The following is a 144,179-nucleotide window of genomic DNA, read 5'->3' as shown; positions in this document are numbered from 1 at the left end:
GTGTTCCCCCCATCTTTCGTTTTTCTTTAATAAGGAAGAACTTTTTATCTAAAACTTTTTTTTATTTTTATTTTTATTTTTAAGCTCATTCCATTTTATAAACCTCAAAAGATAGATTACAAAGAGATGGAGAGCGATAAAACCAACAATCCTATATGAAACAAATACATAAGTAATATAAAAATAATATATAAAATTTAGAATAAATAACTCACAACAAGATTTAACTTGTTTAAAAAATAGAATTCAAACTCAACTTTTAAATTCAATATATATATATGAGGAAAAAAAAAACACACATCACACACACTTATAGTCTATCTTAGAGATTATAATGTTCACGAGTCACCTGCTCGTTTTATTACAATGCATTCGGCAACATTCATAGAGAGCTCAACGTAAGAATTCTACTCCATTATTCACACATAGGGACTTTCTCAACATATAATAAAGTGACATAATCTTTTAAACTTTGTGGGATTGTGTAGGCGTCGTCATTATGCCCATACGTAACCTCGGTAACTCGAACAAGGTTAACAATTTGTTGAAGGAGACGCATTGGAGCATTAGTTGGCCTCATGCAATCTTCATTGATGTCCTTCCATCCATTTGCGACCATCTTTTGTATCTCTTCGATTGCTTTCTTTTCCGAGACATCATATTGTTTCATGAAGCGTTCAACACCGGATGCAGAGTCTCCCCTCTTCTGTTCAACCTTCAAACAAATATAGGATTATAATGGTTAAAAAAGAAACTTAGCATGACAAATTCAAAACACACAAAAAAAAAAGACAGGAATAGTCATGAGTAGAGCCCTGGTTCAATTTTGCTGATGCAAAAAATTAAAAAATCGAAAAATCTAGGAGAAACAATTCAGTATATCATAAGCTGAACTAGTTTACTTAAAGATAGAATTTGTTAATACTTTTCAAAATAAGTTCGGCTAGATTGGTGACTTGCGCTGAGCTGCAGATCAAATTAAAATTTTTATAACATACAAAAGAAATATTTAGATATTGCTAATGTTTTTTTAGTAATTTGTTAAAAAAACTATACATAAGCTTATCTAATGTAACATGATTGTCAATTTGATGAGTTCAAAGACAACTCAAACGACTAGTAAAAATATAGTTTGATTAAAAAAAATAACAACACAATATTTAAAAAAAAACAATTAGAATAGCAATATATTGGATCGATCTTGAGTAATTTATATTAATTTGTCAAATTCACGACTTAAATTATAAAACTATAATAACCCTAATATAAAACAAATCAAAACAAATAAATTGAAGAGAATGTAATATTTTTAAAATAGGTTCTATATTTAAATGGTAAATGAGAATTCAATTATCAATATATCTAATAATTTTTTTTTTTGGGATTTAAATATCATACCTCATGGCCCACTATGTCCTTCACTAAACGACAGATCATCTTTCCAGCTTTCATAATTTTTGGATTACTTTTTAGCCATTCATACTCCTCCTCTCCTGCAACTTCATCCTTTACAACGTTGAACGCTGCCATAATTACCCCATAACGAGTCGTTTCTAATCGATTGGGCACATCCACACCAAATGGTTGGCCATGGCCTAAAGGTACCCACTGCGCCTCCGCTTGGTAGCCTCTCGTCAATTCTTTGAACTAATAGCATACAAATAAAAAAGAATGTATTATGCTAGAAATAGAAAAAGAATGCATGAGCCTGGAGAAATATTCTTACTGCCTCCTTCACGTAATATAAGGCATAGGATAGTCCTTGCTTTCCCATATCACTCTCAGTTTCACTGAAAAGATCCAGAAGAGCACTGTAAAGAACTTTCAAGTACTCGGCAGGTAGTTGATTGATGGCATCCATGCAGCATCTGAAATTGAGACAGAAAATCACGTATCATTTCTTGAACATCTTTGTACGATTTAGAAGAGAAAGGCTATGAGGTAACTTAAAAATCACAGTGGATGTCCATGTCCAGTGAACCCAACTGGGTTTGTGTATCCCAACTATGACCGCATCTCATCTCCCCCCTCTGCTCATCCTCCGTTCCTCTCTGGTTTTCACCCCTTCTTTCTTTGTGTTTTTGTTCTTCATAAAAGGTAACCCAGTCTCCCCTCTTCCATTCATTCGACACACCCTTCATGTGTTCGACTAAATGACCATTAGAGAATCAAAACTTTTCTTTTTTTATTTCTTCCTACCTGCCAACGTCCTACCCACAAACCGCTCAAACCTCTACCAGCTTCTGTTATTATCCTGTAATCTTAGACATCACAACCTTTACAAAGGTTTAGAACCATCTTTAAACTCCCAGCTCTTCTTCATCTTCTTCTTTTTAAAGCCTACTATCTAAAGCTCCTGACACCTTAACCTCTAGCATTCAAAAGAACCACAAATGGCTCTCTAATCCTTTCCAATACCATCACACAACGACTCATAACCCACAAATGGCTCTCAAATTCTACTTTTACTTTGAACGATTACATAGCTGACCTATAGAGATTTGAAGAAGGAATTTCAGAAACATGGACAAGTAATTGCCCTTTTTCTCTCCAGAAGAAAAACAGCAGATTGGAGTAATTAGTACCTATAACTATTATTGTATCATTTCTTTGTTTTGCTGGATTTCCATAGCCATTATTGTATCCTTTCTTTGTTTTGCTAGATTTCCATCCACTAGATGGCCAGCCTAATATAATTCTTCGATATTCATATAAAAAGAAGAAGAAGAAGAAAGGTTATGAGGTAACAAGAAACAAACCTTTCAATTGCATTAGTAAAAAGTTGTATTTCTTCGAAAGATGCATGTGCATCACATGTATCATCTAACAGTGATACAATTTTTGTATATTTCGTGACCACCATCCGCGAGAAAGCATATTGAGGCTCGAAATGGACTCCATTTGCCCTGAAATAGACCTCAACAATTCCATCTTTTGCATATGGAAACTCCACAGAAAGCTTAAAATCATTCCACCACCTAAAATGTAAATAGCAACTGAGTAAAGAAATTCCAATAGAAACTTAGTTTGATATTTCTCTCTAACTTAAACAAAAAATTACCTCGAGAGATTGGATAGCTCTTGTCGATGCAGTAACTGAACTCGATTGAAATCTATCTTGGCAAACTTGAGTAGAGTGTCATTCCGAGACTCATCTTCTTCGTAGAAAGAGATGTATTTTCTAGCCTCTATTCTTGGTACGCCTTTGTGAAAGGGCCGGATCAAAGCATTCCTAATATGGTCTGCTAGACGTGGGCTTGATTGCATAGCCGAAGACTCCAGGTTTGCCTTTGTGAAAACAAGGGCTTCATCCAGTACCTGTTCTCCATGCACACTTAAAAATGAAGCTTCATACAAGCCCAGGATGCCTTTAACATCGTTGATGATTGTTTCCTTAAACTCTCCTTTGGTGTCCTTGAACTTGTCGAACACAACTGATTCATAAAAAAACTCACTACAAATTTTAGCCAATTTTCAAAAGATGTTTGTGGATTATGAAAAAATATTTATTTAGTTTCACGAAAGTTTTGCTAGTTACAATAATTTTACTTTTCTAGTCATTTTTTTAATAATCTTAATATGACCATAGATTACTTCTTGTAAAAGAAAGATAGATTTAGCAGAGTTTAAAGTACCGTCCAAGAATTAATTCTTGAGATGTTAAGATTTAATTTTTCCTCTGAAATTAACTAATGCTCTCATAGTGTCAAGGAATTAGTTTTGGAGATGTTGATTAAGGTTTGAAAGGCTATAAAGTGGAAGTATGCGCTCACCGCAAGGCATTTTGAATCCATGCTGTCTGAATACTCGAAATAGAAGTGACAAAGTGTAGAGATCAAAGTCATGCTTCTCAAGAAGATTAGGAAGGTCAGCAAAAATTTCTTTGAGGTTGTTTTCAATCTCTTTGTCAAAATGATACGACACACCAAGCCGACATAACAGATTAATGAATTCAATATGTTCCACTGGGTCCTTTTTGGATGCCATCAGCATGTCCTTCACATTTTCCTTCAACTCTTCTACTTGTCGGCTGTATGACTTGAATTCCTGCAGTGAAATATTCAGTTAATATAAATTGATAGCATTGGGTAATCCTTGACGTGTTTTTTCTACTCTATTGATAATGTTTTTTCTTATAGAATTTTACTCAATAAAAAATGAAGTCTCTGTTTAAAGTAAAAGTAATCAGCAGCTAGACAAAAGTATAACATATGGCAACGAAAGATGCATATGATTTTATAATTAAAAAAAAGAAAAAGAGAAGTGATATATAATTTAAAAAAAAAAATTGTGAAACATCAGATTATAATCTTATTGCAGAATTGGATAATAGATCCCACTAACTTTTTTTTTTTTTTTGTCTTGATACTTAAAATCATTAAAAGAAAAACACACTGCTATACACACAGAAGAGAAGTAGTATACCATTTGTGGGAAGCAAAATGGAGCGAAGCTACAACCCCACAAGCTTGGTGGGAAATCTGCCTTTCCACGAGAATTGTTTTGTTGATTTGTGTTTTCCATTTTCTTGAATGAAATAGAGACTACTACTTTGAGTACTTTGATGCTCGAGTACCTAAATCGTCATCAAAGGAAAGCTATTTATAGGGAAATATTGGCGTGACGTTGTGTGCTATACCTTTTTTTTTTTTTTTATTGAACTCCTTAATAAAAAAAAGATGAACGTGATTTTGATGCTAAATGGGTGTTTAAAAATATATTATTTCTTACTTGTAAATATATTAAATAATATTTTATATTTTTAAAATTTATTTTTGATATTAGTATATTAAAAATATTTAAAAACACAAAAAAATTAAATTTAGAACAATAAAATTAAATTTTAACAAAAACAAAATTCAACCTCAATTCCAAATACAATCGCAACTAAAACATTTGTGTTAGGACTTAACTTTTTAAGTGTGTTCTAAAAGAAAAATAATAAATCATTAGATGTAAATATTTAAAAAGAAAGTGCAAAAGAGAGGGGGAAAGAGAAGTGACACGATCAAAAGATTGATATCTTATCCCAAGTACAGGAGTGTCAAAGTAAGAAATAATCCGGCAAGATCGGCGTCGAACCACAAAGAGATGAACTATATAAATTACAAATTATAAAATGATATTGATGTTGAAGAAAACTTTAAGATGTGATAATGATGAAAAGATTAAACAAGGATAAAATAAGGATAAAACAATTGTCAAGGTTAGAGGATCCACTGATGGTATATCAAATAAGCATAGTATAAACTCATTTTTATTACTTAACTGGAAACCAAACACAAAGGAGGTTCCAATCAGATGATTTATCGTTAATGGCTCATTATATATTTTTAACATGATCATATTAATTATCTTATTTAAGTAACACCAATGCTTTTAAATATTGTCAGGTATTCATGATGCTAACTTATGTTAACAACAAATCAAGTTCCTCTCATAACAACGATGTCGACCGAAGACTATAAAGGATAAAGCATTTATTGTACAAAGTGTTATACAACATAAATCTAGATTAACCATTTAACAAGCAAGATATTAAGAGTGAATAAGATAAAAATGATAAAAACATGTTAATTGTAAACTTTCTTGAATATAAGCATTGAAGTCCATGTTGAGTTTATATTATACTTATTCTAACACCATTAGTGAAACATTTTCACTTTGACATGATAAACTTAGCTAAACATTATGAAGAAGAGAAACATAAATAAACTAGATAAAAACATAGTTATGATGAAAAGCATAAACAAGAGATTAATGAAAACAAAACTTAAACATTACAAAAATAGAAAGAAAGAAAGTAAGAATATGATCTTGATATGAAAACCAAGATGCCTAAATATATGGCAAATGCCTCCTTTTATAGGCTAAAATTCAGAACTATTGATTGGTTGACTAACTATTTAGTTGGTGGCTGGTTATAGACTTTGTTGGCCGGCCAAAATGTCATTTCTTACATCAGAATTGGAGCACATAGTCTTCATGAAAGTTGTGGAAAATTGTCTCAGCTTTTCAAAAAAAAAAAGAATGAGCTTATTTGAACTTCTGAAACTCGAGATATGAGCTGAACACCGAATAGTGTCTGGGCTGCAGGACAGATTCAGACGTCTCTTTTATTGCTAAGATTTGAACTTGAAACCAGCAGATTTGAATCTTGGACTCTTCATGAATGTTTTATGCCTATGTCTTAGCTTTCTATCAAGATAAACCAGACCTAAATCCAAGGTTTACAACTCCAGTTATGACCCAATAACCGAATGGTGTTCCAGTTTGAATTGAACCAGCATCTCTTCTCCGAGCTTGGCTCTCTTTTTGTCTTCTCAATTTTGATAGTTAAACACATCAATAAATCCTTTGAATTATAAGATATGCTTGCATTCAAATTAAGCATTTACCATAAATTAAAGATATCTTATATTATCAGACTTGTTATTATAAAACATGTTTTAGTTAGGAAATTTAATGATACTTTAGTGTAATATGATGATATAAACCTTAATGAAAATGCATTGTTAAGGACTAATCAAGAAGAGGGAACAAGTATGGTAACAAAAATATGCAAGTAAAATCACTTTCCCATTTCACCGTAACCCCCTCGTCAAAACAAAAATATATTATAAATATTTTTTAAGTATGATTAAAAGAATAATAAATCATTATATGTGTGAAAATATTAACAATAAAAAACCAAAAAGAAAGGGAGAGAGAAAAGAGAACCAACCAACTCTCTTCCAATATTACAAAAGATAAAGCACACTTGTATTCATTTTAAAACTTCAAAACTCTTCATACAGTATTTGATTTAGGACCGTAAAGAATTGACACAATATAATTTTCAAGTGATATTGATCCGTATAACAAGTGAAGAACATAATTCTTGGAGATTAGCATGCAAGGTAGTAAGCATAATCTTTAAAATAATTATATTCACTTAGAATTTACGATAAACACAATCGATAAATAATTTTTTTAAAAAAATATTGGATGAGTATTGATGCTTCTAATCTTCGTAAAATGTTGTGATGTGAGTTTTTATAGCTAAATCAGATGATTAATAAAAGTTATCTTTCATAAAAAAATATTAATATATACATATGCAACCCATCACTACCCTCTCCTATTGTTAGTATTGATTAGTTTGTGTTAAGAGCGTATATAAAATACAATCCACTATTAAGAATAAAAAATGGTACTTTGAAAAAACAAAATCGATAAAATCTTTAAGCTCAAGCCGTGCGAAAGCATGGGTCCTACAATAGATTCATCCTATATAAATTTAGGATTAGAATATAATTAATATTAGAATTATATTTTCATAACTAGAAAAAATCAAGTAAAGACTTTATTGTTAATTTTTAAAATCATCCTGACTTAATATATGGATATTGTCGCACGTGCTTGCGCAGCGTTGGGACAATTTCATTGTTGTTTGGTGATTTTGAAAGTCATCACTTAGTATTTGGTTCAGGGTCACTAGAAAACTTGAGTTTACTGGTCTTGTCAGATATTCGAGGGTGAGGGATTGGTTGTGACTAGGAAAGGTATTAGCACCCCTAATGCACCCTACTTGATATAAGTTGTTTTGCGGTTTGATGTGGTTTAAAGGTTTTAGCGGTTATCTTGTCAGCAATCTATCTAAAGTGGAAGAAAAATTCTTTTCAGTAAGGAGATCCTTATCTCACCAAGTAAAGAAAACCTATTTGTTTTACTTGTCAATATAAAAAACAAAACAAACTACCTTTTTATCTGATATCTGGAATACGTTTTACGTATAAGTTTGTAATCCTGGATACTAAAAGAAAACAAAATATTTTTGGTATTTTTTTAAAATATAGGTCAAATTCTCAGGGTTTTAATAAATTGATTATTAAATCCTAAGATATATGCAAAAAGGTATTTTTAAATTTTCATGTGAAATACGGTATAATTTTTTTTATATAGTTTTGATGCAAATTGAAACATTTAATTCTTTTTGTCTTTTTTTGTTTTTTGTGTTTTTGGTTTTTTAACATAAAACACATGAAAGCAAAAAAAACAAACACACACATCTTTTTTTGCTATGTTTTACATACACCCATAATTACATGTTTACAACATAACATAAAAAAAAAAAACAATAATTTAAATATATATTCAGAAATTTAAATACATATTCCAGCATGTTAAAATTACAAAATAGACCCTTAAAGGTCAGAAATCATCCAAAAAAGTTGCGCGGACTTGGAAACGGTGCTAGGAAGTTTTTGGGTCACAGAATCGCCAGATGGGATTAACTAGGTGAGGGGAAGTTGAAATCCCCTGCTCCTCTAGAGCTTCTTTCTGTTTGGTTTTTTTTTGGTCCCCCTCTCCCTTGTTCTGGCATCGCCCCCTGCTTTTTATAGGGCTAGACTTCTGGCGGTTTATCTGCCACCGTCTCTTCCCTTTCAGGATGAGGATAAGTGTGGCTTGGGGTGTTGGCGTTTTGCTCGGGCTCGGACACCAACAGTCCCGCCACAGCTGGACTGTTGGTGGTGGATTTTGACCCGGATTCTGGCTGTGTATTGGGAGGGGCAGCATGATTGGCTTGGGACCCTTGGTAGACCACATCGGTCCGCGTTTACGGCGTTTGAGCTTCCCGTCATAGGTGGCATTTTGAATTTTTTTTCTCACAGGCACCTTCCTCTGTTTCTATATGAAGAAGACGATGAATGGGAATGAACGGCGCCGTTTCTAGGCTAGGGTGGCTCTTTTCCATTTGGTGGTTGAAGTTTTGACATTGTTTTATTAAGCCTCTAGTCCAAATTGTGGATTGCGGCGCCTATTCACTTTGATCCCTGGAATTTAATTTCTTGTAATTATAATTTGAATTGTTCCTGAACTTTAATATTTGTTCAATTAAACCCTTGATTGTATTAATTAACTAAATTAAAATTTAATTAAACCCTCAAACTTATCAATTCTTTCATGTTCTACCAAAATTAACTTTCAAAGTCATAGATGCACCATGATTAAACCCTCATAACCCTCAAATTGTGTTATCTTGACCCGAATTTCAAATTTTTCTTTAATTTAATTTTTTTCATCTCATTTTCTTTTTATTTATAAAAATAAAAATAAAAATAAAAAAACAAAAAAAAATAAAAATTTAGGTTATGACAATTATATTCATAAATATCACTTTGCAAGACAATCTAATCAAAACATTTAACAATAAAAAAATTGAGATCCATAGTTAATATTTATTGGTTTATTAAATATCTGCCAATTATATTCATAAAAATTGGCAGATATTTAAACATGCCAAATGTTCTCATAGGAAAAGGTTAATATTTATTGTTATTAAGAAAATCACGAAATCCATAGTTATTGTTATTTTAGTCTTAAGCATGTCAAAGAATCATCTCAACCCAAAAGTTTAAGCTGTTAGGTGAGGTCCCAGGATATGATTTATATTATTCTCTAACACACCCCCTCAAGTGAAAGCCATTTGGGCTTGAAACTTGCACAGGCCCACATTACCTTGTGCTTAATTTTTATCAAATAAATGGGGATGGTGAGATTCGAACTCGTGACCGCTTGGTCATCAAGACTCTGATACCATGTCAAAGAACCATCTCAACCCAAAAGCTTAAGCTGTTAGGTGAGGTCCCAAGATATGATTTATATTATTCTCTAACAAAGCACTCACAAGCTATGGTTTCTTAAAAAGTTAACCTTTTTATTTCTTCAACTGCTTGGATATATAATTTGTGGACACCTTTTAATTTAACACATCGTTGTTTGATTGGTTGAAATTGAGAAATTTTTGTAAATAAATGGATCAAACTTTTTCATGAAGGTTGCCTTCAAAAGAATTAATTCAAATATAATTATGCCTTATCTGCTATTTCATGCAAATCACTTACATTCAAAAACATATATATACACACACACAAGTATACATTACACTGATGAAGCCTTTTTTTTTTAGTCGGAAATCCTCACATCCTTTTAAAGAGTGAGACTAGTTCATATATATACATCCTGCAAGTTCGGGGTTCGTATCTGTCCCTCCCAATAAATGTATTTTTTGAGGATCAAACTTATATTCTCATCCTTGCAGGGGTATAACAGCGCTTTATTTACTATTTCATGCAAATCACTTACATTTAAAAACATATATATACATGCACAAGAATACACATTACACTAATGAAGCCTCTAATTTCCCATTGAAGCCTCTAATTCAAATCAATCAATCCCAATGATAAAAACAAAAATCGATCGATTTCTATGTCGATCGATTTCTAAGTCGATGATAAAAACAAAAATTGATTGATTTTTCATCTCATTTTCTTATCTTCTATATACATGTGGTTTACATTCTATCTTTTCGAAAATCAGATTCAAGATTATTGCCAAACACTGTATAAGGTTCAATCTGATTTATAATTCTACTCAATCAAAAGTTTTGATCATGGCCATCTATAAGCTAACTTTTCAAACATCTTACAGGCTTTTGGATTGCGACTTTCTTTTGCCCTTATAGATTACATTCCAAACAGGGAAGCCGCCTACGTTAAAATTTTCATGAACCACTTGTCTTTGAATCAATTCTACATGTGGTCGGTATGAAAGAGATTTGCTCACTTTTAATTAAAAATTAAAAATTTAGAAATAATTCAAAACATTTAAAAAATCCAATAATTGAAACTTTATAAGAAAAAAAAAAAAATAAACTGGGGAATTCGAAATTGCTCCTTGTTTTATGGCTGAAGCCAAGGCAATTAAGGAAGCCTAAACAAAAAATTCAAAATTTCTATCCAAGCTTTATTGTTTTTTTGAAAATATGATCGTGGGGATGGAAATTTCATTATTGTAGACTAAATTATTTTTATTTAATTGTCTTTGAATCAATTCTACAAGTGGTCGGATTTTGAGTTTGTTCCTTAAAAGTCACTAGTTCGAGTCCTACAAATCTCGGGGCCACTGGAGATTTATATGGTCGTTAACTTCAGGGCCCGTGAGATTTGCACACTTTTATTAAAAATTAAAAATTTAGAAATAATTCAAAACATAAAACAAATCCAATCATTGAAATTTTGAAAGTTTATAAGAAATTAAAAAAATTTAAACTGGGCAATTTCGAAATTGCTCCTTGTTTTCTGGCTGAAGCCAAGGCAATTACGGAAGCCTAAACAAAAAATTCAAAATTTCTCTCCAAGCTTTTTTTTTTTTTTTGAAAAAATGATCGTGGGGATGGAAATTTCTTTATTGTAGACTAAATTATTTTTATTTAATTGTTAAGATTTTTCCAAAAAAAATTAATTTGATTTAAATAGAAAGAGATTTATTAGGATATTTGGTACATTAGGATTTTATTTTTAGTCGATTATGTTTTTCTATTTAAGGATATAAAAGATTTTCAATTTGAAATATATGCTTCTATGTTCAGAAATCTAGGGAATACTAATATTAAATTATATTAAATTGTTAAAGCATTGATGAAATTATATAGACAGCAGATATATGAAAAATAGAGAAAATGATTTTGTTCTTGAAAAGAGGGAAAAATTACATTAAATTATCAATAGTTTGATAATCTTGCCTCCAATAGTTTGACAATGAGGATTAGTTCTGAAACAATGGCAGAGAAGTCTTAAGAGAGAAAACATGAGAGGCTTGCAGTCTTGGAGCTAGAAGGATTTGTTTAGCAGTGTCTCCTCTTCAAAAGTCTTCTTTGGTTCTTGAATATGGCTTAGAAATAGAATTTTGCAATGATGGTAAAAAAACTTGAAACTCCCTGGTCGTCTTTTTTTTTTTTTTCCCTGACAGTAGAGAGATGAGGCTTGTATTGCTCTGACCAAATAGAAGGACTGAGGGTATTCAGTTCTGTTAGAAAATAATATAAATTATATCTTAAGATATTACCTAACAGCTTAAACAATTGGGTTGAGAAGGTTTTTTGACATGGTATCAGAGACTTGAAAGACCAAGCGGTCACGAGTTTGAATCTAATCATCCCCATTTATTTCATAAAAAATCAAGCACAAGGTATAGTGTGAGTCTGTGCAAGTTTCAAGCCCAAAAAGTTTTCACTTGAGGAGGTGTGTTATAAAATAATATAAATCATATCTTAGAACATCACTTAACGGTTCTTTAAAAATTAAGCTTTCTATTTCTTCAACTGGTTGGGCAACTTTTAATTTAAAACAGCTTAGTTTGATTGGTCGAATTATTTCAAATATAATTCTGCCTCCTCTACATTCAAATACGTACGTTTACGTTCTGTTTTTTCGAATTCAAATCAATCGACCCCAAAGGAAAAAACAAAAATTGATCGATTATTAAGTCTATGATTCAGTCATGTAGTATAAGTTCTGTGTTTTGGAAAATTATAGATTTTACATGCATTTGTTGTCACTGCTGCTTTTTTGACCTTATAGATGCATTTTAAACAGGGAAGCCGCCTACGATTAAATTTCCTGTGTCAAGATTTTTATGAACCACTCTATATAGACAGTCTGTTTTTTTTTTTTTTGTTTCTCTCACAGGCAGCTTCCTCTGTTTCTAGAGGAAGAAGACGATGAATGGGAATGAAACGGAGCCATTTCTAGCCTAGGGCGGCTCTTTTCCATTTGGACCTTGAATATTTGACATTTTTTAATTAAGCCTCTGGTCCAAATTGTAATTGGATCCCTGGATTTCAACGCCTGTTCACTTTGATCCCTAGAATTTAATTTCTTGGAATTGTGACTCGAACTGTCCCTGAACTTTGATATTTCTTCAATTAAACCCTGATTGCATTAATTAAATAAATCAAAGTTTAATTAAGCCCTTAAACTTATCAATTCTTTCAAGTTCTACCAAAATTAACTTTCAAAGTCATAAATTCACTATGATTAAACCCTCAAAACTTCTAAATGGTATTGTCTTGACTCGAATTTCAAAATTTGCTTCATTTAAATTTTTTTAATCTCATTTTCTTTTTATTTATAAAAATAAAAATAAGAAAGCAAAAAAAAAAATGAAATTTTGGGTTATGACAATTATATTCATGAATATCACTTTGCAAGACAATCTAATCAAAACATTTAACAATAAAAAAATATGGCAGATATTTAAACATGCCCAATTATATTCAATATTTATGCAATTAAGTTTCTAATTTGACCAAATCAACTCTTAAAAAATATAATTTGATCCCTAAACTTTAATTTCTTTCAATTAAGGCCCAATTTGACTTAAAAATTAATTTTCTTGCAATCAAACCCTTCATAAATTCAATTAAACTTTCAATAAAATTTAATTAAGTGCATAAACATCTGATTTTAGTCTTTTCTTTCTCAAAGTGAATTTTCTTTGTCAACATGGCTCTCATCAGTCAAAAATATACTTTCAATTTTAATCTTTGTATTTTTGAACCTTCTCAATCAATTTCTGACCATTTTCTAGGTGCTTTGGCATCCTTCTCACAGCTATTATGTTTTGAATTTCCTCTAAATATATATTTTTTTATTTTTGTTTTGGAAAAGAAAAGATGAATTTAAGAAATAACTCAAAAAAGGGTTATGACAAGTACAAATATAATTATAATTATAATTATAATTACCTTCACACAGTGTTAGTTGCATTGAAGTTACAAAAGTGAGGGAAGTGAAGAAACTTACCTAGTGTAGAGACGAGGCTAGCGCTAGTGCTTGGGGACGAAGACGATGGTGATGGAGGGCTGGTCGGTGCTTTCCTCTGTTTGTTTCTGTTTTTCTAGGCTAGAGCGGCTCTTTTCCATTTGGTCCTTGAAGTTTTGACATTGTTTAATTAAAATATAATTATGCCTTATTTGCTATTTCATGCAAATTACTTAGATTCAAAAACATATATATATATATATATATATATATATATATATATATATATATATATATATATATATACACAATCACACACACACACACACACAAGTATACACATTACACTAATGAAGCCTCTAATTCAAATCAATCAATCCCAATGATAAAAATAAAAATTGATCAATCGATTTCTATATCGATGATTCATACTTGTTGTAATTAATTTTTTTTATTAAGACACTGGAATGTTTAAGCAAATTATCAAGAATGTTTTAACAAATTTTGTATTAAGATATTGTTCAATGGGAACATGAGCAAATGATTGATGGAAACTAAACTCCATTGCCATAGGTAGAAGCATAGGAGGATTACTAGAATTTTCCATCTTCCCGAATCTCTCTCGAGAATTTGAAAATCTAGGAGTTTCCAATGAAACTTCCTAATCACAAATTGTCAAGAAAATTGATTTTTTTATATATAAATATTTTTTTATTCTATTTATTTTCCCATAGATTTTTTTAAAAAATATACGTATATATTTAATTGATCGTATACCGACAACTAAATCAATTATATATTAAGTTTAATCATCAACGCACATGGCTCATGTGAATAATTTTGATTAATTCACATGATCATCTTTTTGTTTATTATAACATGACTTGACGATGATGATTCTTTTTTTTGTCGGTTATCGCCTGAATGAATAGGTACAGGTAATTGATAAATTAGATGTAATTAATTATATTAGGTATTCATTAACTCGGCATTAAGAAAGGGAAAGTTGATCGAGACATCTTAATTGTAAAGTAATGACCTTAGTTAATCACTTGGTTAATTAACCTTAGCCCTTGTCGAAACTGAGGAATGCCTTGTTAAGGTGGCTAATAGTGGTTTATAACCTATAAACATGTGGTTTACATTCTATCTTTTCGAAAATCAGATTCAAGATTATTGCCAAACACTGTATAAGGTTCAATCTGATTTATAATTCTACTCAATCAAAAGTTTTGATCATGGCCATCTATAAGCTAACTTTTCAAACATCTTACAGGCTTTTGGATTGCGACTTTCTTTTGCCCTTATAGATTACATTCCAAACAGGGAAGCCGCCTACATTAAAATATATACTTCTATGTTCGGAAATCTAGGGAGTGGCAACAAATTAGTCATCATGAATGAAATCATATCTAGCTATCTCTCTATCTCCAAAAAGGCAACCTTACTCTTTCTAAATTTGATTGTACCTTTTAGAGATTCTATCATGAGATCTTCCAGTGAAAAATTATATGATTTAGCCAACTGTCGGTACAACAATTTAGGTGGATATAGTTTGTGTTAAGAGCCAAATTGTATATACAATACAATGCACTGTTAAGAATAAAAAATGGTACTTTGAAAATACAAAATCGAGAAAATCTCAAGTTGTGCGAAGGCGTGGATCCTACAATGGATTCATCCTATAAATTTAGAACTAGAATATAATTAATATGAGGATTATATTTCTAGACCTCGAAAAAATCAAATAAGGATTTGATTGTTAATTTCTAAAATCATCTGACTTATATATGGATATTGTCGCACTTGCCCGCGCGGCGTCGGGACGATTTCGTTGTTGTTTGGTGATTTTGAGAGTCGTCACTTAGTATTTGATTTAGGGCCACTAGGAAACTCGAGTTTACTGGTCTTGTTAGAGATTCGAGGATGAGAGATTGGTTGTGACTAAGAAAAGTATTAGCATCCCTAGCTCACCCTACCTGATATAAGCTACTTTGCGGTTAGATGTGGTTTAAAGGTTTTAGCGGTTATCTTGTCAGCAATCTATCTAAAGTTGAAGAAAAATTCTTCTCAATAAAGAGATCCTTATCTCCCCAGGTAAAGAAAACCTCTTTGTTTTACTCGTCAATATAAAAAACAAAACAAACTATCTTTTTCATCTGATATCTGGAATACGTTTTACGTATAAGTTTGTAATTATGGATACTAAAAGAAAACAAAATATAATTGGTACTATTTAAAATATAGGTCAAATATTGGTTATTAAATCCTAAGATATATGCAAAAAGGTTTTCTTAAATTTTCATGTGAAATACGATATAATTCTTACATTCTATCTTTTCGAAAATCAGATTCAAGATTATTGCCAAACACTGTATAAGGTTCAATCTAAGTTGTAATTCTACTCAATCAAAAGTCTTGATCATGACCATCTATAAGCTAACTTTTCAAACATCTTACATGCTTTTGGATTGTGACTTTCTCTTGCCCTTATAGATTACATTCCAAACAGGGAAGCCGCCTACGTTTAAATTTTCATGAACCACTTGTCTTTGAATCAATTCTACAAGTGGTCGGTATGAAAGAGATTTGCTAACTTTTGAATTAAAAATTAAAAATTTAGAAATAACTCAAAACATAAAACAAAATCCAATCATTGAAAGTTTATAAGAAATTAAGAAATTAAAAAAAATTAAACTGGGAAATTTCGAAATTGTTCCTTGTTTTATGGCTGAAGCCAAGGCAATTAAGGAAGCCTAAACAAAAAATTCAAAATTTCTCTCCAAGCTTTATTTATTTATTTGAAAATATGATCGTGGGGATGGAAATTTCATTATTGTAGACTAAATTATTTTTATTTAATTGTTAAGATTTTTTCAAAAAAAATTAATTTTATTTAAATAGAAAAGAGATTTATTAGGATATTTGGTACATTAGGATTTTATTTTTAGTCGATTATGTTTTTCTATTTAAGGATATAAAAGATTTTCAATTTGAAATATATACTTCTATGTTCGGAAATCTAGGGAATACTAATTATATTAAATTATATTAAATTGTTAAAGCATTGATGAAATTATATAGACAGCAGATATATGAAAAATATGGAAAATGATTTTGTTCTTGAAAAGAGGGTAAAATTATATTAAATTATCAATAGTTTGGTAATCTTGCCTCCAATAGTTTGACAATAAGTGTCATAACCCAATTCTGGGTTATTCCCCAAAATTCATATTTTTTTCAAAATAAAAATATAAAATAAAATAAAGGCTGGCAACGTGAAGAAAGCAGGCTGGAAAATCAAACTGTAATTTTTGGAGGAAATTCAAGGCCTAGCTGTACCCCATTATAACAAAAAATGGAGAAATAATGCAAATTCAAGGTCAAATTAAATGATTATTGGACGAATTTGTATAAAAATTGAGTCCGATGACATAATTAAATTTTTAATAGGCCAATTTGATTTAATCATGGGCCAAATTAAATTTTAATTATGTTGGGTCCAATTGAAGGATTTAATTAAGTGCAAGGACTTAATTATACTTTAAATGGGTCAAATTAATTTTATTTGGGGCTTAATTGGTGAAAACTTAAGTTTGTGAGCCTAAGTTAGGCTTAATTGAGAAGATTGGAATTTTAAGAGACCAAATTTAATTTTTACCAAGTTAATTGATTGAAATTAGGGGCCAAATTGCAAGAAAATTGAAGATTTGGGGTCAATTAGGGGCTAAATTGAAGAAATTGACAGCCAAGGACCAATCTGCAAAAGGCGCCATACTTTAGGGGCTTAATTGACAAAACCCGGGGGTGAAATTGAAAGTTTAATGGTCAATTAGGGGTTAAATTGACAAAATCTGAGACCAAGGACCATATTGTAAAAGGCGCGTAACTTCGGGGTTCCAATTGAAATTCAGCAGGGGCTTAATTGCATTAAATCAAAGGTTTAGGGTCAATTCAGAGTTCAATTGAAAGCTGGAGGACTAAATTGAAAATCAATTTAAATCCCTAATTAAACACAAAACGGCGCGTCGTCTAGTCACTATTCATTATCTTCTTCTTTTTTTCAAAAAAACTGGTCCAGTCACCTACTTTGCAGGTGCATTTAATGTACCTAACGTCCACCTAATTTGCCAAAACTTGCACGAAACTAATCAGCAGACATCCCTCTACGTCTGGGTAAGGTTGTCAACGACTCACTGGCAAACAAACGGACGTGGAACCACCCCAAAGAGGCCACCTCAGGCAGCCTGCAGGTGCAGATTTGACAGTGCACCATGCCTATTTTGAGCCAACAGTTGGGATCCTTCCCAACTTAATCAAGGGCTGAAAATTTTTCTCCTGTAAAGACAAGATTACCCTCTTCAACCACCTATAAATAGAGGCGGAGTTGATGGCCTGAAGGAGGAGAAACTCGGGTCCAAAGTTGGCCAAAAACCAGCCCCTCTGCCCACGTTTCTGCAGTTTTTCTTTCCCTCTCTCTCTCCACTGCTTCAGCCACCACCACCCTCATCACTTGTCTTTCCACCATCAGCTCCACCACAGGAAGCCACCAACCGTCCACCGAGAGCCACCGTGAACCCTTCTCTCTCCTCTCTGCAGCCCCTCCCATTTTCTTCTTCTTCTTTTGCTTCCTCTGCCACAGGCCGCCAACTCTTCCACCGTTCCTCGCAACGACGCCGCCCGGACCATCAGCTCAACCTCCTGATCACGGTCATGACCACAGACCCCGGTAGCCTTCTCCTCCGCCCGTCTGCAGCTTCTGCAACCGTTCGGTTGCATGCAGAACGTGAACAGTAACTGTTCACTTTCTGCAAATAATTAAGCATGGCATTTGGGCCGGGCCAGTTATGGCTCAGCCCAATTGGCTAGTCTGGCCCGGCCCCACCCAAGAAGAGAAGAAAAAATATTCTGGGCCAAGATCGGCCCAACCTTTTCCTTGGGCTGAGCCTGGCCCATTTATCTGGACCGTCCCAGCTCACATATTTTCATAATATTTAATTAATATATATATTATATTATATATTTCATATATAAAAAAAAAAATTCAAAAATCCTTAAAAAAAATTGTGATTTTCTCAAATATTTTTTACCAATTTTGCATAATATCGGATTATATATTTACACTGTAAAATACAAATCCGGTATTAAAATACCCGGTTTTTCTCTGAAATATTTTTTTAAAAAAATTCAAAACATTTTCAAAAAAAAAAATATTTTGTTGCATATAGTCAAATCCTAAAATTTTTCCAAGTATATTTTTCATAAAAAAAATGCATCTTTTTCATATTTAAAAAAATCAAAAATGAATATCAGGCTGCTACTGGAGGCTCCGATTCGGTCTAGGCGAGCTGGCCGATTGGCGGTGAAGGAGATCGGCTGCTGCTGTGGTGGGGTCTATTCGGTGGAGACCTGTGAGGGCCGGGGGCTGTGGTTGGCCCGGAGAGGGAGACCGTGGCTGAGGCGGAGACGGGAGCAGCTGAAGAATACAGCGGAGGCTGCCGCTATGTTCAGTCTAGAGATGAAAGGAGAGGTGGCTGGCCGGCTTGTTTTTTGACAGAGGGCAAATTAAGGGGGCCACGGCTGGCCTCTGGTTTTGGGAGAGCCGAGCGAGGGAGACCGTGAAGGCCGGCGTGCAGGGGAGGTTGGTCTGTGGGGGGCTGAGAGTTTGTGTTGATGGCCGGCTATGGGGGAAAATGGGTGAAGGCTCGTTTTTTTTTTTGACAGAGGACGAGGGGGACTTGCCCGGCTGAAGGGAGAAGAAGCTGAAAATCAAAAGCCCCCCCAAAGCAGGGGTTTCTCTAGATTTTCTTTCTCAAGGGAGGGAGGCGGCCGTTCGGGTGAAAGGGAAAAAGGAAGTTGGCTGCTTTGGCTGTTGTAGCGGGAAAAGGAGCTAGAGACGGTGCTGGAAATGGCTATGGGGAAAAGAGTCAGGGGCTGTCTTGTGCTCTCTGGTTTGTTTTGCAAAAGTCAAGGGAGGAGGGGGGATCTGGTGAGGTAAGGAGATGGTGGCGGCCTCGGTTCTCTTTGTTTTTTTTTTTTGCCAAGGGAGGGGGCAGCCGCCGAGAGAGGAACCAGATTAGGTTTAGGGTTCTTTTACTTTTGTTTTCCCCCTCAAAATTTTTCTCCGCCTCCCCCCTTTAAATTTTACTGTAGACTAATATATATAGAACTTTTCTTTTCTTTTCTTTTCTTTTTTTTTTAAAAAAATTTTGATTTTTCTCATTTTTTTGTATTTTTTTAAAGCGAGCAATATTAACGTCAACTCAACAAGAAAAATCAGTGATCATAAAATTTACGCGTTAAAAGTTGAACGCGTTTCAAATACCTTTGAAAATTTAAATTCTTTTGAGATGACGTTGAAAATGCTAAAAACGATGCAAATATATCAAAAATATATTTTTTGGGGTTTTCATTGTTTTTTGCTATTTTTTGATTTTTCTGAAATTTTATCAAAAATATGGGTCAAAAATTAGGTAGCAACACTCAAATTGAATTTTCTTTGTTAATAGGACCTTCATTAATAAAAAACATATAGTCAAATTTCAATCTTTGTATTTTTGAACTTTCTCAACCAAACTTTGGTCATTTTCTAGGTGCCACTGCCTCTTCTTCTCACTGCTATATATTTTTTTGGTTTTCTTCTAACAATTGTTTTTTGATTTTTTTGTGTTTCTTTTTCTTTATGGGGACCCAAAAATGGATGACAATAGATGTCATGTGTAAGAACTCATCTTGAATGAACTAGACAAAATATTATATGGTGTATAATTTAGTCAAAAGTGCAAAGATATTATAGGAAGCTTTGGATTTAAAGTACAAGATTAAAGTTGGTAGGGAAGAATTCAAAGTCGATAAATTTTTGGATTTAAGATGGTCAGTTCAAGAACAATGATAAGTCAAGTTTAAGAGTTTCATCACATCTTTCATAATACTCATGATGAAGGAATGGTTCTGATTGAATCCTTCCAAGTTGTAATTATTAAGAAATTGCCACCATATTGAAAAAAATTAAAAAAACTATCTTAAGTATAAACATTAGTAGATGAGAGTTGAATATCTCATTTTGAGATTGATATTAGAAAAGGAAGATAAATTGTCTAAAAGAAGAGTCAAGTCTTCTAGTTTGTCTCCTAAACTAAATATTATTGAATAAGAAGGAGAAGACACACATTAAGAAATAAAAGAAAACATTTGCTTTCAAACAAAGCAAAATGCTAAAACATTTCATGGAAAGTGATTCATTTGGAATACGACTAGATACCAAGTTAATGATTGCAAAAATAAAGCACAACAAGAAAATCCTAAAAAACAAAGATTGTTTAAGCCAATAACTCAAAGGTTGATAACTACACAAATGATGTGTCAAAAATGAATTTCACTACTGTTGTTTCTAAAGTTAACTTGATCATTAATCCCGATCATTGTTGGGTTGATACTAGTACAACAAGACTTATAAGCATAGAGAAGAGGATGTTTTTCACTTACCAAAAAATGAATAATGAATATTTGTATATAAGAATTTCATCAACCTCTAAGGTATTGGCTTCGAGAAGGTTATACTAAAGATGAGTTTCAAAAAGTTTCTCACCTAACCTCATGTTTTAACATTAGAAAGAACTTAATGTCCCGCTTATTATTGAATAAATATGTTTTAATGATATTGTTTTGGGAGTGACAAATGTATACTTATAAAAAGTGAGATGTTTGTAGAAAAGAGATTTTTTTATGGCATTTACAAAATAAATATAATAATCATTGCAACTAAAGAGAAGATGAATGATGATGATGATGATGATCTTCTTTTTACTTGATTGAGTCTTATAATATATAGCATATCTGGTTAGTGCTAGGTTTTCTACATCATATAAATCCAGTGAAAATTATAATTTTTTTGTTTTCAAGAGTTCAAAGTATCTTATTAGATAATTTATGGTCATTTAAGGTTTTAGCAAATATTACTTGAAAATTCATTTTTTTTTTATGAAATCAAAACTCAGTTATCAAATTTAATAAAATAAGGGACCTGTAACTATTTACAATCTTAAAAATTAATCCCTTACATAAACCTTAAAAGATAGTTTACAATTGAGAAAGAGTGTTAGAATCACCAATCCTATATAAAAAATATATAAAAAATATAAGAATAATATATAAATTAAGAATAGATCACCCTGCAAAGTTTAAATCTTTTCAGTAAAATTCAAAGTCAATTATCAAATTCAATACATACCAAAATACACACTAGATCCAATAGTACATATAATAACCACGAGTCACTGCTCGTTTTATTACAACACATTCATAGAGAGTTCCACCATGAGCTCAAAGCAGGAATTATACACCATTATTCATACAGAGGCACTTGCTCAATATATAATAAAGCGACATAATCTTTTAAACCTAATGGAATTGTGTAGGAATCGTCATCATTCTCATAAATAACATCTGTAACTCGAACAAGGTTAACAAAATGTTGAAGGAGAAGCATTGGAGCATTAGTTGGCCTCATGCAATCTTCATTGATATCCTTCCATACATTAACGTCCATCTTTTGGATCTCTTCAATTGCTTTCTTCTCCGATACATCATATTGTTTCATATAGCATTCAACACCGGATGCACAGTCTCCTCTCTTTTGTTCATCCTTCAAATATATAAACGATGTCATAATTGTCAGAAAAGAAACTTAACATGAAAAAATTGAGAAGAAAGACAGGAATAGTCATGAGCTGAACCTTGGTTCAATTTTTTTGATGCACGAAAATAATTGAAAAATCTTGTAAACTATTAAGTATATCATAATTTGAACTAATACTTTTGCACTTAAACGATGTAATTTTTATTTTTAAGAACGCAGACATCGTACCTCGTGGCTCGCTAAGTCATTCATCAAGCGACCGATCATATTTCCAGCTTTAATAATTTTTGGATTACTTTTTAGCCATTCATACTCCTCCCCTCCTGCAACTTCTTCCATTCCAAGGAAGGATGCTGCCATAACTACCCCATAAGCACTTGTAGTTAATCCATTGCGCACATACTCATCGAATGTTGGGACATGGCATTTATCTGCCCACTCCGCCTCCGCATGGTAGCCTCTCACCAATTCTTTGAACTAATAGCATACAAATAAAACAAAGATTGTGTGGTAAAACCTAAGCAATATTTCAATTAATATATATACAATAACAATATATTATGCTAGAAATAGTAAAAGAATGCATGAGACTGGAAAAATGTTCATACTTCCTCCTTCAAATAATATGAGGCATAGGATCTTCCTTGCTTTCCCATATCATTCTCGGTTTCGTTGAAAAGATTCAGAAGAGCTCTATAAAGAACTTTCATGTAATCGGCAGGTAGTTGATCAATAGCATTCATGCTGCATCTGAAATTGAGACAGAAAATTACATGTCCTTTCCTGAACATCTTTGTATTGACTTCTATGTTTATGAAAGATTTAGAAGAGAAAGACAGACTATGAGGTAACAAGAAACAAACCTTTCAATTGCATTAGTAAAATGTTGTATCTCTTCAAAAGATGCATATGCATCATATGTATCATCTACCAGTGATACAATTTTCATATATTTCGTGACCATCATCCGAGAGAAAGCATATTGAGGCTCGAAATGGACTCCATTTGCCCAGAAATAGATCTCTACAATTCTATCTCTTGCTTATGGAAACTCCTCAGCAAAATTTAAATCATTCCACCACCTAAAATGTAAATAGCAACCGAGTAAAGAAATTCCAATAGAAACTTAGTCTGATATTTCTCTCGAACTCGAACAAAAAATTACCTCGAGAGAATGGATAGCTCTTGTTGATGTATTAACTGAACTCGATTGAAATCTATCTTGGCAAACTTGAGTAGAGTGTCATTGCGAGACTCATCTGCTTCGTAGAAAGATATGTATTTTCTAGCCTCTATTCTTGGTACGCCTTTGTGAAAGGGCCAGATCAAAGCATTCCTAATATGGTCTCCTAGACGTGGGCTTGATTGCATGGCCGAAGACTCCAGGTTTGCCTTTGTGAAAACTAGGGCATCATCCAGTATCTGTTCACCATACACACTTAAAAACGAAGCTTCATACAAGCTAAGGATGCCTTTCACATCGTTGATGATTGTTTTCTTAAACTCTCCATTGGTGTCCTTGAACTTGTCGAACACAACTGATTCATAAAAGCATACTACACATTTTAGCCAATTTTCAAAAGATGTTTGTGAATTATGAGAAATTATTTCTTGTAAGTGAAAGAAAGATTTACCAGAGTTTAAATTACTGCCGATTATGTATTCTCCAAAGATAAATTATAAGTTGTACGAACAAATATACTGCATTTCGAGTCATTTTTTTTTTCCGAGTCATTTTCGAGTCACTTTACAAAAACAAAAATTTTCATTTCGGTGTACTTGTAGGAAGAAGTAGTTTCAGGTATTAGTCTAAAGATTAAAACTTAGAAAATTACAAAGGAGGATAAACTTCTTTGATCTAAACCAGCCTCTGTACTTCATTAAAGAATTTTTTTTGGAGATGTTGATTAATGTTTCAAAGGCTATAAAGTGGAAGTATGTGCTCACCACAAGGCATTTTGAATCCATGCTGTCTCAATACTCGAAATAGTAGTGACAAAGTGTAGAGATCAAAGTCATGCTTCTCAAGAAGATTAGGAAGGTCATCAAAAATTTGTTTGAGGCTGTTTTCAATCTCGTCGTCAAAATGATATGACACACCCAGCCGACATAACAGATTAATGAATTCAACATGTTCCACTGGATCCTTTTTGGATGCCATCAGCATGTCCTTCACATTTTCCTTCAACTCTTCTACTTGTCGGCTGTATGACTCGAATTCCTGCCGTGAAATATTCAGTTAATATAAATTTTGATAGCATTGAGTAATCCTCAACGTGATTTTTTCTAGTCTATTGATAATGTTTTTTCTTATAGACTTTTACTCAATAAAAATGAAGTATTTGTTTAAAGTAAAAGTGATCAACAGCTAGATAAAAGTATAACATATGAGAGGAGTGGCAACGAAAGATACATATGATTTTATAATTAAAAAAAGAGAGAGAGAGGTGATATATAATTCAAAAAAATAAAAAAACAATTGTGAAACATCAGATTATAATCTTAATATACCGTTCGTGGGAAAGAAAATGAAGCGAAGCTACAACCCCACAAGCTTGGTGGGAAATCTGCCTTTCGACGAGAATTGTTTCGTTGATTGGTGTTTTCCATTTTCTTGAATGAAATAAAGACGAGTACTTTGATACTCGAGTACCTAAATCATCATCAAAGGAAGGCTATTTATAGGGAAATGGCATGACTTTTTGTACTATACCTTTTCTTATTCAATGCTAAATGGGTGTTTTGAAATATATTATTTTTTAAAGTATTTTTTATTTGTAAATATATTAAAATAATATTTTTTATTTTTTTAATTTTATTTTTAATATCAGCATATTAAAACAATTTTAAAATATTAAAAAAATAAATTTAAAATAAAAAAATAAAATTCAATCTCAATTCCAAACACGATCACAACTAAAACATTTGTGTCATGACTTAAAAACATTTGTGTCATGACTTAAACTTTTTAAGTGTGCTCTAAAAGAAAAATAATAAATCATTAGATGTAAATATTAAAAAAAAAAGTGCATAAAAGAAGGGGAGAGAGAAGAGAACTTGGATCTTAGTTCTCTTTCATTTTTTAATGAATATTATTGGTAGTCCGTGACCCTATATTTTTAAAGTTGTTCTTAATTTGTTGCCATTCCTAAAATATATGGTCATGGTATATGCCCTTGACATGGTTGGGACCCAAAAAATATATGGTCATGGTATATGCCCTTGACATGGTTGGGACCCAAAAAATACTTCAAGTTAGGTAAAGCTGATTAGGCTAGTCGTGGATTTTTCTTTTTTAACTCAAAATTCAGAGTGGTACAATAAATTAATCAAGGGCATCTTCAATGACAAAAAACGATTTTAAAGAGGCAAATTGTTAATATAGTATTTTGAATGGTATAATTTAGATTTTTTTATGTGGTATTCCAATAAAAAATAACATTTTAAGAAGACATATTGTATTTTATATAGAATGATGAGAGAAAGAGGAAAAGATTAAAGAGAAAAAACAGTTAAAATTTTCCTTTATTTTAATAATTTTTACAAAAAATATATAGAAATGGCTTTTCATTTTGATAAAAATAATTTTAACATCCTATATAGCTATCACTAGATTTTTCATTTCTCGCACTAGGCTGCGGGGTGGGACAATTTTTTTCTAACATAAAAATATATATTCAAATGGTAATAACTTGACTGAACCTGAGTTAAGTTGATTAATCCGTGATCTGAGATAACCTGAGAGAAAGGAAAGAGAAAAAAATAGAAAGCTCATGGCTCAATAGCCTAATGTCAAAAGATAAAATAAAAAAGTTATATCGGGCTAATTTTCAAAACCAGCTACTTTAGCAATGAGACCAAGATGACCATATAGAAGACCCAAAAAAATATTAAACAAAATTCTTCACCAAACACCAACTACTTTAGTAACGAGCCCCTTTTCGATATCAGAAAATTCCAAAAATATTTGGAGATTCTCGTTGATTTATTTGTGGACCCCTCGCGCTTTGTTTATTTTTTTCTTTGCGTTTTGTATTTTTTTGCTATATGCTCAATCTGTTGACCATGCTATTAAATGCAAAATTTGTTGTCCAACGTTTCTTTTATTTCTATCTAAAAATGGGGCAAAAAATAAAAAAAAAGGGTAAAAAAATGGCATTAGAAAAATTCTTCTTCAAATTAAATTTCTTGTGAAATTATTCATTGACGTCAGAGTCAGAAATATCACATTTGTTTTGGTTGTGCGCAATATTTACCAACGTCATAGTAGAAAATATTCATAGGAACCATTCACTGACGCTAGAGTCATGAACATGATAGGAAGAAAAAAGGAGAACAAACTCTTAGCAATTTTAGACAAAACGAGCAATGCAACCTGCCTTAGGGAGGACGTTTAAGAGGTGATAGCATCTTTCCTTTCGCATAACCAGTCCCGTATCATAGAATCTTTGTTGACCAATTAGGGTTCCTGGTGATCATAATACTAGGTGACGACTCCTTGAACTAGACATTTTCCTCCAAAGAACAAGATGTCAAATATCTGTTTTTTTTTCATAGAAAATTGTTAACAGGTTGCCATGATGTCCAGGTGTAACAATAATAATTGATGAACACAATTTTCAAGTGATATTGATATGTATAACAAGTGAAGAACATAATTCTTGAGATTAGCACGAAAGCTAGTAAGCAAAATCTTTAAAATAATCATATTCACTTAGAATTTACGATGACACATATAGCTAAAAAAATTAGTCTACAAGTTAAAAACAATCGATAAATTAGTCTACAAGTTAAAAAAGTTGCGCGGACTTGGAAACGGTGCTAGGAAGTTTTTGGGTCACAGAATCGCCAGATGGGATTAACTAGGTGAGGGGAAGTTGAAATCCCCTGCTCCTCTCGAGCTTCTCTCTGTTTTTTTAATTTAACATGCCAAATGTTCTCATAGAAAAAAGTTCATATCTATTTGCTATTACGAAAATCACGAGATCCATAGTTATTGTTATTTTAGTCTTAAGCAATCACAAGCTATGGTTTCTTAAAAAGTTAACCTTTTTATTTCTTCAACTGCTTGGATAATTTGTGGACAACTTTTAATTTAACACATCGTAGTTTGATTGGTTGAAATTGAGAAATTTTTGTAAATAAATGGTTAAATCTGATCAAACTTTTTCATGAAGGTTGCCTTCAAAAGAATTAATTCAAATATAATTATGCCTTATCTGCTATTTCATGCAAATCACTTACATTCAAAAATATATATATATACATACATAAGTATACATTACACTAATGAAGCCTTTTTTTTTTTATTCGGGTATCCTCACATCTTTTTAAAGAGTGAGACTAGTCCTGTTTGGGGTTCGTGCATGTTACTTCCAATAAATGCGCTTCATGCGGATCAAACTTGTATTCTCACCCTTATAAGAATATAGCAGTGTCTTATCTGCAATTTCATGCAAATCACTTACATTTAAAAACATATATATACATACACAAATATACACATTACACTTATGAAGCCTCTAATTTTCCATTGAAGTCTCTAATTCAAATCAATCAATCCCAATAAAAATCAAGCAAAGACTTAATTATTGATTTCTAAAAGCATCTTGATTTAATATATGAATAAAAACAAAAATTGATTGATTTCTAAGTCGATGATAAAAATAAAAATTGATTGACTTTTCATCTCATTTTCTTATCCCCCACCTATAAACATGTGGTTTACATTCTATCTTTTCGAAAATCAGATTCAAGATTATTGCCAGACACTGTATAAGGTTCAATCTTATTTATAATTCTACTCAATCAAAAGTTTTGATCATGCATTTGGATCGTGACTACATTTTTGCCCTTATAGGTTACATTTCAAACATGGAAGCCTATCTATCTCCATATTGATAGTCTCCCTCTCTCTCTCTCTCTCTTTGCCCTTATAGATTACATTTCAAATAATGCTCACTGTCGTTGAGTTTGTGAAAGAGATTTGCTCACTTTTAATTCAAAATTAAAATTTTAGAAATAATTCAAAACATTTAAAAAATCCAATCATTGAAACTTTGAAAGTTTATAAGAAATTAAAAAAAAAAATTAAACTGGGAAATTTAGAAATTGCTCCTTGTTTTATGGCTGAAACCAAGGCAATTAAGGAAGCCTAAACAAAAAATTAAAAATTTCTCTCCAAGCTGTTTTTTTTTTTTTGAAAATATGATCGTGGGGATGGATCGGAAATTTCATTATTGTAGACTAAATTATTTTTATTTAATTGGTAAGATTTTCTCAAAAACATTTAATTTAATTTAAATAGAAAAGAGATTTATTAGGATATTTGGTACATTAGGATTTTATTTTTAGTCGATTATGTTTTTCTATTTAAGGATATAAAAGATTTTCAATTTGAAATATATACTTCTATATTCGGAAATCTAGGGAATACTTATATTAAATTATATTAAATTGTTAAAGCATTGATGAAATTATCTAGACAGCAGATATATGAAAAATATAGAAAATGATTTTGTTCTTGAAAAGAGGGGAAAATCATATTAAATTATCAATAGTTTGATAATCTTGCCTCCAATAGTTTGACAATAAGGATTAGTTCTGAAACAATGGCAGAGAAGTGTAAGAGAGAAAACATGAGAGGCTTGCAGTCTTGGAGCTAGAAGGATTTGTGTAGCAGTGTCTCCTCTTCAAAAATCTTCTTGGGTTCTTGAATATGGCTTAGAAATAGAATTTTGCAATGATGGTACAAAAACTTGAAACTCCCTGCAGGTCGTCTTTCTTTCTTTTTTTTTTTTTTTTTTTTTTGACAGTGGAGAGATGAGGCTTGTATTGCTATGACCAAATAGAAGGAGTGGGGTTCGATTGCTGGGATGCCCTGTTTATATTTGCATTTTAAAAATATTTTTTAAAAAAATTAATTTTATTTTTGTTTTAAATTAATATTTTTTAGTGTTTTTAGATCATTTTTATACGTTGATATCAAAAATAATTTTAAAAAAATAAAAAATCATTATTTTGATGTTTTTCTAAATGAAAAACACTTTAAAAAACAACTATAATCACACTCTCAAACTCCTTCTAAGTCTCCCTGCTGAGAGGAAAGGTGGAAATGATAATGAGACCGTGGGGCAATTAAACCAAACTTGAAATTGCTCTCCATGCATTAATTTTTTTTAAGACATGAAATATTCAAAAATTACTAATTTCCTAAATTTTCATTTTTAAGAAAAAAATTAGAAAAAAAAAAAGTTTTTAAATTTATTTACTGTTAAAAGAATTTAAAGAATACGAAATCCTTAGCTGTTGTTATTTTAGTCTTAAGCAATCAAGTTATGGTTTCTTTAAAAATTAAGCTTTCTATTTCTTCAACTGGTTAAATCTGAGTTTGATTGGTTCAAGATGAGATATTTTTGCAAATACATGGTCAAATCTGATCAAACTTTTTCATGAAGGCTCTCATCTGTCGAATTATTTGAAATATAATTCTGCCTTATCTGCTATTTAATGCAAATTGCCTACATTGAAATCAATGAAGCCTCTAATTCAAATCAATCGATCCCAAAGAAAAAAACAAAAATTGATTGATTATTAAGAGCTTGTTTGGAAGTGTGGTTGCAGTTATTTTTTAAAATACTTTTTACTTAGAAATATATCAAAATAATATATTTTTTATTTTTAAAAAATCATTTTTGAAATCAGCGTATCAAAATGATCTAAACACACCAAAAAAATATTAATTTAAAGCAAAGAAAAAAATAAAAAAAATTTAATTTTTTTCAAAAACGTTTTTAAACGCAAAAACAAATAGTTTAAGTCTTTAATTGATCCAGTCATTTAGTTGAAGTTCTGTGTTTTCAAAAATTATAGCATTTGGATTGTGACTGCATGCTTTTTTGACCTTATAGATGCATTTCAAATAGGGTTTTTTTACTATATCTATTCCAATGAAAAAAAGTCATTTGAAAAGCCAATTATATTGAAGTGAGAAAAATAAGTGTTTTATTATTTTTTAATAAGTTTGATGTTATTTTTTGTCCTAGATGACTACATTTAATTGGTTTATTTTTTTGGTAGCCCCACTTTGTTAATTTTGACTTTTTTTAGAGATATGTAGAAATAATATTGTGAAGCCTGAGAATAAAGTATGCAAAAAAAAAAAAAAAGTGGGGGGGAGTTTATAATAATTAAAAAAAATGTTGTTATATATATATATAAAATAGAAGGGGCTAAAATAAGAAAAAGGGAGAAAGTTGGGACCAAAATGAATTAAGAAGAGATGGGACTATAAATACCCATCCCTTCTCTCATTCATGACCGGGGGAGGTAACAAAAAAAAAAGGGGAGGGAAATTTTTCAGATTTTCCTTCACCAAGCTTAAGAGAAAACACCTATATTTCTATACCTACACAAACCTTAGATTTTCTACGTGGGGAGACAAACCGGGGCAGGAGATTTGCAAGAAGAAAAAGTGATAGAATTTCTAAGAGAAGAGGGAGTGGGAGGCCGGCTGCTTGTAGAGAAGAAAGGGGTTAGGAAACTTTAATCAAATCAGAAATCAAACCTAAATTTCCTCCAGGTATGAAGTTCTAAACCAATTGGGAAAGCCAAATTAAATTCATGCAAGAATTGTGCATTAATTTGAAGTTTGAAAAATTAGGGTCTTTGAGTAAAATTTGGGGAAATGTGGAATTAATTGGAACTAAATGAGTTGAGCAGCATAGGTTGCCTAAAAAGGATGGAATTATGCAAAGAAGATTTCAACAAAAACCAAAGACCATGGGGAAATAGTGGCCAGCCATGAGATTGTTAGGAAAGAAAGGAAATTGTGATAGTTGCGTTGTTTTCCTTATTGCAAAATTGAAACAGGTTTCAGGAGGTGAATGATAAGGAAATGTGGTGATTGAGTGTGTATATATATAAATATAAAAAAAAAAAGAAAAAAAGAAGGAACTGATTTTAAAGGACCGGCCACTGGAGGGGAAGAAAAAAAAACAGAGGAGAACGTATGACTCCCCTGTTAGTTAATTAGGTGTGTTTCTATAGTGTAGTTACAAATTGTAACTTATAAGGGAGAGGAACCTACGTTCCAGGTAAGGTGAAAACATGGCTGAAATTGGCTGAAATTGATGGGGAAAAAAAAAGGATTGGAAATAAAAATTGTAGGTATCTTCTCCATTGACAAAACAGGGCAGATTTGTTGCCCTGGTTCCTGAGAGAATTTGGACCTGAAGATGATAGAATCTAGGGAGGGTCCATTCATAGAAGTTGTAGCCGGAAGTGTTAGCTTTCCAACGAATCTGACCTCGCCTAATTTGGAGTCCTAGAACTCCGGATACAAATGAAAATCTGAGGAGAGGTCAAGCTGCCACCCCTGTTGGCAGTTTCGGCCAAGTCGATAAAACGGCAAAATTTAGCCGTATTAAGGGTAGAATTTGTTTTCTCGCCCTTCACAAAGTGTGTCTTGATCTTCAAAAAGAATAAACGGTAATCAAAATTGAATTTATGATGTCCACTTGGACTACAAATGAGCCGAAAATGTGAAAGGATAATAATGAGGAATGTAAGTGAGAAAGAGAAGATTGGTAAAAGAGAAATGAATATTATTCCCATTGTTGTTGTTGTGTTGTGATATGTGGACTAATATGGAATAATGATGGGTGTTTGTGGTTTCAGGAGGAACCGCGGGAGGAGTACAACAACAACAGGGGAACGCAAGTCGAGCGTCTACAGCAGGTAGGTACTCGGTACCTATATCTCCTCTTGTTAATAATTATTTTAACTAACTATTGAACTATAAAAATTTGGTGCATATTGATGAGGAAAAGAAAGGGGAAAAGGAAAGGTGAAATGGTGGGAAAATAGAAATGAGGACTAAATTTAAATTATAGGTCTTTTTAGAGGAGATGAACAGTAACAACGAATTTTAATAATGATTGTTTCTCGAATTTGATTAGCCTGTCCCTGATATGGGAGGCTAATGATGTTAACCAAGTTGGTTAACATCGGCATTACCGGTACGTGGGAGGAGAAATATAAAAACTTGATTAACTATTCAGGTTCAGAATAGTTAATGATATCGACGGGTGACGTCGATATCGGCAAAATTTATAAACTTGATTAACTATTCGAATTCAGAATAGTTAATGATATCGGCGGGTGACGTCGATATCGGCAAAATTTATAAACTTGATTAACTATTCGAATTCAGAATAGTTAATGATATCGGCGGGTGACGTCGATATCGGCAAAATTTTTAAACTTGATTAACTATTCGGATTCAGAATAGTTAATGATATCGGCGGGTGTCGTCGATATCGGCAAAACTTATAGACTTGATTAGCTTTCCGAGGTGAAAGCTAATGATGTCAAGAATCCTTGACATCGGCATACCCGAGGACCTCCCAAAGTAGCATAGAACAGTGATTAACTATTTTGGTTCAAAAAAAAAAAATATATATATATATTTAATGACACCAACGGTCGTGTTAGCGTCGGCATTTTCATGAATCTGATTAGTTGACCCCAGGATGGAAAACTAAAGACACTAATGGAGGTCGTTAGTGCCGGTATAGTCTTCCTAATGTGGGGAGAAGTAGTTAAAGGAAATAAACTGGATAATCCTCAAAAGGGATGGTGGCGGTGTATTGAAATTGCATATGACTTAAGTAGGTAGATGTGTTGTATAAATTTCTTCCGTGAATTGTTTGTATTTTAGTTATTTTTAATTATATGGAAAATTTATGTTTTGCAGGTCCCTCCCATTCACGTCAGGAGTAGAATTTAGGTTCCTTATCCCTTTTGTATAAGTTAGGAACTTAGAGATTTTCATGTAATTTTGTTATGCAGCAAACATGTAACCTGAATAGAATAGTATACTCCTTATATTATTATGTTTTGGAATATTAATGTATTAATCTATACTTGGAAAAATTATAGCGTAATAGCTTATGTTCAGAACGCTAAATTGTGTTGTGCTTATATATATGAAATTTCAGTGCTTGGATGGTCCTCTTAATTAATAATTTATGCATGTGATATGAGATGGAGATTGAGAATGAAGATTTGTCCTAAGTATATTCTCGAATGAATAAAATGATTGAATGTACCAATCATGGATGTGATTATGGGTGGGATGTGATTATAATTGTGTGCAGGATAAATTGTCGATAACTTGGGATCTCCCGGTATAGGGGAGACTCTGCCGAAATTTCGTTAGAAATTTTGGTGAATTTAACAAAAAAAAAAAAAAAATTGCTCCATTTGCCCTTTATGTAAGAGTTAAACAAATATATATTGATTGAAATTGTTTTGAGGTTGTTACAGTTGGTATCAGAGCCACTGGTTGAAGTTTCAGGGATTGAAACACTGATGTGAATTTGGAAACATGTTGCAGGATGGCTCGCACCCGACAAGAAGCAAGAGCAGACCCGTCCCCTATGCATGGGAGAGAGTATGGCTCACTATACGGGAATGAAAATGAAGGGGAACCACTGATGGACACGGCCTCCCACCAACCTGCAGCGTCGGTCCATTCAGAGAGGGGAGAATCAGGATGACCCTGTCTCTCATCGGGAAGAAGTGTTACTGCCTGGAGCAGCAGGTGGTCAAGGACCAGAAGACAGGCCACCACTAGTGGCACCGACGGTCACCCCGAATCCATATTCGGACCCCACATTTCTGGAGCAATTGGTCAAGGCAATAGCAACAGGGATGGCCGCAGGTGCATCCAATTCCACTCCTCGGGTAGAAAGAGTAGTGACCCTGGTTCATTGGGTGAAGGGCATGCGGGAAATGGGTTGCACGACCTATTCAGGGGAAGAAGACGCCGAAGTAGCAGGACATTGGCTGAGGAAGGTAGAAAGGGTCATAGATCAGATGCAAGTGCCAGAGGAAACTCGAGTAGACTGTGTGACCCAGTTGTTAACAGAGAGTGCCCACTCCTGGTGGGAGACTATTAGAGAAAGAAGGGCAAGAGAAGAATTAAGGTGGAAACACTTTCGAGAAGAATTTGAGGAGCGGTACTACTCCTGGCAGCACCGAAAAGAGAAAGAACAGGAGTTCCTGGATCTGAAACAGGGGAATATGACCGTCCTGGAGTATGAGAGGAGGTTTCAGGACTTATCTATTTTTGCCACCACCTATCTTCCCACTGAGCATCATCGGGTAGAACGGTTTCGGGAAGGGCTCAGGCAAGAGCTGAAATTAATTTTGGTGGCTATGCAGTTTCAGTCGGTCCGGGAGTTAGTGCGAGCTGCTCAGGGCATGGAAAGAGTAATGAATGACACCCCAAGGTTAACAAGTGAGCAGAGTCAGACTACGGGATTCAAAAGAAGGGATTTCATACCTCCTATGGGAAGGAATCCTCCTTTGAAGAAAGGAAGGAGCGGGTCATCGTTCGGGCCACTCCCGAAAAAAAGGGGGAGTTTTATTCATGGTGGGAGTTCAGGAGGTGCTAGACACGTTAATGCTGGGGGATCCATAGGAGGTCAGACTCGCCAGGGGACAAGTGTTATAGGGGGGTCCATGGAGCAGAGGAGACCTGTCTACCCGTTATGCATGAGATGTAACCAGAAACACCCCGGGGATTGTTCAGCCACACCAGGAAGATGCTATATTTGTAGAGGGGAAGGACACCGATGGAGGGACTGCCAGTATTTGGAAAGGGGTTGTTTCCATTGTGGGGAAACGGGTCATAAAAAGAAAGAATGTCCGTATAGAGCCACGGAGGGAGTGCATGGACAGGGGATAACTACCCAAAGCCAACAACAGTCAGTGACAGTTGATCGGCCCGTACGACCTACTCAGTCAGGGACAAGTGCCAATAAAAGTCGACCCAGATTCCAGGAGGAAAGAACTCGAGGCAGGATATACCATATGACTCAAGAAGATGTGGGGGCAATGCCAGATGTCGTAGCAGGTACACTACAATTGGGTTTAATACAAGTTTATGCTTTAATTGATCCTGGGGCCAGTCATTCTTTTGTGGCCCATCGAATTATCAGTAATTTAAATGTGTTACCAAGTAGATTGAAGGTCGGGATGGTAGTTAGTACACCTTTGGGGAAAAATATAAACATTGATGAGGTTTACAAGGGAGTGATACTATACATTGAGGGGGTAGAACTAAGGGTAAACCTCATGCCTTTAGAATTATATGATTTTGATTTGATTTTGGGAATGGATTGGTTGAGTAGATATAGGGCACAGGTAGATTGTTTCACAAAGACCGTAAGCCTCCAAGATGTGAGTGGTAAAAGAGTAGTATTCACGGGGGAAAGGAGGGTGATTCCAAACTCCATAATCTCGGTCATGACGGCCGGAAAACTGATTAGAAAAGGATGCCCTGCTTGGTTGTCTCATGTGAGAGAATTAAAGAAGGGGAGCATAGAATTAACAAATATCCCAGTTGTAAAAGAATTTCCAGATGTGTTTCCGGAAGAATTACCAGGACTACCTCCAATCAGAGAGATTGAGGTTTCCATTGAGACTCTTCCAGGAGTCAACCCTATAGCACAGACCCCTTATAGAATGGCCCCTATAGAACTAGCTGAACTGAAGATCCAACTTCAGGAGTTGCTGGACAAAGGGTTCATACGACCGAGCAATTCACCTTGGGGAGCCCCAGTGTTATTTGTAAAGAAAAAGGATGGTACGTTCAGGTTATGTATTGACTGTCGTCAGCTGAACAAAGTGACGGTAAAGAACAAGTATCCGCTACCACGGATAGATGACCTGTTTGATCAGTTGAAGGGTGCGAGAGTATTCTCGAAGATAGATCTGAGATCGGGGTATCATCAACTAAGAATCAGAGAACAGGACATACAAAAGACTGCCTTTAGAACCCGCTATGGCCATTATGAATTCTTAGTGATGCCTTTTGGGTTAACTAATGCCCCGGCGGTATTTATGGACCTGATGAATCGAGTGTTTCGGTTTTATTTAGATAAATGTGTGGTGGTGTTTATTGATGATATACTGGTATATTCAAGCTCTTATTTGGAACACGAGAAGCACTTGAGGAAGGTGTTGGAGATATTGAGAGAAAATAAATTGTATGCAAAACTGGATAAATGTGAGTTCTGGCTCAAAGAGGTGATATTTTTGGGACATGTTATTTCAGCGGGGGGAATATGTGTAGACCCAGGGAAAGTGGAGGCAGTTCTAAAGTGGGAGAAGCCCACGACTGTGACCGAAATCCGAAGCTTCTTAGGCCTTGCAGGGTATTATAGAAGGTTTATCGAAGGGTTTTCTACAATAGCATCGCCTCTGACCAAGTTGACTCGTAAAGAAGTAAGGTTTAATTGGTCAAAGGAATGCGAGGAGAGTTTTCAGGAGTTGAAAAGAAGGCTTACATCAGCCCCCGTTTTGGTCCTTCCTTCCGGAACAGAAGGGTTCATGGTTTACAGTGATGCCTCAAGGAGGGGTTTGGGATGTGTACTAATGCAACATGGGAAGGTGATCGCCTATGCTTCCAGACAGTTAAAGCCACATGAAGTGAACTACCCGGTCCATGACTTGGAACTTGCAGCAGTGGTATTTGCCTTAAGAGTATGGAGACATTATTTGTATGGAACACAAGTCCAGATTTTCACTGACCATAAGAGTTTGAAGTATTTAATGTCGCAAAAGGAGTTAAACATGCGACAGAGGAGGTGGGTGGAATTGATAAAAGACTACGACTGCGTAATTGACTACCATCCTGGCAAAGCCAATGTAGTGGCGGACGCCTTGAGTCAGAAAGGGACAGCAGTGGTGGGTGATATAGAAATTACAGAACAAGAGAATTTGATGGAATTAAAAAAGATGGGATTGCAGTTAACCGTGGGTCCTGAAGGGTCACTACTGGCTCATATAAAGATCAGATCAGTACTACGAGATAAAGTTCTAGAAGCTCAATTGGCAGATAAGGGTATAGGAGAAATCAAAGAAAAAATCAAGCAAGGCAAAGAGTTATCCTTTCAGGTCGTACCGGGAGGGTTGGTGGCAATGGGAAAACGAGTTTACGTACCTGAGAATAAGGCCTTAAAGGGTGAAATATTGAAGGAAGCTCATGAATCTCGGTTTGCAACCCATCCCGGGAGCACCAAGATGTATAGGGACCTCAAAGAGTATTACTGGTGGCCAAATATGAAGAAGGAGATAGCAAAATACGTGTCAAGATGTGGGATATGTCAACAAGTGAAGATAGAACACCAAAGGCCGGCAGGGGAATTACAACCGCTACCAATTCCGGAATGGAAGTGGGAAAATATAGCCATGGACTTTGTAACCGGATTTCCAAAGGGAAAAAGGGGCAATGATGCTATATGGGTAGTGGTAGATCGACTAACGAAGTCAGCTCTGTTCTTGCCCACGAAAATGACGGACCCCGTAGACAAGTTGGCCAAATTATACGTGAATGAAGTGGTTAGACTACATGGAGTGCCCTTATCAATTATGTCAGACCGAGACCCAAGATTCACCTCGAGGTTATGGTCATGCTTACAACGAGCTTTGGGAACCGAGGTGAACCTGAGCACAGCATTCCACCCCCAGACAGATGGCCAATCTGAAAGAACTATCCAAACACTTGAAGACCTTTTAAGGTCATGCGTGCTAGAGTTTGGGGGAAACTGGGAAGACTTGTTACCATTGGTAGAGTTCACGTATAATAATAGTTACCAAGCTTCTATTGGGATGGCCCCATATGAAGCCCTTTATGGGAGAAAATGTCGCACTCCGATATGCTGGGATGAAATTGGAGAAAGGAAACTCTTGGGTCCTGAAATGGTACAAATAACAACTGATAAAGTAAGAGTGATCAGGCAAAGAATGAAGGAAGCCCAAGATAGACAGAAGAGTTATTCAGATAACCGGAGGAGACCTTTAGAATTCCAAATAGGGGATAGAGTATTCTTAAAGGTGGCACCGTGGAAGGGCATCATTCGGTTTGGAATGAAAGGAAAGCTTGCTCCGAGGTACATTAGCCCATTTGAGGTGATAGCTAGGATAGGGCCGGTTGCTTACCGCCTGAAACTACCGGCACACCTAGAGAAGATTCACAATGTATTCCATGTATCACTATTGCGGAAGGCGGAAGTGGATCCTTCCCGAGTGTTACCTCCAGTTCCTATGGAAGTAAAAGAAGATTTGACACTCGAGACCAGGCCAGTCAAGATCATGGATCAGAGTGAAAAAACATTGAGGAATAAGAGAGTACCACTAGTCAGAGTGCTGTGGAGAAACTCAAAAATTGAGGAAGAAACGTGGGAGAGAGAATCAGAGATTAAGGAAAAATACCCCCACCTATTCTTTGAGTCAGGTAAGCAGTTTAAATTTCGGGGACAAAATTTTTATTAGGAGGGGAGAATGTGAAGCCTGAGAATAAAGTATGCAAAAAAAAAAAAAAAGTGGGGGGGGGGGAGTTTATAATAATTAAAAAAAAATGTTGTTATATATATATATAAAATAGAAGGGGCTAAAATAAGAAAAAAGGAGAAAGTTGGGACCAAAATGAATTAAGAAGAGATGGGACTATAAATACCCATCCCTTCTCTCATTCATGACCGGGGGAGGTAACAAAAAGAAAAGGGGAGGGAAATTTTTCAGATTTTCCTTCACCAAGCTTAAGAGAAAACACCTATATTTCTATACCTACACAAACCTTAGATTTTCTACGTGGGGAGACAAACCGGGGCAGGAGATTTGCAAGAAGAAAAAGTGATAGAATTTCTAAGAGAAGAGGGAGTGGGAGGCCGGCTGCTTGTAGAGAAGAAAGGGGTTAGGAAACTTTAATCAAATCAGAAATCAAAACTAAATTTCCTCCAGGTATGAAGTTCTAAACCAATTGGGAAAGCCAAATTAAATTCATGCAAGAATTGTGCATTAATTTGAAGTTTGAAAAATTAGGGTCTTTGAGTAAAATTTGGGGAAATGTGGAATTAATTGGAACTAAATGAGTTGAGCAGCATAGGTTGCCTAAAAAGGATGGAATTATGCAAAGAAGATTTCAACAAAAACCAAAGACCATGGGGAAATAGTGGCCAGCCATGAGATTGTTAGGAAAGAAAGGAAATTGTGATAGTTGCGTTGTTTTCCTTATTGCAAAATTGAAACAGGTTTCAGGAGGTGAATGATAAGGAAATGTGGTGATTGAGTGTGTATATATATAAATATAAAAAAAAAAAAAAAAGAAGGAACTGATTTTAAAGGACCGGCCACTGGAGGGGAAGAAAAAAAAACAGAGGAGAACGTATGACTCCCCTGTTAGTTAATTAGGTGTGTTGCTATAGTGTAGTTACAAATTGTAACTTATAAGGGAGAGGAACCTACGTTCCAGGTAAGGTGAAAACATGGCTGAAATTGGCTGAAATTGATGGGGAAAAAAAAGGATTGGAAATAAAAATTGTAGGTATCTTCTCCATTGACAAAACAGGGCAGATTTGTTGCCCTGGTTCCTGAGAGAATTTGGACCTGAAGATGATAGAATCTAGGGAGGGTCCATTCATAGAAGTTGTAGCCGGAAGTGTTAGCTTTCCAACGAATCTGACCTCGCCTAATTTGGAGTCCTAGAACTCCGGATACAAATGAAATCTGAGGAGAGGTCAAGCTGCCACCCCTGTTGGCAGTTTCGGCCAAGTCGATAAAATGGAAAAATTTAGCCGTATTAAGGGTAGAATTTGTTTTCTCGCCCTTCACAAAGTGTGTCTTGATCTTCAAAAAGAATAAACGGTAATCAAAATTGAATTTATGATGTCCACTTGGACTACAAATGAGCCGAAAATGTGAAAGGATAATAATGAGGAATGTAAGTGAGAAAGAGAAGATTGGTAAAAGAGAAATGAATATTATTCCCATTGTTGTTGTTGTGTTGTGATATGTGGACTAATATGGAATAATGATGGGTGTTGTGGTTCAGGAGGAACCGCGGGAGGAGTACAACAACAACAGGGGAACGCAAGTCGAGCGTCTACAGCAGGTAGGTACTCGGTACCTATATCTCCTCTTGTTAATAATTATTTTAACTAACTATTGAACTATAAAAATTTGGTGCATATTGATGAGGAAAAGAAAGGGGAAAAGGAAAGGTGAAATGGTGGGAAAATAGAAATGAGGACTAAATTTAAATTATAGGTCTTTTTAGAGGAGATGAACAGTAACAACGAATTTTAATAATGATTGTTTCTCGAATTTGATTAGCCTGTCCCTGATATGGGAGGCTAATGATGTTAACCAAGTTGGTTAACATCGGCATTACCGGTACGTGGGAGGAGAAATATAAAAACTTGATTAACTATTCAGGTTCAGAATAGTTAATGATATCGACGGGTGACGTCGATATCGGCAAAATTTATAAACTTGATTAACTATTCGAATTCAGAATAGTTAATGATATCGGCGGGTGACGTCGATATCGGCAAAATTTATAAACTTGATTAACTATTCGAATTCAGAATAGTTAATGATATCGGCGGGTGACGTCGATATCGGCAAAATTTTTAAACTTGATTAACTATTTGGATTCAGAATAGTTAATGATATCGGCGGGTGTCGTCGATATCGGCAAAACTTATAGACTTGATTAGCTTTCCGAGGTGAAAGCTAATGATGTCAAGAATCCTTGACATCGGCATACCCGAGGACCTCCCAAAGTAGCATAGAACAGTGATTAACTATTTTGGTTCAAAAATATATATATATATATATATATATATATATATATATATATATATTATATATATATATATATTTAATGACACCAACGGTCATGTTAGCGTCGGCATTTTCATGAATCTGATTAGTTGACCCCAGGATGGAAAACTAAAGACACTAATGGAGGTCGTTAGTGCCGGTATAGTCTTCCTAATGTGGGGAGAAGTAGTTAAAGGAAATAAACTGGATAATCCTCAAAAGGGATGGTGGTGGTGTATTGAAATTGCATATGACTTAAGTAGGTAGATGTGTTGTATAAATTTCTTCCGTGAATTGTTTGTATTTTAGTTATTTTTAATTATATGGAAAATTTATGTTTTGCAGGTCCCTCCCATTCACGTCAGGAGTAGAATTTAGGTTCCTTATCCCTTTTGTATAAGTTAGGAACTTAGAGATTTTCATGTAATTTTGTTATGCAGCAAACATGTAACCTGAATAGAATAGTATACTCCTTATATTATTATGTTTTGGAATATTAATGTATTAATCTATACTTGGAAAAATTATAGCGTAATAGCTTATGTTCAGAACGCTAAATTGTGTTGTGCTTATATATATGAAATTTCAGTGCTTGGATGGTCCTCTTAATTAATAATTTATGCATGTGATATGAGATGGAGATTGAGAATGAAGATTTGTCCTAAGTATATTCTCGAATGAATAAAATGATTGAATGTACCAATCATGGATGTGATTATGGGTGGGATGTGATTATAATTTTGTGCAGGATAAATTGTCGATAACTTGGGATCTCCCGGTATAGGGGAGACTCTGCCGAAATTTCGTTAGAAATTTTGGTGAATTTAACAAAAAAAAAAAAAAAATTGCTCCATTTGCCCTTTATGTAAGAGTTAAACAAATATATATTGATTGAAATTGTTTTGAGGTTGTTACAAATATTTATGGGAGAGACAAAATATTTTAGCATTTTATTTAGCACTTCTTTTGGAGTGTGCAAAATAAACATGAAAGAGCTAAAATAATATTTTTTAATATTTAGCTTTTCATTTAGCACCTCATTGGAGATGCTCTAAACAAAAAATTCAAAATTGCTCTCCAAGCTTTAAATGTTTTTGAAAATGTGGTAAACCCTAACTGCCAACAACCACCATAAATATTGAATATGGTAAATTCTATTTTAACTACCAGTTAAATCAAACATGTTTGTTGTAACCCATTTTTGGGTCCCCACACAAAAATAAAAATAAATATATAAATATATAGCCGGAAGAAATTAGAAAAATAATAGGAGGTTAGAGCGCTCAGAAAAGGATCAGAAAAATTGATTAAGGAGGTTCAAAAATACAAGGATTGAAATGTTTTACAGTAAATACTTGAATGATGAGAGCCTTGTGGGAAAAGAAAATTTAATTTGAAGAGAAAAGTCCAAAATTGGATGTTTATGGACTTAATTGGATTTTATTGAAGGTTTAATTGAATTTATAGAGGGTTTGATTGTAAGAAAAATTGATTTTTAAGTCAATTTGAGCTTTAATTGGAAGAAATTAAAGTTCTGGGGTCAAATTATAATTTTTAAGAGTTGATTTGGTCAAATCAGAGGCTTAATTGCATAAATATTGAAGTTTAATAGCCAATTAGGGACTTAATTGAGGAAATCTGAAACCAAGGACCAAATTGGAAAAAGCGCGTAAATAGAGGGGCTGTAATTAACCCAATCAGGGGCCAAATTGAAGAAATTGGAAGTTTATTGGTCAATTGAGGGTCAAATTGCATAAATTAGAGACCAATGACCAAAATAAAAAAGGCGGCCAACTATAGGGACGGCTATTGAAATTGGCAGGGATGCAATTGAATTGATTCTTAAAATCTAAATTACATTGTGAGGACTCAAAAGAACAAAGGATAAATTAAGGACTGATTTGGAAAAAATTTGTTGGCGCCACATTTAAATGAAACGGCGTGTTTTGTATAAAACGACGCCGTTTCATGTAAAAAAAAAAAAGGGAAGTGAATAGAGGAAAGGAGAACCGGAACCGAAAGGAACCACCAGTAAACCCAAACTGAGAGGGAGGAAAACAGACCAAAAAGGAAAGAACCAAGGAAGACACAAACGGGAGAGGGACTGTGAGGTTTAGAGGAAAGGGAAAGCAAACCAAAAAAAAAAGAAAACAAAACAGACCGAGAGGGATAGTGAGAGGTAAAGGAGAGTGGACCGTGAGAGTTAAGAAAAACGATACTGACTCTGGACGAGGTCAGGTCTTGGAAAGAAACACCATCTAAATCCGAACAAAAGGGGAAAGGAAATGCAGCAGAAGAAGAGGAGGAGAACGGAAGAGAAGGGAAGAACAAAAGCCTTTTTTTCCACCGCCTGAAGCAGTAACATTACTGTTTGGAGCCGCCGCCCGTGAGCCACAACACTGCCACCGGCCTCCACCGCAGCACCGCCAACGAAGCAGCCAGACCAGCAACGCACCACCTCCTCCACGCCAGGTAACTTTTCTCCCCCCTAATTGTTTGCACTTTCGTTGTTTTCCCCCTGCATGCAGAACGAACAGCGTTCTGCATGCAGGAGGGGAGGGGGAAAATAATTCCCCCCCTGATGTTATGTTGTCGGGCCAGGCTGATTCTAGCCCGGCATTGTTGGTTTTTCCTTCTCTGGGCCAGACTGGTTCTGGTCCAGCCTTGTGTTTTGTGGGCCAGACTGGTTCTAGCCCATCCCTGCTGTCTGGGCCAGGTCCGGCCCAGACGAAAAATAGAAGACTTTGTTGGGCCGAGATCGGCCCAATCCCTGCTGGGCCGAGATCGGCCCAACCCTTTTTGGGCTAAGTCCGACCCAGTTAGTTGGGTCGACCCAGCCCAGCCCACCTAATATTATATATTATTTATTATAATGTTTTATATTATTTATATATAGATATCTATCCAAAAAAAAAAAAAAAAACATTCTGAAAAATCCTTGAAAAATATTGTTGATTTTCCTGCATATTTTTATCAAAATGGCTTAATATTGGTTTGTATTTTTATACCGTAAAGATACAAATCCAGTATTAAAATACCCCGGTTTTCGTCAAAACATCAACAAATTTTTTTAAAAAAAAATGTTTTGCTTTCAAAAATTCTGAAAAATCCTTAAAAAATATTGTTGACTTTCCGTAAAGATACAAATCCAGTGTTAAAATACCCGATTTTCGGCAAGACAAAAAAATATATATAAAAAAGGATGTTTTTGTTTAATGCATACGGCCTAGTCTCTCCAAAATTAAACAAAAAAAATCATCACATTATATTTTCATATAACAAAAAAATATATTTATTAGCATGCATTTTGGCTTTAACAACAAGTTTGTTAGAACCACGAGAACTAGGTCAATATTTCAAAAATTCTAAAAAAATCTTTTTGTCTTCCTTTAGTATTGGGAATTACGAATTTATACGTAAAACGTATTCCTGCTATTAAAAATATAGTTTTTATATAGAAGTTAGAACGGTTACGATTTTACCCAATAAGATAAGGACCTCCTTACTGAGGAGGACTTTTCTTAAACCATAGACGGACCAACAACTAGAAACGCGATAACACCGTAGCTTTTTATCAGACAATCAAACAATGCAGCTTACCTTAGGTAAGGCGTATTTGGAGTGCTAATACCTTCCCTTTACGCAACCAGTCCCCTTACCCGATCTCTGAGACCAGTTAGGGTTCCTAGTGACCAAAATACTAGGTGGCGACTCCCATTCCATTTTCTACCAATAAAACGACAAGATTTTCTTGTCTCCCCATATTTTCCAAATAGGTTTACATTTTAGATTTAAAGTGGGACATATATTTTCGTGGTGACGCCGCACCCGTGCGACAGAATGGCGACTCCGCTGGGGACCTCTGTAGACTAAGCTTTGTTTTTGTCTGATTTGTTTGTGTTTTCGTGTGTTTTTATTGTTAATGTCTTTCCTGTTGTTATTTGCGTATTTGCTTTATATTTTTACACATACTATTCATTACATTGTATAAAACTGTCTCATGCACCACTTACTTTGATTTTGAGAAGCACACACAAGCCTTAAGTTAGGTGGGGTATTAGCGATTTGCCTTATGACTATTGGTCAGGGTTCAGATGCGTGAAACACCAACTCATACCTGAGTGCCTGCTTGGTAATGGTGGGCATACGTGCCTTAACTGTTCCTTGCAACGCCCCCACACTGTCTTTACGAAGAACGTCACTGGGCAGATATGAGACCCCTTCAAAGACCAGATAGAAAACCTACCCGTTCTCACTTAATAAATAGAGCTTGTCCTTAGGATATTGTATCTTACATTCATTTGCATCATGATTAATAATGTTAAATTCATCAATCCAGGTTTTTGAGCTGAAATCATGACTAAATACCTATCTTTCCAAGAGTTCGGGCAAGAATCCGAGTTGACTCAGGTAGCTAAAGGGAAATGCCCAAGAATCGATGCTAGTAGGTTTGCCTTGCATTACCAAGATAAATCACATGGGTAAATGACTTGGGGAAGTTATTGTCTATTATGGAATATATTGATGAGACTATTTTTGAAAGGCGATTATGGGAGAATTGCACAACTAATGAGGTTACCCGTACAAGCAGCAGCAATCAAAGCCCTACTGAATTTTTGGGATCCTAGTTATCGGAGTTTAACCTTTGGGAACATTGATATGACACCGACTATCATCACCCAATTTGGGTGATTCCCCAAAATTCGTTTTTTTCCTAAAAAATAAAAAAAAATAAAAAAAAATAAAAAAATAAGGCTGGCAATGCGGAGAAGAGAAGCTGATAAAGAAAGACTTGCAAAAATAGGCAAAAATCAAGCTGCAATTTTCGGAGGCCTAATTGTATCCCGTTATGCCCAAAAATAGAAAATGCAAATTCAAAGGTCAAATTAAATGATTATTGGACGAATTTGCATAAAATTAAGTTCAATGACATAATTAAATTTTTAATGGGTCAATTTGATTTAATCATGGGCCAAATTAAATTTTAATTATGTTTAAGAATTAATTCGGGTCCAATTGAAGGATTTAATTAAGTGCAAGGACTTAATTACACTTTAAGCGGGTCAAAATTAATTTGAGGGCTTAATCGGTGAAAAATTAAGTTTGGGGGCCTAATTTGGACTTAATTGAAAGATTGGAATTTTGAAAGACCAAATTTAATTTTTACCAAGTTTTTGCAACAAAAAAAAAAAAAAAAAAACCTGGTCACTGTTCATCATCTTCTTCGTGAAGCTGCCTGAGTGGCACACTTCCAGGCGCATTTTTCTGCCTCGTTGTTTTCCCCAAATCCGACAAATCATGCACCCAAATGGACACCTGAAACCCCTCTATCCTCGAGGATTGTCCTATCGAGCCTATAAACATCGAAACTGCTCCGTTGAGTGGCTCAAAGTGGCCACCTCGGGCAGTTCACAACCTGGAGCTGCCAAATTTGGCAGCTCTAGGTGCACACTTTGAACCGACGGCTTAGATTCCTCGAGTTGAATCAAGGGCTGAAATTATTTCCCCAGTGACGACAAGATTACCCTCTTCCATTTCCTATAAATAGGGGCGCATTTCATGGCCTGAGGGAGGAGAAAATTGAGCTCAAAATTGGCAAAAAATCAGCTTTTTCCTGCCCCGGTTTTCCTGCAACCAGCCTTCTCTTTCCTTTTTCTCTCCGCCGTGGCTTCCAGCCGCCACCACTGATCTCGCCACCGTCCTTCCCACGAAACACCACATCCCATCCATCACCAAGCAACCTCACCACAGTCACAGTACCTCTCTTTCTCTCCCTCTCTTCTCTGCAAAAATCTTATCCTCTGCCACCGTGACTCCAACAGCGGCGGCGACAGCAAAGGTAGCAACCATCTTGCCCAAAAGCTCTCTTCCACTCCTACCAGCAGCAGCCGGAGTAGCAGCTCCTTCCTCAGTCACACCAACAGCTCCAGTCGTGAGCTTTCCTTCTCCTCTGCAGGAATCTGCTCCTTCTTCTTCCAGCCGGGACCAGTGCACACCGCCGTCCTCGTCGCCTCCAGTCGCACCGCGCACCACCAGCCAGGCCACGACTCTCCACGCCAGGTAATTCTCTCTCCCCGCTCCACCCTTTTCTTCTTCGTGTTCTTCGTAGCCGCTGCATGCAGAATTCATTTCTGCATGCAGTGGATAATTAATTAGCCACCTGCTTGGGCCGGGCCCGGCCCGGCCCTAAAAAAAAAATAAAAAAATTTTAAAATCATTTCAAAAAATTTGTGATTTTCTTAAATATTTCCTACCAAGTTTGCTTAATATTGGGTTGTATACTTACATTGTAAGATACAAGTCCGGTATTAAAATACCCGGTTTTCTCTGAAATATTCAAAAAAAAAGAAAACATAAATAAATTTATTGCATACGGCCAAGTCCTAAAGAATTTTCCAAGCATGTTTTTTTTTCAAAATCAAAAAAATTGCATCTTTCTCACGTTTTAAAAATCCAAAAAAATGGATATCATAACTAGTTTATGATCATCTGTTAGGGTTTGGCCAAAATGTCAAAAACTTTTATTTTAACTTTTTTCTTTTTTCTAGGATCCAGATGTAAAATTTAATATTTGTGGGGTGTAAAATTACACGATAAAGTACACCCTCGGGTATTAAACATACAAGGTGTAAATAAATGCAATCCTAAAATTCAGACTTTAGAACGGTTAGGATTTAACCCAATAAGGTAGAGACTCCCTCACGAAGGGAGATCTGCCTTGAACCTTAGAAAAGACTAACGAATAGAAACTCGACCTAGAAAAACAATCAAACAACAATGCAGCTTACCTTAGGTAGAGTGCACTAGGGGTGATGCGTCTTCCCCTTGCACAACCAGTCCCTTACTCAGACTCTCGCAGACCATAGGTTCCTAGTGACCATAATACTAGGTGGCGACTCCAACGAACCAAGCAAAACACAATAATAAAAAAAATCGTCAGCCGATGCCGCGCGGATTCCGACGTGCGACACCGACTTTGGAGGAATATGAAAGGATTCTAGATTTTCCAAACAACAGCCACAGGATCTACCTAAGGCGAAGATTTGAAGACACAGCTTCGGAGGTAGTCAGTTTATTAGGCCTGGGAAAGATCAGCCAATGTAGAGTCGCCGAAGGGGGTTTCAAATGGAAGGTCATTGAAGCCCGAATGAAGAAAAATGTTGAAGAAGGCAAGTTGGGAGAGGAACGATACAGGTGGTGGCCTTCGCCATTTTTGGACTAGTATTGTTCCCTTCCGAAATCAGAGTCATCAGTTTGGAAGCAGCAAGTGTCTTCATAGAATACGAGCATGACCGGATCAATCCCTCGTCAGCCATTTTGGGAGAAACCATGTTATCACTCAACCACTGCAGAATGCATGGAAAAGGAGCCATGAGATGTTGCATCCCTATGTTGTATTTATGGATTATCAGTCATATTGAAACACCAAGGGACATCTTAACAACTTTTGGTGGTTTGACCTGCGACCGTGAAAGGTTACCATGGATGAGACTTGGAAGAATTGGGATGAGAAAGCATGGATAGATAAATATGCAGCATTGCCAAGGAGCAACTTCAAATGGAAAGCACCATGGATGAACAACGCCATCTGCACAATGAGCTGTGGAAGCAAGATATGGGTTCCTTTGATTGGTGTAACCGGGTACATCAGTTACGCCCCCGCCCTCGTAACAAGGCAGTTGGGTGGAATGCAGTATGCACCAAGAACTCTAGGTTTAGCTGATTTCATCGGTTTATTCAAGCACCAACCGTTCCGCCAACGAAGCAGCCAGACCAGCAACGCACCACCTCCTCCACGCCAGTAACTTTTCTCCCCCCTAATTGTTTGCACTTTCGTTGTTTTCCCCCTGCATGCAGAACGAACAGCGTTCTGCATGCAGGAGGGAGGGGGAAAATAATTCCCCCCTGATGTTATGTTGTCGGGCCAGGCTGATTCTAGCCCGGCATTGTTGGTTTTTCCTTCTCTGGGCCAGACTGGTTCTGGTCCAGCCTTGTGTTTTGTGGGCCAGACTGGTTCTAGCCCATCCCTGCTGTCTGGGCCAGGTCCGGCCCAGACGAAAAATAGAAGACTTTGTTGGGCCGAGATCGGCCCAATCCCTGCTGGGCCGAGATCGGCCCAACCCTTTTTGGGCTAAGTCCGACCCAGTTAGTTGGGTCGACCCAGCCCAGCCCACCTAATATTATATATTATTTATTATAATGTTTTTATATTTATATATAGATATCTATCCAAAAAAAAAAAAAAAAACATTCTGAAAAATCCTTGAAAAATATTGTTGATTTTCCTGCATATTTTTATCAAAATGGCTTAATATTGGTTTGTATTTTTATACCGTAAAGATACAAATCCAGTATTAAAATACCCGGTTTTCGTCAAAACATCAACAAATTTTTTTAAAAAAAAATGTTTTGCTTTCAAAATTCTGAAAAATCCTTAAAAAATATTGTTGACTTTCCGTAAAGATACAAATCCAGTGTTAAAATACCCGATTTTCGGCAAGACAAAAAAATATATAAAAAAGGATGTTTTTGTTTTAATGCATACGGCCTAGTCTCTCCAAAATTAACAAAAAAAATCATCACATTATATTTTCATATAACAAAAAAATATATTATTAGCATGCATTTGGCTTTAACAACAAGTTTGTTAGAACCACGAGAACTAGGTCAATATTTCAAAAATTCTAAAAAAATCTTTTGTCTTCCTTTAGTATTGGGAATTACGAATTTATACGTAAAACGTATTCCTGCTATTAAAAATATAGTTTTTATATAGAAGTTAGAACGGTTACGATTTTACCCAATAAGATAAGGACCCTCCTTACTGAGGAGACTTTTCTTAAAACCATAGACGGACCAACAACTAGAAACGCGATAACACCGTAGCTTTTTATCAGACAATCAACAATGCAGCTTACCTTAGGTAAGGCGTATTTGGAGTGCTAATACCTTCCCTTTACGCAACCAGTCCCCTTACCCGATCTCTGAGACCAGTTAGGGTTCCTAGTGACCAAAATACTAGGTGGCGACTCCCATTCCATTTTCTACCAATAAACGACAAGATTTTCTTGTCTCCCCATATTTTCCAAATAGGTTTACATTTTAGATTTAAAGTGGACATATTTTCGTGGTGACGCCGCACCCGTGCGACAGAATGGCGACTCCGCTGGGGACCTTGTAGACTAAGCTTTGTTTTTGTCTGATTTGTTTGTGTTTTCGTGTGTTTTTATTGTTAATGTCTTTCCTGTTGTTATTTGCGTATTTGCTTTATATTTTTTACACATACTATTCATACATTGTATAAAACTGTCTCATGCACCACTTACTTTGATTTTGAGAAGCACACACAAGCCTTAAGTTAGGTGGGGTATTAGCGATTTGCCTTATGACTATTGGTCAGGGTTCAGATGCGTGAAACACCCAACTCATACCTGAGTGCCTGCTTGGTAATGGTGGGCATACGTGCCTTAACTGTTTCCTTGCAACGCCCCCACACTGTCTTTACGAAGAACGTCACTGGGCAGATATGAGACCCCTTCAAAGACCAGATAGAAAACCTACCCGTTCTCACTTAATAAATAGAGCTTGTCCTTAGGATATGTATCTTACATTCATTTGCATCATGATTAATAATGTTAAATTCATCAATCCAGGTTTTTGAGCTGAAATCATGACTAAATACCTATCTTTCCAAGAGTTCGGGCAAGAATCCGAGTTGACTCAGGTAGCTAAAGGGAAATGCCCAAGAATCGATGCTAGTAGGTTGCCTTGCATTACCAAGATAAATCACATGGTAAATGACTTGGGGAAGTTATTGTCTATTATGGAATATATTGATGAGACTATTTTTGAAAGGCGATATGGGAGAATTGCACAACTAATGAGGTTACCCGTACAAGCAGCAGCAATCAAAGCCCTACTGAATTTTTGGGATCCTAGTTATCGGAGTTTTACCTTTGGGAACATTGATATGACACCGACTATCATCACCCAATTTTGGGTGATTCCCCAAAATTCGTTTTTTTCCTAAAAAATAAAAAAAATAAAAAAAAAATAAAAAAATAAAGGCTGGCAATGCGGAGAAAGCTGATAAAGAAAGACTGCAAAATAGGCAAAAATCAAGCTGCAATTTTCGGAGGCCTAATTGTATCCCGTTATGCCCAAAAATAGAAAATGCAAATTCAAAGGTCAAATTAAATGATTATTGGACGAATTTGCATAAAATTAAGTTCAATGACATAATTAAATTTTTAATGGGTCAATTTGATTTAATCATGGGCCAAATTAAATTTTAATTATGTTTAAGAATTAATTCGGGTCCAATTGAAGGATTTAATTAAGTGCAAGGACTTAATTACACTTTAAGCGGGTCAAAATTAATTTGAGGGCTTAATCGGTGAAAAATTAAGTTTGGGGGCCTAATTGGACTTAATTGAAAGATTGGAATTTTGAAAGACCAAATTTAATTTTTACCAAGTTTTTGCAACAAAAAAAAAAAAAAAAAAACCTGGTCACTGTTCATCATCTTCTTCGTGAAGCTGCCTGAGTGGCACACTTCCAGGCGCATTTTCTGCCTCGTTGTTTTCCCCAAATCCGACAAATCATGCACCCAAATGGACACCTGAAACCCCTCTATCCTCGAGGATTGTCCTATCGAGCCTATAAACATCGAAACTGCTCCGTTGAGTGGCTCAAAGTGGCCACCTCGGCAGTTCACAACCTGGAGCTGCCAAATTTGGCAGCTCTAGGTGCACACTTTGAACCGACGGCTTAGATTCCTCGAGTTGAATCAAGGGCTGAAATTATTTCCCCAGTGACGACAAGATTACCCTCTTCCATTTCCTATAAATAGGGGCGCATTTCATGGCCTGAGGGAGGAGAAAATTGAGCTCAAAATTGGCAAAAAATCAGCTTTTCCTGCCCGGTTTTTCCTGCAACCAGCCTTCTCTTTCCTTTTTCTCTCCGCCGTGGCTTCCAGCCGCCACCACTGATCTCGCCACCGTCCTTCCCACGAAACACCACATCCCATCCATCACCAAGCAACCTCACCACAGTCACAGTACCTCTCTTTCTCTCCCTCTCTTCTCTGCAAAAATCTTATCCTCTGCCACCGTGACTCCAACAGCGGCGGCGACAGCAAAGGTAGCAACCATCTTGCCCAAAAGCTCTCTTCCACTCCTACCAGCAGCAGCCGGAGTAGCAGCTCCTTCCTCAGTCACACCAACAGCTCCAGTCGTGAGCTTTCCTTCTCCTCTGCAGGAATCTGCTCCTTCTTCTTCCAGCCGGGACCAGTGCACACCGCCGTCCTCGTCCTCCAGTCGCACCGCGCACCACCAGCCAGGCCACCGACTCTCTCACGCCAGGTAATTCTCTCTCTCCCCGCTCCACCCTTTCTTCTTCGTGTTCTTCGTAGCCGCTGCATGCAGAATTCATTTCTGCATGCAGTGGATAATTAATTAGCCACCTGCTTGGGCCGGGCCCGGCCCGGCCCTAAAAAAAAAAAAAAAAAAAAAATTTTAAAATCATTTCAAAAAAATTTGTGATTTTCTTAAATATTTTTCCTACCAAGTTTGCTTAATATTGGGTTGTATACTTACATTGTAAGATACAAGTCCGGTATAATACCCGGTTTTCTCTGAAATATTCAAAAAAAAAAAACATAAATAAATTTATTGCATACGGCCAAGTCCTAAAGAATTTTCCAAGCATGTTTTTTTTTCAAAATCAAAAAAATTGCATCTTTCTCACGTTTTAAAAATCCAAAAATGGATATCATAACTAGTTTATGATCATCTGTTAGGGTTTGGCCAAAATGTCAAAAACTTTTATTTTAACTTTTTTCTTTTTTCTAGGATCCAGATGTAAAATTTAATATTTGTGGGGTGTAAAATTACACGATAAAGTACACCCTCGGGTATTAAACATACAAGGTGTAAATAATGCAATCCTAAAATTCAGACTTTAGAACGGTTAGGATTTAACCCAATAAGGTAGAGACTCCCTCACGAAGGGAGATCTGCCTTGAACCTTAGAAAAGACTAACGAATAGAAACTCGACCTAGAAAAACAATCAAACAACAATGCAGCTTACCTTAGGTAGAGTGCACTAGGGGTGATGCGTCTTCCCCTTGCACAACCAGTCCCTTACTCAGACTCTCGCAGACCATAGGTTCCTAGTGACCATAATACTAGGTGGCGACTCCAACGAACCAAGCAAAACACAATAAAAAAAAAAATCGTCAGCCGATGCCGCGCGGATTCCGACGTGCGACACCGACTTTGGAGGAATATGAAAGGATTCTAGATTTTCCAAACAACAGCCACAGGATCTACCTAAGGCGAAGATTTGAAGACACAGCTTCGGAGGTAGTCAGTTTATTAGGCCTGGGAAAGATCAGCCAATGTAGAGTCGCCGAAGGGGGTTTCAAATGGAAGGTCATTGAAGCCCGAATGAAGAAAAATGTTGAAGAAGGCAAGTTGGGAGAGGAACGATACAGGTTGGTGGCCTTCGCCATTTTTGGACTAGTATTGTTCCCTTCCGAAATCAGAGTCATCAGTTTGGAAGCAGCAAGTGTCTTCATAGAATACGAGCATGACCGGATCAATCCCTCGTCAGCCATTTTGGGAGAAACCATGTTATCACTCAACCACTGCAGAATGCATGGAAAAGGAGCCATGAGATGTTGCATCCCTATGTTGTATTTATGGATTATCAGTCATATTGAAACACCAAGGGACATCTTTAACAACTTTTGGTGGTTTGACCTGCGACCGTGAAAGGTTACCATGGATGAGACTTGGAAGAATTGGGATGAGAAAGCATGGATAGATAAATATGCAGCATTGCCAAGGAGCAACTTCAAATGGAAAGCACCATGGATGAACAACGCCATCTGCACAATGAGCTGTGGAAGCAAGATATGGGTTCCTTTGATTGGTGTAACCGGGTACATCAGTTACGCCCCCGCCCTCGTAACAAGGCAGTTGGGTGGAATGCAGTATGCACCAAGAACTCTAGGTTTAGCTGATTTCATCGGTTTATTCAAGCACCAACCGTTCCTCGAAGAGATGGAGCTTATCCGACAAGATTGGGAAAGACCCCTAATGGTAAAAAGGGAAGAAGGGAGCAATTTTGAAACATCATTCAGCCAGAATTATGCAGTTTGGAGGAATGAAGCGCTTTCTGAAGTGAGGGATTTCTCAACACAAGAACATCCAGATCAGCGATGGAGCAGCCAAAAAGGAAAAGAACTGATAATGAGGAAGAGTTAAGAAAGCAGCTAGAACGATGTATAATTGATCTCAGCAAAGTAAAGGGCAGCAACAGATATTAGAAAGTCAATTAGAGGAAGAAAATACGATGAGGGTTTACTTGAACCAGCGGTTGGAAAAACAGGATAAGCAGTTAACGTCTTTAAAGGAATGGCAGAAAAGGGTCGAGGTAGCTGAAGAAATAGCAAAAGGGGTCCAGGCTGAGTTAAAGAATCGAATGACCGAATATGATGAGCTGGTTAAAGAAGAATGGGCTCACAGAAAAAGAGTTGGCAAAGGTTAAGAGATCAACAAAAGGCAAGATGAATGTTGACAAAGAGGTGATGGATTCCTTGAAGAAGGGAAAGAGCATTCTTTTAAGGAAAGTAGAAGTTGAAAAGGAGAAGAATCGGCTAGCCCAGCTCGACATAGAAGAGGAAAAGGATCAAAGCTCAATATATGGTGCAATTTGAGGAAGAGAGAAGTGCAAGAAAGGCCGCTGAGTCTGATATGAGAGATTACCAGAAGAGAGCTGAGTCTTCGAAAGGAAGGATGATGGTTCTACAATCTGAGATTGAGATACGAGAAGAAGAGTTGAGGGAGTTGAGAAGCCATTACTTCGAGATGGAAGAGGAGCTGAGTAAGGCTAAGCAAGAACGTCAAGAATGTCAAGACTACATGGACAACTTTGCAGTTCAAATTAACTCCAAAATAGCCGAGCTGGATATAGAAAAGGAAGAACTGCAGAGGGTAAGGGATAAGTTAGCACGGTCAGAGGATATGGTTCGAGTTTTGGAAAGAAGTAATGAATCCTTAGGGGCCAGCAACGAAGTGATAATTGCAGATAACACCGTGTTCCATGATAAGATAAGGCATATGACAAAGCAGGTCGAGCAAGCAGCCCGCTATGTGGAAAGGTTGCAACAACAAGCCACCCAAGTTGGAAATAACGCTGCAAAGTATCGAGAATACATGGGGGCCATCACCTCTTTTATTGGGGACTTAGCTAATAGAGGAAATGCCTTTTAAGGGTAGCGATGTATAAAGCCCTTTTCTGTTATCATTTTGTATGAGCGACTTCTATTTTTAAGAAGGCCATGACCTATCTTTCTTTCTAATGTGTTTTGGTAAGCTACTACGATAAGAACTTGGCAAACCCTCCTTTACAGTAATCAGGTTGACTCGGAAATCTTGCCTAAAGGATTACAAAAGTCATGAATCAGCTCTAAAAAAAAAAATTCACATCATGTGCACCATATTTTCATCACGCATTTTGTTTTTAATTTATCATACGCATTCCAGATCGTGAAACATAGGTCCCACATCCAAAGTCCATCACACCCGGTCCAGATTGAGGATGGAGAACGAAGAAAGAGCTCACTTAGAGTCATATTATCAGACCGAGTTGGAATCTGTAAAAAATGAAGTTTCTCGGCTAACCGACCTACTCGAGCAACTTCTAAGAGCTAAGAATGGGAAGGGAACATCAGCACAACAACCTGAAGGAGTGCCAGCAGCTCACATCCCTCCAGCATCTCAAAACCAGGGGGCAAACTCAGCCAATGAACAACATTTTGTGCCTATCACCCCTATCCAGCCAAATCATGGTCCAATCACTGTGGACTTAACAGCGGAGGGAATCCCGGATAATAGATCTCCCAGTTTGATGGACCAAGACAACTTGTTTGCTTTGGAAGAAAGATTAAGGGCAGTTGAGGGTAATGACTGGTTTGACCCTATGCGAGCAACTGAAGTATGTTTGGTACCAAACATCGTGGTGCCAAAAGATTTTAGGATACCAGAGTTCATTAAGTACACTGGTTTGGAATGCCCAAACACTCACCTTCGATCCTACTGCAATAAAATGGCTGAAGTAATCCGCGATGATAAATTGCTAATCTACTTCTTTCAAGATAGCCTCGCAGGATCTGCTTTGAGCTGGTACATGAGGTTAGATAGTGTCAGGATCAGGAGCTGGAGAGACTTGGTGGAGGCCTTTCTTAAGCAGTACAAGTTTAACCTGGAAATCGCTCCTGATCGAACAAGTCTAATGTCAATGGAGAAAAGGACCCAAGAGTCGGTAAGGGCCTATGCGCAAAGGTGGAGGGATGAGGCAATGCATGTCCAACCCCCTTTGATAGAAACAGAGATGGTGACCTTGTTTGCAAATACCTTCAAGGCACCTTATTATAAGCATTTAATGGGTATCTCCTCTCAGCATTTCTACAATGCGGTGCGCATAGCTGAAAGGATAGAGCAAGGGATTAAAGCTGGGCGTATAGCTGAGCCGTTGGAGAAGAAAGGTTTTATTGGAAGAAAGAGGGAAGGTGATATTAACAGCTTGGAAGGTGGATACAAAGGCAAGAGAGTAGATTCTTATAATCCACAAGTACCTACATCTCAATTCTCTCACATGAACATTAGCCAACCTTTTCCCCCCAATCGAACAAATAACCAGTCGAACAACCAAAACCACCACCAAAGACCAAATACAAGATACCCTTCAGAACAACTGCCGCCGTTACCCATGCCTTTGAAGGATATGTATGCCAAACTGTTGAGTATTGGACACATAGCTCCTATTCCTGCACTACCATTGCAACCACCATTCTCAATTTGGTACAAGCCTGAGTTGACTTGCGAGTACCATGCTGGTAATCCCGGGCATGGGATTGAAACCTGCTACGCTTTCAAAAAGAGGTTATTGGAGCTTATTAAGATAGGATGGGTATCCTTTGAAGACAAGCCCAATGTTAATTCAAACCCATTGCCTAAGCACGCCCCAAGTAGTAGTGGAGTAGGCATGATAGAAGTTGGAAATCAATGCAAGGCGTTGAAGGTGTCCATGAAAAAGTTGTACGACATGTTGGTACAATCAGGATTTCTAAAGACAAATGTGGAGAGCCATTTGGAGGGATGTGATTACTGTGAATTCCATGGAAGAGATGGACATCATATCGAGGATTGCATCGAGTTTTGCAAAAAGATTGCAAAAATGCTGAAAATGGGCGAGTTGAGGATTGAACCCATGGAGAGCAGGGGTGAGGTGAGTATGATGGAAGGTCAAGATGAGATGACAGGAGTGTGTAGGGTCCAACAAACAGCTAACGGGCCACCAAGGCTAATCTTGGTTAAACCTTCCTGTGCAAAAGGAAATCACAATGCCATACCTTATAATTATGGTTGGGCCTCCAACATTCGAGCTCCTCTTCCTTTGTTCCAAACTGAGATAAGTGGTTTGACCCGGAGTGGTGGTGCTTTACGCCCGAGGAGTTGAGGAAGGCAAAGGGCAAAGAAGTGGTAGATCTTAACAAAGCACTAGAAGTTAATAAGCCGGTAACGGAAGAGGAGTCGAGTGAATTTTTGAAGTTGATCAAGCATAGTGAATATTGCATAGTAGATCAATTAAAAAAGACTCCAGCTAGGATCTTCCTTATGTCCTTGATACTCAGCTCTGAGCCGCATCGAAACGCCTTGCAAAAGGTATTGAATGAGGCGTATGTACCCCAAGACATTGAACATAAAACCATGGAGCATCTCGTGGGGAGGATCCACGCAACTAATTACCTGTACTTCACGGCTGATGAGCTTGATGATGAAGTACCGACATAACAAGCCCTTATACATTACGGTTAGGTGCAAGGATTGCATCATAGGAAAAGTGCTCATCGATAATGGCTCGGCTCTTAACGTGTTGCCAAAGCACATTCTGAAAGAAATGCCGATCGATGAATCTCATATGAAGCCGAGTACGATGATGGCTAGAGCATATGATGGCTCACCTAGGCCAATAATTGGGACTATAGAAGTGGAGCTATATGTGGGACCACAAATGTTCCTAGTGACACTTCAAGTTATGGATATCCACCCTTCCTATAGTATGTTGTTAGGAAGACCTTGGATTCATGCAGCGGGGCTGTAGCTTCATCATTGCACCAATGCCTGAAGTATGTCATGAATGGGATGTTGGTAACTGTCAAAGCTGAGGAGACAGTATCCATGATAAAGAATGTGGTTGTACCTTTTATCGAGGCAGATGATTGCAAAGATAACAATATCCATGCTTTTGAGATTGTGAACACTGACTGGGTGCCGGAGAACACAGTACTGAGAAGGCCAAGGATCTCAGAAGCAGCAAGGATGGCAACTTAATGCTTCTTGGAACGCGGAATCCCATTTCAGTATAACCCTATCACTGGGGTACCAGAAGGGGTTGATCCGGCAAAGATGACATGTGCTGATCAAAGATTTGGGCTAGGGTATAAACCTAACAAGGATGATCATCGATGGGTTGCTGGTCGGAGAAGGGAAAGAAGAATAGCTAGAATTGAAGGAAGGGAGCCTGAAGAAGAAAAGCTAGAAATCCCTCCCCTTAGCATGTCATTCCCAAAAGCTACATACGTAATGCAACATGATAAAGGAGCCGAAAGCCTTGGTCAAGCATTGACAAATATGAGCATAAACACCTTGGAGGAAAATGAGGTGGAAGGAGATGTCATGAAGACAGTAGCGAGAAAGGGAGATGAAGCACTGCCACAACTGATGGTCCACACTAGAAGAAGTCTCCGCCAAGACCTTTGTGCGCAAGTTGGCTCAGGGCGAGAAGTTCAGAACTGGGTGACCCAAGAAGCTCCAGTAGTTTTCAAAATGTAAACCCACTTTGTTTGCCTTATCATGCTTTTGTCATTGCTTTTGTTTGCTTTTATTTTCTCTAGTTGACATTCAAGGCTCATAATGTCAGCTAGATTTTGTGTTTGTCATCGAGCCCACCTTTTCTTTAAATAAATGATGAGATCATGCACTTTTCAAAATTGTCTTTTTTATGCATTTACACCAAACACTTCCCGCTTTCAGGAATCCTGAAAGCGGATCTCCTGCAACATCACATACATTTAGCATCAAGAATAAATGGCCAAACTTGAACGAACATGTGATAGCTATGGAAGAAGAAGAGTGGGATGAAAGCAATATCAGTGAATTTACCAGACTAGTGGAACAACGGGAACAGACTTGGAAGCCTGCCGCAAAGGAACTCGAAACCGTCAATGTAGGCAGTGATCAGCTCAAGAAAGAGTTGAAAATAGGTACCTTAATTACTTCTGAACAAAGGACAAAAATGATCGCCCTATTACAAGAATATTCAGATGTCTTTGCTTGGTCCTATGAAGATATGCCCGGTTTGGATACAAATATTATAGTACACAAGATACCATTGGAAGAAGGCTGTAAACCAGTCAAGCAGAAGCTGAGGAGGGCCCACCCGGATATCTGGATCAAGGTTAAGGCAGAACTCGAGAAGCAATGGGATGCTGGCTTTCTAGAAGTAGTTAGATATCCACAGTGGGTATCTAACATTGTGGTGGTGCCTAAGAAGGAGGGGAAGATTAGAGTTTGCGTGGATTTTCGGAATTTGAATAGAGCTAGCCCTAAGGATGATTTTCCTCTACCACACATAGATGTTTTAGTGGACAACGCTGCCCAAAGTTCCACATATTCCTTTATGGATGGTTTTTCAGGATACAACCAGATAAAAATGGCTCCAGAGGATAAGGCAAAAACGACTTTTGTCACACCTTGGGGGACATACTGCTACAAGGTCATGCCATTCGGTTTGAAGAATGCAGGAGCAACCTATCAAAGAGCAATGGTGACTCTGTTCCACGACATGATACACAAGGAAATTGAGGTGTATGTAGATGACATGATTGCCAAGTCTAAAAAGGGAGAGGATCATGTTGAAGTTTTGAGGAAGTTATTTGAGAGGTTGAGGAAGTATGAATTAAGGCTCAATCCTGCAAAATTCATTCGGAGTTAAATCAGGTAAGCTGTTAGGATTTGTGGTAAGTGATAGAGGTATAGAGGTGGATCCAGATAAAATAAGGGCCATTCAAGCTATGTCATCCCCTAAGACGGAGAAAGAAGTAAGAGGATTCTTGGGAAGGTTAAACTACATTGCTCGATTTATAGCTCAGCTAACAACAACATGTGAACCTATATTCCGACTATTAAGGAAAAAGAATCCTGGAACCTGGAATGAGGAGTGTGAGGATGCATTCAATAAAATCAAACATTATTTACAAAATCCACCTTTACTGGTTCCTCCGGTATCAGGAAAACCTCTGGTATTATATTTAACAGTAACCGAAGCAGCCATGGGATGTGTATTAGGTCAGCATGATAAAACCGGAAGGAAGGAAAGAGCTATTTATTACTTAAGTAAGAAACTTACCGAATGTGAGTCTAGATACACTGAGATAGAAAGGCTCTGTTGTGCGCTGGTTTGGGCGGCAAAGAGATTACGATATTATATGTTATAATATACCACTTGGTTGATTTCAAAAGTGGATCCTCTGAGGTATATTTGTAACAAGCCCTTTCTCTCAAGTCGAATTGCAAGGTGGCAGGTTTTATTAGCAGAATATGACATAGTGTATATGACAAGGAAAGCCGTAAAAGGGAGTGCAATTGCGGACCATCTGGCTGATAATGCTGTTGAAGATTACGAACCTTTGGATTTTGATTACCCCGATGAAGATATATTGTCAATAGAAAAAGAAGAAGAGAAGACAGATTGGTGGACCATGTTTTTTGATGGGGCCGTGAATGTATATGGTAACGGGGCCGGTGCGGTAATAATCTCTCCTAATAAGAAACAGTATCCAGTTTCGATTAAGCTGCATTTCAAGTGCACCAACAATACAGCTGAGTATGAAGCTTGTATCCTTGGTTTAGAAGCGGCATTAGAGCTAAAGATAAAGAAGAAAGATGTGTATGGGGATTCAATGTTGATTATCTGTCAGGTTAAAGGGGAATGGCAGACCAAGGAAGAAAAGTTAAGGCCGTACCAAGAATACCTATCCACACTAGCAAAGGAATTTGAAGAGATTAAATTCACCCATCTAGGAAGGGAGGGGAACCATTTTGCGGATGCTTTGGCCATGGAAGTTTATTGGTCAATTGAGGGTCAAATTTCATAAATTAGAGACCAGGGACCAAAATAAAAAAGGCGGCCAACTATAGGGACGGCTATTGAAATTGGCAGGGATGCAATTGAATTGATTCTTAAAATCTAAATTACATTGTGAGGACTAAAAAGAACAAAGGATAAATTAAGGACTGATTTGGAAAAAATTTGTTGGCGCCACATTTAAATGAAACGGCGCGTTTTGTATAAAACGACGGCATTTCATGTAAAAAAAAAAAGGGAAGTGAATAGAGGAAAGGAGAACCGGAACCGAAAGGAACCACTAGTAAACCCAAATTGAGAGGGAGGAAAACGGACCAAAAAGGAAAGAACCGGGGAAGACACAAACGGGAGAGGGACTGTGAGGTTTAGAGGAAAGGGAAAGCAAACCAAAAAAAAAAAGAAAACAAAATAGACCGAGAGGGACAGTGAGAGGTAAAGGAGAGTGGACCGTGAGAGTTAAGAAAAACGATACTGACTCTGGACGAGGTCAGGTCTTGGAAAGAAACACCATCTAAATCCGAACAAAAGGGGAAAGGAAACGCAGCAGAAAAAGAGGAGGAGAACGGAAGAGAAGGGAAGAACATAAGCCTTTTTTTCCACCGCCTGAAGCAGTAACATTACTGTTTGGAGCCGCCGCCCGTGAGCCACAACACCGGCACCGGCCTCCACCGCAGCACCGCCAGCGAAGCAGCCAGACCAGCAACGCACAGCCTCCTCCACGCCAGGTAACTTTTCTCCCCCCTAATTGTTTGCACTTTCGTTGTTTTTCCCCTGCATGCAGAACGAACAGCGTTCTGCATGCAGGAGGGGAGGGGGAAAATAATTCCCCCCTGATGTTATGTTGCCGGGCCAGGCTGATTCTGGCCGGCATTGTTGGTTTTTCCTTCTCTGGGCCAGACTAGTTCTGGCCCAGCCTTGTGTTTTGTGGGCCAGACTGGTTCTGGCCCATCCCTGTTGTCTGGGCCAGGTCCGGCCCAGACGAAAAATAGAAGACTTTGTTGGGCCGAGATCGGCCCAACCCTTTTTGGGCTGAGTCCGACCCAATTAGTTGGGTCGGCCCAGCCCGGCCCACCTAATATTATATATTATTTATTATAATGTTTTTATATTATTTATATATAGATATTTATCCAAAAAAAAATTAAAAACATTCTGAAAAATCCTTGAAAATATTGTTGATTTTCCTGCATATTTTTATCAAAATGGCTTAATATTGGTTTGTATTTTTATACCGTAAAGATACAAATCCAGTATTAAAATACCCGGTTTTCGTCAAAACATCAAAAAAAAATTTAAAAAAATAAAAAATGTTTTGCTTTCAAAAATTCTGAAAAATCCTTAAAAAATATTGTTGACTTTCCTGTGTATTTTTAAAATAGCTTAATATTGGTTTGTATTTTTATACCGTAAAGATACAAATTCAGTGTTAAAATACCCGATTTTCGGCAAGACAAAAAAATATATATAAAAAAGGATGTTTTTGTTTTAATGCATACGGCCTAGTCTCTCCAAAATTAACAAAAAAAATCATCACATCATATTTTCATATAACAAAAAAATATATGTATTAGCATGCATTTTGGCTTTAACAACAAGCTTGTTAGAACCACGAGAACTAGGCCAATATTTCAAAAATTCTAAAAAAATCTTTTTGTCTTCCTTTAGTATTGGGAATTACGAATTTATACGTAAAACGTATTCCTGCTATTAAAAATATAGTTTTTATATAGAAGTTAGAACGGTTATGATTTTACCCAATAAGATAAGGACTTCCTTACTGAGGAGGACTTTTCTTAAACCATAGACGGACCAACAACTAGAAACGCGATAACACCTAAGTTTTTTATCAGACAATCAAACAATGCAGCTTACCTTAGATAAGGCGTATTTGGGGTGCTAATACCTTCCCTTTACGCAACCAGTCCCCTTACCCGATCTCTGAGACCAGTTAGGGTTCCTAGTGATCAAAATACTAGGTGGCGACTCCCATTCCATTTTCTACCAATAAAACGACAAGATTTTCTTGTCTCCCCATATTTGCCAAATAGGTTTACATTTTAGATTTAAAGTGGGACATATATTTTCGCGGCGACGCCGCACCCGTGCGACAATGTTAAATAAGTATTCAGAGTTTATCTATTTGAGTTTTAAATGATTGAAGATATTTGTTTTGCAACTTTCCCCTTGCTTTCCCCTGTCTCTAGGCCTAGGCCTCTGACTTGCCGAAGTAGTAGAATGAATTTTAAAGCATATTATGTATACTTTAACTATAAATGGGTCTCTTAGGTTTTCATTTGGCCCCAGAAATTACTTTTGAAATGTTGGTATAAGGCTCGATCTCCACCTTTGCACCTACTCTTTCATCTTAAAAATCCATGGCTGGTAAATTTTTTTAGTAAATCTCTAGATCAATATTATTTAATTATTTCAGTGTGTAATTATTTACATCTTTCATTTTCATACTGGTAAAAATGGCTATTTGTGATTTTTTTTTAAAGTATTTATACTATTTTTTTAATTTTTGGATGAATTAAAAAGAGGAGTTGTTAATTTCCAAATCAATTCAGTATTACATGTATGAAACCAAATCTTCAGAAAAAGAAGATCGTGAATATATAAGAAATTTAATTACTAATGCATTGAAAAAAATAAATGAATATCAATTTGCTAATCCCCATGTCTCTCAAGGTTTTATTGGCGTTGTATTGAACCTTGCTCGAATGGCACAATGCATGTACCAATATGGAGATGGGCACACTTGGTGTCGTACATCTTGAGACCAAAGATGGGGTGAAATCCTTACTTATTAAGCCTTTATAATTTCATAAAAAAAAAAAGGAAGGACTTGTTTGATACAATTGCTCGTGAGACCGTTCTACATCTCTTCTGAACATTGAAAGTGTTGCTTAATGTGTAAAATGATTTGATTCAAGATCTATGAATAATAAAACTCAACTTCTAGAGTACATAATAGATATTCCAACATTGTTGTTTTCCTCCATTAAAATAAAAACTCAATTTAGATAATTGGTATCCATTCAAAAAAAAAAAACGATATCTAATTTTTTTAAAAAAACAATTCAGCAACATCTCCCTTCAAAGGAAACCCCCCCCCCCCCCCAATCTAGCTATAAATAGAAGGCAAAAAAAAAAAAACAAAACCAGCATACGAGCCAAATATAAGCAGTTAGGCAACAAAGATAGAGAAAGACAAATGTGAGAGAGTGAGAGTTGAGTTGAGGTGTTCCTTCTCCATTGCTGGAGAGCAGTTAGGCAACAAAGATAGAGAAAGACAAATGTGAGAGAGTGAGAGTTGAGTTGAGGTGTTCCTTCTCCATTGCTGGAGAGCAGTTAGGCAACAAAGATAGAGAAAGACAAATGTGAGAGAGTGAGAGTTGAGTTGAGTCGAGGTGTTACTTCTCCACTTTTCTCTATAAATATTGTTGTTTCTACTTTTGGGTCTCCACATAAAAAATAAGAAAATAAAAAAAATAAAAAAATAGTATTTGAAAGAAATCCAAAAAATAATAGCAGTGAGAAGAAGATGTTGGAGCTCCTAGAAAAGAGCTAAAAATTAATTGAGGAGGTTCAAAAATACTAAGATTAAAATTTGACAATATATTTTTTACTGATTAGAAACCTGTTGCCAAAGAAAATTTAATTTGAGGAATAAAAATTCAAAATCAGATGTTTATCGACTCAATTAAACTTTATTGAAGGTTTAATTGAATTTATGAAGGGTTTAATTGCAAGAAAATTGATTTTCAAGTCAATTTAAGCTTTAATTGGAAGAAATTAAAGTTCAAGGGTCAAATTATAATTTTTAAAAGTTGAGTTGGCTAAATCAGGAGCTTAATTGCATAAATATTGAAGTTTGATAGCTAATTAGGGACTTGATTGAAGAAATCTAAAACCAAGGACCAAACTGGAAAAGACGCGCAAATAGAGGGTCTATAATTGAAGAAATTGAAAGTTTATTGGTCAATTGAGGGTCAAAATATACAAATTCCCTTTAAGCACGTGTGCAGCCTTTTTCACTTTGGTCCTTGAATTTGAGTTTATGTATAAAAAAGAACTAGAGGAAAGGGAAAATGAAGGGTTTTGCCGTGGAGTCATATAGTATTATGTAATCTTACTTGAAAGTTCAAAGTTCTAGAAGTTAATGTTCACTTATAAGGGCATTTTAGATATTAAAATTATTATAAGAACCTTTACCGTAATTTTAAAGTTTTTGTTCACTGAGTTGGCACTTATCAACTATATAAATAATTAAATATTTCAGTAGTTTTTTTGAAACACAGGCAAAATTTAAATGTGTAAAAATATCAGGATAATCAAAATAATTTTTTTCAAAAATAAATTTGAAATAAAAAAAACATAAATGAAGATGTCAATGTTGACAAAGAATTAAGAAATTAAGAACTAATAAAAGAATAATTGGAGATAGAAAAAAAAAAAAAGAGAGGAGAAATTAAACAAAAACAATTATCGAGACAACCTCTCTTTGACCGCAAGAAATAAAAAAAGCGCTTAAATTCTCCCCTTCGAGACTGATGTCTCCTCGTATGGACTGGAAAACTTTGACAATTTCAAAGCTATTAATTAATTAGAAATATTGACAATATAAAAAGTTCTGTCGTGTAAACTGCTGAATATATCAATTTTCTGTCAACATATTTTTTTATGCATTCATGCTTATAAATTATGAACGCAGACACAATCAAAGGGTTGAAAATTAATATGAAAGCCTATATAAATGATGGATATGTCGATGAATTGAAGTCATAATTCCTGAGGTTCTTTCATACTTCAAGTGGTTGCAGCAATGGCTCCAGTTCTTTCATGCTTCCTGAGGTTCATGTTGATTTGCGCCCTGATTTTCTCCTGCATGCATGTTTCGGGGCTGGCATCAAACGATGTTCCTTCAAGTAATTTTCCCAGTCACAAGTTGAAGAGATTGTCAATAAAAGCCACGTTGCCGTCACCACTGTGAAGCCAGCCACCTAAGTCAATAATGGTGGGAGTCAATAATGGTGGTGAAGCCATCCTTCATTAGTCATAAATTGTAGGCACCAAACTTGTGCCACTTGCCTTGCCCCTTGTATTTACATGGATGCTTGCCTATAAATAGGCAATGCATCCAAGCATTGTAAACATACCATAAGAGAGAAACAAGAGAGGAAGAGAAGAGTGAGAGAGGGAAAGTAATCCCACAAAATTGTGAGGTATTTGTGAGAGAGTAAGTGAGGTGTTTTCTCCTATTAATAGAGAGATTTCAGTTGTTCTCCTATTAGTAGAGAGAGGTTGTAATTCCCACATTACTTAGTAAAATCCTTCTATACTTGCCCGTGGACGTAGCCAAATTGGGTGAACCACGTAAATTCTTGTGTGTCTAATTTCTCATTTTATCCTATCATTTGTCTTTTATCTTGTCGGGTTTGCATGCCAGTATCCTAACAGTGGTATCAGAGCCTTTTGGTTGGTGTTGTTAATACACAAAAGTTATTCGTGTATACGGTTACTATTCACGTCTACGGCACTATTCACCTATACGGCACTATTCATCCATACGGTACTGTTCACATACGTTATTGTTGGCGTATATAGAAAGTCAGTGCGGTGATTAAATACAGTCTAGGAAGTTCTGTCTAAGGAGATTGGGTTTTAAGCGGGACCGTTTGTGACCCCTCCAATCTTTCCTGGGAACTTACTTAGTGAAGTATTATTCACACGATACTATTTCTATATACGTTACAGATCTGTGAAACAGTGATAGCTGAATAAATCTCGGTGAATACAATGGCAGCAAAGTACGAGATTGAGAGGTTCAAGGGGAGCAATTTCTCACTGTGGAAAATGAGAATCAAGGCAATCTTAAGGAAAGACAATTGCTTGGCAGCAATTGGGGATCGGCCCGCGGAGATCACTGATAATGCAAAATGGAATGAAATGGATGGCAATGCTATTGCTAACATACATTTAGCATTAGCCGATGAAGTGTTATCAAGTGTGGCGGAGAAGAAAACAGCTAAGGAGATATGGGAGACTCTAACAAAGCTATATGAGTCCAAGTCTTTGCACAATAAGATTTTCTTAAAGCGGAGACTTTATACCCTTCGAATGGCAGAAACCACGGCGGTGACTGACCACATCAACACAATAAGAACTCTATTTTCACAACTCACTACGTTGGGTCAACAAATAGAGGAAAGTGAACGTGCAGAACTTCTACTTCAAAGTCTTCCAGATTCGTATGATCAGCTCATTATCAACTTGACCAATAATATCCTCACAGACTATTTAGTCTTTGATGATGTTGCAGCCGCCATCTTGGAAGAAGAAAATAGGCGCAAAAATAAAGGAGACAGAAATAGTTCAAACCAAGCAGAGGCATTATTGGTGTCAAGAGGGAGATCAACGGAGCGTGGCTCCAGTGGGAGTCAAAGGCAAGGGAGGTCCAAATCAAGAAGCAAGAAGACTGTGAAATGCTACAACTGTGGCAGAAAAGGGCACTTCAAAAGGGATTGTTGGTTTAAAAAGGGTATAGAGAACACTGCAGAGTCATCAAAACCTCAAGGATGTGTTGCGAGCACCTCAGAAGATGGGGAGGTTTTATATAGTGAAGCAGCGACAATCTCTACAGATAGAGAAGAGCTTACTGAGGTATGGCTAATGGATTCAGGAGCAACATGGCATATGACTCCTAATCGAGATTGGTTCCATACATATGAACCCATCTCTGGAGGCAAAGTGTTCATGGGTGATAATCATGCTGTGGAGATTGCTGGCATTGGCACCATCAAATTGAAGATGTATGATGGCTTAATTTGCACTATTTCAGGAGTGCGACATGTGAAAGACTTAAAGAAGAATCTTTTGTCCGTGGGACAATTTGATAGTCTTGGCTGTAAGATCCGAACAGACAATGGAATAATGAAAATTGTCAAAGGAGCGCTGGTGGTTTTAAAGGCGAGAAAGACAGTTGCAAACATGTTTGTATTAATGGGAGAAACACATCATGGGGCAGAAGCATCAATTGCATCAGCCAGTCCTGCAGAAGAGAAGACGATGATGTGGCATCAAAAACTAGGCCACATGTCAGAGAAAGGTTTGAAAGTTCTCTCTGATCAGAAGTTACTCCCTGGGCTTACAAAGGTTACTTTACCCTTTTGTGAGCATTGTGTTACAAGCAAACAGCACAGGTTGAAGTTTGGCACATCAACAACTAAGAGCAAATGCATCTTAGACCTGATTCACTCTGATGTTTGGCAAGCACCGGTTGTATCCCTAGGAGGAGCAAGATACTTTGTATCATTTATAGATGACTTCTCCAGGAGATGTTGGGTGTACCCAATTAGAAGGAAGGCAGATGTGCTCGCAGTCTTTAAAACTTTCAAAGCGCGGGTGGAACTTGAATCTGAAAAGAAGATCAAGTGTTTGAGGACTGACAATGGAGGAGAATATACCAGTGATGAATTTGATAACTTCTGTCAACATGAAGGTATCAAAAGGCAGTTCACAACGGCATACACTCCACAACAAAATGGAGTGGCAGAGCGGATGAACAGAACTCTATTAGAAAGAACAAGAGCAATGTTGAAGACTGCAGGTCTAGGAAAGTCATTCTGGGCAGAAGCAGTCAATACTGCCTGTTATGTGATAAATCGTTCTCCATCAACTGCAATTGAGCTGAAGACACCGATGGAGATGTGGACTGGAAAGCCGGCTGATTATTCTCAATTGCATATATTTGGAAGTCCTGTGTACGTGATGTACAATACACAAGAAGTTAGCAAGCTGGATTCAAAATCCAGAAAATGTGTATTCTTGGGATATGCTGATGGAGTGAAGGGGTATCGCTTGTGGGATCCCACTGCCCACAAGGTAGTCATCAGCAGAGATGTTATATTTGCAGAAGGTAAAATGCAAATGGAAGAACATAATAGCATTCCAAAGGAGACTACAGCAGTCCAGATGGAAAATACTCAGAATCATACTTCTTCTGAAGCTGCACCAGAGCATGAAGAACAAGAACAAATAGAGTCTGAAACTCCTGAAGTTCGACGGTCAACTCGTGAAAGAAGACCACCGGCTTGGCACTCAGAATATGTTACTGAGAGCAACATTGCATACTGTCTTCTAACAGAGGATGGAGAGCCATCAACTTTCCATGAGGCTATCAAAAGCACAAATGTATCTACGTGGATGACAGCAATGCAAGAGGAGATTGAAGCTCTACACAAGAACAACACTTGGGATCTTGTTCCGCTACCACAAGGAAGGAAGGCCATTGGCAACAAATGGATTTACAAGATAAAGCGTGATGGCAATGATCAAGTGGAGCGGTACCGTGCAAGATTGGTGGTGAAAGGATATGCTCAGAAAGAAGGAATAGACTTTAATGAGATATTTTCTCCAGTGGTACGACTTACTACAATCAGAGTAGTCTTGGCAATGTGTGCTATATTTGATCTTCACTTAGAGCAGTTAGATGTGAAAACTGCATTTCTTCATGGAGAACTTGAAGAAGAAATTTATATGCTCCAACCAGAGGGTTTTGCTGAAACAGGCAAGGAGAACTTGGTTTGCAGGTTGAACAAATCTCTATACGGTCTCAAACAGGCGCCGAGGTGTTGGTACAAGAGATTTGATTCCTTCATAATTAGCCTTGGGTACAACAGACTCAGTTCAGACCATTGTACGTATTACAAGAGGTTTGAAGAAGATGATGTTTTCATCATTTTGTTGTTGTACGTGGATGACATGTTGGTAATAGGCCCCAACAAAGATCGAGTCCAAGAATTGAAGGCACAGTTGGCTAGGGAGTTTGATATGAAGGACTTGGGACCAGCAAACAAGATTCTAGGGATGCAAATTCACCGAGACAGAAGTAAGAGGAAGATTTGGCTTTCTCAGAAAAATTATTTGAAGAAGATCTTGCGACGCTTCAACATGCAAGATTGTAAGCCAATTTCCACCCCACTTCCTGTTAACTTCAAATTATCCTCAAGTATGTCTCCTAGCAATGAAGCAGAGAGGATGGAGATGTCTCGAGTACCGTATGCATCAGCAGTGGGAAGTTTAATGTTTGCCATGATATGTACAAGACCAGACATTGCACAAGCAGTGGGAGCAGCTAGTCGATACATGGCAAATCCTGGTAGAGAGCATTGGAATACTATTAAGAGGATCTTGAGATACATCAAGGGCACCTCAGATGTTGCATTATGTTATGGAGGATCAGAATTTACCGTCAGAGGTTATGTTGATTCAGATTTTGCTGGCGACCTTGAGAAAAGAAAATCCACTACAGGCTATGTGTTCATAATTGCAGGAGGAGCTGTGAGCTGGGTCTCTAAACTTCAGACTGTTGTAGCTTTATCCACAACAGAAGCTGAGTACATGGCAGCTACACAAGCTTGTAAAGAAGCAATATGGATGAAGAAACTTATGGAGGAGCTCGGGCACAAACAAGAGAAGATTCTTTTGTATTGTGATAGTCAGAGTGCCTTGCATATTGCAAGGAATCCAGCGTTTCATTCAAGAACAAAACACATAGATGTTCAGTATCACTTTGTTCGCGAAGTGGTGGAAGATGGAAGTGTGGATTTTCAGAAGGTTCACACAAAGGAAAACCCAGCAGATGCTTTGACTAAACCAGTCAGCACTGATAAGTATATATGGTGCAGATCCTCTTATGGCCTAGTAGAAACGTAAGCAGCATGAAGATGGCAAGTATAGAAAGGATAGAAGAATCACAGATGATCATGTGTGAAGACTTGATTAAATCATCAAAGTCTTCAAGTGGGAGAATGTGAAGCCAGCCACCTAAGTCAATAATGGTGGGAGTCAATAATGGTGGTGAAGCCATCCTTCATTAGTCATAAATTGTAGGCACCAAACTTGTGCCACTTGCCTTGCCCCTTGTATTTACATGGATGCTTGCCTATAAATAGGCAATGCATCCAAGCATTGTAAACATACCATAAGAGAGAAACAAGAGAGGAAGAGAAGAGTGAGAGAGGGAAAGTAATCCCACAAAATTGTGAGGTATTTGTGAGAGAGTAAGTGAGGTGTTTTCTCCTATTAATAGAGAGATTTCAGTTGTTCTCCTATTAGTAGAGAGAGGTTGTAATTCCCACATTACTTAGTAAAATCCTTCTATACTTGCCCGTGGACGTAGCCAAATTGGGTGAACCACGTAAATTCTTGTGTGTCTAATTTCTCATTTTATCCTATCATTTGTCTTTTATCTTGTCGGGTTTGCATGCCAGTATCCTAACAACCACCACCACCTCCTAAGCCCTCTAAACAAAGAGGACCGCAAACTCCAATGTGATTTAGATAACTAAACTACTTGTTTGTCGCGACAATTTTTGCTTTCTTTTTTGTGTACCAAATTTTGTTCTTTCTTTTTAGATTTTTATCACAAATCTAAATATTGTACTTTGTACATGGGGTTATTTGATCATCATATATAGTATATTATTTGCGATATCAAACGAATTTATTTTTTGAGATATATCATATAGGAGGGAAATTAATCAATTATTTATAATCTAAAAGGAAGTTTATTTTTAGAGAATTACTAGTTAGGTATGGTGCAAGATAGTAATTATTTAATGAGGAATAAGTAATTTTATTAGCCAAAAATTATAAAATAATTAATATTAAATACATGAGATACCTTGAGAGATTGGAATGTGTAGTGCAACAAAGGTTATGCCGTCATGGCAGCACGAAAGTTTTGTTGTTATAAATTACCATTACAATTGCTTTACAAGGCAAATGACATTACACTTTTCAAGATTAAATCTGTTTTTTATATTGATAATCCCTTTGAAGCAGCAAAAGAAAACGAAATTTGATGCACTTAAAACAGCAAAAAAAAAACATAAAATTAAGAGCAACAATGATTTTTGCGTTGATGAAAAAATACTTCAAGAATAAAAATCAAATAAATAAAAAAGTTTTATCTCTGAAATGGGATCTACGGGTCAAATAAAAAATGTGTCCGAAAGTGGACCGATGCAGTGGATTCTAATTTTAATATCTCCATGTCACTACTGATTTGTGAAGCCTAAATTAGTTTTCTTCAACATCCTACCGCTTGACCAATATAAAAGAAACCTCCCATTGACTATGTGAATCAAAATAACAAGCAATCAGGAGGATTTCGTCGAAAAAAGGGTTAAATTCAAGAGTTTCTTTATCTAACCCACCCGTCAATTCAATGAAAATCGCCAAATATCCATAAAAGTCTTCCAAGATGTAGAGTCTTACAATTTGGTCAAGTCCCTGTGTTTGCGTCCAACATAAAACCAGGACATATTAATTCTAGTTTCGTTGATCGACTCTCGACGAAACTGACAGGTTCCAGCCTCGCATCAATTCGGAGTTCGTCACTCTCAAAGACTGTTTCAGCACCAAATAATCAACGACACCAATTAATTTATACGAAAAAGAATTATTAATTTGGTCCGTATAATATTCTTCAGCTGCAAGTACCACACATCAACTCTTCAATGCATTAAGAGGTCTGAAATGCCAATTTATAAACTTAGATATTCAATCTTCAATCTCCAACCGCTTGACCAATAACAAACAATCAAGATAATTCAAGAATTTCAACGAAAAAGGGATTCAATTCAAGAGTTTCGGTCTTCAAATATCCATTAGAGTTTTCCGAAAGTAATTTTTCCAGTCTTATGTTTGAAGATTGATCATAGCTCCTATTGGCTTAATTAATGGATTGCGTTCACCAACAATTCGGAGTTCATCACTCTCAATGACTGTTTCAACACTAAATAATGAACGAGACCAGGATTCCATTACATTTAATTTAAAATAAAACCAGCCAACTCTTCCTAGCTTTGGAACAATGGCTAATTTTTTTTATTGTATGGTCCTTTACTGTAAATTTATGGGTGTTTCCATTATTTTATTTTTAATTTGATCTATTAACTCTTATATTATTTGAATTTGTTTAATGAATTATTGTTCAATTAATCTAAAAGCTTATTTATATCAAATCTCAATATTAACTATGTATGTGGATGTGAATTATCCATATAGTAAATTTAATAATTATAAAACCTAATGAATTATCTCATAAAAGACAATTAATCATTTTAATTGTGACTTGGTCTAGATTTATTAACAATAAATAAATATATATGTTTAAAGCTAGACAAACATAACATAATAGAGAAATATATATAGAAAAACAAAAAGCTAAGCCAAATGAGTAAAAAGAAACAAATGATTCAATCATTGAGTTTTTATTTCCTCGAGGTTTTTTTAAGAATTATTAATATATTTTTAAGACAAATTATTTGGTGATTTAAATACTATATAAATATAAAACTTCATTTTATTACTAAAAAATTTAATAATGATACATAATTATTTTTCATATTTAACTTTGATAGATGTTTAAAAACAAAGGATTAATTAATTGAATAAATTCTGAAAACATGATGGAGATTCTCTCATGTTCTCTACTTTCATGCTTTATTTCGGTCACTAAATCTAAATTATAAATTAAAAAAAAAGTTATTGTACATATACCAGGTAGAATTCAAAGTTAATTTCTAACATAGAAAGAATAAGACATCAACTTGAATGTTTTTTTAATATAATTAATTAAAAAATATATAAACTGATAAATCATAAGAAAAACCTTGTGAACATTAATTAAGGACTAAAGTTGAAAGTTAATCTTTCTAATAAGAAGCAAAAAATAAATTCATATTTAAATATTTTATAAATGTAGGCTACAAAGAATCTTGCTAATTAATAGTAATATATGTGTAATTAATTTTTATTTAATTTTATGACAATTAAAATGAATAGTCAATGAAGTTTGAAGGATTAAAATTCTTGAGAAAAAAATGTATTTATTTAGTCAAGATCCTTATTTTTTTATTAATGTACTTTTTTTTATTAGCAACATGATTTTTAGACTCCTAAAAACTAAAATTTAAACTTATTAAAAAAAACACACCAAAACATCCTAGAAACCTTAATAATCAAATTTCTAACCTGAAAATTGCTTTTAATCATTTTGTTTTTTTAAAAAAAAACTTTACATATCCCGATATATTTTTTCCTACATGGTTAAAGGATAAAACAATTTTCATTGAACTCCCCTCTCTACTATAAATCAATTGATATCAAAATTAATTTTTTTTTTATGGTAGGAATGTGGTGATGCCACAACCTTTATCTTTTCCTTTTTTTTTAATATTGACTTTTTCTATCATCTCATAAACATTCAAGATTGAAATGCAAGGGAAGCGAAGTTTAGGCATGGAATTGATATTTTGTGAAATTTCTCAACATCTATGGACATAACACACGAGGAATGAAGTTGTAGAATTGAAACATAAATACCTAAAATTATATGGATAATTAATGCAAAATTCTAAGATTACATGGAACAAATTAATTGAACTTTTTATAAAACATCATGGACTAGGATCAAATCATGAACACATAAATTATTTGGACCAAAATTTAAAAAATAAAAAACTTTAGAGACAAAATTAATTTTTTTCAAAACTTCAAGGACTAAATTGATTTTTCTCAATATATAGAGACTAAAATGTAAGAAAAATAAAATGTTATGATCACTAGATGAACACCTAAACTTCAGGGACCAAATTTTAAAAAATAGGTACCAAATTGACTCCTTTTAAACTCCAGGACCAAATTATACTAATGGAGTTGAATTGCTGTGAAGTTTTAGGAAAAAATATAAATAACAAAAACAACAGGGATTAAAAATGAAGAATTTGAAAATTTTAGATATGAAATTGAACTTTTTTTTAAAAAAAATGGATAACTAAATTGAACTTTAGTGAATATCCATAGTAAAACTGCTTCATTATAATATAATTTTATGTAATAAAAACAGTAACCTCTTACTTCTTTATCATTTTATTTCTCTAACATAGATAATTGAATTCAGGACATAAAAGGAATAAATTTAGGAAATTTGCCATATTTTATATATATAAAAACACAGATTGACCTCTCACAATTTGGTTTAGAAAAAAACATTGTATAAAAACATGAAATCTCTCTTACAATTTTGGTTGCAAGATTTTAACTTCCGAACCCATTGAATCTTCCACACTGACCCAAGGACAACGACTAATCCTTGAATCTTGAAGAACGACCAGAGTGCTCTTAACGTCGTTTGAAATGAGAAACAAAAACTTTTTCCAGGAATGTGTTGAAGTCAATGCTATCGATATTAAATTAGTATACTGTTATATTATTTTCTTCAAGTTATCAAGTCTTGCACTGTTCTTTAGATAGAAAAGGGAGGCCAAGTCAAGGATCACCATGACTATTTAGTGGTTCACACGCATGATGAAAGTATTATAGAATTGGTTTCTGAAACTAGAGGTGGCTTGATATCCGATGGGTGCCATTTCTTGGTTTCTCAAGTTTATGTTCATCAACGCCTTGATTTTCTCACATGTTTCGGGGGTGGCATCCTTCAGTGCTATTCCTTCTAATGCCATCGATTACAAGTTCAAGAGATTGCCTATAAAAATGGAATTACGACAGCCACCGTCTCCACCTCCACCACCTCAGCTTGCTACAAAGCGTGGACCGGGTCACTGAAATTTGAACGCCTACCTAATTCGGTCGTGTAAGCAGAGATTACATCCGGGTTTTTCAAGGTTGTAGATTCAACCGATCTTCCTCACTTTCAGTTTAATTTATAGCAAGATTGTTGTTCTTGAATTGTATTTGAAGTTTATTAAAATGGGTTTGTAAGGTAGTGGAGATGACTTAAGAAATGTTTGAGAAAATAAATGGTCCAATAATGGAGTCTTGGAGGAGTGCATAAACTGGTGGTTAATGGTTTTCCGGCGACAAGAAAGTTACCAAAAGTGATTCTGGCAAGTAGCATAGGGACAAGAAACACCATTAATCTGCCTCCTATGGAGTTTAGGTTCGCTTTCGTAGTTTACGTCAATAGTGATTGTACTGATACTTATGGTAATGGATTTGTTTTCTGGAAATTAACTAATTCCTATATATCCAAGGAGAGAGATGGGGGGAAAAGCTCTCTTTCAAAAAACCCAGCCACCGTTCCAGACAAACATAATTCCTTCTCACAAACACAGAAAACAACCTGATCTTCCATACAAGCCATATTACCCCCAACCTCAGCTACCATCCATCACCTTAAACACTCAAACTTTAACAAACTACCGTGGTTTTCACCTACAATGTTACTTTGAAAACTTCCCAAGTTGGGTCGATTACCATAAGCTCAAAGACCGTTTCAGAAAACAGGGCAAAGTTATTAAGTTGTTTGTTTCTCGGAAAACAAATCAAGCAGGAAAGCATTTTGGCTTCGTCACCATCCTCTCGAATCTGTCAGACAAAACTCTGCTAGAATGTTTAAATGACATATGGTTTGATTCCTACAAACTGAGAGTTAATGTGGCTAAGCACAGAAGAAAAGATGAAGTGATGAAACAGAAAACAGTGGGAACAGGGAAACAAATATCCAAGCTCAACAACAAAGCCAAGGCCCCCATCCGTGTAAGAGACAACCGAAGCTATCTTGAGGCAGTAAGATCAGGGAGTCAAGTGCATCAAGCGTCGGATAATGCCACACCACGTCCTCATAACTTCATCTCTTTCAACACTACAGATGAGGAAATTCTATGGTTAAGAAATAGTCTTATAGGCAAGATATCTCAGGGAGTAGATTATGCACAAATCAGACATGGATTAATTCAGCTAGGCATCTGCTTCTCTGCTGTCCGTTTCCTGGGGGGTTCCCAGGCAAACATAAGCTTTGATGATGAGAAATCTATGCAACAAGCCATGCAGAAAGGTATGGAATGCTTGAAGCTCTACTTTGATGAAGTTCGCCCGTGGACGGAAGAAGATGTGATAGAGAGTCGTCTAGCATGGATCTTTTAATTCTGTCATGAATATTCTTTCTTGGAATTCCCGTGGCTTGGGCATGATGAGGAAACGAAGAAGAATCACGAAATTAATAACAGAATATAAGATTGATATATGTTTCCTGCTGGAAACTAAGCTAGCTAATTGTTCCATTGGCTTTGTATCTTGTATTTGGAATGAAAATCATGTGAGTTGGATTAGTAATGATGCTCAGGGATCAAAAGGAGGTCTGCTTGCTATGTCGAAAAACACTAACTTTGAAGTCTCTAATATTGAATATGGTCATGGTTGGATCGGTTTATATGGTAAACATGTTCACAGTGATTTTCATTGCTTTGTTATTGGCATCTATGCTCCTTGTAAGTATCAGGACAGACAAAAAACTTTGGGATGATCTCATTCTTTTTAAGCACGCTTTTGAAGTTCCCTGGATAATAGCTGGAGATTTTAATGAAACACTCTCTCAGAAAGACAGAAACAGTGGAATCTGTCATCTTGCAGGCTCAAATTCTTTTAGCAGATTTCTGCAGTCTTGTGAGCTCACTGAATACCCTTTAGCAAAAGGTTATTTTACCTGGTTCAGAGGAAGGTCCAAGAGCAAACTGGATCGTATGTTCGCAAACTCATCCTACCATCTTCACTTCCCCAGTTTATCTCTTCGACGACTTCCAAGAGAGTTCTCGGATCATTGCCCTTTAATTCTATCTAGCTTCTTGCAGGACCATGGATGGCGTCCTTTTCGTTTCTTGGACTGTTGGACTCAGTACCCAAATTTCAAGCACATTATTGAAAACTTCTGGAATGATGCATGCTCCCTTCACCCTGGCCGCTTTAAATTTCTCTAAAAGCCCAATCATATTGCAGTCAGATTGAGGCAATGGAATAAGCTTGAATTTGGAAATCAAGAAGCTGCCCTTCAACGAACCCTTTCAGCTATCAACATACTAGAGGGAAAATGTGAAGAAGAAGGTATAACCGACCAAGAGCAAGAGCATCTAGATTTTTTGTTGAAAGACCGCTGGGTTCGCAACAATCACATTGAATCTATTTCGAGGCAGAAATCAAGACAGATGTGGTGCAAATTGGGTGACAGAAATAACAAGTTTTTTCACTTGATTGCCAATTTCAGGAAGGCTAAATCATCTATCCTTAAAATCCACCATAATGGCAACACTTTTGATTCTCAGCAGGGTATTAAGCAGGCTGCTGTGGATTATTTCTCTGAGCTGTTAAATCCTTTGGGTTTCAAATGCCTCTCTAAAGAATCCTCTGAATGGCTGGAGCAGGAAATCACAATGGAAGAAGTGAAGCGCAGTGTAAAGGGTTGTGATGGGTCAAAATGTCTTGGACCAGATGGTTTCAACTTCAAATTCTACAGATTAGCATGGGATTTTATTGCTCAAGACATTCTCGATATAGTCTTAAGCTTCTTCAGAACAGGAAGGCTACCCAAAGGAATCAATACAACCTACGTAACTCTCCTCTCCAAGACAGTAGAACCCATAGAGTTTAAAGATTTTCAGCCCATTAGCATGATTCATGGTATCTACAAGATCATTGCCAAAATCCTTGCATCCAGACTGAAAACTGTTATGCAATATATCATTAGCATTAACCAATCAGCGTTTATAGTAGACCGCAACATTATAGATGGCTTTATGATTGCAAATGAGCTGGTGAGTGATCTAAAAAAGTGAAAAGCGGCAGGTCTGATTTTCAAGATTGATTTCCATAAAGCCTTCGACTCAGTCTCTTGGGACTACCTAGATGATATCATGGGTTATATGGGGTTTGGCAAAAAATGGAGAACCATGATTTATGAATGTCTTTCTTCATCAAAACTCTCGGTCCTCATCAATGGATCTCCTTCAAAAGAATTCTCTGTTCGGCGAGGATTGCGTCAAGGAGACCCGATTTACCCTTTTCTGTTTGACATAGCTGCTGAGGGCCTCTCAGTCCTCTTTCAAAGGGCATCTAGTGGGAATATTATCAAAGGGTTGCAATTTGCATCAGGAATTTTCGTCAGCCATCTACAATATGCAGATGACACGTTAATATTCATCCCGGCAGATATTGATCAGTTAGTTCAAGTCAAAAGAATCTTAAGATGGTTTGCTCTGACTTCAAGCCTTCATATAAACTTCCATAAAAGCTCCATTATTGGTATCAATGTCGACGATCACTTGTGCTTGCGCTTGGCTACATCTATTTTTTGCAGATCAGACTCCCTCCCAAGCAAATATCTTGGCATGCCACTAGGAGCCAATCCATCTCGTATCTCTACATGGAAGCCAGTGATAGAGAAGTTTCGTAAAAGGCTTCATATGTGGAAAGGGAGATTACTAAGCATGGTTGGTCGTCTATGTCTCATTAAAAGTGTCCTTAATTCCCTGCCTATATATTTTATGTATGTGTTCAAGATGCCAAAAGGGGTAGGCAGGCTTCTTTCATCCATCCAAAGACGTTTCTTATGGTGTGGATGTACCAAGCAAAGATCTTTCTACAAGATCCAATGGAGACTAGTGATGCGCGATAAGAAACAAGGAGGCCTCGGTGTAGGCTCCCTTATATCGAAAAACAGAGCCCTGCTGCTAAAATGGATTTGAAGACTCTCTTCCCTAGGTACAAGTTTATGGAAAATGATTATCTCTTCGATGTACAATCCAGCTTATGAGAATGGGTTCCCAATTTTCTACAACTAACCCTCCAAGATCTGGAAGGATATTATGTCCATTGTTCAAACCGACGTTCACCATGTCTTCACGAATCATTGCAAATTCATGGTGGGGAATGGCAGTTTAACATCCTTTTGGCTAGACAACTGGATTGGTGACTACCCTCTCAAAACAACCTTCCCTAGGCTATATCTTTTGTCTTCCTCTAAATTTGCTTTGGTGGCTGACATGGGTAGATGGAGCAATGAAATTTGGCTCTGGTCCCTACAATGGCGCAGACCTTTATTTCATTTTGAACAAGAGCAACTATCACTTTTATCATCCTTGCTGGAATCCAAGCCAATGTTCTGCCACAAGATGGATAAGAAAATCTAGACCCTCAACAGCGATGGCCTCTTCAGTGTAAAATCTTGCTCCAAAATGATGGACCAGCTGCTCTACGGTGGTGCCAAACCATTCCAATCTTCTGTTTGGATAAAACTAACCCCACCAAAAGTGCAACTTTTCCTTTGGCTCCTTGTCCAAGACAAAGTAACCACAAGAGATTTTCTATTTCAGCATGACTACCTAACCCTTCAGGAGTCAAGATGCGCTTTCTGCAATAAAAGCTTGGAATCTTCAAGTCACCTCTTCATTCACTGCCACTTCACTTGGAATATATGGATGAAACTGCTTTCTAATCGGGGCTTTTGCAGTGTTTTTCCAAAATTTGTTGATGATATGTGCTACCAATGGTCTTCTATGGTTAAAGACAAGCAGCAGAATCTCTCATGGCAGCTTCTTTTCTCATGCGTTGTTTGGAATCTTTGGCTTCACCGAAATGATGTTATTTTTAATGACGCTACCCCTAACCTTCAAATCTGTTTCTCCATGGTGCGTCAAAGTATTGCTTTATGCCTGAGGCTTGATTCCAACTCTTTAGAGCTTAATATAGAGAATGTTTAGTCGGGAGGAGTTGGTTTCTTATGATTTGTTTGTTCCCCCTTTTGTTGCTCTCCCCTGTTTCATGCAACAGTTTTTGTGCTTTCCTTTCCTCTACTTGTTCATCTGATGTAAGTTAGGCTATTATCTTTGTAGCCTTTTTCTTAATAAAATTTCGACTATTAACAAAAAAAAAAATTCCTTATATTGAGTTTAGTTGCTAAGATATTACTATTCTCACAAAACATTCAGATTTCAGACAGAACAAAATAATGTAAATAATAACTAGTGAAAAACATGAAGAAATTCGCGAAGAAAACACATACAGACCCATATTACCATATTTATTCAAGTCTCCAGTCATTGCCAAGCAAACATCCAATATACGCAAAAAGCCTTTACGCCAATCCATTTTTACTTACTTAGATTTGTTTTAGGAACACCCAAATGCTTCATATGCAAAATCTCAACATGTGTGCAAAACGAACTCACTTTCGTTCATCATTAATTTTCAGCTAAATTAAACTTAATCATCATCATGGAAGGACCAAAACAAAACCCGTCAAGACAATTTTTTCTTCCATTTTTATTTTTACTTTCTAATTCAATCCACAAGGCATATCAAACCGACAACAAGACATCTTCATTTTACCTTTTAATTTAAATAAACAACATTAAAGAAAATGATAAAACTATACTTTTAAAACCCGGCCCGGCAGGTCGACCCGGGACCCGACTAACCCGAGGCTGGAACCGGGCTAGGTTTGTGAAAAAATAATAGTTAAAAAACCCAGTTGACCCGGCGACCTGGTTGACCCAACAAGACCCGGTAAAAAACCAGGTTGCAACTCGTTGACTATTTTTTATTTTTTACCAAAACGACGTCGTTTTGATTTGTAAAAAAAATTGAGGTTGATCCAGAGACCCGGTCAAAACCCGTGACCCGGGCCTTGGGCCGGATCGACCACTGGGCCGAGTTTAAAAACATTGGATAAAATAGAGTAATAAAATATCTAAAATTTTAAAAATTTATAGGTTAGTAGTTTATTATTATCAATAAATATTGGGTAAATCATATGCTATACTTGTCCACATCACTTGCAAAACAACTGAATCTACATTTATTTATTTATTTTTACTTTTAAGATTTACTCTAGTACTTTAAAATTGTGGGTAATGAAAAAATAAAGTATCAAACAATACTTTTTCAAGTGAAACAATAATTTTAGATAAAATGTAATATATATTTTTTAATTTCAATTATATGTATCCTATTGCTGTACAAAGTCCTAAAATTCTTATCTTATCGCTATACAAACTTTTTTAATTTATTTAATTTGGTATCAGAAACGCATTTCAAACTGCATACATGGCTGGCCACATTAATCAACATCAAAGACTGTTTATATTATATATATATATATATATATAAACAATTAATATTGATGAAATTATTATAAGTAATTCCAATTGAAAGCAATTAACCATTCAATTATTCAATTGAAATATTTGGGCAACATGTGGAATGCCGAGTAGGGTGGGTCCATTTTACTCAATGGACAGTAAACAGGAATGTGGAGATTATATGGCGTCAGAAATCGCGGCAGCAATGTTGTAAACTGGGAGATCGTAATACTAAATTTTTCCATATAGTTTCTAACATGAAAAGAAGCAAAAACATTATCTCTAAAGTTCTTTATGCAGATGTTCTTCACAGCGCTCCTCTGAGAATTAAGGAGGCAGCTTCTTCCTTTTTCTCGGCTTTGTGTACAAGACCACAGCACAAGCGAGCTCCGTTGGGAGAGGTGGGTTATAAGAAGATAAATGTAGAGAAAGCTTCTTGTCTGAAAAGACCGGTATCAATGGAAGAAATCAGTTTGGGATTGTGATGGTCAAGATCTTCCGGGCCAAACGGTTTAATTCAATTTTAAATTTTATAGAAAGATTTGGAATTTAATCTGTTATGATTTATATGATCTGGTGAATGAATTCTTCCGATCAGGCAAGCTTCCGAAAGGTGTAAACCATGCATATGTTACTTTGATCCCTAAAAAACAAACACCAATAGGATTCTTAGATTACAAACCTATTAGTATGGTAATGGTGATCTCATTTCTTACCTTCAGCATGCAGCGACACCCTAGTCTTTTCTCCAAATGATCTAAACTCTTTGAAAATAATCAACTTTCTGGTTCGCTGTAAGCCCGTAAGCCAGCCGGTTCTAGGAGAAATGCACATCCTGTTTAGAGGCTCTTTGAATGGGAGATTGCCTTTCCGCCCCTTTTGCAGTCAACGAACGTAATACCTATAATGAGAAAGAAGAGGGACTACACCCATTAGCATTCATCCCAGCGAACGTCAGACTTTCCGTGAGCCCTCAGCCATTTGCAGCGAAGGAAGGATTAGTTGCGTAAGAAAAGGGAGTACAGTATCCTCCGGTGGTTTGAATTATGTCCTGGACTCAAAATAAACTTTTATAAGAGTTCAATGATCGGTATTAATATCGATATATATGGTATAGAGTACAACTTTGATAAACTCAATTTATTGTAGACATGATTTTTTGCCTTTCACTTACCTGGGGATGCCCTTAGGATGTAATCCTAAAAGGATCGATCTGTACATGGAAACTAATTATTTTGATGCTCATAAACAAGTTGTCAATGTGGAGAGAAAAACTGCTTAGTATGGTCGGAAGAATATGATTAATCAAAAGTGTCTTAAATTCCCTTCTATATGATATATGTTTGTTTTTTTAATGCCTATAGGAGTCACAGGGATACCTACCAGTATTCAGAGAAGATTTTTATGGGCAGGTGTCTTTAAACAAAGGAAAAATTGCAAGGTTCAATAGAGTATCATAGTGAGAGAGAAGGATAAAGGTGGTTTGGGTATTGGTTCTTTGTTGGGTAAAAACAAAGCAATGTTTTACAAATAGATATGGTGATTAAGCTCAATAAAAAATTCTAGATGGAAGGAATTAGTATTGTCAAAGTGCTAGCCTAGTTTTGCGAATGGATTGTCATTTTTTGATAATAATTGTCGTACGTGTGTATGGCATCGGACGATCGTCCACTCTCAAGTATTTATCCAGATAATCGAGAAAATTGAAGACACAAGAAATTCTTGTTTTTTATCAATGGAAAGAAGGAATGAGAGTCGTCACCTAGTATTTTAATCACTAGGAACTCTAACTGGTCTCAAAGATCGAGCACGGGGACTGATTGCGTAAAGAAAAGGTATTGACACCCCAAATACACCCTACTTAAGGTAAGCTACATTGTTTAATTGTCTGATATATGTTAAGGTCTAATTGTTGGTCTGTCTATGATTTAAGAAAAGTTCTCGGTATAATTCTTGTTTTTTGAATTTTTGTTGTATGAAAAATATGATATGGAATTTTTTTTATATGTTTTGAGAAACTTGGCCGTATGTATGAAAACAAAAACACATTTTTTTTTGTTTTATAATTTTTTTTGCAACATTTCAGAGAAAACTAGATATTTTAATACTATATTTGTATCTTTACAGTATAAAAATACAAACTGATATTAATCAAAATTGATAGAAAAACTTGTGAGAAAATCACAAATTTTTTAAAAGAATCTCCGGAATTTTTTTGTCTTTTTTTTATATATAATATTATATTATATATTATTATAAAAATATAATAAAATAACATTGGGTTGGGCCCAACTCAATAATCTAGGCTAAGCCCGACCTATTTGGGGCCAAGTTCAGCCCAAAAAGTAACTGGCCGACAACGGCCCTAGACAGGGGCTGGGCCAAGAGTGGCCTAAAGGTGTTGGGTCGGTTCGGCCCACAAGATATTTTTCTTCCTTTTTTTTGACTGAACCGGACCCGGGTGGAGAAACTCTCCACTATTCACTTGCAAAACAGTGGTGACGATGAAGAAGACGAAGAAAAAAAGGAAGGTGGTTGACCGGGCAGTGGTGGTGTTGTCATTGGCGGTGTTGTGGCTGCAGGCGGTGTTTCCAACGATGGAGAGAGAGACTAGAGAGATCTAGAGAGAGGTTATTGTTCTTCTTTTCTCCTATGTTTTCCTTCTTTCTCTTCTGGTATGTCTCTCTTTTTTTCTTGTTCCTCTCTGTTTGTTTGTCTTCCTTCTATTTCTACTTTCTTTTCTTCTCTGTTATTTGTTCTCCTTCCCTCTGTTTCCTTTCTATTCTTTCATCAACTCAAATGTTGTTGGTGTGGCTTGTGTCACTTTCCTCTCTCTTCTAAATACTACCCTCTTACCACACTCCCTTTGGATAATCAACATTTTGGTGAAACAATCCATTTGTGCTCGATGTGCACCTAACTAATCCATTCCAAAGATCAGATCAAAATCATGTAGGTTCAAAGGCATTAAGTCCACTCTTAACTCGTATCCCCCTATATATAGTCTAAACCCTCCATATACATTATCAATATCAACATTTTCTTATAGAGGTGTAAAATCAATTACTCTCAAATTCATTCTATTAGGCAACATATGCAAGTGATTCACAATCCGATGTGATACAAAAAAATGACTTGGTGTTGGATCAAACAAAGCATAATCTTGCATAGATTCTAATTATAATATACATGTCATAACATCTGATACAACTCTTATATTCTCCTGAATCATAAAATAACAATACAAGTTTGAATTGACAGAAGCAAAGTGCAAATTAAGATAAATTGTGTATACACATATCCAAAACAACACATTAGCCTGGCGGCATCGGACTTGAGTCACACAACCTATTGTTATTTTACGCTTGCATCAAAAAATTAATATAGTCCAAAGGTAAGGAATTGTTAGAGTTTATTTCATGGCATGAGTTCGAACCTTTGTAACAACAATTAAATGGGATTCAAACCTGTCTTGAAAGAATCAAGCAACACACCATTCAACCACGCTCTTGTGTTGGTATTCATTAAACATGTGTGCGTATAACACAGACACGTAACATACATGCACAACACAGACAATTTCACTTGGCAGCTGGCAAATAACAATAAAATTGCAGAAAGCAAAGGATTGCAATTAAACAGAAAAAACTTGCACAATATCAGAAATATCAGGTCCTCAGACAACATTTAATTCTTCATCATTTTTTCTTTATATTATATTAGTCATATAAATAATATTAATATGAATTGGATTGACCCATCATAGATGATCCAGAACCATTTTTTCCTTCACAGACATTATAAAACAACCCTCAAGTTTCTGTGCTTAATACATGATGAGAATCAATCAAGCTGGTCTTATTCCTGAAAGCAATGAAAAAGCAGAAATTTTAAAGGAAGCGTCCAAGGACTTCAAAACGCATCACTTGCGTTTCAAAACAACAAAAAGTTGAACTTTCTTGCTTGGCAGCACATGGTGAGGAAACTCCTCAAATTTTTTAGCGTATCGGTTAAACAATTCATCAATAATTTCACTTCCAAAGTGTTGAATGAGCATTCTCTCCATGCCAGCTCTTACGTGCATCACGATTGCCTTCCCCATGCTGGAGGTGTTAGTCATTGATGCGTGGACTCCTGGACTTGTCAGCTCCATTTTTTCAATGTCAAAGCATCCATTCTTCTGTACAAGCTCCATCATCTCCTCAAGAGATGGTACATACATTGGCAAGTTAAAAGAGTCCACTTGAGCTTCGCTTATCTTCCCCTGCGCGCAGCAGATATTAGTAAATATATATTTGTCATTTGTGCTACTCCCCATATAATTAATATGATGGCAGAATTGTTAGAGAAGACATCACATGGAGGCACTTAATATTATGTAAAAAAAGGATAGACAATACACTTATTCATTTCTAGCAATGCTAATTTTATGGAAAGTTTCCTTCTTAAATAAAACAATACAACGCTTGAATTTCTAGGACTCAATACATAAGATGGACTCAATGCATAAAACGTTTTTAGATATTATATCACAAAGGATATTTTCTAAGATATGTATTTTGCACTTTAATTATTTGACTCACCTCTTTTGCCATATCCAGTAAGCTGGACTCCAAAAGTTCAAACATGGCCCCTGTAAATGTTTGGGAATAAGGGATCCCTGTTGGGTTGGCTGGGAAGCTCATCACTGCCATCCCTCCAGACACCATCTCTTTTGCTCTAGCATCTAAAAAGATCTCTATGCCCTTAGCATATTGGGTAGCATAAGCATTTACCACTTCATCTGGGGCATTAATATAGTGAATCCGCCCCTTGTTCCATGATGGAGAGTTCTTGTCTAGTAACTCTTCGGGCGCCTTGGAGAGGATATGGAGTGCAATACAAGAATAAAAAAAATGAATAGAACCCTCAGGAAACAATCGGCCATGGAAAGACCCTGGCACGCCCGCTGCAAAGTATTGCCTATTGGGAGGGAGAGAGGAGAACAGAGTGTTGAAATCATTTGATGTTAGATCATTAAAGAATACTTGGAATTCAGGCTTTTGATTAATGTTGAGGTATTGTGCTTGATACTTCCTTTCTATAGATTCTATTATATTTTGTATTGCTAAGAAGGTATTTGGTCCAACCGAACATCCAACATCTACAATACGTATAGTCTTTGAAGTAGAAAGCAGAATTTTCAGGTCAAGCTTCTCAGCAATTGCCTCGCCAATTTTTTCCTTTGAAGCATTTACACTATGCCCCTGCAAATTTCAAAGCAAAATAAGATTACATGTTATAGTTGTGAAATAACCATCTCGGTAAATAAAAACTTATATTATAATAACTTTTTTTATATTATTCTCTAATATATCTTATTAAATAAAAAAAAAAAATTGAACTTTAAACTTTCAGAAACCCATCACTATTAGCTGTGAAGTTTAAACTTTTAACTGCTTCATTCAAAAAACTTCGTATATGGGAAGAGATTTCAAAAATAATTTTAAAAACTTGATAATGAACTCGAGCATAAATATATCCATCCTTCGTAATGAGATTTTTGCATGAGAAATCATTCACAAATCCTTTATATAAGTAGATATTAATAAATATATATATATATTTGTTATTAATGTTTTTCCCCATAAAAATTGATCAGTCAACAATTCAGAGAAGCATTAAATACTCTATAATCTATAGTTTTATTATGGACTATAGTGACTAAACCTGAAACCTGAATGCTAAGTGTATTGAATAAATTACTTCTAATATATCCGATATTTTCTAAATCACCTGCAAAAAGGAGTTTTTGGCGTAACTAAATCTGCCATCTCCACCATTCATTGCATACAACTCCGGCGTTGTGGTAGCGCTGGCCCCCATCTTCAATTCTCTGTCGATAATGTAGTAACTTGTAATGAGTGTTATGCTATGGCGACGACTCTTGGTTTCCTTATATAGGATTTTTTGTGGACACAGGTAGGCTGGGAGTGAATATATAATTTTAATAAATAAAATTTTGGTAGTCAACTTTCCTTATAATTAGTTGCAGGAAACGTTGAATAAAAGATTTGTGTACTGTATGAATGCTTCGAGCTAGTAATTGCGGCCCCGCAGGAAATGGAATGCAATAATGCATCCTCCATATTTATGAAGAGGAAGACATCAAAAGTCTTTGACTATATTGCGAGATCTACTCTTCGAATTTAACATACATTAAATCGCCAGCTTTTCTATACGCGTTTTGTATTAAAATTCAATAGAATTGATGCTAGGTTTATGGCTCATATTGAACCAAGTATAAGCTTGGAGTAATTGTTAAGAAATTTGAAGCAAAGATCAACTGAAATTGGTCCCCGACTTTGAATTTATGGCTCTCGTATTGCGAGATCCTACTCTTATCTGTTCATTAAGTGTTCGGTTTTTACAAGTAGGTGGAGAATTTGTAACATTAAAATAATGTTTAGGAGTAGGATAACGGTAGCTAGCTTTTCAAAGTAATTTTTATTGAAAAATATATTAAAATAACATGTATTTTCCCCTCTACTTTCATATGAGGATCGATTCTCTATTCCCCAAAGGTAGCTCTTTCTGACCCTTACACCATAAAAAGAATACCAGTTTCCAATCGGACAAGAGAAGCAATTCGAGTCACCTTCTTTGTTAGACCGACAGACTACATGAGACCCAGTTGCGAGCAATAGCGTCTTACACTTTCCCAAAGACCAATACAAAAGCGATTCGCCATAGTCTAATCGATCACGGAGGACAGCCAATGACCGAGCTCACAGTGGAAGAAGTTTTTATATCATCAAATCAAAATAATCTAGAAATATTAAAAAATTAATTTTAATAAAAAATTCAAAATTTTAAAAAATATAAAAATTCAAAATTTTAAAAAATATAATTTACACTGTATTTCCAAATAATGCCTAAAATAGTTTGTGTTAATGCATGATCACAAAAATATAAAATGCCCAATAGGATTTGGCTCCAGAGGTCTAATCTTTTCTACTTTTTTTTCTTTTTCTTTTTTCTCTCCTCTTCTTTGTTTCCACAACTGATTTTTTTCAAGATAGCAAAGTAGGTTGTCATTTATTTTGAATGTTAAATTCAATCCTTATTATTTAATATTTTTTTTAATTTTATCCTTAAATATTTAATTAATCGAAAATTGAGATTTGTAACTTTTTTAATTTATTTTTTATTGGGTTATATCTATATCTTAATCTGGATCATAGGTTTGACATTGCTTTTTGAAATTATTAATTTATAAAGTTAAAAGTTTATAAAAATAAATAAATAAATAAAAGAATCTTCTTATTAATGATTTTCAATAATATTACTGTTCTGCTTGCTTCTCTGAAAACCCGAGCAAGAAGATGAAGAATATTAGCTATCAAAGACCAACCACAACCCTTAGCCTGGTTGAAAGTCAGCAACAAAGTCAACTGCATCTTTAGAATCTCTCACTTATTCCACGAATATTATCATAAGTGCCGATCCCTTTGACTATCTATCTATTCTGTTGGCTTTGCCTTATTTGTATTCGGCCATCACCATACAATACCAGTTCTTGGCATGATTTAGAGCCGATTGTTTTTGTATTAAAAAAAATTAATTTTTTTTATTTTAAATTAAATTATTTTATTGTTTTTAAATTATTTTAACATATTAATATTAAAAATAAATTTTAAATAAAAAATATTTAAAAAATCAATCACTACCCCAGTAATATCATATTAAGTCCAACAAAATTCATAAATATCTTAATTTTTATACGAACTGACAGAAAAATTTACTAACACTCTGAACGAGACATGACTGATGTATCAATGATGTAATGATATGCTCCTTTGAATCTTCGACAGGTACTTAGGTTTTTTTTGGGTTAGCGGTTTGCTGTGTGTTTTTAAAAAATTTAAATTTTTTATTTTAAATAGGGCCTCTGAGATTTACCTCTTGTTTTTCTTCCTTAATTTATACTCCATTTGTTGTTCCGATTTGCTGGTCTAGATCCTGCAGTTTATGTGCATGAGGAAATTCAAGTTTTCAAATCCATGCAAGAACAATAATAGTTATCGTCATCTCATTTAAATTTATTAAAACATCATCTTAATTAAAAAAACCTCTTAATTTACTCCAATGGATTGGTCTATTAGTTAGTTAGTTAAAAAGGTATAATTTCTTTCGTGACTTACTGTGTTCAAATTTTGGGAGCCAATACACAAGGAATTAATTTATTAAATTTCGGGAATGCATATCAAATTAAAATTAATATGAAGGATGTGTTTTTAAGATCCTTATCTCCAAATTAAAGAAATAAAAAACACTTATCTCCAAATTGAATTTCATCAGGATTACAGTGGTACCATTTTTTAAGCAAATACATTATTCCAAAATATGAATATATTAACGAGGATATTTTCAGATTTGTATTCATTTTCTTCGTAAGTTTTTCTTTTTTGGTTGTAATCTGGATAAACGCCCCAAAAACTTAAATCAAACGTGAAATAACAATTTGTTAAACCGTTCACTGTGAAGTTGACCTCCCTGTAGATGAGCTTGAACCTTAACTTCCCAATCACTAGCAAGTAATTTCCTCATATTGAGTTTAAGTGCTAAGATATTACTTACTATCCTGACAAAACATTCAGATTTCAGACAGAACAAAATAATTTAAATAATAACTTGCTCCAAGGGACCCAAGTCCTCAAGCTGGCCAACGATTGTAATTTAATTTGAATTTTGAGAATTAACGAGTTAGGAAATCCATAACTATAATTTTTGCTATCTGACAATCTAAAGATGTCGAATGGTTGAAAAGATGTCTGGTGGGTGTTATCCCTCCTAATGTGGATTATACTGACATCAAATCTAAGCTACTATGAAATGGGAAAAACTTGATTCGTTTTAGATTTTGGGGTGCAACTCAGGCAGTCATAACCTTCAACACACATGAAGCTATGATGGATGCGTTAGAATCAGAGTTTTTGGATTGGAAAACCATCTTTGAAAAGCTTAGAGAGAATGGAAATGTACTGACACGGCGTCAGGCAGGATTGCTTGGGTTAACATCTCTGGTCTACCTTCAGCAGCATGGAACAAGGACTGCATCAGCTCTGTCTTAACAAAATCAGGGAAAGATTATTGAGTATGATCTTAGTAGTATTAGCCACAACTAAGTTTTTGGAGTTTGAGTTTTACTTGGTACAACCTCTCTTGCTCCACCGAATGATACATTTAAGTTAGAGATTGATGGCGAGAAGGTAGATATTACAATATCAGAGATAAATCCATCCCTTTGTCCATGTATATCATCTACTAAGCATTCCAAGGATACAACTCTAAACTCAGAATCTGAAGATGAAGATACACGAACTGTAAACGATGACAAGGCTATCCCCTCTGACCAACCTCATCCCAGGAAAGCTGATGTTGATGACGTTGAGATTATTATTAATCAGTGCCTTGACAGATTGGAAAAGGCTGCTATCTTCGATCCCAATGCTGCAACAAACATGCCTGTACATCCATTATCCTTGTTTCCTGAAATTATGGAATTTGAAAAGCAACAAAATGCTCTTGAATATTGTACGACCTTGCTGTTGGCTATTTTAGACTCAGAAGAAACAGAATTACAAGAGAAGGCTTTAGTGTTTCAAGCCAACTCATGCATGGGCCGAAGTAAAACTACAAGCCATGATGATCTGGGCGTCATGGATTTTGAGGACACGACCCAAAAATCTTCCAGTATAGCAGTGAGGCCTCTGGTTGTAAGCATGCAAAATGGTTTGAAATATCATCACTCTTAGGAGCAGCAAGAATAATGATATAATCACCTTAAAAAAACAGTTTTGTGTCAGGCGATTCAGAGCAGAGTCTAGACTCTTTGGACACTAGCATTCGAGCAGTAAACTCCAGAATTCAAAGTCAGGGTTTTTTTTATCCGCTATTATGATTTTATCATGGAATGTTGTGTACTGGGTTCAATGTCTAAATGTAAAACAATTAGTAGAGCTATCCTGGACTATGACATTGATATCTACTTAATCGTTGAATCTAAAAATATATGATCTCAACTAGTCACGTTGGACGACTTCTACTTGTGGATCGGATTTGGGGGCAAGCTCAAGAAACCATGGTAGATGTCAAAGCTACTCAAAGAGTCGTTTGGTTCAAACTTTTAAACTTATAAAATGAACATGCACATGCTCATCACCCTGTGAGTTTGTCTTTCACAACTAAATTCAATAAATTTGAAGAATTTCACTCCACATCTGTAATTTCTTCCAAGAGAAAAGCAGCAATATTCAACAGATATATAGTCAAAACTTTACCTTCGGGTGTAGAAACAATAAAAGGTGAAACAGAGATTACTAGTTCACAACGCCAGACAATGGCACTAATTATAGAGCTGTTGTTTGTTAAGGCAGAACCTCTAGCAATATTTCAACAATCATTCATTGGAGTTCACAGGCAAAGCAGGATGCATTTCCCAAGACTCTCTTTTCTTGAGGTACATTAGCCATTGAATTATGTAAAACTACAAGTTAACTTGGTTCTGGGAGCACCCCTTTCACTTGGATCAACAAAGAGAATATATGTGCTTTTTTTCTATTGACTGAGATATAAGCAGCAGGAATCTTACCTCCTGCAGTCAAGTTCCATCAAATTGCCATAAATCCAACACCATAAGCCTATAAATACTATTGACCAAGAGGCTATTTTTCTCTTTTCCACCTTTACCTATTCATAAGGTGGATCCTTGTGTGCAGGAATCGGCCGAGAAACAAAATATCTTGCTTGAGAGCTCCCTTCGTATCATTAACCCAAACCTGTAAGTTCATCATTTTTGCCACAAAAAGAAAAATTGAAGGACAAGGGTGCATAGAAGTGAAAGGCAAAGAGTAGTGGGAAAATAAAAACCATGAATGCAAAGATCCTAGGAGCTGGAAACCGAAATTCAGTGACCACTTTAGCCAATGTTCTGCAAGCTGTTAAAGCAGCTGCAATTTCATCAGCAACTAGCTCACCACCCTGTACGCAGTTGCCAGTTGTTGACAAAGTGTCTTTGTATATCAAGACAGTAAAATGCCTGCAAAAACAGAAAGAAACTCGAGAAGAAAACACCTATAGGCCCTACCTCCGGAAATATCCTAAAAGAAGAACTTTGAAAGAGACAAACACAAAGAAAAGAGAGAAAATAAAAGTCATGACCTGCATGTAGGGTTTCTTTCTCCTACTTGTATGTATTTTTTTTTAAAAAAAAATCTAAAAAGTAACTACTCTCTAAGCACTATAAAATTTCTTCGCCACCTAATTCTCCTTTTATTTTCTTGAATCATCAACCAATGCATCCTAACGAATAGTCATTCTTTTTCACTTTTGTTTCTATTCAAAATATATGACCAAAGTACGAGAACTGCTTTCTTTTTTTTGTTTACTTCTGCATATTGCAGTTGTCAGCTTAAATTTAAGAGAAGAAATAAAAGGCGTCAAAAGTTCAAATTACTCTAGCATACCGTAGGTGAGGGGTTCTTACAATCTTAAAATTTCAAAGTTCTCCTTACAAGTTCTGTGGCAATCAACGGTAAAAAAAAAACTTCAATGAGAGAGCAAAACTCATTATCATGTTCTTGCCTTCAACTATGGGATTTGAAAGATTAATTACAACATACTCAAAACATTCATGGTGGTGATGATATGGGACTACCATCTCAGTTCACTATTCATCTAACAAATATAAAACGAATACAAGGTAATTTGATCATGGTTTTTACAAGCTGCTGAAAAATAAAGGACGACTTGAACAGACTTGGAATTAAAAGAGAATCTGTAGCAGTAGAAGAAAACAACGTTGCTTCGGCCTTTCTTCTCCTCTTCTTGTCACTAACTTCTTTTGTTCCATTCTCTATCTTTTTCCCTTCCTTCTCACGATTTTCTTCTATCCAGTGTTCTTTCTCCAGTGTTTTCTCTTCTTTTTTTTCACTTATCTTCTCTCCTTGTGCCTGTGCTTCCTCTATTTTTTTCTTTTATAGGAGGGTCTTAGTCTTTAAATGAAAGGAAAGAAAATCACTGCCTTTATTAGCATCCAATCTTTGGAGGTAATCTTGGAAATCAACATAGTTATTGACCATTGATTGCTCTTTTCTTGATTCGTGGAGATAGGATCAGATTTTGAAAGCTAAATCTTGCATCAAAATAAAAAGGATGGCTGCTAGTCTTGGAGGGAGGCTGATTGAGTGAGCATTTTGGCACGAAATCTGTAGTGGATTCTAAGAGTTAAAGCCTGATTTCTTGTATATTGATTGTTGCCAACATATCAAAGAATATGTTTCTCTCATTTTTTTTCCACCAAGAGAATCAATTAGGATCAAAATCAAGCCTTAATGTTGCACGAGGATCAGCCATCCCTGCCTTGCCTAGAAATCTGCAGAACACGTGAACAAAACAACATTGTTTCCATTGTATCTTCATCCTTTGTTCTTCTCCCTTTTAATCAAAACGCTGTTTCACTTAATGTGAAATGGCGTCGTTGTATGCCTTGGGGTTTCTTTTCTAATTAAATCAGTTCTATCTTCATATAAGTCCTGTATTTTAGCGTTTTGTGCGTTTTAGTCCTTGGGCTTTGAATCTTTCTTAATTCGGTCAATTTCACTTTTTTTTTAATTATTTTCAATCATACCCCTGATAAAATTAGAATATGTCCTCTAAATCCTCCAGTTTATCCATTCTAGTCCTTAGTCCTTCAATTCTTCATTTGTTTTTTGAATTTCAATTGTTTTTTTAAAATTAAACTCTTCATTGATTTTCTAACTTGATTATTTATTCCAAACTCATCCTTCAAATTTAATTTCTTTCAATTATAACCAAATTAAATATGCATGTTCAAAATATATATATATATATATATATATATATATACAAAAAAAAACTAATTGTTTGGAACTTATAGCGAAGGCGTACATCTCAGTATACATTATCATTAGTTTTCATCATAGACCTGGTTAGTGTATAGGTAGGTCAAGAGAGAAAAACTAATTGTTTTTTTTGTTCACCAATTTTTTTTAATGATAATAAATACAAGAAAATTTAAAAATTATTTTTTATGAAACAAAAAGATATTTAAAAACATAGTTTTTAAACCCGAACCGATAGTTAACCCGGTATAATGATCGGGTCACGGGTCAGATGGGTTGACCTGGATCAACAAAAAAAAAACAGGTAAAAGCCAGTCCAAGTTAGGCACTTGGCATTTTATCCACAGGCGCACGCAAAATTCAAAATTCAAGTTCATGGACCACAAAATTCAAACTGTACAGTCTTTGTCTCTCTCTCTCTCTCCCTTAGTTTCTTGTGCCCAATCACAGCGCCTGCATTTCTCTTTCATGGACGCCTCTTCCTCTCATCTCTGGGCTGCTCTTGCTGATTCTTCCCTTGCAAACGGTTCCTGTACCAGAGAAGAGTAATTCTCAACCAAACAGAGAGGAGGCAGATTCCGGTCCGGCATCTCGTATAAGGTGGGATGGATCTGTTCTCTTTTTGGAGTAGGGCCCTGGCTGAGCCTGAGTTTGTTCTTTCTGTGTACGAGGTTGGCTTGCTTTGTGGTGCCGTTGATACCCTGCATAGCTGAATAACTCACCGACGGCGGAATGGTAATCTTCTTCGTTCACCTGCACTCGTTCCTACCAGCCAAGCGATGCAAACTTATATATATATTAAAAAAAATAGGGCCGGGTAGACAAGCCGGGTTTACCCGGATTAAACCCGGTCGCCCAGGTTTCGCCGGATCAACTCCCAGACGGGTTTTTACTTAGATCCGGACCGGTTCCAGGCCCGGGTCGACCCGCCAGACCGGTCCGGATTTCAAAACTATGCTTAAAAAAATAATCTCTTAGACTATTTTTTTTAATTTTTATTGACAGCTCCTTCATTCGTTTCTTCTCTTTACCAACCCTATCATCCTTTTTCTATATACTCTAATTTTGTACTGGTGTCAGGATATCAAAGTACAACTTTACACGCAAAATAATTGAAACTAGTTTTTCAATTAATATAATTGAACTTAATTTTAATTAATCTAGTTTACTAATCAACCTCCAAAACTAGTTTTTCCATCGGTCAACCTTCCAGCTTCTCAAGAGTTTTGAATTAATCCCTCCGGTATGTTTCTCTAAGGAAAACTACCTAAAGAAGGCCTTGCATAAATTTCGAAGTACTTGAATCCTTCATCTACAACAGTATAACAGATCAAAATTTTTCATTTCCACCATTCTCATTAATCAGAACAGCTAGAGACCAAATATTTTGATGACCCACACAAGACATAAAGATCATTATCACTTGTTTTTAATGAAACTGGTTCTTTGGGTAGTGTTTTTATAGATAATCGAACATATTTAGGGTTCTAGTTAATGTGTGATTGTGAGTAAGAACATATTTAGGGTCCTGGTAAGGTTCATAGTGGTTAGAAGTGACACCATGAATAATGTTGGTAATTGTTTAAGAATAATATAAAATCATTATTAAGGTTTCACATAAAATCATAAGTTTTTTAATTGAGATGTTAATATTCATAATTTTATATTTTTATTTATCTTAATTTGGATTATATAAGATAACGGTAAATTTATACAAGTTTTAGTTTTCACTCTAAAATAAAAAATAATATAAAATTAATTTTTAGAATTCCTCCAAAAACTTTTCAAGCATTTGATTTGATTTGATTTGAGATATTGTTTTAACAATAGTTGACTAATAAAAATACTTTTTCAACCTATACTTTTTTTACAATATTTTAGACTTTTTCCATATTAATTTTAATTTTAGCTTTATTATTTTACTTGATTTGTTGTTTTCTAGTTATTTACATATGTTTAGGGTATTTAAACCTATTGTTTTATTTTATGAGACTTTTACAAAATAAAACTATAAACTTTTGCAGCTTTGATCGTGTTTTATCTGGTCTTAGGGTTTAGACATGTGTGTTAAACTCAACTTTCTCTGCGTCAATAAGATAAGCACAAGATGATCAACTCTATCTACAATACAGTGAATACACAACCAGCTACAATAACAAAGCTTTTTTCTCTATATCTTTGGAGCTGCTGTTGCTGTTACCCTTTAATGGATTATCCTCGTCAACTGGAAATTGCTAACCATTAATGTCAACCTCTTATCTTCAAACACAAAATACATCTCAAAGTTTGAGCTTTGAATTTTGACTGCTTAATTTTTTAGATTTTTTTCCGCTTCCTAAGTCACAAATCAAGTTCTTGGCAACGAACTTACTAGTGAACTTCCAACTCCAACAATTCTCACAGTTGGCAAGTTGACTTCAAAAGCCTTGAGACAATAAATAAAAGCAAGTGCACAACAGGGCAGTATTTATTTGCTATTAGTTGTAACAAGAGGAGACTGGGGAGTGTTTCAAATGTTCAAAAATATGCTTTCTTGAAAAAACTTCCATGCTAACCAATGCCTTGTTTTGTACAAAAAGCCCTCCATTCTTTGTATAAATGGAAGACAAACGCAGTAGGTGTTACTGCATCAGTTCAATAGAAACATAGGTAGCAATGGAAGCTCGTTTCTATGCTCTTACTATTGTGTTGGTCTTGGCAGTTTTTGCACCCGCAGCAATGACTTGTTATGGCAGAGATATTTCCATCCATAATTTCTACAAAATAGAGAATTCAAGAATGGTCTTGCAAAGACGTATCCCAGATGGTGATTCTCCTTACTATCGGAGGAGAGGAGACACTGCCGCGACCAGGGTATCACCTCCGGTGGCCGCCAGGGAAAAAGGTCAAGGGTTACCACCAAATTCACCTCCTGGAGTCATACATTGAGATCAGCTTATGTTGTGTTTTATTCCTCCCCATTTTGTTGTGTTTTCGATGCATCTAAGTTGAATAACATGGGGCCTCTGAGATTTACCTCTTGTTTTTCTTCCTTAATTTATACTCCATTTGTTGTTCCGATTTGCTGGTCTAGCCTGCAGTTTATGTGCATGAGGAAATTCAAGTTTTCAAATCCATATATGCAAGAACAATAATAGTTAATGTTAATAGCAAAACTGTGAAGTCTGATTCAAGAATAAGTTTTTTGAATCCTAGAAACCACGCGAGCTCTAGAACAGTAATATATTGTGTTAATAGCAAAACTCCAATTTCAAATATCGTTTCACAGTTGGCAGATGACTTCTACCTTGTTTGTTTTTTGTTTTTTTTATGTTTTAAAAATATTTTTAAAAAAAATTATTTTTTTTATTTTAAATTAATAATTTTTAGATATTTTTAGATTATTTTGATGCGCTAATATAAAAAATAATTTTAAAAAAATAAAAAATATATTTTAATAGATTTTTAAATAAAAAATACTTTAAAAAATAACTATAACCACACTCTTCATAAACCTTGAGACAATAAATAAAAGCAAGTGTGCCAGGAGAGTATATTTATCTAAGTTTGGTGGGAAGAAAAAAAGACTTAATACTATTTCAATATTTCCACACTACAAATACAATGATCATTTTTAGTTAGCTATCCTCAGACTTAAATTATTTAAATAATTAAAGGGAACTGGATTCGTTTAAAACCAAACACTCATAATTCTTAAAAAAAAAAAAAAACAACAATTTGTCAGCACATGCATCGTTGACAAAACTTTAAAAAATAATAATAAAATAAAAATCCTCTTAGTTTATTTACGAGGACTTGACTTTGCTACTGGTTAGATGGGTAAGTAAAGGAGTTTGTATTCAAAGACCAATAAAATTTGTTCTTAACAGAGTTGTATTCAAGAAATTAATTAAAAAGGAATTACCATGTATGTTTATTATTGTTTCTAGGAAAGTCTTCCATGTTTTCAACATTTACTGACGGGCTTAAATATGATTATCCTTCATTGAAAAACTTATCAATGGTGGGCTTATAGATGGTTATTCTTGGAGGGAAAACTTATCATATAATATAATTACAGATAGATTTACAGAAATAAAAGGTATATCAAAAACAAATTTATCCCTAAAAAACAACTATATATAATTTTATTGATAATTATTTAATATTATTAATAGTATAAAACTGTCGATGATTAAACAGTGACATCATAGTATTTATAGTAATTATTTTTTAACTTTTTTAAAATATATTGACAAACTTAATTTATCTGTAAAATTGTTAATAATGCTTTAAAAATATTTTTAAAAAGAAAATCTATTAAACAAAGTATAAAATAAATTAAATTAAAATTAAAATCAAATACTTAATTATTACAAATTTAAAAATTCAAATACAGTTGATCTAAAATAAAAGAGTTGGTTGGAGGTGGAGGAAGAAGAGGAGAGAAATCTTTGCAAGGATCACGAGGCGAATAAACCCTTCTTATATCTAATTGAACTCTCACATTCAAACCATTAAATTTAATAAAATTTAAATTAAATTTTAATTTTAATAAAATCAATAAAATATAGTTAATTAGTCAAACCATCGATAAAGATCGGTAATCACTCAAAATATCAAATAGTTTTGACGTTGTAGGCCTCCTCCATTCAATAAAATAAAAATGAAGGTTTCTTGCTTCTTGCTTCTCCTGGTGATTTGTTTAGCTATGATGATGCTAGACCATCAGCCAAGCACAGGCTACAAAGCAATGGCCTTAGTCTTGGACTGCAGTCCTGAAATGGGTAAGGTTAAAATTGCTTCTACCGACCATTTCTCCACGGAAGTAAAGGTGGGGCAGCTAGGAAGGAGATCCCGGAGGGCAATTCCATCACCACCTCCCCCAAAACCCAATAGATCGGTTCATTGGTGGGTCGTTACACCGCCACCACCTATGCCATCGTTGCCGCCGCCCCCATCTCCACTATCGTCATCTAAAGGCGCATGAATTTTAGAGTAGCATATGAAAACGTTTTCGTTTTCTCTTTTCTTTTTTTTTATTTTTCTTATTTGCGAGTTCTTGTCATGGCAATGGAAATATGGAAGATGGAAAGATCCAATAAAAATCTAGCTCATTTCTTTATTTGTTTCTCTCTCCTCTCGCCAGCCACATGAAAAAATACGGCACTTTTTTATAGGTAAAAAACTAATGGACTCCAGATTCGGACTTTTCGTGAAATTTGTGTTATTTACATTCTTACCCTCACGTCCAGGCTCCTTCAGGTTTGACTTTTTGATTTCAGGCAAGAGTTACTGGTGGTTAAGTTAACTCACGGGTTATAAAGTCAATTTTAGTCAATTATTATTATTATTATTATTATTTTGTTAAAAAGGATGTGCAAATCAGATTAAATTAAAATTTGATACAGGTAATGAATTATATATTTTTTAAGTCATGTCAAGATAAATCGGATTTAACAAATTATGATTTGAAGTTAAGAAAAAAATATCTTGGGCTTCTATTGGATCCCAACTAAAATGCAAAGTTCGATATTAACCTCAAACAAGTATTAATTACACAATTCTTATAATCATGAATTCATGATTTGTCTTTCGGTTCTCAATTCTTTAATTTATTTTGTTAAACAATGCGCTAAACATACTTTTCAACTCTACATTCTCCAAAAGAATTAAGAAGCCCAAGTCATTATGTATACATCCATGAACGATCATCCATGACTTATATTTGAATTATATGTTTTGGATCGTTTTCACGTGCTGATCTCAAAAATAATTTTTAAAAAATAAAAAAATATCATTTTGATACATTTCAACACAAAAAATTATTTGAAAAATAACAGCAACCACACTCCCAAACAAATAGTTATGAATTTGAGTTTTTTTAGGGCTACTAAAAACTTACATCGTCATTAACTTCAAGATCCATGAAATTAGTCAAGATATGTGTAAACTGACCCGAACATCTATATTAATAATAATAAAAAAACTTTTACTAGTTGGCATTTCACGGTTACAATTAACAATGGAATTTCAAGCTCCTTTTCACCTTGGTATTTGAAATCTTTGAAGATTTTTTTTTTACTTTCAAACTTATTTTTTTTTATTTTTAATTTTATCTTACACATTAGGTTTATTGAATACAGGATTTCAAAGTTTATTTTTGTTTACTTTCTAAGGAGTTATCCTCGTCTCATGATCCTGGTCATAAGTTTTACGAGTTAGTCATATTGACTCAGATTGTTTTTTTGAACTTTTTTTAATTTTATCCCTTAACATTTTGTTGATTGTAAATTGAGTTTTACATTTGTTTTTTTTCATTTGCTTTCTATGGGTTATCATGGTCTCATGACCTGATTCGCAACTTATGTGGTTTAGCTAGGTTGACTTGGGTTTTTTTATAATCCTTTTTTAATTAATGTTTTTTTCAATTTCATCCTTCAACATAGGATCGGTTGAGAATTGGATTTTGTAGGTTTTTTATTTTTTTATGGAGTTATCTCTATCTCTTGACTTGAGTTTGGTGGTTAACTCGGGGTGAATTAGGTTATTTTTTTGTTCTTTTTTTATTTGATTTTTTTTCAATTTAATCCTTCAACATTGGATGGTTTGGGAATTGGACTTCATAATTATTATTTTCTTTTTTTTCTATAAAATTATCATGATCGTATAACCCAGGACGTTTGTTAAGCTGATTGACTCAAGTAGTTTTTTGTGTTCTTTTCCTAATTGATTTTTTTTTAATTTGTTCTTTCAATATTGAGTTGATTAATAATTAAGCTTCATAATTATTATTTTTATTTGCTTTCTCTAAGGTTTTCTTGATCTCATGATTTAGGTTTAGCAACGTAACCAAGGTTGACTCGGCTTATTTTTTTAGTTAGGTTGATTAACCTTTTTTTTTAATTTGTTATCTATAGGGTTATCAGGGTCTTATGATCTAGATTTGAGTTGATTTGAGTCGATCTAATATGTTGTCGTTTTAATGTTAATAAAAAGAAGATGATGTCTTGATTTTTTGTAAGGATTAGTGTTGTCATTTGCCGCTTCATGCACGTTGTTAGCACTAGAAGTAGACCCAACCACCGTTTCTTTCATTCTCCTCTTACTACCAAATACTTCTCCCTGTGCATACCAACACTGATAATTCTCCATAAACCCTTTTGTGTAGAAGATGCATCATTACAACATCTGGATGCAGATACTTTTTATTTTCACACTTCCTGCATGGACACCTAATACCGCCTCCATTAAAATTTCTGGGAATAGATGTTGCGAAATTAATAAAACCCTGAACCCCGTTACAATAATCCATCCTCCGCAATCCTTGGGGTGAATCTCGATACATCCATGAACGATCATCCATGACTTATATCGAACCTCTATAAAATTATGATGACATCATGTATTAATTAACTAAGTTAGGTAAATAAACTTCCAAAAATATTACTTTACCTCGAGATTATCCAACAAACCAATCACAACTTCTCATAAATATTAAATATTCATTATCATTTATCAACGTCCATACGAATTAAAATATATAAATTTACAGAAATTACCACTCCGCAATACCATTGATAAAACTTTAAACGGACCAATTAAGCAAGCTATTAATTATTTCAAAATAGCACGCACATGTAATTCGGTAGTTCCATAAAGTTTTAACAATTTACAAACAAATACAATCTTACAAAATCTAAAACAAACCATAATAGGTATAAAATTATACATTCATATACTACAAGTTTGTTTGAGAAATAACAATAAAACATGTACATCTACTAACAAAATACATATACTAAAAAACAATAAAATTGACATTTAATTAAATGTTAAAATTTAAAAAGATAGAATTACTTACAAAAATTGATAAAATCCGTCGGTAAATCAGAACACGGATGCTGTGACCACAAAACTTCAAGAAATATAACTTGTTGTGCTGATATGAGGAAGATTTTTTTTTTTTGGGTGGAGGGGGGGCTGGTTGTTTGCAGATGGGGAGAGTTGGGATAAGGAAGAAGAAGGAGAAATAGGGGAGGAGAGGGTCGGCAGAGCTGACATATATTAACTTTTTCCGACGGTTTCACCGACGGATTTTCCGTCGGTGATTCTGACGGAAACATAGACACGTCACCGTACGGATCTGCCATTTCAAATCCCTCGGTGAGTCCGTCGGCAATTTAAACGGCGAACCGGTCACGTCACTGTACCGGCAATTTCAAATCCCTCGTTTTGAATCCGTCGGAAAAAAATAACCCGCCAAAATCTCCACGTCAGCAACCCGCCTTTTTTTTTAATTCGGAAACTTTTCCGTCTGTAATTCAGTTGGTAACTACCGACGGAAAATTTCCGTCGGTAGTTACCGACTGAAGTACGGACGAAAAATGATCCATCGGTAGTTACCGACTGAATTACAGACGGAAAAGTGTCCGTCGGTAATTTCGACCTCAAATTACCGACAGAAATATTCCGTCGGTAAATCCGTTGGTATTTAGCGAATTTCTGGTAGTGTTATATATATAAAAAAGTTTTAGATGTACGACAATGTTTTCTAATTTAATAGAGCAGAAATTTTATACCTTTAAATATATGTTTCTCTAAAACTCAAAAAAAAATAAAAAAAAAATGGTTAATTTTCTATATTTTAGCAAAACAAAGCTATAAAATAAACATAAAAAATAAATTGATCCTGCAAGCGCCAACCTATGCTCAGGGTCTTTAAACTTAGGTTTTGATTGTTTGTTGGAAAGCCTCTTTTGTTTTTGTAAAGCATTTTCTTGAGCTTTTCATATTTTCATATTTGATTATATTGTGAAAATTTTTATTTTTCTATCAAAGAAAAACATAAGAAATTTTATTTTTTAAGTCGATATAATTATTCTTTCTTATACCAATAAGTTTTTTTATTATTATGGATTGGGATTTTTGTTTCCAAGAAATAATAAAAAAAAGAATAATACTTGGAGAGAAAATGAATTCCTCATTTGGAGAAAATGTGGAAAACAAAAAAGTTGAAAATTAGAGAGTTGGAGGACCAAAACTTCAATCATCTTTTGTGGGAAACTTCGTGGCGTGTGTGTCGCCAGCAAGGTTGAAATTTTGCAGCCATCAACGACCAAGACATGGTCTACTTTAGCTAAGAAACTTAGGTTCCTTCCTAGCTATTTGATGCATAATTAGTTCCCAAACCAAGAAAGCATAAAAAAATTTAGCACTTCACATACACATAACATCTCTACATAGATTCCCAAATGAGTAAAATTTCAAACTCGATCGTGTTCATGTGGCTTCATGGACTAATAATACTAACTCCTCCACCTATCTGCATGGTTCAGGCCTATGACACGGCTGAGTATACCCACTGGAAGTGTCCTCATAAACTGAAGGCAGCATACCCACTGGGAAAGACGAGAGGTATTAAAATTTAAACTCATGTAACCATGCATCAACAATCTCTTCTCCTTCTTCTTCTTTTTCTTTATGCTTATAATTATAATTCTTGTTGTGATGTTGCAAATATATCATCCAAGCACAGGCATCAACATCATGCTTGCTCTTGACAGCAGTGATCGTGAGTCGGGCACTGTTAAAATAGCTTCGACTGAGCATGTCACTGCTGAAGTGAAGGTGAAGCCAGAATCTAGAAGAGTTGGGACGCCGAAGCTGTCTTCTCCGAAACCCAACACACAAATTCATCACGGAGCCTTTATATTTCCACCGCCACCACAACACCACCACCATTGATGGCATTGTATTGTCAGACGTGCCGTTAATATTTTCACATGCGTTGTCCTGCTGCCTGTGATTCACGCAAGTCTGTTTTGGATTGTTATTTTGTCACAAAAGAATAGTGACAATGTTAATCTCTTGTTATTGATATTATTGTGAGTTTAGCATGGAATTTTGTTTTTCTATTTAAATTTTGAATTTAATGAGATAACTTGTGCATATGTATCTACATACACACACTCGTTATTGCATTCGCAAATGGATAAAATTACCGAGATATTTTTTTGAAGGAAAAATAGCAACTTTATTGATACTAAATAAAGTATTGAAAGGATGATAATGCCTTTATTTAATGGAAGAAAATCGATATTATCCAACTAAAAAACAATGATAATGTATTTATTTAAAAAGAAAAAGCTATAACAAACAAAGATAATAATTAGACGATGCAAAACAACACAAGTCTAAATCCAAGATTTAGATGTATAAGCATAAAAAAATTAATCTAAATACATGAAAAAGAAAAAAGAGTGGCTATTGCAAGTGAGAATTGTGTTGGGTTTCCTAAAATCATACATGTAACTAAAACTAGGAAAAAAATTTATTTTGGAGTCTCTAAGATTTCGTTAGATAGATCTAGAGTTGTTTAAGAATTTATTATTTGAAGATTTGATGTATTTTGGTTTTGAATAATTCTTTAAAGACTGAGTTGTCACAAACCACAAGTCATCCAATTGTCCGGCCACCAAAAGTAATCCACACGAACAACCCATGAGAAATCTCTTAAATCCCTATTTAGGAGAGAAGGATTGCTACGCCTGGAGTGTTAGCTCTAATTTTATATTTACATAGTTTTTCTGTCTAACATATAACCATCCTAAATAAAAAGCATAACTTACTATTTATAGAAAAATATGAAAAACACTATAAATTAAAAAAGTATCAATTTGCCCTTAATATCCATATATTAGTTCAAGATAATTTTAGAAGTTAACTCAATCTTATAACTCTATGACTTTGAATTTCACAATTCACTTCAATAAATTTGCAGAATGTCATTCCACATCTGGAGGCAGAACTTTCAAACTAATCCACTCACAACAACTTGGATCATCAAAGTGAATATATGTTTTTTGATATATTGTTAGCGATCAAAGCTGCGGGAATCTTGCCTCCTGCAATCAAGTTCCATCAAATTGGCATAAAAGCAACATAAGCCTACTAATACTATGGATCTGAGGCTATTTAGTAAAAAAAAAAAATTGTGTTATGAACACACCACTGTAACGAAGAGATTGAGATGAACACAACAATTAAAAAACATCGCAACAAATGTTTTTGTGTGGTTGATGCTAAGTGCAATCGGCTTTGTTGTTGAATTTGAGCTATTTATTAGGCCATATTTGTTTTTTTGATCAAATTGAAGTTGTTTGAAATTCGATTTGGATAATTTTGAACTTATTCCTAGCTAATTTGATAATTTAAGATGCAACCACATGGTCTGATTGCCGAGATTCAGATTTGAAAATAATGGTGAGCCAAAATTAGGAGAGAAATTGCCTAAAGAACACTATCTTGGTGAAAAGGTGGTATTAAAAAGGTATGTTTTAATATATTTTTTTAATTTTTTTATAACTGAGTTCGCACATGTCTCACTCTATACATAAAGTGTTATCGTAAAATTTAATTTTTGAAAATACAAAAGCAAAGTGTCATTGTGCTCTAATATCAGGAGGGGTCAAATTAATTTCCCAAAATAACAAATTGAATAAAAAAACAAATATGTTAATTTTGGCAATGGTAATTCAAAAAATTAACGACAAATTATACAAAAAAAAAATAAGAAAAGAAAACTGAAAATCAAAGTTTAGTAGACAATGAAAGGATGAATTGCAATAGGAAAGCACACAAGGAGAAGAAAAAGTTCAATTATGTGGAGAGAAAGTATATTCCAACTAGAGGAAAGGGAAAATGAAGGTTTTTGCCGTGGAGTCATATAGTATTTTGTAATCTTAATTACTTGAAAGTTCAAAGTTTTAGAAGTTAATGTGTACTTATGAGGGCATTTTAGATATTAAAATTATTATAAGAACCTTTACCGTAATTTTAATTTTTTTGTTCACTGAGTTGGCACTTATCAACTATGTAAATAATTAAATATTTAAGTAGTTTTTTTGAAACACAGGCAAAATTTAAATGTGTAAAAATATCAGGATAATCAAAATAATGTTTTTCAAAAATAAATTTGAAATGAAAAAAAAAAACATAAATGAAGATGTCAATGTTGACAAAGAATTAAGAAATTAAGAACTAATAAAAGAATAATTGGAGACAGAAATTAAAAAAAAAAAGAGAGGAGAAATTAAACAAAAAAATTATCGAGACAACCTCGCTTTGACCGCAAGAAATAAAACTTCCTTACTCATAGCAAAAGCGCTTAAATCCTCCCCTTCGAGGTTGATGTCTCCGTGTATGGACGGGAAAACTCTGACAATTTCAAAGCTGTTAATTAGAAATATTGACATTATAAAATGTTCTGTCGTGTAAAATGCTGAATATGTCAATTTTCTGTCAACATATTTTTTTATGCATTCATGCTTATGAACGGGAATAAATTGACTATAAATTATTAACGCAGACACAATCAAAGGGTTCAAAATTAGTATGAAAGCCTATATAAATGATGGATATGTCGATGAATTGAAGTCATACTTCCTGAGGTTCTTTCATACTTCAAGTGGTTGCAGCAATGGCTCCAGTTCTTTCATGCTTCCTGAGGTTCATGTTAATTTGCGCCCTGATTTTCTCCTCCATGCATGTTCCGGGGCTGGCATCAAACGATGTTCCTTCAAGTAATTTTCCCAGTCACAAGTTGAAGAGATTGTCAATAAAAGCCACGTTGCCGTCACCACCACCACCTCCTAAGCCCTCTAAACAAAGAGGACCGCAAACTCCAATGTGATTTAGATAGCTAAACTACTTGTTTGTCACTACAATTTTTGCTTTCTTTTTTGTGTGTACCAAGTTTTGTTCTTTCTTTTTAGATTTTTATCACAAATCTAAATATTGTACTTTGTACATGGGGTTTGCTTTCCCTATTGATCATCATATATAATATATGTTAAGTTTCACTTGATTTATAATTTGAACAAAAAATTCATATTGTTTGCAATATCAAACGAATTTATTTTTTGAGATTTATCATATAGGAGGGAAATTAATCAACCATTTATAATCTAAAAGGAATTAAGTTTGTTTTTAGAGAATTGCTAGTTAGGTATGGTGCAAAATAGTAATTATTTAATGAGGAATAAGTATTTTTATTAGCCAAAAACTATAAAATAATTAATATTAAATACATGAGATACCTCACTACCAGAAAACCGGAGAAAACCAACGGAATTACCGACAGAATTTTTCCGTTTCAAAATCTATCGGTATATACCGACGATCTAAACCTGTCGGCGACACCGTCGGTATATACCGACAGAATATTTTCGTCAGTATATACTGACGGTTTCGCCGACGGGGTATACAGTTTGGCTGGAAATATGCAACGGCGTGGTGATGTCAGACGATTTTACCGACGGAATTACCGAGGGATTCAAACTGAGATAGCCGTACAGTGACGTGGCACTGTCACCGATGGAATCACCGACGGAACCGACGGATTACTTCCGTCGGTGATTCCATCGGAAAAAACCATTATATGCCCACCGATCTGCCGACACTATCTTCCTCTGTTTCTCCTTCTTCTTCTTTCCCATCCCACCTCTCCCCTCCCAAACTGCAGCTCCCCTCCCAAACTGCAGCCAAACACCCATCCCAACTCTCCACTATTCTCAACACGAGCACTCAAGTTTCTTATATCTTGTACGTGATCACAATATCCATTTCTTGTAGATTTTATCATTTTTTTGTAAGTAAATCTATCCTTTTTAGTTTTAATATTTAATTGTGAATTTTATTGTTTTAGTATATGTATTTTGTTAACGTTTGTACTTGTTTAATTGTTATTTGTCAAAGAAACTTGTAGTATGAATGTATAATTTTGCAGTTGTTATAGTTTGTTTTAGATTTTGTCAAATTATATTTGTTTGTAAATTGTTGAAATTTTGTTTGAATTACACCGAATTAAATGTGTCGTTGTGATGAAATAAATAATTAATAGCTTGTTTAACGAGTCTTGTTTAATTGTTATCAATTCTATTTCGAAGTTGTGATTTCTGTAAATTTATATATGTATAAATTTGTATGTATGAACGTTGATAGTTGATAATTGATAATGAATATTTAACATAAGTGTTGTCTTAGTTTGTTGGATAATGTCAGGGAAAACCAATATTTTTGTTATGTTTTATAGAGGTTCAATAGAAGTCATGGATGATTGTTCGTGGATGTATCGGGACTCACCCCAAGGATTGCGGAGGATGGATTATTGTAACGGTGTCCAGGGTTTTATTAATTTCACAACATCTATTCCGAGGAATTTTACTGATGGCGGTATTAGGTGTCCATGGAGGAAGTGTAAAAATTTAAAGTTTCTGCATCAAGATGTTGTAACGATGCATCTTCTAACCAAAGGGTCCATGAAAGATTACCTGTGTTGGTATGCTCACGGAGAACTATTTGTTCCTGATGAGAGCATGGAAGAACAGGTGGTTGGGTCAACTTCTAGTGCTAGCAACATGCATGAAGTTGGAAATGAGAACAATAATCCTTACAGGAATATGGTTATGGATGCAATGAGAATGAGTGAAGGTAATGTCAGGGAATGTCCAATCGTAGAAGAAGAACCTAATGCAGATGCAACAAGGTTTTTTGATATGTTGAGAGATTCTGACGAACCATTATGGGATGGCTGCACGAACCACAGTAAATTATCAGTCGTAGCACAGGTGTTCACCATCAAGTCAGATCACGGGTTGAGTGAGGCCGATTATGACAAGATTATTGAATGGGCGAGAAGCATTTTACCTGAAGGGAACAAGCTGAAAGAGAACTTCTATGCTGCCAAGTCCATGATGAAACCCCTCGGTTTAGGATACCAGAAAATTGATATATGCCCTAACTTCTGCATGTTATACTACCTTGAAAATGCTGAGATGACCGAGTGCATGACATGCGGGCATTCCCGTTACAAACCCAGAACTGGTAGAGGGAAGACTCTCGTGGCATATAAAAAACTTAGATACTTCCCAATCACACCTAGACTGCAGAGGTTATTCATGTCACCAAGGACTGCTGAGCACATGACATGGCACCAATCACACCATGCGGTTGATAGAGTGATGGTTCATCCTTCTGACGGTGAGGCCTGGAAACACTTTAACAGTATGCATCCTCACTTTTCAGCTGAATCAAGGAATGTGCGTCTTGGGTTGTGTACAGACGGATTCAACCCATTCGGGTCATTTGCTGCTCCTTATTCTTGTTGGCCGGTCATACTGACAATTTATAACTTGCCACCGGGGATGTGTATGAGGCCGGAGTTCATGTTTTTATCTATGGTCATACCAGGTCCGAGCAGTCTGGGGTGGAATATAGATGTTTGTCTTCGTCCGTTGATTGATGAGTTGACGCAGTTGTGGTCCTCTAGAGCTTTGACTTATGACATCTCGAGGGAACAAAATTTTGTTATGAGAGCGACTTTGATGTGGACTATCAATGATTTCCCAGCTTATGGAATGGTTTCTGGTTGGAGCACGCATGGAAAGCTAGCATGCCCATACTGTATGGAGAACAACAAGGCATTCACGCTAACAAACGGGGGTAAAGCTTCTTTTTTTTACTGTCACCATCGTTTCTTGCCACATAACCATAGGTACAGAAAGAACAGAAAGGATTTCTTTGTTGGCAGAGTTGAAAATGATGTTGCACCCCCGCGTCTTTCCGGTGAAGAATTGTTTGATGTTGTGTCAGAGTACGGTGAAATTGTGTTTGGTCTCCAATCAGGTAAGCAGAAGTTTCCTGGTTTTGGTTTGACCCATAATTGGGTGAAGCGAAGTATGTTTTGGGAGCTTCCTTATTGGAAGACCAATCTTCTTCGCCATAACCTTGACGTCATGCACATTGAAAAGAACGTGTTTGAGAACATTTTCAACACCGTCATGGATGTTAAGGGGAAGACAAAGGACAACATCAAGGCTAGATTGGATGTAGCGCTGTTCTGTAACCGTAAAAATATGGAGTTGGTTTGTGATGGGTCACGGGTCGCAAAACCAAGAGCAAGCTTCGTGCTAGAGAAAAACGCACAACTACTAGTCTACAAATGGCTTAAAAGTCTGCGTTTTCCCGATAGACATGCCTCGAACATATCAAGCCTGGTTAATACGGAGGAATGCAGATTATATGGAATGAAGAGTCATGACTGCCATGTGTTTATGCAAACACTCATCCCATTAGCTTTTCGTGATTTGTTGTCAAAGGGGATATGGGATGCACTAACGGAGATTAGTCATTTCTTCAGAGATATATGCTCCAGCAAGTTGAATGTTGATCACATTAAAAGGCTTGAAAAGAATATCGTCGAGACAGTATGCAAACTTGAGATGATATTCCCTCCATCATTTTTTGACTCAATGGAGCATCTACCCGTACATTTACTGTTTGAGGTAAAAGTTGGAGGACCGGTCCAGTACAGATGGATGTATCCATTCGAGAGGTTAGATATTACAGTTGCTATGACATTTATAATTAAATGTTTTTATTTTTATTTTAATGTTTTTAATTGATAATGTTATATATATATATATATATATATATATATATATATATATATATATATATATATATATATGCAGGTACTTGTTCAATCTTAAAAAAAAGGTTAAGAACAAGGCGCATGTTGAGGCGTCAATATGTGAGGCGTATATTGTTGAGGAGATCTCAACATTTATCTCATACTATTTCGAACCTCATTTGAGAACTAGGATAAACCGTGTTCCATGGCATGATGATGGTGGTGAGGTGCATTCAAGTGAGAACTTGTCAATATTCTCCAATCCTAGACGACCCACACCTAAAAATGCCGTGAGGGGAAGATATTTGTCTGAAATAGAGTTCAGACAAGCACACAGTTATGTCTTATTTAACTGTGATGAGCTGAGACCTTTTATTAAGTAAGTAGATGTTCGACTTAAACTTTGTCAAGAGTGTACTATTTATTTTTTGTGATACCATACACTCATATAATTTGGAACAACCTTGCAGGCAACATCGACGATACTTACTGTCCAATAACTCACAGCTGACCGAATCCCAGATCTTTCAATTACAAGATGAACAATTTGTCACATGGTTTAGAACACATGTAAGTCCTATCACAAACTCATTATCTCTTGCAATGTAATTAATTGTAGTCAATGTTACATAATATCCGTTTATTGATTATTGTTGTATTTAATTTACATGTAAGTCCTATATGATTTATAATTTGAACAAAAAATTCATATTGTTTGCAATATCAAACGAATTTATTTTTTGAGATATATCATATAGGAGGGAAATTAATCAACCATTTATAATCTAAAAGGAATTAAGTTTGTTTTTAGAGAATTGCTAGTTAGGTATGGTGCAAAATAGTAATTATTTAATGAGGAATAAGTATTTTTATTAGCCAAAAACTATAAAATAATTAATATTAAATACATGAGATACCTTGAAAGATTGGAATGTGTAGTGCAACAAAGGTTATGCCCAGTGGCGGAGCTAGAGTTTTTAAGATGAGGGGGCAAACTAATAACAAATATTATATGACTTTTTAATATAACTTTTCTTCGAAGTTGATTGAGTTACATAACTTGAAACTTTAAATGACTTTTCATCTTTAAGGTATTTATGCTTGAAATACTTGTCTAGTGATATGTTAATTTTATTTATGAACCTGCTGGTTTTTTTATTTATTATTAGTGTCTACATAATAATTAACACAACTACACAATAATTCGTTATTAAACAATAGTCAGTTGAATTATACAATAATTCTAAATCTTTCATATGAAATTCATAGCAAAATACACATCAATTCATCAAAACTCATTTCAATTCATATCTATATGCATATAATAAGTATGTTGATTAAATTATACTTAATCATTTCTAGACATTTAAATTATTTCTAAACACACACACAAAAGTTGTATGAACTCACCAAATCAAATATATGAAACAAGTTTTAATACTATATTATAGTTTCAAATATAAAAAAATACCGAGAGAGAAAAATTATAGCTTATAGAATTTAAACTCATGCCTCTCCTAACTCCAAGCATCTCATTAACAATTAATTACAAACAAATCTGTGATATAAAATGACAATCAATATATGTATATTGTAAATTAAGATACCTCAATTAATAATTAATCCGTGATTATAGTGAATTAAGAGATTTCGGTTAAATAATTTCAATAATATACTCTGTCAATACACGAGATGCCAAGAATAGTGGTTTTATATGAACATTAATTTATTCATTTATAATAATAAAAAAAAGAAATATTTAATTGATTAAATTAGTAAATTCAAACATTTATTTTGAATACATTCATATCAAAACCCCTAAATTATCATAAACCCTAATGTTTTTAATGACTAATTATAAAAGAATATAACTAAAATTAGATAATGAAATAAATTAAAAAAAATGAAAGAAATTTACCTCATAAAGCAAAAAAAGAGAAATTTGCATGAGAGTGAGAGAGGCATTCAATAACGGATCAAAATGAAAAGAAGCTCTATGTTAATTAGTGAAAGAAAAAAAAAATTGAGTGAATGAGCTGTACATAAAAATTTTAAGTCAATGAGCTGTACATATATATTATATTAAAATATAATTCAACAATAACTTTCCACTTTTTTTACTTTTCCGTGTATCAAACTCTCATCAACATATTATATTAATATCCTAATATTAAAAATATATTTAAAAAAAATTAAGAGGGCAATTGCCCCCTTTTATACATACATGGCTCCGCCACTGGACTTATGCCGTTATGGCAGCACGAAAGTTTTGTTTTTATAAATTACCATTACAATTGCTTTACAAGGCAAATGACATTACACTTTTCAAGATTAAATCTGTTTTTTATATTGATAATCCCTTTGAAGCAGCAAAAGAACACGAAATTTGATGCCCTTAAAACAGCAAAAAAAAAAAAACATAAAATTAAGAGCAACAATGATTTTTGCGTTGATAAAAAAATACTTCAAGAACAAAAATCAAATAAATAAATAAAATTTATCTCAGAAATGGGATCTACGGGTCAAATAAAAAATGTGTCCGAAAGTGGACCTATGCAGTGGATTCTAATTTTAATATCTCCATGTCACTGCTGATTTGTGAAGCCTAAATTTGTTTTTTTTTTTTGTTTTTTATTAACATGAGTATCCAGGCCAGCTTATACGCATCTCGACTAATCCTACGGGTTCTAAAGTTAATAACCATGTAAATCTTCAATGGTTCTGATGTTTAGTGACCTTTAAGGAGTAAACTTAGAACCTGACTAGTTAAGTTATATTTCTCGGGTTCAATATCCTACCGCTTGACCAATACAAAAGAAACCTCCCATTGGCAAAGTGAATCAAAATAACAAGCAATCAACAGGATTTCATCGAAAAAAGGGTTAAATTCAAGAGTTTCTTTATCTAACCCACCCGTCAATTCAATGAAAATCGCCAAATATCCATGAAAGTCTTCCAAGATGTAGAGTCTTACAATTTGGTCAAGTCCTTGTGTTTGCGTCTAACAACAAACCAGGACATATTAATTCTAGTTTCGTTGGTCGACTCTCGCCGAAACTGACAGGTTCCAGCCTCGCATCAATTCAGAGTTCATCACTCTCAAAGACTGTTTCAGCACCAAATAATCAACGACACCAATTAATTTTTACGAAAAAGAATTATTAATTTGGTCCGTATAATATTCTTCAGCTGCAAGTACCACACATCAACTCTTCAATGCATTAAGAGGTCTGAAATGACAATTTATAAACACTGATATTCAATCTTCAATCTCCAACGGCTTGACCAATAACAAACAATCAAGATAATTCAAGAATTTCAACGAAAAAGGGATTCAATTCGTCAAGTCCTTAAGTTTGAAGATTGATCATAGCTGCTATTGGCTTAATTAATGGATGCGTCCACCAACAATTCGGAGTTCATCACTCTCAATGACTGTTGCCACAGTAAATAATGAACGAGACCAGGATTCCATTACATTTAATTTAAAATAAAACCAGCCGCCAACTCTTCCTAGCTTTGGAACAATGGCTTTTTTTTTTTTTGTATGGTCCTTTGCTGTAAATTTATGGGTGTTTCCATTAATTTATTTTTAATTTGATCTATTAACTCTTATATTATTTGAATTTGTTTAATGAATTATTGTTCTCTAAATTTGTTCAATTAATCTAAGAATTATCCATATAGTGATGTGAATTATCCATATAGTGAATTTAATAATTATAAAACCTAATGAATTATCTCATAATATACAATTAATTAATCATTCTAATTGTGACTTGGTCTAGAATATATTAACAATAAATTAATATATATGTTTAAAGCTAGACAAACATAGCATAATAGAGAAATATATATAGAAAAACAAAAAACTAAGCCAAATTAGTAAAAAGAAACAAATGATTCAATCATTGAGTTTTTATTTCCTCGAGTTTTTTTAAGAATTATTAATATATTTTTAAGACAAATTATTTGGTGATTTAAATACTATATAAATATAAAACTTCATTTTATTACTAAAAAATTTAATAATGATACATAATTATTATTCATATAACATTGAGAGATGTTTGAAAACAAAGGATTAATTGAATAAATTCTGACAACATGATGGAGATTCTCTCATGTTCTCTACTTTTATGCTTTATTTCGGTCACTAAATCTAAATTATGAATTCAAAAAAATAAGTTATTTTACATATGTTGCAGTTAGAATTCAAAGTTAATTTCTAACATAAAAGAATAAGATATCAATTTTATGAATGTTTTTTAATATAATTAATTAAAAAATATTTAAACTGATAAATCATAAGAAAAACCTTGTGAACACTAATTAAGGACTTAAGTTAAAAGTTGATCTTTCTAATAAGAAGCAAAACATTAGATGCATATTTAAATATTTTATAAATGTAGGCTACAAAGAATCTTGCTAATTAATAGTAATAATGTGTAATCAATTTTTATTTAATTTTATGACAATTAAAGTGAACATTCAATGGAGTTTGAAGGATTAAAATTCTTGAGAAAAAAATGTATTTATTTAGTCAAGATCCTCGTTTTTTTTATTAATGTACTTTCTTATTTTTTTGTAACACTTTTTTTTATTAGCAACATGATTTTTAGACTTCTAAAATCTAAAATTTAAACTTATTAAGAAAAACACACCAAAAACATCCTAGAAACCTTAATAATCAAATTTCTAAGCTCAAAACTGTTTCTAATAAAACAAATTAAAGAAACAAACTTTACATATCCCGATATATTTTTTCCAACATGGTTAAAGGACAAAAGAATCTTCATTGAACTCCCCTCCCTCCTATGAATCAATTGATACCAAAATTAGTTTTTCTTTATGGTGGGAATGTGGTCATGCTAAAACCTTTATTTTTTTTTTTACATTATCTTTTTCTATCATCTCTCAACATTTAAGGTTGAAATGTGAGGGAAACGAAGTTCAGGCATGGAATTGATCTTTTGTGAAATTTCTGAACATCTATGTACATAACACAAGGAATGAAGTTTTAGAATTGAAACATAAACACCTAAAACTATATGGACAATTAATGCAAAATTCTAAGATTCCAAGGACCAAATTAATTGAACTTTTTATAAAACATCATGGACTAAGATCAAATCATGAACACATAAATTATTTGGACCAAAATTTAAAAAATAAAAAACTTTAGAGACAAATTTAATTTTTTTCAAAACTTCAAGGACTAAATTGATCTTTTATCAATATATAGAGACTAAAATATAAGAAAAATAAAATGTTATGATCACTAGATGAACACCTAAACTTCAAGGACCAAATTTAAAAAATAGGTACCAAATTGACTCCTTTTAAACTCCAGGGACCAAATTATACTAATGGAGTTGAATTGCTGTGAAGTTTTAGGAAAAAATATAAATAACAAAAACAACAGGGATTAAAAAAGAAGAATTTGAAAATTTTAGATATGAAATTGAACTTTTTTAAAAAAATTGATAACTAAATTGAACTTTAGTGAATGTCCATAGTAAAACAGCTGCTTCATTATAATTTTATGTAATAAAAACAGTAACCTCTTACTTCTTTATCATTTTATTTCTCTAACATATATAATTGAATTCAGGACATAAAAGGAATAAATTTAGGAAATTTGCCATATTTTATATATATATATAAACACAGATTGACCTCTCACAATTTGGTTTAGAAAAACAAATTGTATAAAAACATGAAATCTCTCTTACAATTTTGGTTGCAAGATTTTAACTTCCGAATCCATTGAATCTTCCACATTGACCCAAGGACAACGACTAATCCTTCAATCTTGAAGAACGACCAGAGTGCTCTTAACGTCGTTTGAAATGAGAAACAAAAACTTTTTCCAGGAATGTGTTGAAGTCAATGCCATCGATATTAAATTAGTATACTGTTATATTATTTTCTTCAAGTTATCAAGTCTTGCACTGTTCTTTAGATAGAAAAGGGAGGCCAAGTCAAGGATCACCAAGACTATTTAGTGGTTCACACGCATGAAGAAAGTATTATAGAATTGGTTTCTGAAACTAGAGGCGGCTTGATATCCGATGGGTGCCATTTCTTGGTTTCTCAAGTTTATGTTCATCTACGCCTTGATTTTCTCACATGTTTCGGGGGTGGCATCCTTCAGTGCTATTCCTTCTAATGCCATCGATTACAAGTTCAAGAGATTGCCTATAAAAATGGAATTACGACAGCCACCGTCTCCACCTCCACCACCTCAGCTTGCTACGAAGCGCGGACCGGGTCACTGAAATTTGAACGCCTACCTAATTCAGTCGTGTAAGCAGAGATTACATCCGGGTTTTTTCAAGGTTGTAGATTCAACGGATCTTCCTCACATTCAGTTTGATTTATAGCAAGATTCTGGTTCTTGAATTGTATTTGAAGTTTATTAAAATGGGTTTGTATTGTTGTGGAGATGATTTAAGAAATGTTTGAGAAAATAAATGGTCCAATAAATGATTAAAATGCAGTTTATTAAAATGCAAAACAATTGAATCTACATTTATTTATTTATTTTTACTGTTAAGATTTACTCTAGTACTTCAAAATTGTGGGTAATGAAAAAAGAAAGTATCGAACAATACTTTTTCAAGTGAAACAATAATTTTAGATAAAATGTAATATACATTTTTTTCGAAGATATGTATCCTATTGCTGTACAAAGTCCTAAAATTCTTATCTTATCGCTCTACAAACTTTTTTAATTTATTTAATTCTTATCTTATCGCTCTACAAACTCACAAAGCCGAGAAACGCATAGCAAAAACATTATCTATAAAGTTCTTTATGCAGATGTTCTTCACACCGCTCCTCTGAGAATTAAGGAGGCAGCTTCTTCATTTTTCTCGGCTTTGTGTACAAGACCACAGCACAAGCGAGCTCCGTTGGGAGAGGTGGGTTATAAGAAGATAAATGTAGAGAAAGCTTCTTGTCTGAAAAGACCGGTATCAATCGAAGAAATCAGTTTGGGATTGTGATGGTCAAGATCTTCCGGGCCAAACGGTTTAATTCAATTTTAAATTTTGTAGAAAGATTTGGAATTTAATTAATCTGTTATGATTTATATGATCTGGTGAATGAATTCTTCCAATCAGGCAAGCTTCCGAAAGGTGTAAACCATGCATATGTTACTTTGATCCCTAAAAAACAAACACCAATAGGATTCTTAGATTACAAACCTATTAGTATGGTAATGGTGATCTGATTTCTTACCTTCAGTATGCAGCGACACCCTAGTCTTTTCTCCAAATGATCTAAACTCTTTGAAAATAATCAAGAGTTCAGTATCCTCCGGTGGTTTGAATTATGTCCTGGTCTCAAAATAAACTTTTATAAGAGTTCAATGATCGGTATTAATATCGATATGGTATAGAGTACAACTTTGATAAACTCAATTTATTGTAGACATGATTTTTTGCCTTTCACTTACCTGGGGATGCCCTTAGGATGTAATCCTAAAAGGATCTGTACATGGAAACTAATTATTTTGATGCTCATAAACAAGTTGTCAATGTGGAGAGAAAAACTGCTTAGTATGGTCGGAAGAATATGCTTAATCAAAAGTGTCTTAAATTCCCTTCTATATGATATATGTTTGTTTTTTTAATGCCTATAGGATTCACAGGGATACCTACCAGAATTCAGAGAAGATTTTTATGGGCAGGTGTCTTTAAACAAAGGAAAAATTGCAAGGTTCAATAGAGTATCATAGTGAGAGAGAAGGATAAAGGTGGTTTGGGTATTGGTTCTTTGTTGGGTAAAAACAAAGCAATGTTTTACAAATAGATATGGTGATTAAGCTCAATAAAAAATTCTAGATGGAAGGAATTAGTATTGTCAAAGTGCTACCCTAGTTTTGCGAATGGATTGTCATTTTTTGATAATAATTGTCGTACGTGTATGGCATCGGGCGATCATCCACTCTCAGGTATTTATCCAGATAATCGAGAAAATTGAAGACACAAGAAATTCCTGTTTTTTATCAATGAAAAGAAGGAATGAGAGTCGCCACCTAGTATTTTAATCACTAGGAACTCTAACTGGTCTCAAAGATCGAGCACGGGGACTGGTTGCGTAAAGGAAAGGTATTGACACCTCAAATACACCCTACTCAAGGTAAGCTACATTGCTTAATTGTCTAATATATGCTAAGGTCTAATTGTTGGTCTGTCTATGGTTTAAGAAAAGTTTTCGGTATAATTCTTGTTTTTTGAATTTTTGTTGTATGAAAAATATGATATGGAATTTTTTTTATATGTTTTGAGAAACTTGGCCGTATGTATGAAAACAAAAACACATTTTTTTTTGTTTTATAATTTTTTTTGCAACATTTCAGAGAAAACCAGATATTTTAATACTAGATTTGTATCTTTACAGTATAAAAATACAAACTGATATTAATCAAAATTGATAGAAAAACTTGTGAGAAAATCACAAATTTTTTAAAAGAATCTTTAGAATTTTTTTGTCTTTTTTTTTATATATAATATTATATTATATATTATTATAAAAATATAATAAAATAACATTGGGTTGGGCCCAACCCAATAATCTAGGCTAAGCCCAACCTGTTTGGGGCCAAGTTCAGCCCAAAAAGTAACTGGCCGACAACAGCCCTAGACAGGGGCTGGGCCAAGAGTGGCCTAAAGGTGTTGGGTCGGTTCGGCCCACAAGATATTTTTCTTCCTTTTTTTTGACTGAACCGGACCCGGGTGGAGAAACTCTTTACTATTCACTTGCAAAACAGTGGTGGCGATGAAGAAGACGAAGAAAAAAAGGAAGGTGGCTAACCGGGCAGTGGTGGTGTTGTCATTGGCGGTGCTGTGGCGGCGGGCGGTGTTTCCAACGATGGAGAGAGAGACTAGAGAGATCTAGAGAGAGGTTATTGTTCTTCTTTTCTCCTATGTTTTCCTTCTTTCTCTTCTGGTATGTCTCTCTTTTTTTCTTGTTCCTCTCTGTTTGTTTGTCTTCCTTCTGTTTCTACTTTCTTTTCTTCTTTGTTATCTGTTCTCCTTCCCTCTGTTTCTTTTCTATTCTTTCATCAACTCAAATGTTGTTGGTGTGGCTTGTGTCACTTTCCTCTCTCTTCTAAATACTACCCTCTTACCACACTCCTTTTGGATAATCAACATTTTGGTGAAACAATCCATTTGTGCTCGATATACACCTAACCAATCTTTTATCTATTCTCAATTTCTACAAATCTATTGTTATTTAATGCTTGCATCAAAATATTTATATAGTCCGAAGGTAAGGGATTGTTAAAGTTTATCTCATGGCATGAGTTCGAACCTTTGTAACACAGACAAAATTAAATGGGATTCAAACCTGTTTTGAAAGAGTCAAACAACACACCATTCAACCACCGCTCTTGTGTTGGTACGTATTCATTAAACATGTGTGTGTATAACACAGACACGTAACATACATGCACAACACAGACAATTTAACTTGGCAGCTGGCAACTAACAATAAAATTGCAGAAAGCAAAGGATTGCGCAGTTAAACAGAAAATACTTGCACAATATCAGAAATATCAGGTCCTCAGACAACATTTAATTCTTCATCATTTTTTCTTTATATTATATTAGTCATATAAATAATATTAATATGAATTGGATTGACCCATCATAGATGATCCAGAACCATTTTTTCCTTCTCAGACATTATAAAACACCCCTCAAGTTTCTGTGCTTAATACATTATGAGAATCAATCAAGCTGGTCTTATTCCTGAAAGCAATGAAAAAGCAGAAATTTTAAAGGAAGCGTCCTACGACTTCAAAACGCATCACTTGCGTATCAAAACAACAAAAAGTTGAACTTTCTTGCTTGGCAGCACATGGTGAGGAAACTCCTCAAATTTTTTAGCGTATCGGTTAAACAATTCATCAATAATTTCACTTCCAAAGTGTTGAATGAGCATTCTCTCCATGCCAGCTCTTACGTGCATCACGATTGCCTTCCCCATGCTGGAGGTGTTGGTCATTGATGCGTGGACTCCTGGACTTGTCAGCTCCATTTTTTCAATGTCAAAGCATCCATTCTTCTGTACAAGCTCCATCATCTCCTCAAGAGATGGTACATACATTGGCAAGTTAAAAGAGTCCACTTGAGCTTCGCTTATCTTCCCCTGCGCGCAGCAGATATTATTAAATATATATTTGTCATTTGTGTTACTCCCCATATAATTAATATGATGGCAGAATTGTAAGAGAAGACATCAAATGGAGGCACTTAATATTATGTAAAAAAAAGGATAGACAATACACTTATTCATTTCTAGCAATGCTAATTTTATGGAAAGTTTCCTTCTTAAATAAAACAATACAACGCTTGAATTTCTAGGACTCAATACATAAGATGGACTCAATGCATAAAAATTTTTTAGATATCATATCACAAAGGATATTTTCTAAGATATGTATTTTGCACTTTAATTATTTGACTCACCTCTTTTGCCATATCCAGTAAGCTGGACTCCAAAAGTTCAAACATGGCCCCTGTAAATGTTTGGGAATAAGGGATCCCTGTTGGGTTGGCTGGGAAGATCATCACTGCCATCCCTCCAGACACCATCTCTTTTGCTCTGGCATCTAAAAAGATCTCTATGCCCTTAGCATATTGGGTAGCATAAGCATTTACCACTTCATCTGGGGCATTAATATAGTGAATCCGCCCCTTGTTCCATGATGGAGAGTTCATGTCTAGTAACTCTTCGGGCACCTTGGAGAGGATATGGAGTGCAATACAAGAATAAAAAAAATGAATAGAACCCTCAGGAAACAATCGGCCATGGAAAGACCCTGGCACGCCCGCTGCAAAGTATTGCCTATTGGGAGGGAGAGAGGAGAACAGAGTGTTGAAATCATTTGATGTTAGATCATTAAAGAATACTTGGAATTCAGGCTTTTGATTAATGTTGAGGTATTGTGCTTGATACTTCCTTTCTATAGATTCTATTATATTTTGTATTGCTAAGAAGGTATTTGGTCCAACCGAACATCCAACATCTACAATACGTATAGTCTTTGAAGTAGAAAGCAGAATTTTCAGGTCAAGCTTCTCAGCAATTGCCTCGCCAATTTTTTCCTTTGAAGCATTTACACTATGTCCCTGCAAATTTCAAAGCAAAATAAGATTACATGTTATAGTTGTGAAATAACCATCTCGTTAAATAAAAACTTATATTATAATAACTTTTTTTATATTATTCTCTAATATATCTTATTAAATAAAAAAAAAATTGAACTTTAAACTTTCAGAAACCCATCACTATTAGCTGTGAAGTTTAAACTTTTAACTGCTTCATTCAAAAAACTTCGTATATGGGAAGAGATTTCAAAAATAATTTTAAAAACTTGATAATGAACTCGAGCATAAATATATCCATCCTTCGTAATGAGATTTTTACATGAGAAATCATTCACAAATCCTTTATATAAGTAGATATTAATAAATATATATATTTGTTATTAATGTTTTTCCCCATAAAAATTGATCAGTCAACAATTCAGAGAAGCATTAAATACTCTATAATCTATAGTTTTATTATGGACTATAGTGACTAAACCTGAAACCTGAATGCTAAGTGTATTGAATAAATTACTTCTAATATATCCGATATTTTCTAAATCACCTGCAAAAAGGAGTTTTTGGCGTAACTAAATCTGCCATCTCCACCATTCATTGCATCCAACTCCGGCGTTGTGGTAGCGCTGGCCCCCATCTTCAATTCTCTGTCGATAATGTAGTAGCTTGTAATGAGTGTTATGCTATGGCGACGACTCTTGGTTTCCTTATATAGGATTTTTTGTGGACACAGGTAGGCTGGGAGTGAATATATAATTTTAATAAATAAAATTTTGGTAGTCAACTTTCCTTAAAATTGCCAACTTTTCTATACGCGTTTTGTATTAAAATTCAATAGAATTGATGCTAGGTTTATGGCTCATATTGAACCAAGTATAAGCTTGGAGTAATTGTTAAGAAATTTGAAGCAAAGATCAACTGAAATTGGTCCCCGACTTTGAATTTATGGCTCTCGTATTGCGAGATCCTACTCTTATCTGTTCATTAAGTGTTCGGTTTTTACAAGTAGGTGGAGAATTTGTAACATTAAAATAATGTTTAGGAGTAGGATAACGGTAGCTAGCTTTTCAAAGTAATTTTTATTGAAAAATATATTAAAATAACATGTATTTTCCCCTCTACTTTCATATGAGGATCGATTCTCTATTCCCCAAAGGTAGCTCTTTCTGACCCTTACACCATAAAAAGAATACCAGTTTCCAATCGGACAAGAGAAGCAATTCGAGTCACCTTCTTTGTTAGACCGACAGACTACATGAGACCCAGTTGCGAGCAATAGCGTCTTACACTTTCCCAAAGACCAATACAAAAGCGATTCGCCATAGTCTAATCGATCACGGAGGACAGCCAATGACCGAGCTCACAGTGGAAGAAGTTTTTATTTTTAAAAATTATTTTTAATATCATCGAATCAAAACAATCTAGAAATATTAAAAAATATAAAAATTTAAAATTTTAAAAAATATAATTTACACTGTATTTCCAAATAATGCCTAAAATAGTTTGTGTTAATGCATGATCACAAAAATATAAAATGCCCAATAGGATTTGGCTCCAGAGGTCTAATCTTTTCTACTTTTTTTTTCTTTTTTTTTTTTCTCTCCTCTTCTTTGTTTCCACAACTGACTTTTTTCAAGATAGCAAAGTAGGTTGTCATTTATTTTGAATGTTAAATTCAATCCTTATTATTTAATATTTTTTTTAATTTTATCCTTAAATATTTAATTAATTGGAAATTGAAATTTGTAACTTTTTTAATTTATTTTTTATTGGGTTATATCTATATCTTAATCTGGATCATAGATTTGACATTGCTTTTTGAAATTATTAATTTATAAAGTTAAAAGTTTATAAAAATAAATAAATAAATAAAAGAATCTTCTTATTAATGATTTTCAATAATATTACTGTTCTGCTTGCTTCTCTGAAAACCTGCTAAATCTTCCAAACCCGAGCAAGAAGATGAAGAATATTAGCTATCAAAGACCAAGCACAACCCTTAGCCTGGTTGAAAGTCAGCAACAAAGTCAACTGCATCTTTAGAATCTCTCACTTATTCCACGAATATTATCATAAGTGCCGATCCCTTTGACTATCGATCTATTCTGTTGGCTTTGCCTTATTTGTATTCGGCCATCAACATACAATACCAGTTCTTGGCATGATTTAGAGCCGATTGTTTTTGTATTAAAAAAAAATTAATTTTTTTTTTAATTAAATTATTTTATTGTTTTTTAATTATTTTAACATGTTAATATTAAAAATAAATTTTAAATAAAAAATATTTAAAAAATCAATCACTGCCCCAGTAATATCATATTAAGTCCAACAAAATTCATAAATATCTTAATTTTTATACGAACTGACAGAAAAATTTACTAACACTCTGAACGAGACGTGACTGATGTATCAATGATGTAATGATATGCTCCTTTGAATCTTCGACAGGTACTTAGCTTTTTTTGGGTAAGTGGTTTGATGTGTGTTTTTAAAAAATTTAAATTTTTTATTTTAAATAAATATTTATTTATTTATTTATATATATATATATTGTAGTGTATTTTTAAAGTATTTTTTATTTGAAAATATATTAAAATTATTTATTTTAATTTTTAGCATCAATATATTAACATTATAAAAAAATATTAAAAAAATATTAATTTTATACTTTTTCAAATTAAACACATTTAAAAATAAAAATTATTACATTCTCGAACACTCGTACACTCACTTGTATTCTTCTCAAGAAAAAGGAATTGAAAGGTTAGCTTCTCAATAAATGTAACAACCTTGATTTTCTACGTTCTTTTCCGTGATACATTGGAAATTTTTAGGTAATTTGTTTTTATATAAGTTCCATCAAAATTTTGATAGAGTCTCCTTTATACTGGGAAGTTCTAAGTTATCAACAAAATCATATTACACTTCCAATTTTATTTCACATCCCTATACAATTATCATAAATCTTAACCCAACTCATCATCATCAACACAACACATCTTATTCAATAACATCATATAATGTAATTCAAGTGAAAGATTCGATTTCAACTATAAACATGCATGGTTAAATAGGTACTTAAAGTTACAAACATTAAATTAAAGTCATACATTCAAATTTACGGATTAATATTTCATTTCAAGTTTTAGGAGATAAGTCTCTTAATTTACAAATAATTATATGGTCAAAAGCAAAAGGTAACTAGACCAATATCATTCGTAACGCGACCTTGATGGACCTAAAAATAGAAATTAACGTGTACATATAAATATAAAAGGTAGTAACAAACAATAACAATGACAAGTAATAATCTCCATGGAATTTCTTTTGATACATAAAATTAGGCATAAACCTCTTTTACAACATACATTTTTCATCTAATACCAATATCCATCTAATATCCTATCCCATTTGTCGAGAATAATTTCATCTTGAAAATCTCAACACAACTCAATGATTTTCGAACACCATCTCCTTATAAATTAATTCTCATTTGATAACAAGATATCCATCTCTTGGTGTCATTAGTTTATCTCATTCTTTTGAAATAACTAATCAATATTTTTCCTCTTATTTTCTAGGAGGTAATTGCCGATACTAATGAATCTCATTAGTATCATTAATCTCTCAATACTGGGTTAGACTAATTAATTACATTCACGTGTTGATATCAATACAACCGATTGGTATCATTAACTATTTCTTCTCTAAAATAGTTAATCAAATCTTATTCATATCTGGTTTACCATCAAAGTTGTCGATGTCAAAAACCCTTGACATCATTAGCCTCCTTGCCTGGAGTAACTAATCACACTAGATACCAATGTGACCCATTGATATCATTAACTATTCTCGACCCGGAATAATTAATCAACTTATCTTTTTCACTTAACCAGGAGTAACCATGCCGATGTTAGTGATCTTTACTAACACCATTATTCACCCAATTGCTCAGATTCGACTTATCAATTAAAGAAATGTCTGCACCGATGAAACCCCATCGATACCATTAGTTATCCAAACCCGGATAGCTAATCAATGTCATTTGAAATGTCGGTAACAATGGAACCCCATTGATACCATTAGCTATCCAAAACTAGATAGCTAATCAATGTCATCTGAATCTTCCATCTGTACCGATCTCCTTTCACTTTTCTTATTAACATCATATGCATTGTAACCACGGTTGTCAAGTATCATTCACAAACATTCTTAGTTATCGACACTATAGTCACTAAGCATCGTTCACATAACCTTAATCACCCTCATCACAGTGCCAAGTGTCAATTTATGCCCTTAACCACCCTTATCATGGTGCTAAGTATCATTGTAGTGTATCCTTAGCCACCGACACTATAGTGACCCATTATTTATCATTTCTCCTTCAATCTCCAAGTCATTGTGTATACCCAATCCATACTGTTAGAGAATAATATAAATCATATCTTGGAACCTCACCTAACAGCTTAAGCGATTGGGTTGAGATGGTTCTTTGACATGGTATCAGAGCCTTGATGACCAAGCGGTCACGAGTTCGAATCTCACCATCCCTATTTATTTGATAAAAATTAAGCACAAGGTAAAGTGGGCCTGTGCAAGTTTCAAGCCCAAAGGGCTTTCGCTTGAAGGAGTGTGTTAGAGAATAATATAAATCATATCCTGGAACCTCACCTAACAGCTTAAGCTATTGGGTTGAGATGGTTCTTTGACACATACTAAGGCATGTAAGATAATTACGTCTATTCTAAAGTTATTATGGCTAATTCCATACCTATCAATGTAAGGTAATTATATCCATCCTAATAATAAATTTAATACATAACAATGTATACAAGATACTTATATTTGTTTAAACATTATACTAATTAATGGAGGTATATTATTGTACGCAAAGTATTCTTATTAATTCTAATAATATCATCATAAATTTGATACATATCAATGGAGTCTTATAGGACTTAAATTGCTGGCTAATGGTTTTCCGGCGACAAGAAAGTTACCTAAAGTGCTTGTCGTAATAAACTTCATTACGTAGTTTAGGTTAATAGTATTTGTACTAATACTACGATAATGGATTTGTTTTCTGGAAATTAGCTAATAATTTCCTCATATTGAGTTCAAGTGCTAAGATATTACTTACTATCCTGACAAAACATTCAGATTTCAGACAGAACAAAATAGTTTAAATAATAACTTGCTCCAAGGGACCAAAGTCCTCGAGCAAGTTAGGAAATCCATAACTATAATTTTTGCAATCTGACAATCTAAAGATGTCGAATGGTTGAAAAGAAGTCTGGTGGGTGTTGTCCCTCCTAAGGTGGATTATACTGACATAAAATCTAAGCTACTATGAAATGGGAAAAACTTGATTCGTTTTAGATTTTGGGGTGCAACTCAGGCAGTCAAAAACTTCAACACACATGAAGCTATGACGGATGCGTGAGAATCAGAATTTTTGGATTGGAAAACCATTTTTGAAAAGCTTAGAGAATGGATATGTACTGACAGGGCGTCAGACAGATTTGCACGGGTTAACATCTCTGGTCTACCTTCAGCAGCATGGAACAAGGACTACATCAGCTCTGTCTTAACAAATCAGGGAAAGATTATTGAGTATGATCTTAGTAGTATTAGCCACAACTAAGTTTTTGGAGTTCGAGTTTTACTTTGTACAACCTCTCTTGCTCCACTGAATGATACATTTAAGTTAGAGATTGATGGTGAGAAGGTAGATATTACAATTTCAGAGATAAATCCATCCCTTTGTCCATGTTTATCATCTACTAAGCTTTCCAAGGATACAACTCTAAACTCAGAATCTGAAGATGAAGATACACAAACTGTAAACGATGACAAGGCTATCCCCTCTGACCAACCCCATCCCAGGAAAGCTGATGTTCATGACTTTGAGATTATTATTAATCCGTGCCTTGACAGATTGGAAAAGGCTGCTATCTTCGATCCCAATGCTGCAACAAACATGCCTGTACATCCACTGTCCTTGTTTCCTGAAATTATGGAATTTCAAAAGCAACAAAATGCTCTTGATTGGACGACCTTGCTGTTGGCTATTTTAGCCTCAGAAGAAACAGAATTACAAGAGAAGGCTTTAGTGTTTCAAGCCAACTCATGCATGGGCCGAAGTAAAACTACAAGCCATGATGATCTGGGCGTCATGGATTTTGAGGACACGACCCAAAAATCTTCCAGTATAGCAGTGAGGCCTCTGGATGTAAGCCTGCAAGATGGCATGAAATATCATCACTCTTAGGAGCAGCAAGAAGAATGTTATAATCACCTAAAAAAAAACAGTTTTGTGTCAGGCGATTCAGAGCAGAGTCTAGACTCTTTGGACTCTAGCATTCGAGCAGTAAACTCTAGAATTCAAAGTCAGGGTTTTTTATTATCCTCTATTATGATTTTATCATGGAATGTTGTGTACTGGGTTCAATGTCTAAAAGTAGAACAATTAGTAAAGCTATCCTGGACTATGACATTGATATCTACTTAATCGTTCAATCTAAAAATATATGATCTCAACTAGTCACGTTGGACGACTTCTACTTGTGGATTGGATTTGGGGGCATGCTCAAGAAACCATGGAAGATGTCAAAGCTACTCAAAGAGTCGTTTGGTTCGAACTTTTAAACTTATAAAATGAACGTGCACATGCATGCTCATCACCCTGTGAGTTTGTCTTTCACAACTAAATTCAATAAATTTGAAGAATGTCACTCCACATCTGTAATTTCTTCCAAGAGAAAAGCAGCAATATTCAACAGTATATAGTCAAAAGTTTACCTTCGGGTGTAGAAACAATAAAAGGTGAAACAGAGATTACTAGTTCATAACGCCAGACAATGGCACTAATAATAGAGCTGTTGTTTGTTAAGGCAGAACCTCTAGCAATATTTCAACATTAATCATTCATTGGAGTTCACGGGCAAAGCAGGATGCATTTCCCAAGACTCCCTTTTCTTGAGGTACATTAGCCATTGAATTATGTAAAACTACAAGTTAACTTGGTTCTGGGAGCACCCCTTTCACTTGGATCAACAAAGAGAATATATGTGTTTCGTTCTATTGACTGAGATGTAAGCCTGCGGGAATCTTACCTCCTGCAATCAAGTTCCATCAAACTGGCATAAATCCAGCACCATAAGCCTATAAATACTATTGACCAAGAGGCTATTTTTCTCTTTTCCGCCTTTACCTATTCATAAGGTGGATCCTTGTGTGCAGGAATCGAAATTCAGTGATCACTTTAGCCAATGTTCTGCAAGCTGTTAAAGCAGCTGCAATTTCATCAGCAACTAGCTCACCACCCTGTACGTAGTTGCCAGTTGTTGACAAAGTGTCTTTGTATATCAAGACAGTAAAATGCCTGCAAAAACAGAAAGAAATTCGAGAAGAAAACACCTACAGGCCTTACCTCCGGAAATATCCTGAAAGAAGATTAAAAGAGACAAACACAAACACAAAGAAAAGAGAGAAAATAAAATTCATGTAGGGTTTCTTTCTCCTACTTGTATGTATTTTAAAAAAATAAATCTAAAAAGTAAAGCACTATAAAATTTCTTCGCCACCTAATTCTCCTTTTATTTTCTTGAATCATCAACCAATGCATCCTAAAGAATATTCATTCTCTCACTTCTGTTTCTATTCAAAATATATGACCAAAGTACGAGAACTGCTTTCTTTTTTTTGTTTACTTCTGCATATTGCAGCTGTCAGCTTAAATTTAAGAGAAAAGAAATAAAAGGCGTCAAAAGTTCAAATTACTCTAGCATACCGTAGGTGAGGGGTTCTTACAATCTTAAATTGATTGCTCTTTGCTTGATTCGTGGAGATAGGATCAGATTTTGAAAGCTAAATCTTGCATCAAAATAGAAAGGATGGCTGCTGGTCTTGGAGGGAGGTTGATTGAGTGAGCATGTTTGGCACGAAATCTGTAGTGGATTCTGAGAGTTAAAGCCTGATTTCTTATATCATGATTGTTGCCAACATATCAAAGAATATGTTTCTCTCATTTTTGTTCCACCAAGAGAATCAATTAGGATCAAAATCAAGCCTTAATGTTGCACCAGGATCAGCCATCCCTGCCTTGCCTCGAAATCTGCAGAACACATGAACAAAACAACATTGTTTCCATTGTATCCTCACTTTGTTCTTCTCCCTTTTAATCAAAACGCACAGTTTCACTTAATCTGAAACGGTGTCGTTTTAGTCGATGTCTTTTCTAATTAAATCAGGCCTATCTTCAATATAACTCCCTCCATTTTAGTTCCTTTTGTATTTTAATCCTTGATCTTTGAATCTTCCTTAATTCGGTCAATTTCACTTTTTTTTTAATTTCTTTCGATCTTTCCTCTGACAGAATCAGAATATATCCTCTAAGTCCTCCGGTTTATTCATTCTAGTCCTTAGTCCTTCAATTCTTCATTTTTTTAGCCAAATTGACTTTGAATTTCAATTGTTTTTGTTAAATTAAGCTCTTCGTTAATTTTCTAACTTGGTTATTTGTTCTAACCTCATCCTTGAATTTTAATTTCTTTTAATTTTAGCCAAATTAAACCAATTTAAGCCCATTCCTCTTTAATTCAGTCCTCAATTATGAGTTTAAAATTTTCAAACTTTATTTTTGCTTCTTTACTCAAATATTGATCCAATTGCAACCCTAGCTACATATTTTTTATTATTTTATTTATTTATTATTTAGTGTTTTTTATATTTTTATATATTTCTTTTAAAAGACTTCTTGACACACAAAACTTAAATGAAGAAAATAATGAAATGACTAAAATTACTAAAAATATATATTTTTTTGAGTTTTTTTAATTTTAAAAGAATTACACACATAAATAGAGGGTAAAAAATTGAGTTACAATATATAATGGTATTGAGATACTTCTTAAATTTTAGAAAATAAATTAAAATTTACATAATTTTAATTACTATCTCATACTTACGTGGGGTTGAGAGGTTGAACTGCATGAAACTTTGAAAGAGGTGATTGATAACAAAAAAAAAAAAAAAAAATTAAAATAACATTGAGTATCCCAAGAAATTAAAGTTTATATACAAAAAAAAAAAAAAAAACAAGACGGATAGTAAAATATTATTTATGAGGAAAATTTAAAATAGGGCAATTAACGATGAAATTTATGCATTTTCTCTCTTGACCTAGCTACACGGAGGACCACTAACCAGGTCTATGATGAAAACTAATGATAATGTATACTGAGATGTACACCTTCGCTATAAGTTCCAAACAATTAGTTTTTTTATATTTTTAACATATATATTTAAAATTTCAAACAAAATATATAACAATTAAAAAATTAAAAACTAAATTTAATATAATCAATAAAAACAAGATTTTTTTGAATGTTTTACCTCTTCTAAAAAGTTTTTCATCAAAAATAAAAAATATATTTTTTTAGAAACCACACCAAACTTTTCTTTGATTAGAAAGTGTTTTTTGTTAATTAAATATTTTTAATAGTAAATAAACACAAACAAATTTAAAAACCAATTTTCATGAAATAAAAAATAAATAGGAGCTATATGAGTTCGCATAATAAATAAATAATAAAATATTGATTAGTAATACAAATATTAAATATGTATGATCAAAATATATATATATATATATATATATATATATTAAAAAAAAAACTAATTGTTTGGAACTTATAGCGAAGGCGTACATCTCAGTATACATTATCATTAGTTTTCATCATAGACCTGGTTAGTGTATAGGTAGGTCAAGAGAGAAAAACTAATTGTTTTTTTTTGTTCACCAATTTTTTTTAATGATAATAAATACAAGAAAATTTAAAAATTATTTTTTATTAAACAAAAGAATATTTAAAAACATAGTTTTTAAATCCGACCCGATAGTCAATCCGGTATGATGATCGGATCGACCGGGTTTCGCCGGGCCAACTTCCAAACAGGTTTTTACTTAGACCCGGACCGGTTCCAGGCCAGTATCGACCCGCCGGGTCGGTCCGGATTTCAAAACTATGCTTAAAAAAATTATCTCTTAGACTATTTTTTTAAATTTTTATTGACAGCTCCTTCATTCGATTCTTCTCTTTACCAACCCTATCATCCTTTTTCTATATACTCTAATTTTGTACTGGTGTCAGGATATCAAAGTAAGACTTTACACGCAAAATAATTGAAACTAGTTTTTCAATTAACATAATTGAACTTAATTTTAATTAATCTAGTTTACTAATCAACCTCCAAAACTAGTTTTTCCATCGGTCAATCTTCCAGCTTCTCAAGAGTTTTGAATTAATCCCTCCGGTTTGTTTCTCTCCTAAACAAGGCCTTAATTTCGAAGTACTTGAATCCTTCATCTCCTGCAGTATAACAGATCAAAATCTCATTTCCACCATTCCCATTAATCAGAGCCGCTAGAGACCAAATATTTTAATTAATGAACCTGGTTCTTTGGGTATGTGTTTTATAGATAATCGAACATATTTAGGGTTCTAGTTAATGTGTGATTGTGAGTAAGAACTCATCACTTCCTAGTTGAATTGATCGGTTCCTGGTAAGGTTCATAGTGGTTAGTCAGGTTAGAAGTGACACCATGAATAATGTTGGTAGTTGCTTAAGAGTAATATAAAATTATTATTAAGATTCCATACAAAATCATAAGTTTTTTAATTGAAATGTTAATTTTCATAATTTTATATTTTTATTTATCTTAATTCGGATTATATAAGATAGTGGTAGATTTATGTAAGTTTTATACTAAAAGAGTATTTTTCACTCTAAAGTAATATAAAATTATTTTTTAGAATTCCTCCCAAAACTTTTTAAGCATTTGATTTGAGTTGAGATATTGTTTTAACAATAGTTCATTAATAAAAATACTTTTTCAACCTATACTTTTTCCATATTAATTTTAATTTTAGCTTTATTATTTTACTTAATTTATTGTTTTCTAGTTATTTACCGATGTTTAGGGTATTCAAACCTATTGTTTTAGATTTTATGAGACTTTTACAAAATAAAACTAAAAACTTTTGCAGCTTTGATTGTTTTTTACCTGGTCTGAGGGTTTAGACGTGTGTTAAACTCAACTTTCTCTGCGTCAATAAGATAAGTACAAGATGATCAACTCTATCTACAATACAGTGAATATCAAACATTTTTCTCTACATCTTTGGAGCTGTTGTTGTTACTCTTGAATGGATTATCTTCATCAACTGGAAATTGCTAACCATTAATGTCAACCTTTTATCTTCAAACACAAAATCCATCTCAAAGTTTGCACTTTGAATTTTGACTGCCTTTTTGGATTTTTTTTCCGCTTCCTAAGTCACAAATCAAGTTCTTGGCAACGAACTTACTAGTGAACTTCCAACTCCAACAATTATCACAGTTGGCAAGTTGACTTCAAAAGCCTTGAGACAATTAATAAAAGCAAGTGGACAACAGGGCAGTATTTATTTGCTATTAGTTGTAACAAGAGGAGACTGAGGAGTATTTCAAATGTTCAAAAATATGCTTTCTTGAAAAAACTTCCACGCTAACCAATGCCTTGTTTTGTAAAAAAGTCCTCCATTCTTTGTATAAATGGAAGACAAACGCAGTAGGTGTTACTACATCACTTCAATAAAAACATAGGTAGCAATGGAAGCGCGTTTCTATGTTCTTACTATTGTGCTGGTCTTGGCAGTTTTTGCACCCGCAGCAATGACTTGTTATGGCAGAGATATTTCCATCCATAATTTCTACAAAATAGAGAATTCAAGAATGGTCTTGCAAAGACGTATCCCAGATGATGACTCTCCTTACTATTTGAGGAGAGGAAACACTGCCGCGACCAAGGTATCACCTCCGGTGGCCAGCACGTCAAGAGGTCAACATTTATCACCAAATTCACCTCCAGGAGTCATACATTGAGATCAGCTTATGTTGTGCTTTATTCCTCCCCATTTTGTAGTGTTTTCGTTGTATCTAAGTTGAATAACATGGGGCCTCTGAGATTTACCTCTTGCTTTTCTTCCTTAATTTATACTCCATTTGTTGTTCCGATTTGCTGGTCTAGAGCCTGCAGTTTATGTGCATGAGGAAATTCATGTTTTCAAATCCATGCAAGAACAATAATAGTTATCGTCATCTCATTTAAATTTATTAAAACATCATCGTCTTAATTTACTCCAATGGATTGGTCTACTAGTTAGTTAAAAAGGTATAATTTCTTCCGTGACTTGCCATGTTCAAATTTTGGGAGCCAATACACAAGGAATTAATTTATTAAATTTCATCAAATTAAAATTAATATGAAGGATGTGTTTTTAAGATCATATAAAGAAATAAAAAACACTTATCTCGAAATTGAATTTCATCAGGATTACAGTGGCACCATTTTTGAAGAAAATACATTATTCCAAAATATGAAAATATTAACGAGGATATTTTCAGATTTGTATTCATTTTCTTCATAATTGTTTCTTTTTTGGTTGTAATCTGGGTAAACGCCCCAAAAACTTAAATTAAACGTGAAATAATAATCTGTTAAACCGTCTGTGTGAAGTTAGCCTCCCTGTAGATGAGCTTGAACTTTAACTTCCCAATCACTAGCAAGTAATTTCCTAGCTTTGCTTATCAAAGTATAGTTCACATTCAGTTTTATAAAATCTTTTGTTATGAACTCTACTGTGACGTCTGATTCAAGAATATGTTGTTTGAATCCTAGAAACCACGCGAGCTCTAGAACAGTAATATATTGTGTTAATAGCAAAACTCCAGTTACAAATATCGTTTCACAGTTGGCAGGATGACTTCATAAGCCTTGGGACAATAAATAAAGGCAAGTGTACAAGGGCGAGTGTATTTATCTACGTTTGGTTGGAAGAAAAAGGGATTTAATACTATTTCAATATTTCCACACTAAAAATACAATGATCATTTTTAGTTAGCTCCTCAGACTTAAATTATTTAAATAATTAAAAGGGAACTGGATTCGTTTAAAACCAAACACTCACAATTCTAAAAAATAAAATAAAATAAAAAAACAATCTGTCAGCACATGCATTGTTGACAAAACTTTTAAAAAAAAATAATAAAATAAAAATCCTCTTAGTTTATTAGATACGAGGACTTGACTTTGATACTTGTTAGATGGGTAAGTAAAGGAGTTTGTATTCAAAAATCAATAAAAAAATTATTCTTACCCGAGTTGTGTTCAAGAAATTAAAAAGGAATTACCAGGTATGTTTATAATTGTTTCTAGGAAAGTCTTCCATGTTTTCAACATTTATTGACGGGTTTAAAGATTATTTATCTTTCATTGGAAAACTTATATATCAGTTTGTTGAAAAACTTATCATCAGTCATTCTTGTTCTGATAAATTTATAGATAAAAAAAACATGTTAAAATAAATTATTACTTTAATCTGTTTATATTTTTATTGGTAAATATAACAGAATTTTTTTCTAACTTTTTAAAATATATCAACAAATTTAATCTGTCAATAAAATCATCAATAATGCTTTAAAAATATCTTTTAAAAAAAATCTATTAAACAAAGTATAAAATAATTAAATTAAAATCAAATCAAATACTTAATTATTATACATTTAAAAATTTACAAATTCAAATACAATTCATTTAAAATAAAGAAACTGAAAGTGAAGAAGGAAAAGGTAGATCTTCGCTGGGATTATAGAGCTAATAAACCTATCTTATATCTAATTGAATTCTCAAATTCAAATCATCAAATTTAATAAAATTTCTTGAGTGTAATAAATTTTAATTTTAATTTTAATTTTAATAAAATAAGTAAATATAGCTAATTAGTCTAACCATCGATAAAGATCGGTAATCTATCTAAATGTCAAATAGTAAAATTATTCTTGGTATGTGGAAAATTTGATTTCTTGTTGTTTGGTAAAATGACAAGTGAATTTACGCCTGTCCAATATTGGAAACTAATTAATGAGTATTTATTTTTAGTTTAAAAAATAGTTTTCCAGCAAGTTTTTTAAAATATGTATTGTTCGCCATCACACACATATTCTAGTTAATTTTTTATTCAAGCCATTGGAGGAGCTAGCATAGGTAAGTGAAAGACAGTACATTCTCAAACAGACCTTAAATGGAGAGGTTTTGACGTTGTAGGCCTCCTCCATTCAATAAAATAAAAATGAAGGTTTCTTGCTTCATGCTTCTCCTGATGATGTTTTTTGCTATGATGTTGCAAGACCATCAGCCAAGCATAGGCTACAAAGCAATGGCCTTAGTCTTGGACCGCAGTCCCGAAATGGGTAAGGTTAAAATTGCTTCTACCAACCATTTCTCCACGGAAGTAAAGGTGGGGCAGCGAGGAAGGAGATCCCGGAGGGCAATTCCATCACCACCTCCCCCAAAACCCAATAGATTGGGTCGTTGGAAGTGGATCGCTCCACCCGTATTTGGTGCCCCTCCGACACCGACACCACCTATGCCATCGTCGCCGCCGCCCCCATCTCCACTATCGTCATCTAAAGGCGCATGAATTTTAGAGTAGCATATGAAAACGTTTTCGTTTTCTCTGTTCTTTTTTATTTTTATTTTGATTTTTTTTATTTGCGAGTTCTTGTTGTGGCAAGAGATGAATGTATTTCATCTTTTTCTCTATGGCCAAGTCATGGCAATGGAGATATGGAAGATGGAAAAATCCAATAAAAATCTAGCTCATTTCCTTTAATGACATGGGGCCTCTGAGATTTACCTCTTGTTTTTCTTCCTTAATTTATACTCCATTTGTTGTTCCGATTTGCTGGTCTAGAGCCTGCAGTTTATGTGCATGAGGAAATTCAAGTTTTCAAATCATGCAAGAACAATAATAGTTATTATCATAACTTAATTTTTGATTATTTTATTTTATTTTAATTATTATTATTATTTTATTTACTGAAAAGGATAAAAAAAATGATGATGATAAAAAAATAATAATGATGAAAAACAAGTAAAATGAAATAAATGAAAAATGAATTAAAATTTGGGTTAAGGGCAACATGATTGGAAGTTTTGGGGTTTAATTAAACTTTGGAATTAATCTAATTAAACTTGGAATTAATTTAATTAATCCAATTAAGGGTTTAATTGGAGAATTGATAAGTTTTGAGACTTAATTGAGCTTGGAATTAATTTAATTAATCCAATCAAGAGTTTAATTGGAGAATCGATAAGTTTTGAGACTTCATTGGACTTGGATTTAATTAAATTAATTAAATCAGGGATTTAATTGAAGAAATAGCAAAGTTTGGGGTTAATTGGGGGCACGATTGCAACAAATTAAAATCCAAGGACTACATTGAAAATATCGCGCAAATGTAGGGGCCAATAACTGTTTAAACCAGGGGGTTAATTACAAAACTTTTAAAACTGCAAGGGCCAAAACGCAAATAATCATTAAACATCAAAACGGCGCCATCTGTGGATACGCTGTTCATCTTCTTCAACGGACGCCCGCCGCCGCCATTACATCTGCAATCAATGGTTGGAAGAAACGGATTGTTCTCTGGCTATAAAAGCCAGAGAACGAAAGGTCACAAGGCGGACGGGAGGAGAAAAAAGAGCAGAACTGAGAAAAAGAAAAAAGAAACAGAACCGGGGGGGAGACTGTACAGAGGGGAGCAAAATTTGTGCCCCTGTTTCTTCTAAAAGAAACAGGGGCGTTCGGCGCCATTCTCTGGTAAGCCAGAGAAGGCCACAGGGAAGGAAACAAGTAACTCAGGGGGCACCACCTTCCCCCCTTACCACTGAACTCACAGACGAAGAAGAAAAGGCAGAAGACGCAGGAGACGGAGATTGGAGAGAGACGAAACAAACCCGAAAAGTAACCGACACAAAAAACCAGAAGGACTCTTAAGTTTTTTTTTTCCTTAGAACCCCATACCAGAAGCGAACTTTCCCTCACCAGTACCGGCCTTAAAACTACGAACGTTGAAACAGACCGAGAGAGAGTAGAGGGATTTTTAAAAACAGAGCACGGGGAGAATTTCAGACGAGAGCAGAGGAAACAGAGGGCAGGAAAGCAGAGGTAGAAGGAGGAATTCTAGCTTCCTATCAACAGACGCCACCACTGATCTTCGCCTGACACGCTAACACTCCGGCGGAGCAACCTGCAGCAAGGTAAGCCTTCTCTGCTTCTTTGTTTTCGTTTCTTTAGTTCAGTGCATTTAGCACTGTGCGAAGGTAATTAATTACCTTCGCACAGTGCCATGCACACATGAAACTAGTTCATGCGTGCTGTGGCATAGCCGGGTCACTGGCTTGGGCCAGTGACCGGGCCGGGCCGGGCTGGCTGGGTCCAGCCCAGCCCCCACATGGGCTGAGCTGGGCCCAGCCCCCAAAAACATAAATAATAAATAAATAGAAAAATAAATAAATAAATAGAAAAATAGAAAAATAGAAAAATAGAAAAAATGTGTATGCATAAATAAAAATAATATAAATTTATTGGTTTATTCACTGACGCCAGAGTCAGGAATAAAAATATCGGTTTAAATTTATATTATTTTTATTCATAATATTTTATTTTATTTAGCTAGAAAAATAAAAAATATGTGCATGTGTTAAAATAAATTTATTTTATTTGTTTATTCACTGACGCTAGAGTCAGGAATAAAAATATTGATCCAATTTTATTTTATAGCTACGTAATATTTACCAACGCCAGAGTTGGAATTATTCGTAATTGAATATTTACTGGCGCCAGAGTCAGGAATATTATAAACAAATCATCATAGCATAAACGAATAAATGGAAATAATAATTTGTTAAACCGTTCACTGTGAAGTTGGCCTCCCTGTAGATGATGAGCTTGAACCTTAACTTTCCAATCTCTAGCAAGTAATTTCCTAGCTTTGCTTATCAAAGTATAGATCTTCATCTACTTGAACTCTCAAATTCAAACCATCAAATTTAATAAAATTTTCTAGTTTAATAAAATTTAAATTAAATTTTAATTTTAATAAAATCAGTAAAATATAGTTAATTAGTCACACCATCGATAAAGATCGGTAATCACTCTAAATATCAAATAGAAAAATTATTCTTGATATGTGGAAAATTTGATTTCTTGTTGTTTGGTAAAATGACAAGTGAATTTACGCCTGTCCAATATTGAAAACTAATTAATGAGTATTTATTTTTAGCTTAAAAAATAGTGTTCCAGCAAGTTTTCTAAAATATGTATTGTTAGCCTTCATAAATATTCCAGTTTAATTATATTTTAAAATAATTTTAATTTTTTTAGTTTTAAATTAATTTTTTATATTATTTTATTGTATAAATATAAAAAAAATTCAAAAACTAAAAACAAATTATTTCCGGCAGTACATTCTCAAACAGGCCTTAAATGGAGAGGTTTTGACGTTGTAGGCCTCCTCCATTCAATAAAATAAAAATGAAGGTTTCTTGCTTCATGCTTCTCCTGATGATGTTTTTTGCTATGACGTTGCAAGACCATCAGCCAAGCATAGGCTACAAAGCAATGGCCTTAGTCTTGGACCGCAGTCCTGAAATGGGTAAGGTTAAAATTGCTTCTACCGACCATTTCTCCACGGAAGTAAAGGTGGGGCAGCTAGGAAGGAGATCCCGGAGGCCAATTCCATCACCACCTCCCCCAAAACCCAATAGATTGGTTCATTGGAGGTGGGTCGTTACACCGCCACCACCTATGTCATCGTCGCCGCCGCCACCATCTCCACTATCGTTATCTAAAGGCGCATGAATTGTAGAGTAGCATATGAAAACGTTTTCGTTTTCTCTTTTCTTTATTTGTGTTTTTTTTATTTGCGAGTTCTTGTAGTGGCAAGAGATGTATGTATTTCATCTTTCTCTCTATGGCCAAGTCATGGCAATGGAGATTTTTTTTTTTTGGCAAAAAAATAAAGAATATTCAAGCTTTTATAAGAAGTTTTTTTTGACTAAAAATATCCCTAATCATTAAATGAAAAGGTTGTGGATGCATTTAATTAAGTAAAATTGAGAACTATATATGTAATATTCAAAATAAAACGTTAATATATCTGTTTGACTCACCTTGCTGTGTTTTAGATAAAAAAAATTCTAACATAAAAAAATAAATATGTATGGAGTTGGTAACATATTTTTTATTAATATAATCGTATATTGAAAAGCTGATATTTACACATAATAAAATAAAATTAGAATCACATGAATTATTGAAGAAGTATAGAATCTCAAGTTAATTTTTAATACAGTAGAAATTAAAATGAAACAATGTTGCAAGTACATTTTCAATATATTATGATTCTCGAGAAATGTAATTAAGTTATTTAAGAAAAATAAAATAAATCTTGGAATGAATGAATTGATAAATTGATAAAATAACACCAAACATAAATAGTGTTTTAAAATAAAAAAAATATAATAATAAAAGTAAAAAATAGATAAGTATAATATTTAACTTTATTTTTTTCCTTTATGCACACATTGTTTTTTAATTTTAAAGATTATTGTTTCTTACCAAAAATAAATAATTTTTATTTTTAAGAATAAAGTTTATTTATATAGAAAATTAAAAAAATTATAGATGAATTAGATTAATCTCTTTGAAATATTAAATACATACAAACTAATTAAAAATTAACAGCTATTTAAAAAAAAATAAACAAACAATCTAAAAAATCAGATTGATTAGATTTTAATTTAAATCTGAATTAAAATATATATATATATATATATATATATATATATATATTAAAAAATATTTTAATAAAAAAATAAAAAAAATATTGAATGACATGTCGTTTGTTTTATTAACAAATAAAAAAAATAAAAGCCCATGCACGAAAGCTTGTAAGTGTAGAGTGTTATCTACCTCATTAACAGAGGAAAAAAAAGGACTCCCACTCAAGAGCATACAAGTATAAAGTGTTAAATATTTCAAATGTCAAGAATAAGAAATCTTATATTTTTTTCAAAAAAAAAGTTTAAGGAAAAATAAATAAATAATAATAAAATAATAAAAATAAAAAAATAAAAAATAGTAAAAAATAGATTAAATGTAAAGTCATAATTATATCAAGTGTAAAGAAAAAACGAAGGAAAACAAAAACAAAACAAAATTCTTTTTCCACAAAAAAAAAACCAATAATTACAAATTTATCTCTACTACAGTAAAAGAATCAGAATCAGAAATTAAATTATAATTTCTCCACAACTACTGTACCTGCAAAAGTAAAAAACAAATTACAAAATTATTATTTCCACGGTGTTTTATCATTTCTAACTAGGTAAAAAAAATCTGTCGTGGCACTGCTTGCAAAACTTAGTTTTTCAAACCAAATATTGTTGAAGTTTAGATGAACCAAAATCAATTTATATTTTTTTAATTTAAAAATAATTAAATAAAACACATGGATTCACTTTTTTCTCTTATTTTTTTTTTCTAGGCCATTCATGTCTGGTCCGACCAAACAATTTTTCTTTTCCTATTTACTTCTACTTTTAATTATTAATCAATTGTTTTTTAAATCAATTATTTTTCAAAAATTTGGGACAAATTATTTGAAACTTGTTTTTAACTTTTTTATGAAAATATATTTAAAATTATTCTACTGTCACTTAGAAATTCATTAAATAGGATTTTTTTCACAAGAAATTATAATAAAAAAATAATTTTTAAATAATAAGAGTAATATAACTTCAAATATATGTTTCTCTAAAACCAAAAAATAAATAAAAATAAAGGTTAACTTTCTATAATCTTAGCAAAACAAAGCTACAAAATAAACATAAAAATTAAATTGATCCAGCAAGCGCCAAGCCTATGCTCATGCCTTTAAACTTAATTCTCGATTTTGTTGGAAAATATTTTTTATTTTTATAAATTATTTTTTTGAATTTTTCATGTTTGATTATATAATAAAAAACTGATTAATACAATTTATTTTTTTATCAAAAAAACAAACAAGTTATAGATGGATGAAAATTTTATTTTTTAAGTTGATATAATTTTTGTGATATAATTATTCTTTTTTATACCAATATGTTTTTTTTTTAATTATGGATTGGGATTTTAGTTTCCAAGAAATAAATAAAAAAAGAATAATACTTCTCATCATCGCCAAATAAAATGAATTCCCCATTTGGAGAAAATATGGAAACCAAAAAAGTTGAAAATTAGAAAGTTAGAATACCAAAACTTCAATTATCTTTTGTAGGAAACTTCGTGCCGTGTGAGTCGCCAGCAAGGCAGCAATGTTGATATTTCGCAGCCATCAGCTACCAAGACACGGTTTACTTTAGCCAAGAAACTTAGGTTCCTTCCTAGCTATTTGATGCATAATTAGTTCACATACCAAGAAAGCATAAAAAATTTAGCACTTCACATGCTTCATGGACTAATAATACTAACTCCTCTCCCTATATGCATGGTTCAGGCCTATGACACGGCTGAGTATACCCACGCACTGGAAGTTTCCTCATAAACTGAAGGCAGGATATCCACTGGGAGAGGTATTAAAATTTAAACTCAAACCATATATAGTTACATACATAGGTAAGTAAAAGGCAGTACATTCTCAAGCTGGCCTTAAATGGAGAAGTTTTGACGTTCTAGGCCTCCTCCAGTCAATAAAATAAAAATGAAGGTTTCTTGCTTCTTGCTTCTCCTGATGATTTGTTTAGCTATGATGTTGCAAGAGCATCAGCCAAGCATAGGCTACAAAGCAATGGCCTTAGTCTTGGACCGCAGTCCTGAAATGGGTAAGGTTAAAATTGCTTCTACCAACCATTTCTCCACGGAAGTAAAGGTGGGGCAGCTAGGAAGGACATCCCGGAGGCCAATTCCATCCCCACCTCCCCCAAAACCCAATAGATCGGTTCATTGGTGGGTCGTTACACCGCCACCACCTATACCATCGTCGCCGCCGCCCCCATCTCCACTATCGTCATCTAAAGGCGCATGAATTTTAGAGTAGCATATGAAAACGTTTTCGTTTTCTCTTTTTTATTTTATTTTATTTGCGAGTTCTTGTTATGGCAAGAGATGTATGTATTTCATCTTTCTCTATGGCTAAGTCATGGCAATGGAGAGATGGAAGATGGAAAAATCCAATAAAAATCTAGCTCATTTCTTTTATTTGTTTCTCTCTCCTCTCGCCAACCACATGAAAAAATAGGGCACTTTTTTATAGGTAAAAAAAATAATGGACTCCAGATTCAGGCTTTTCATGAAATTTGTGTTATTTACATTCTTACCCTCACTTCCAGGCTACTTCAGGTTTGAAACATAGCTTTCACATCAATCCGGGTTTGACGTTTTGATTGGAAAGATGACAAGAGTTACTGGTGGTTAAGTTAACTCTCGGGTTATAAAGTCAATTTTAGTCAATTATTATTATTATTATTATTATTATTTTGTTAAAAAGGATGCGCAAATCAGATTAAATTAAAATTTGATACAGGTTATGAATTATATAATTCTTAAGTCAACTTGTCAAGATAAATCGGATTTAACAATTATGATTTGAAGTTAAGAAAAAGAAAATATCTTGGGCTTCTATTGGAATTTGGATCCCAACTAAAATGCAAAGTTTGATATTAACCTCAAACAATTATTAATTACACAATTGTTATAACCATGAGTT

At 34.5% G+C, this 144,179-nt stretch overlaps 5 protein-coding genes, 3 long non-coding RNA genes and 1 pseudogene across 8 annotated transcripts; 5 read left to right on the top strand and 4 right to left on the bottom strand.

Moving 5' to 3' along the window:
• Positions 1-357: 357 nt before the first annotated feature.
• LOC112323283 (probable terpene synthase 6) lies at positions 358-4,524 on the bottom strand. The gene is made up of 7 exons (XM_024592583.2): positions 4,426-4,524; positions 3,774-4,047; positions 3,062-3,434; positions 2,760-2,978; positions 1,727-1,868; positions 1,399-1,647; positions 358-715 (listed from the first exon to the last, which is right to left on the bottom strand). The coding sequence occupies exons 1-7, from the start codon at positions 4,522-4,524 to the stop codon at positions 416-418; spliced, it is 1,656 nt and encodes a 551-aa protein (XP_024448351.2). The 3' UTR covers positions 358-415.
• A 17,409-nt stretch (positions 4,525-21,933) lies between these two features.
• Positions 21,934-24,847, bottom strand: LOC18109721 (probable terpene synthase 6; annotated as a pseudogene).
• Positions 24,848-30,581: 5,734 nt separating this feature from the next.
• LOC112325228 (uncharacterized) lies at positions 30,582-33,108 on the top strand. The gene is made up of 3 exons (XR_008058235.1): positions 30,582-30,808; positions 31,906-31,965; positions 32,984-33,108. It is a non-coding gene; the product is annotated as an uncharacterized LOC112325228 (long non-coding RNA).
• Positions 33,109-54,612: 21,504 nt separating this feature from the next.
• Positions 54,613-55,182, top strand: LOC127904796 (uncharacterized). Its single transcript, XM_052449668.1, has one exon. It carries the CDS (start codon positions 54,613-54,615, stop codon positions 55,180-55,182), a length of 570 nt encoding a protein of 189 aa, XP_052305628.1.
• A 30,647-nt stretch (positions 55,183-85,829) lies between these two features.
• On the bottom strand, positions 85,830-88,001 carry LOC18108158 (loganic acid O-methyltransferase). The gene is made up of 3 exons (XM_006371012.3): positions 87,838-88,001; positions 86,646-87,308; positions 85,830-86,326 (listed from the first exon to the last, which is right to left on the bottom strand). The coding sequence occupies exons 1-3, from the start codon at positions 87,925-87,927 to the stop codon at positions 85,985-85,987; spliced, it is 1,095 nt and encodes a 364-aa protein (XP_006371074.2). The 5' UTR covers positions 87,928-88,001; the 3' UTR covers positions 85,830-85,984.
• An 11,577-nt stretch (positions 88,002-99,578) lies between these two features.
• Positions 99,579-137,382, top strand: LOC127904778 (uncharacterized). The gene is made up of 2 exons (XR_008058221.1): positions 99,579-99,780; positions 136,886-137,382. It is a non-coding gene; the product is annotated as an uncharacterized LOC127904778 (long non-coding RNA).
• Positions 104,108-104,850, top strand: LOC112325980 (uncharacterized). Its single transcript, XM_024593178.2, has 2 exons — positions 104,108-104,363; positions 104,485-104,850. Exons 1-2 carry the CDS (start codon positions 104,201-104,203, stop codon positions 104,691-104,693), a joined length of 372 nt encoding a protein of 123 aa, XP_024448946.1. The 5' UTR covers positions 104,108-104,200; the 3' UTR covers positions 104,694-104,850.
• Positions 121,007-123,258, bottom strand: LOC112325981 (loganic acid O-methyltransferase). Its single transcript, XM_024593179.2, has 3 exons — positions 123,091-123,258; positions 121,905-122,567; positions 121,007-121,584 (listed from the first exon to the last, which is right to left on the bottom strand). The coding sequence occupies exons 1-3, from the start codon at positions 123,178-123,180 to the stop codon at positions 121,243-121,245; spliced, it is 1,095 nt and encodes a 364-aa protein (XP_024448947.1). The 5' UTR covers positions 123,181-123,258; the 3' UTR covers positions 121,007-121,242.
• Positions 137,383-139,891: 2,509 nt separating the features above from the next.
• On the top strand, positions 139,892-143,671 carry LOC127904779 (uncharacterized). Its single transcript, XR_008058222.1, has 2 exons — positions 139,892-139,972; positions 143,181-143,671. It is a non-coding gene; the product is annotated as an uncharacterized LOC127904779 (long non-coding RNA).
• The last annotated feature ends 508 nt before the right edge of the window (positions 143,672-144,179 follow it).

Source organism: Populus trichocarpa, chromosome 19 (genome assembly GCF_000002775.5).
Source record: "Populus trichocarpa isolate Nisqually-1 chromosome 19, P.trichocarpa_v4.1, whole genome shotgun sequence".
NCBI classification, from domain to species: Eukaryota; Viridiplantae; Streptophyta; class Magnoliopsida; order Malpighiales; family Salicaceae; genus Populus; species Populus trichocarpa.
The sequence above is the reverse complement of the archived record's forward strand: the minus strand, read 5'-3'. Positions and strand labels throughout refer to the sequence as shown.

Bases quoted from the DNA above. Each gene is read 5' to 3' on its own strand.
- LOC112323283 (XM_024592583.2), bottom strand. From the start codon at position 4,524: ATGGAAAACACAAATCAACAAAACAATTCTCGTGGAAAGGCAGATTTC. The intron at 4,048-4,425 runs GTATACTACTTC...ATTTCACTGCAG, and splicing joins CATTTTGCTTCCCACAAATG to GAATTCAAGTCATACAGCCG. The intron at 716-1,398 runs GTATGATATTTA...ATTTGTTTGAAG, and splicing joins AGGACATAGTGGGCCATGAG to GTTGAACAGAAGAGGGGAGA.
- LOC18108158 (XM_006371012.3), bottom strand. From the start codon at position 87,927: ATGGGGGCCAGCGCTACCACAACGCCGGAGTTGTATGCAATGAATGGT. The intron at 87,309-87,837 runs GTGATTTAGAAA...TGAAATTTGCAG, and splicing joins CCAAAAACTCCTTTTTGCAG to GGGCATAGTGTAAATGCTTC. The intron at 86,327-86,645 runs GTGAGTCAAATA...TGCTGCGCGCAG, and splicing joins TACTGGATATGGCAAAAGAG to GGGAAGATAAGCGAAGCTCA.
- LOC112325980 (XM_024593178.2), top strand. From the start codon at position 104,201: ATGAGTAAAATTTCAAACTCGATCGTGTTCATGTGGCTTCATGGACTA. The intron at 104,364-104,484 runs GTATTAAAATTT...ATCCAAGCACAG, and splicing joins CCCACTGGGAAAGACGAGAG to GCATCAACATCATGCTTGCT.
- LOC112325981 (XM_024593179.2), bottom strand. From the start codon at position 123,180: ATGGGGGCCAGCGCTACCACAACGCCGGAGTTGGATGCAATGAATGGT. The intron at 122,568-123,090 runs GTGATTTAGAAA...TGAAATTTGCAG, and splicing joins CCAAAAACTCCTTTTTGCAG to GGACATAGTGTAAATGCTTC. The intron at 121,585-121,904 runs GTGAGTCAAATA...TGCTGCGCGCAG, and splicing joins TACTGGATATGGCAAAAGAG to GGGAAGATAAGCGAAGCTCA.
- LOC127904796 (XM_052449668.1), top strand. From the start codon at position 54,613: ATGGTGCAATTTGAGGAAGAGAGAAGTGCAAGAAAGGCCGCTGAGTCT.